This window comes from Micromys minutus (genome assembly GCF_963924665.1).
Source record: "Micromys minutus genome assembly, chromosome: 4".
Lineage (NCBI taxonomy): Eukaryota > Metazoa > Chordata > Mammalia > Rodentia > Muridae > Micromys > Micromys minutus.
In genome coordinates, this window is record NC_137973.1 from 84,441,289 (window position 1) to 84,585,467 (window position 144,179).

Sequence of the window (144,179 nt, forward strand, 5' to 3'; positions counted from 1 at the left end):
AGAAGAGGGCATCAGATTCCATCACAGATGGTTGTGAGTCACCATATGGGTGCTGGGAATTGAACTCAGGACCTCTGGAAGAGCAGTTAGCGCTCTTAACGGCTGAGCCCTCTCCAGCCCTGCGATATTTTTAAGATGCCTTGGGAACAACCAAGAGAGAAATACTAGAAGATCTGGATAGTGTCGTGCAAATAGTGCTCTTAGGGATCAGTTTAAAATGGTGAGAGCTGAGGACGCAGCTCAGTTGGAAGCCGCTCGCCTGCATGAAGCTCTAGGGGTCCATCAGCAGTGCCACATAAAGTAGGTGTGGTGACCTGGGCCTGCGACTTATGTGCTAGGGGCAGAGACAGGAAGATAGGAAGTTCAAGGTCATTCTCAGAGCCAAGTATCCAGTTCAAGGGAGATGCTGGCCACACGAGATGTAAATAGATAAATAACAAGAGAGTAAAAACACGGAGGTCCCGGTGTCTTTGGGATGGTTCTGGGCCCTCATAATCTCTAAACTCAGGAGAGGAGACACAATGGCAGGCGGAGTTCATTGGAAATCGGGGAACACACATTTGGAATGGCTGGGGAGGGCAGTAACTCAATGGTCCTCCCTGTTTGTTCGTCCCTGACAAGACTGGGGCTCCTGTGCTGGCTCTGTGGGGTATTGTACTTAAGGGGTAAGACCAGTCTAGTGATCTCCCTCAGTGATTTCCACTGCAGATTATTTTGCCCAGTGGCATTAATTCCTTTGCCTACATGACCAGCGATTCAAAAACAAGAGAGTAATAATGTTTTACTGCGGTCTTCAGAGTCCTTAAATCAGAGCTGCCTTTGCCTCAGCTAATTTGTAATGGAAATGAAAGAATCTGACAAGTCACAAGTTAGATCCTGACCTGGTAAATTAATTTCATTTAAATCATTCTGACTACGGGATAGAACAGACCTTCTTGCTTTGAGGGCAAAAAGAATGACAATTTGAAATGTCATTTGCCTGGGGCAGGCACATCACATTGAGTGATATTTAAGGATTGGAAGTGGAATGGAAAAGTCAGGGAGCCCTCTGCTCATCGAAGTAGGAAAGGGGAAGAGATTTAGTGTTACTCACCCTGGGAAACAGCTCCTGGGTCAGACCCAGTCCACTGCTTACCTTATAAAACAGCCTTTCCCTGGAGAATTAGAACCTTAAAAATTTTCCAGGGACTAACCTAATACTTTCTATATAAAAACAGGGTAATGTGATAAAAGTAGGAATTCTAAAATACCTAATTATTGTGGTTGGCCATGATGATTTGGGGTTAATAATTATCTAAAAGACAAGATAAAGCTTCTGCACTTAAAAGTATAAAGTGTGCTAACAAGTAAAGACATCCAGAGAAAGAAAGTCATTTTTCAAAGAGTTCTCTCATATGTTTGGTAGGTCCAGCTAAAAATCTCTGGCTATGTGACTCATGCCTTCTTGTCATATATTCTTTGTAACACTACCAGGGCTGAGGACATGCCACCTGGAGACTGGTGAGCTCTAGGTTTATCCAGAGAGAACTTGCATCATATAATGATGATGATGATGATGATGATGTAGAAAGTGATAGAAACAGACTCTGGATGTCAACCTCTGACTGCTACATACATTCATAGGCAATTAGGTACACATATGCATATATACATATACCACACAGGTGTATACACCGCACACACACACACACACACACACATACACACACACATACACACACACATACACAGGGAGAGAGAAATTCAACAAAAGGTATGATTGTTGTTTATAAGATGCCCAACAGAAAACACATAATCTTAAATATCTTCCCTACGTATTTTTATTAAACTGAGCCAAAGGATAGTAAAGAAAGAGAAGCTAGCAGCTTGAGGAGCTACTAAAAACTAATACAAATTGTAAAAAGTAGTTTTGGGAGAGTCAGAAACCAAAATAGCAGTGAGAGAAGACGATGGCTTTGTTTGGGTTTAATGTTCAGGCTTTAATGTCTTTCCAGTGTCTTCTATGCTGACACCCCACTCTCTTCTCATTCAAATGGTATTTGTTGCCGATGGTGGTGTGGATGTAATTTCTTCGGAGAGACTTCTCCAGTGCCCATTCCTGTCTGCACTGCTTTGAGTGTGCTCCTGTGACACCCCAGCACAGCACGCTGTGTGCTCACAGTCTGTCTCCCTCGATAGTTTATAATCCAGTGCCACTATCAGGGATCGTCTTGAACCAAACAAGACACACAAAGTCAATGCAAAAAGAAAAATCCTGGGATCCACCACATACGCAGCCACCAAATCCAAGCACTGTAGCTGATCCCAAGAAGGACTTACTGGCAGGAACCAGACAGAGATGTCCCATTAGGGACTATGTTAGAGTCATATAGATACAGCTGAGCATGCTTGCAGCTAACCATAGGACTGAACTCGGGGACCCCAATGAGGGAGCTAAAGAAAGAACCAAAGGAGCTGAAAAGGGTTGCAACCTTATGGGAAGAACATTATCAACCACCAAACCCTCCAAAACTCCCATGGAGTAAAACACCAACCTCTGTGTGCACACATTGAGAGACCTATTGATCCAGTTGCATATGTAGCTGAAGATACCAGTGTCTGGCATCAATGTGAGAAGAGGCTTTTGGTCCAGGGCAGGCATGTTTTCCCAATGTAGGGAAATGCCAAAGCAATGGGGTGGAGAGGGTGATTAGGAACAAGTGCATCTTTGTGAAGGCAAATGGAGGGTATGGGGGATGGGAATGGGGTGGGGTAAAGGAATAACCTCTCAAATGTAAATACAGAGTATCTAATAAAAGAAAAAAGAAAAGAAAAATAAATCCTGGGCCAGTAAAATGGCTTAGAGGGTAAAGTACTTCCCACATGAATACATGTAATGATAAGGGGACAGGCATCTCAGCAAACTCTTCTCATTTTTTAACAGCAGTAAAAATATGGAGTGGGATTTTGTCTGCTACCAGAGAATATCCAAAGAATGGTGTCCCGGGGGCTGGAGGGACAGCTCTGCAGTCAGAGCTCCAGCTGTTCTTCCAAAGGACATCGGTTCAGTTCCCAGCACCCACATGCTGCCTGCAACCATCTAAGTACAGCTCCAGGGGGTCTGATGTCCTCTTCCAATATCCTTGGTTAGCAGACATACTAGTGGCACATAATATACAGTCAGGCAAAACACCAATGTGAATAAAACAAATAGAATTTTTAAAAAGAGCAAGGTCCCTTAACTGAGTGGGATTTGTATCAAGTCGGAAGAGTGGGAGATTAAGAAACGCAGCACCATTGTCTCATGTCAGTGGGCCACTGGGTAAAGCATCACTTGGTGAAATCAGTAGAGACAAAGACTTCAGTTGAAGTTAACACGTGTGCCTGATACAAATGCTTGATGAAGTAGGCCTACCTAAGATCACACCTAAAAAGGGGAAGGGCATGAACAGAGGTCAGCATACAGCGCCTCTGTCCTTATCCCTCCAGCCACAGTCAGTGCTACCTGAAGCAACAGCCGAAGGACCTAACGCTTCCTCCAGGCCAGCAGGAGACAAGTTACCATGTGCCATGGAAGAGAAACAGGACTTCTTTGGCCATTAATGTTTCTCTAGAAAGACAAGGGCAAAGCAAGGAATGTTCCAGCAACACTTGTTTAATGCTGACTTGAAATTTCTACCCAGTAAGCAAGGCAGGAAACAGAAGTGGATATAAATCTTCATTGACCTCAAAATGTCAAAATTAATTTTATTTTCAGATGACACTGTTTCTGGGAAAGATGAAACAAAGAAAAAAAATAGAAAAGGACATAGATAATAAGAAAGTCTAGTAATATTTCTGGTAATAAAATCCATATGAAGAATTTGAGTGTTTATTTTTTAACATTTCAAAAACTAGTAGCTAGATATATGATGGAAAAAAATCCATTCCAAATATAAATAAACAATATAAAATACAAATAAATGAATGGAGAAATGAATGGAGAAAGAAATGAATAAAGAAATATATCGAGGCTGTTGATGAAGGAAGTAACAAAAATGTGGGGCTGGAGAGAGACTTCAACAGGCAAGTGTCGGCAGCACAATGGGGCCACGAGTTCAGGCTCCAGAGACAGGGGGATCACCGGAGCTCAGGAAGAGCCTGCGCCTCACAGGAACAGACTCAGACTGATAGGCACGGCCGCTAGCCTCCTTCTGGCCTCTGCATATATGTACACACAGAAACATGAGAAAATACATCCCTTTAAAAAAAAAAGTCATAATTGGCTGATCTGAAAGGTAGACTTAAATAATTGACTGTTCATCTTAAGTGCCTAGATGGAAACATTTAACATTTAGACATCTTTTAAAATACATTAGTTCATATATCAAGTATGGTTATGAATGAATATGAAGATTCATCATGATGTAAAAGTAATGGTAACTGTGACTTAACAAAACATTGGGGAAATTTGCAGAATTAAACCCAACTATATAAGCTTCAGTTAATCCACCCCACGGATTTCAGAAGTCAGTGATACACTAAGACTTGTAAGTGGTAATTTCAATCACCTCATGGCTTTTTGTGTTTTTTTTTTTAATGCTGATTTGTATCTTATTCTTGTATGTATGCATGTTCTCTCTCTCTCTCTCTCTCTCTCTCTCTCTCTCTCTCTCTCTCTCTCTCTCTCTCTCTCTCTGTGTGTGTGTGTGTGTGTGTATGTATGTGCATGTGTGCATGTGCTTCCGAATGTGTGTGTGCAGATCTTACCGTGTGCATGCACCCAGAGGGTAACTTGCAGAAATCAGTTCTTTCCTACGATCTGGGTTCTGGGGATCAGACTCAGGTTTCTCGGCTTGGTGTGCATCTAACCCACTGTGAGCTGTTGATTCACTGTGTCATGTGCTTCATTAAGCTATAGAAATGGGGAATGTCAGCACAGTGACAGAAAAGGGAACCACAGGTCTTCATGCTTCCATGGAGACACCGGATTACCAACGCATGGACCAATCCTGTTCTCTGAAATACAAAAGCTGGTGTTCTCCGTTTAAACTATGTCCAGACTAGATTATGTTTTTTTTAAGGGCTAAAAATTTAATATATATCCTTACATTATCTAGGTAATTGTATTTCTAATGTTCTCAATATCAAATCATCTGTGTTTACTTTTTAAATGATGTTCCAATTATATAGATCCTGCAAGGTTTGTAGCAAAAAATTCTAAAACCAAGTTTCTAGATTTTACTAGGATGTTACGTGTGGGGATGTAGGAGTAGCTACTACTCGGGAAAGAACCTGTGAAGGCGGAGTGGGCAGTGCTGGGCAGAACTCACAGCCGCGCCTGACTAGGCTCACATTACTAATTAACACCAGTGTGTAGGTGATGTGCACAGCAAAGACTGAGTGGGAAGCTTTGTATATTTAAAACTGTCCCCTTAGCTCTCTTGCATACTGTTGCAGGTCTTTCAAATGTCCCCAACTTCACAACTACCTCAGTTTTCTGACCCAGGCTGATGACAGCTCTGTGAGTATTGTGATGTCACCCCTGCTGCCTTCGCTCTGGCTGCTGAAGGGCATGTCTGAGCACATTCTCAAAGCATGTGGTAATGGAAGGATGGCTTTAGGACTGTCCACCGTGCTCTTTCCTCCCTCAAGAAGCAATGAATAACTCTTCCAAATTGTGCCGGAAGACTTCTTTCCCGAGAGGTAATATATTCTGCAACCTAATTGACAAGATAGTAAAGAGACCCTCCCTGCAGTTTCTGGGTCAGTGGGGCTGCCACTGCTATGAACCCAGGATTTATAGAACACTGGCAAAAATCCTGAGGTATGTTGACTTGGACGGCTTTGACATACTCCTCACGGACTATATTGCTTTTGTGGAAAAGTCAGGGCACCGTTTCGAACTCAATTTTAACCTGGAGTTTACTGAAATATGCGTGAACACCATTCTGTACTGGGTTTTCGCCAGAAAGGGTAATCCTGACTTTGTGGAACTGCTGCTCAAGAAGACGAAGGACTATGTCCAAGACAGAAGCTGCAGCCTGGCGCTGATATGGAGGTAATCCCGTGGTTTGTCCACAGAGAAGTGTGTCTGTGTGAGTGCAGTAATGTCTTCTTAGGTCAACGTGCATGGTGGGGCTTGTCACTAGCTTCATTGTGGACCCTGAATTTTACCTGTAGAGTGCACAACCAAGTCATAGTGTGGACCCTGAGTTTTACCTTTAGAATGCACTACCAGGTCATTGTGTGGATGCTGAATTTTACCTGTAAAGTGCACTACCAGCTCATAGTGTGGACCCTGAATTTTACCTGTAAAGTGCACTATCAAGTCCTAGTAGATTTGCTCAAGTAAAGTAAATGCATTAAAAATTCCTTAAAAAGAAACAGACCTTTCCTTACAGTGTTCTGTGGTCGCTTCTCTTGCTCTACTGAGATTGCACACTTGCAATGCACACAGTTCACTCAGAACTTTCCTATCACAGAGTCAACACAGAGCTACTCTGTGTCCGATCTTAGTTTGATTTCAAATCTTCCACAATCGAGTTCAGCCAACTTCTAACAGCCTGAATTTATCTCTCTGACAATGTTTAGGAAACTATAAGCTTCCGGTGACTGACTTGTAGCTCAAGAGTTTGATCCAATGTCAATTAGTTCTCTGGCTTCAGGTCTCAGCCTGATTAGAATAGTTGGGAATTGACTCCTCCCTTCCACAGGACATCTGCCATGCTATGCACAGTGGCAGGAACAGCTGTGCAGTGATACACAAGGCCCAGGTCAGAGATTGGGCAGGGTGGGTTACGCCTGGAACAGCCACGCCTCCTGGATGCATCCTTAGACAACGCAGGAAAGTGCTCCTGAATGATCGTCCCAGCACGTGAATGGGTAGCTGGGGGTCTGAAATAGTAAATAAAATCCACAATAGGATTTGTGGTGGACTGAATATTCTTGGCCCATGGGAAGTGGCGCTATCAGGAGGTGTGGCCTTGCTGGAGGAAGTGTGTCACTGTGTTGGCAGGCATTGAGGGTTCCTACCACTCCGGTCCCACCCAGGGTGGAAGAGTGCCTCCTCTTAGCTGTCTACACAAGATAGTCCCTTTCTGCCACCTTCCGATAAAGCTGTAGAACTACCGTGCCTGCTTGGATGCCACCATGCTTCCTGCCATGACGATAATGGACTGACCCTCTGAACCTGTGAGCCAGCCCCAATTAGATGTTGTCCTTATAAGAGTTGCCTTGGTTCTGATGTCTCTTTAGAGAAATGAAATCCTAATTAAGACAGGTCTTTTCGTCATTTTAAATGTCGTTTTATGTAGTTACAGCTTTGACTAGATTAAAGGCCAGATGAGGGAAAACGACAGAGGAAGTGAACATGACAGACATCCCTAAGTGTGTGCTGTGGGGTGAACTTGAGGCCTGGCATGCCCAGCTCCTCCAGGCCTCCTCCCGTGCCCACACGCTCACTAGGAAAGCAGCTGCCTTGCTCTCCACTGTGTATGGGGCAGTTTTTAAGTTGATAGATTCTGCTGTGGACTCGGAATCATCCAGATCATTATCGCTGTCCCCAACTGCTGCTATCTGAGCTTGCCACATGGAGCAAAACAGAAGACCAGACTTGACTCAACCAAACTGGACGTATCATCCTCCAAACCTCTCTGCTTCTCAGCTCAGTGAGACGCTGGCCCCACTGCGCAGGGCAGATTTGGGGTTTATTCTTGGTTCTTGCATTCTCTTGCCATCACTTCGGTGAGTGCCTTTGACTGTCTATAAAGTCAGATCCTACTTAGTTCCATGATCTCTCCTCGTGTCCTGTCCAGGCGGAGCCTCTTAACCAAGACAACGCTCTCAATGTGTCAACTGTTTTAGGCTAGTGTACAAAATAATGGTTTCACTATGACATGTTCATGAACTGGTGTCACTGTGCCTTAGTCCTCCCCTCCCCCGCTGCCTCCCATGCCTCTCCCTATCATGTTTCCTAACAGTGCCCTTCTGCATCCACAACACGTTGTCATGTGTGTATGTACACACAGATATTAGTCGAAATTGTCTATAAGAGGAAAGCATTAATATTTAGTCTTCCTCCCATTACTGCCCGTTTTTTATTTATGTGCACACACCAGACATGAAAGCGAACATGGCACTTGACATTCAGGTATTAGTGTATTTGACTTGACAGAATCATTTCTAGCTCCATCTCACGTATTTACGCCACTTCGAACATCAGGTTCTAGAAATACCCTTTGTCATACTGATGGGCGTTTTATTCAGATTGCCTTAATGGCTCCGATATGAATTATCCAGTTTAAGACACATGCCAGTTTGAGCTGTCCAGGGTATATTCGTGTCGCGATGTGCAAGTGGCTATCCATAGCGCCATCTTTGATGGCTCTGCTTCTACTTCTACTCCGTTCTGACATGTTGGTTTTGTCTGCTGCCAGCAGTGCAGACATGGGCGCCTACACTGCTCTCGCCCCGCCCCACCCTGAGCAGCATCTTTCCACCTGCTGTGCAATGAGCAAAGGGAAGGCCATGATGCTCCTACAACCCAGGCCTCTTGGGCAAATCCATTCCATCTGGAACCAAAAGACTTTCTCTCACGGCCCATGAGGCTCCTCCAGCGTGGCTGGCTGTCTCCCGTGGCCTCAGCTTTACCCTCTGATCCTCACCGACCCCCTTATTTTTCCTTCCAGGCACCCACACAGCGATACAGCTAAGTACATGCGTCTCCTAGTCTTTGTCCAGATGTGACCGTTCCGTGATGTTCTGTCTCCGCACTCCTGCATCTCCTGGTGTGCCTAACTACTTATTCTAGCCAATCTTATCTTTGCTGCAGGACTCATCTCCTTCTCCTCTTCTCAGACACTGTGATAGAGGCTTGTTCGCTGTGCGGATCCTGACATGTTAGTGATTGACATGCACACCTTGTTAGACACCGAGGGCCATGGAAAAGACAGGAGGGAACAGATAGAAAGCTAGAGAGGAACCCGAGACTGGAATGACCAGGAAAACAAACCTTCTAGAAAGTACACTATGTTAAACACCAGGGGGTACACTATTATGAAAAAATGTTTATTTGATATGTCAGCCAAAGGAGAATGTAGAAAAATTAGATGTATATCTGCAGAGCGAAGCCATTCTGTATCTATACAAAAACATTATGTTTCACTTCATAAGCATGTGTGACGAGCTTTGAGACACAGAGGGCTCAGTTCATTAACCTCACAGTTAAAAGCCAGCCCTTGCTTTGCCTGCCTGCCTCTCTTCATCCATGTAAGCACTGCTATAATTAACTGTCAGGACAGATTAGGCAGAGCTGGTTTTACAGTTCCATACTCTTTAAACCCAAGGATTAATCACACGTCGTATGAATTCAGAGTAGATGTTTAAATCTCATTTTAAACATATTTGAGTTTTAGTCATGTTCCAACATTGTTCAATATTCATTAAAATCTCCTAGAGGCAGTGTAAGTTTTAACACACCTGAACCTTAGTGCTCCTGAGTCTTATCAGTGACCGCTTGCTTTGTCCTGAGTTTCCCGAGCTCCCTTAATTACAACAAGTCAAATGCCTTCTTAAAAACTAGCACGGTAAAAGAATCGAATTGCCTCTTAGAGGTTTAAATGAGTAAAAAGTGCCAAAAATCTTATTAGGATTGAAATCAAATTCAAATAGAAAGCATTTGATTGACCCCTACAGATTCTGTCTTTTGGCTCCCATAAATCCATTTGTGAGTGAAAACCAGTTACTTCTGTCCCTTCAACTAGGAAGAGCTCAGCTGACAGAGGCAGCTCCTGCCATGTTTGACGATCCAAGTTCCATCCCTGAAGCCTATATGGTGTAAAGAAAGACCTGATTCCTGAATGCTGTCATCTTATTTATACACACACACACACACACACACACACACACACACACACACAGGCTGGGGAATAGAAAACATTGTTCTATTGGGGCATAAATTTACAGAGCTCACCTTGTTCGACTTTAAGTGAAAAATGAATTTATAAAAATGCTAAGTAATTTTTCAAAAAAATCACAAGAGTTGCAGGTACAAAGGACCAAGGACCTCAGGAGGCCTCAGAGAGACCTCAGAGTAACCTCCTGGAGACCTCAAGGTAACCTCATGAGGTCTCAGAGTGACCTCATGAGACCTAAGGGTGACCTCAAGAGATCTTGGGGAGATCTCAGGGTGACCTCAGGAAGTCCTCAGGAGGACATCTGGAGTTCTATCGATCATATATATACTCACATATATATACATATGTATGTATATATACACACACATATATACATATGTATGTATATACACACACATATATAAATGAAGAAGTTGTGAAAAAGTTGAGATGGCCAGGAAAATACTGAATTCAGGCAAGAAAGAGAATAGCAGGTGAAAACGTACACATACACACACATACAAACAGTATCAGGAGCAGAATGAAGACAGGGCCGTATCCTGTTGTCTAAAATACTACATAACACTTAGTATACTGTTCCTTTAGGTGACAAAGCTCGACATTTTAGAGCTCTGTGAAACTAGGCTAGTGATTTTCTAACTGTACTTCTGGAGTTCTTGACTAGGGATCTGGTAAGAAGAGAGGGTTCTAGGACCCTCAAATCCACGTTTATTAGGAATGCTCCCATCCTAAACCATCCTAGTCCGCCAAGCCTTAGTTCTTAGGTACCTGACAATGACTATCCCAGGGAAAGGGAGGTGCCACTCCTCAGGGATTTACTGTCTACAGTAAAGTGCCATAGCAATGGTGTCCTGTGCTGTTTACAGTCTGCGGGAACTGCCTCTTTCATCTCTATAGCTACTGGAGGCCTAAAGCAGTTCACACACAAGGAGAAGCTGAGCTTGGAGACTGCCGATCCAAGTCACACGGCTGCTTAGGACTGAGGTGCTGAGCCGCAGAGGCTGGGTCTGCTCCATTTAGTGCGTCACAGCATTGTCCCCATCCTCTCAAATATGTGCAACTTTTACAAACTTCTCTTGTAGCTGCATGTGTGGGGTCAGAGGCAGCCGGTGGGAGTAGGTTCTCCTTCCACAACTTGGGTTCCAGGGATCAAACTCCAGGCTGGGTGCCTTCACCCACTGGCCATGTCATTGGTCTCTATTAGTTATTTTCCTGATGCTAAGATAAAAGCTGTGACCAAGGGAAATTATAGAGGAGTTCCTTTGGGTTTAGAGTTCCAGGGGATTAAGAGTCAACCGTGGGAGCAAGCTGTAGGCATGGCAGCTGGAACAGAAAGCTGAGAGCTCACCTCTTGAGTTTCAAGAACGAGGCAGAGAGAAACTGGGAATGGTGTGAGGCTTTTAATGCCTCAATGACATAGAAGACAGGGGACAAAATGTTCAAATGCATGACCTGTGGAGGACAACCCCAAACCCACACATGCAGTGCTAAAGGTCTGTTTTACTTGCTTGGCATAGCTGTCTGAAACCAATGCTGACTCTGTATGCTATTGATGCCGTCTGTAAAGTGTATCAATATTTGATTAGACTATTCAAGAGAACGTGAGAGGCGAGGTTTACGAATAAAATTCCTCTGCTTGATCTCAAAAGTCAAGTTTCTAGGCACAGTTAAGGAATTGTTAACTAACTGTCCAGGAGTTGTTCTGGTCAGGATGCCTTTATGCTTTCACTACAGGTATAGTGACTAACTCAGTAAGGAACACACCTTAGTCAGGGTTTTACTGCTGTGAACAGACACCATGACCAAGGCAACTCTTACAAATAGGGCTGGCTCACAGGTTCAGAGGTGCAGTCCATTATCATCAAGGCAAGAGCATGGCAGCATCCAGGCAGGCACGGTGCAGGAGGAGCTGAGAGCTCTACATCTCATCCAAAAGAAGCCAGGAACAGACTGATCGTCCTCAGGCAGCTAGGAGGAGTGTCCCCAAGCCCACCACCAGAGTGACACACTTCCTCCAGCAAGGCCACACCTTATAATAGTGCCACTCCCTGGGCCAAGCATATGCAAACAGTCACATGAAACAATTTCAAATGCTCTATGTCATTTCATTTCTGACACAGGGAGTTAAAAATACTGATGTCCAGGCACCATGTGACACTCCAAGATCTAGATTTAAAAGTGTTTGTTATTATGTTATGTTATGGGTGCTTTCCCCGCAGATGTCTATCACACACATGCCTGGTGCTCCTGGGGCCAGAAGAGGCCATTAGACCCCCTGGAACTGAAGTTTAGACAGCTGTGGCTGCCGTATGTGTGCTGGGAAACAGATCCAGGCCTCTCAAAGCACAGCAAGTCCTCTTAACGCTGTGTCAGTCCAGCTCCAGCCTCTTAAAAACTGTCTTGCAATGCAGCCCAAGCTAGCTAGGCATTCTAAATATTTTTTACGTGTGCTTGGTGTGTGTGTAGACCAGGAGGCAAACTTGAATGAGCCAGGGTCTTTCACTAAACCCAGAGCTCATCAAACACATCGGCTAGTTGGCCAGGGGCTGAGCCTCAGAACTTCTCCTACGTCCTGATCTCCTCGGCACTGAGATTACAAACACAAGCCGCGTTTGTTGTTTTAACATCGGCTCTAATGTTTGCATGGCAAGAGCTCCACTGTCTGAACTACTTCTCCAGGGTTAAACTTTACTCTTCAAGGAGCCTCAGACAGTCTCCCCACAATCACATTCTGATGTTATTAGAATGGAAACACAGGACTAGGCTGTTTGTACTTGTCTTTCATGTCATTTCCACTAAGTTCAGCTTCATGTCCAATACACGACTGAAAAAAAGCAAAAAGATACTAAAATGATCGATACTTCTATTAACAAACTGCACTGGAGGGACTTCTCTGCCTGCTCTTTCAAAGGACCCAAAGTCACCCACATCATTCCAGCTCCAGAGGACCTGACACCCTCTCCTGTCCTCCCCAGGAACCCATACATGCCATAAGTGCACATAGACGTAGACACGTAAGTATAAGGAGCAGTGTGAAAACCTTGCCTTTCATTTTCACTTTACATCTGCAGAGTGCGGTAAGGTTTATGCCCCCACCGGCGTGGGAGACACATTAGTAGCACAGCTGCCGTGACCAAGAGCTTTGTGCACGCTGTAAACCTGTGCTTGTTTTCACAGATGTAAAGGGGCTTCAGCATTTGGTGGGAGTTTTCTTTCCTCCTCCAGTTTTGTCTACAGTTACAATGCCAAATTAAGACATTACATGTGAACATTAGTTACATGGTGCTCACAGATAGCTTTCATTACTGCTGTGACAAGTGTTGATGACCCTGCCTCCTCTGCTTCCGGCCTGCAGAACCTTCACACCCGTGTACTGCCCCAGCCCCCTGAGTGGCATCACACCTCTACTCTATGTGGCTCAGACAAGACAGTCAAATATCTTAAAGATCCTCCTGCAGTACGGAATCCTGGAAAGAGAAAAGAATCCTATCAACATTGTTCTGACGATACTACTTTACCCTTCGAGAGTGAGGATAATGGTTGATCATGAGCTGATTGATATTCAAGAAGATGCCAAGACATGTTTAATGCTATGTTCCAGAGTGCTTTCTGCGATCTCAGTCAGGGATATAGAGGTAAGCACAGCACTGCCCTTTCCAGGGGGTGGGAGTGGCATGGGGGGCTAATCAGAGAAGCAGAGCGGTGTTCTATGTTCTATGGGGAAAGCAGAGCACTGCTCTTTGGAAGTGCAATCTACCATCAGTGGGTGTTAGGATACAATTATGAAGGCAAAAGTGCAGAGTATTTTTTAACTTACACGTTATTTTCAATGGTGAGTTAATGACTATGTATATGCTCAGTAATTTAAAATGAGGCAAAATTCAAATTAGCTAAAATTAGTCCTTCAAATGTTGATTTTTTTTGTCATAGTGAACTTCAAGATGGCAAAGATGAATGTCATGTAGACATTTTAGTGTTGAGTAAACTGTTATATTTCAATAACACCATACTAAGATGTCTATCTTATAAGAACAAGATAAGTTAGATTTTAACAGCTCTTCTTTACAGTAGAATATTTTAAAATGGCAGCTCCATTTCTTCTCACAAATACAAATTTTCCCATTTAAGATCCCAAAGCAATTTTAAGCATTATAGAAATATAAAGACATAAAATATTTATTCAACTGAAAATATCTCTCAGAAATATAGAGATCTTTCCTTAGTAACATTTTGGGACTAGACCGAGTTAGAGAAGAAAATCACCCATATATCAGCCATAATTAGGGAATGTTCTTCAAAATGAATTGCAAATTACAGTATCAAACTGTACCATGTCCATTAACAGCAAGAAGTTAAATAATCTATATATAGAGAAGCTAGTCCTATAAATAACCAACTTAACAAGGAACCAACAGTTCTTCTAGTCTTTAGAAGTGTAAGTTTAGAAACAGACTTATAAGGGCATAAAATACTGATTCTTAAATGCCTTGATAATAAATACTAATGTGTGGGTCACTTGTAAGGCAAACAAATTGTTCAGGTTATAATTGGCAACCTATTTTTGAAAGAGACCATACTTAAATTGTTTTCAACTTTAAAATTTGTATTGGCTATTTTATTTACATTTTAAATGTTATCCCCCTTCCTGGCTTCCCCTCCAAAAAACGCCTATCCTACCCTTCTCCCCCTGCTTCTATGAAGTTGCTCACCCACCCCCATTTCTACCTCATCACCCTGGCATTCCCCTACACTGGGGCATCAAGCTTTCCCAGGACCATTGGCCTCTCCTCCCACTAATGCCCAACAATGCCATCCTCTGCTACATGTGCAGCTGGAGCCATGGGTCCCTCCACAATTACTCTTTGGTTGGTGGTTTAGTCCCTGGGAGCTTTGGGGGTCTGGTTTGTTGATATTGTTGTTCTTCCTATGGGGTAACGAACCCCTTCATCTCCTTCAGTCCTTCCCCTAACTCTTCCACCAGGGTCCCCACGCTCAGTCTAATGGTTGGATGCAAGCATCCTCATCTGTATCTGTGAGGCTCTGACAGAACCTCTCAAGGAGTTATTTTCATGTCTTCACTTATTTTTTTTTTACATCTTTGTTTCATCATAACTGGTTGGCCTGCGTGGTTATTACAGATTACATGGATTTTAGACCAAGTAAAACCATAACAAAAAGCATTAGTATAGAACTGATCAAAGTCACTTGACAGGTAGAGTTCTCACCCAGACTCCAAACAACCAAAGTGCAGCATCTCCAGCGGACGAGCACTGTGGAAAAGGTGCGGTCAGGGTCCCTCTCCCCGAGGAGCTGGTCACCTCTGTACTTCCACCACAGCTCCTCACATGGACATATTTAAGATGATAAATGTCTCTATACCACACCCCTGAGAGCATAGACACTCTATCTACTTTGCATACCTAATAATTATCCGAAGTACCCTCCTCAGTTGAATACACATTAGACAGTCTTTAAACAGTTGATTGTTGGATAAATAATGAACATGTGGGTGTCTAACATAGCTGGATGAGCGTGGCGAGGCCTGCAGAGTGAAGGTTTGCTTGGTGTTAGCGGTTTTTATTGTATTGTGGTACAACTGGAGGTACCATGAGGCAGTTTTGTAGTTGGTTTTCTCTTTCTACTGCTATGTGAGTCCCTATAAAATCTCTCTTAATGCAGCAATATCTTTTCTTTAGCATTTAATGTTCAAAACAGAATCTTTAAACAGATGGTTTCATAAAACTTTAAAAAAACAAACAAAACAAAACTCTCCTGTTACTGGAGAAGGTCTCCACTGAGGTCTTGGCATTCTACATGGTTTGGGTCTGACTGGGGAACATGTAGGATTTACATCATCTGTTTCCAACTTGAAACCAACAGACTTGGACTTTGGGAAGAGGAACAGAGCACGGATTCATTTTAGCTTTCCAGATGAGTCTTGCATGTGGCTGTGTTGACATTGCCTCTAGAAAAGACGGTAAAGCAGATGATCCGTCTGAAAGGAAGAGCTTCCCTGTCCATAGTTTAAATTTTGTTTAGTGCCTTTCACATATCACTGGAGAAAAAAATTGGAATAAAATGCCTGCAAATAAAAAGGCTTAGATAAAGGTTATAAGGGATATATAAATTCAGAATCTCTTTTCTGAATTTGAATAAAATAAAAAACAAAAGTTCTGAATCCTTTGGACCATTCTAATGGTTACAAATAACAGTTTCAATTTCTTCCAGACACAGCTGAGCTTAGGAAGACGCCCAATTATTCAAAATTGGTTAGACTACATCCCCCCAACAAGATACAAAGACCCATGTGAACTTGTCCACCTCTGCAGAATAACCATCAGGACCCAACTGTTGGCTAGCAATATGCTCCCAAATGGAATATTTTCACTTCTAATTCCTACTCGTCTACAAAACTTCCTGAATTTAGAAAGCTAACATGCATATCTATGCTGTTCCTTAGGATGGTAGCACTGTACAATTTAGAAGTTAATAAACTGTTAACTTCATACAATTTTGTTGTACGTCTGTTAGAACATATGTTTGGAGGGGGGCTAGAGTTATTCCCCAGTGGTTAAGAGGCAAACCTTAGATCAGTTCCCAGCACCCACAGGATGGCTTGCAGTCACCCACAACTCCAGTTCCAGGGGATGTGATGCCTGCTTCTGACCTCTATAGGCATCAGGCATGCACATGGTACACACAGACTCATTCAGATAAACAATCTAAAAATGTTTTAAAGAAGATATATTTTCATATGTCCTAAGTACAACACTTGTATACAGTGTGGAATAAATTATATGATTAGATAAAAGGAGATATATTCTGGTATAATAACATAATGTTCAGGAAGTGTTAGGCATTCTGGAGGAAATCCACGTAAGGAGGTAGGTCTGTGCCTGGCCAGTTGAGACCACAGCAAAGCAGTCTTGATGGACAGGGGACTGCTCATCTCAACTGTGGAGGCCAAACACATCTGTAAGTTTGCTAGAACTCATAGAGCTGTACATCACAGAGTTACTTTAACACTTGGCTCCTAGGCCTGAGGATAAGCTCCCTTTGTTTTCCATCCCCAAGAGTTTTATATCGAGACCTGCACACCACCCTGCTATAGAGCTGATTCTGCGGACAAAAGGCTAACCAGCAACACAACTGAGGTGAATTAAGGACGTGTGTCAGTTACTCTCTGTTAATAGGATCAGACACCATGACCAAAAGCAACTATGGAAAGGTTTATAGTTCCAGAGAGGCTACATGTCCACAGTGGGGTGGGAGTGGGGTCACGATTCAAGAGGCAGGAAGCTGACAGATCACATTCAAATGACACAGGAAGACACTGAAGCAGAAAGAGCAGGAAGTAGGGCGAGGCTTAAATTCTTCAAGTCCACCCCCAGCGCAATGCTCCCTCTAGCAAGGCTCCTCATCCTAAAAGTCCTACAACCTTCCTAACAGTGCCACCAAGTACTCAACAGACACGCCTATGGAAGGTCTTCCTCATTCAAACACCATGGAGGCCTATCTATGGGGACACGCATCTATTCCATAAAAGCAGGCCACAGGAAAAATAGCAAAGATGGCAGAAGATCTTAAAGCCAAGAGCTGCTTCCCAGTGTCCACCTCAGTCAGGACAGCTTGGTATCTGCAGCTCACTTGCTTTGTAGCAACACAGCGTAGGAGAAAGTAATCTTAAGAAATAATAAAATAATGAAAAAAGAAATAATAAACTATTTTTTTTTGAGACAGGGTTCCCCTGTGTAGCCTTGGCCATCTCAGGACTTGCTCTGTAGAACGAGCTGGCCTCGAACTCACAGATCTGCCTGTCTCTGCCTCCAAAGTGCTGGTTAAATGCATGCACCATCCTGCTCCCCCTGCTTCATAAGCCTGTTTTCAGTTTAGTCTCTAAAATAAAAATAGAGTTTTAAATGGTGAAAACTCTTAGAAGTCCACTGGCGTTGAGCACTGTGGTAAGTGAGAAGGTGACTGAGGAGTGGTTTGATACATCTCTATTTTCATCGGAATCTGGACTGCTCAGCTCCCACCTGTATGCCGTCCTCCAGATCTAACACTGTTCCTCTGCTCTGCCTGCTTACAAAGCTGCCAGAAACATGAGCTACCTGGTTTTAAGGATAATACATAAAATAATCCACTGGAGATGTTAAGTAAGACCCAGTGAACAGAACCAGGCATGGCGGAACATATCTGTAACCCCAGGATTTGGCCAGCCTGGTCTACAGAATGAGTGAGTTTCAGGACGGCCAGGACAACATAGTTAAAACCTGTCTAGAAAATAAAGAAAAAAGAAGCAATTAAAGTTCAAATATTCTGATACTCTCTTTCATAGACATGGCAATAGGGAATATATAAGTAATAAACAAGACAGTATATATACTAAATACATTGTATTAATTTAATTCCTCAAAAATATGTATTTCATTTGGATTATGACTTCTTGAATACATCTGGCTATTAACATTGGAATAGTAAACCAACAGATAAACCTTTTTTTCCCTTTGAGACAGGGTTTCTCTGTGTAGCCTTGGCTGAACCAAGCTTAATAAAGTCAATATGTATTACCAATAAATTCTCAAATCATCCACACATTTTTAAATTATATAAAGCTTAAAAAGATGGCTCAGTTGTTAAGAGTACTTCTTGTTATTCTCCAGTACCTGCGCTAGATTCCCAAGACCCACACTGGGAGCTTACACCCATCTGATAACTCCACTCTGAGGGGTCCAGTGCCCTGCCTGGCCTCTGCTGGTACCAAATGAATGTGGCATGGCAGCTGGAACAGGAAGCTGAGAGCTCACCTCTTGAGTTTCAAGAATGAGGCAGAGAGAAACTGGGAATGGTGTGAGGCTTTTAATGCCTCAATGACATAGAAGACAGGGGACAAAATGTTCAAATGCATGACCTGTGGAGGACAACCCCAAACCCACACATGCAGTGCTAAAGGTCTGTTTTACTTGCTTGGCATAGCTGTCTGAAACCAATGGTGACTCTCTGTATGCTACTAATGCCTGTAAACTAGCACACGAAGTAAACACAGCATATGCATCTGTCCCAGTTATTACAACTCCCAAATAATGCTTCAGGGTGCACCCAAGTCCAGGGACTTAGTTGTTTAAGAAAACAAAACTACAGGGTACCTGAGAACTAAGACTTTGAGAGTCACCCACCTAGATGGAACTGTTAAAGAGCGACTGAGAAAAGGAGGCTCGTTCCACTTAAGAGATGGGTGGCATAGTTTTTAGTTTGCTTTTCCCTTTTATGAAACAACAGTGACCTTTGCGTAACCTCTGATTTGGTGGTGACATGGCTTGACTGTGAGGCACTGATTTACAAAAGAGCCTCATGTGAGCGTGTGCTTACTTCTGATTGTTTCCTCAGTATCACAGCCACATAGTGCGTGTGCATGTGGAGGTCAGAGGATGATTGTGCGAATGATTCTCTCATTTATTGTGTTATGTTCACATACATGTTTGTGGGTGTATAAACCATGGTGTGAATGATTCTCTCATTTCAGCACACAGGTTCCAGGAACTGATCTCAGGAGGTCAGGGTTGGCAGCAAGGGTTTGCTGGACCAAAACAAGATTTAAGCAAGATAAAAGTGTTCCCTGGGAATAGCCAAGAGAGGCAAATCAGTACTGTCTTCCTGTTACCTCTTCTGTAACGAGGGTAGCCAGAGAGTGAAACCCAGAAAGGACTCAACAGGTCAAAGCCAGAGTGCCGAGCACTGAACACAGGCTGCTCATGAGCCTGCCCCAGTATCTCGTGCTGCATTATAAAGTGTTCGTTTCCACCTTTAGGAATGGACTAAGACTCTGTCTTTACTCCCAGCACCATTATACTGAATTCATAATCATTTAGTGTTAGAATTTGGAGATACCACGTTAAGGTGTGGTTAAGTCATAGAGCATTAAGTCAGAATAGAATGCAAATGCTTAAAAGTAGCTTTTCAGACCTATTCTTTATTATATTTTTAAGCTAGAATACTCTGTTAACATTCTAAACATACACTTAATAGTGAACTACAAAGTTAATCTGACTTCACAAATGAAGTTTTGTTTTTCTAACAAAAACTTTTCTTGAAAAAGTTATCCCTTTAAAGCTAATTGAATGAATATTTTCAATCTAGAGTTTATAGGTGAACATTCTGAGATTAATATACTATAACTTTTAATTAAAATATAAAACTGAGCAACTAAGAGGCAATCCCTGTGTAAGCTGTAAACGAATCACTCCTCAGTCTTCTCTGGAAGGTCCTCAGCCCTGGGAAGGTCGCCTTCATACTTCTTCTTGAGATTACTCAGATATGTCCGCAACCTGTCTGGCTCCAGCTGGGAGTTGCGAGCGGCCTGGACGAGCCTTGTGGCGAGATGGTACACAGCTCTCTCCCTATCCATCTCAGGGGAGCTCCTCTGGTTGTGCTGTTATCAAAATATGAAATTAAATTATAAATGCATATTTAATTTATATCTTGGTATTATTTTATCTCATTTCATAGAAATAGAAACTCAAGGTATCACACATGCTTGAAAATGTGCTATCCTGGAGAATTAAATTACTCACATACATTTATTACTTTAGGAAGGACTTATATCCTTGCAAATGACATTTAAAGAAGAAATCCTGCTAAATCAGTCAAATTCATAAACGAAATACCAAGTAACAGAAAATTCAGCAGAGAGATAACTCTGCAAGCACATTTTGTTTTAAAAGGTGTGGACTGACACTTCACATTGCCATTCAGTGACACGACTGCAAATGTCACCCAGGGACAAGATGTCAGAAAACCATCTGCAGAAAGACACAACAGCTGTAGCTAACAGAAAATACTGCTTAAGGAGTAAAATACATTTAAAAATAAACATAAATGGAGATCTATAATTATAACTGGTTCTTAAACTATACTTAAGAATATCTAAAAAATAATATTTAAAATATGGTCCAACTGGACTTAAAGATTGGACAAAAAGCTAGTTTCTTTTAAACTTCAACTTACATCTCTGACTGAAGTAGATAAATGAACAACCTCAACCCCAACAACTTGGAAAATCTTAGTAAGTTTCCCAGAAGTATTCTCTCTTAAACTCTCTCTTGGTGGCAGACAATTCTCTCTGTAAATACATTTCCTTCTCCCACCACAGTAAAATGAGTACAGTTCAAGAAGGCAGAATAAGACAATCATGTTTAATCATGTGTTTGGTGCCTTGATTAGTTACTCTTATTTATGTAAAGGTTGTTGGGTGTTTCAGGCACCAACACTTGTGTGTGCATGTTTATGGGGCCTACAATCATGTACAGCTAGTGTGGTAGCAGAGCTCAAGGGCTTACAGTCTCGCAGTGCAGGCCTGTGTAAGCAGCTGATCATGGTATTTACGGGAAGGTCTGTTAGAGGGGGCACAGTGCTCAGAGACGGCAAGCTCACAGCCAGCACTGACCAGGAAGGCTAACAGATGACAGAGAATGAAGAACCAGTCTGGACTGACAGAAGTGCCCAAACTGGAGGGTTCTGGTAGAGAAACAGCTAAAGCAGGGACAGGAGAGACCTGGAATACAATCAGGGAGATGACACTCCACAGAGACACACGGGATGTGAAACTGACTGGGGTGGCCTAAGCAAACAAAGACCCTAAAGCAAAACTGGGCAACAAGGGAACCCTGAGCCATCAGAAACCGAGGAATAAGGACAGAAACCTCAGGGACCTTAGAATTTCGCGTTCTGAGTAATTACAGAAGACTTTAAAGGCTCATCTTCACCTTCTAAGCGGTGTCTGACAGCTCCTGATAAGACATGGTGACTATGCACTGGGAGACAATGTGGGTTAGGGAAGGAGAGTTAGCAAGAGTCTCAACGACTCTTGTGAGGAAGGGGCCACAGACAGCTGTGACGGAGAGGGACACTTGGGCGTGAAAAGACAAGTTCCCCCATCCCCAACAGATGATAATTTTATTTTTTATTTAAAAATAGATAAATATTTTGAAGGGTGGCTGACAAGATGCCTCAACATGTAAAGGTGCTTATCACCAAACTTAATGACCTGAGTTCAATCCTTGGGACCCACATGATAAAGAAAAGCTTTGAAAGCAAAAACATTCAAACGTTGCAGACTGCTTTTCTAAAATGTACATGTCGAATAGATGCACTTCTCAAGATAGAGTTAGCAATGATCATTTACAGGGACAGAGTTCTGGGTGTTATTAGTTGATCTGCGAGGGAAAAGATCAGGAAGTGAGATACCATGTGAGACGTAAACAAATGAAATGATTGATAACAAAAAAGTACCAACCTAATCTTTAAAAACAGATTTTCTTACTTAAAAAGTGGATTTTCTATCTTAAATATTGTGATTATGAACTATAGATAAAAAGCCACAATAATGCATATTAAAATATTTTACGCACTTCCCTACTGTAACACCATCCACCAAAAACAAAAACAAAACATGAGAAATAAAAACCCATGCAGAGTTGAAACTAGAGAGTCCGCTTTCTGCTCTTTGGTGCCTGATGCCCTCTGCCTCGAGCCCATCCTCCTCTTTACCTAATGTTGCCCTTTCTTCTTCAAGCTGACACACACCTGATTACATGCTCACAAGGGCACACATTACTTGAGCAGCATGTCTAGCTGTGTGGGAGTTCTTTACAATAAAGTATGTCATATAGTAAGGAAATGCAGATCTTAAGTGTCTTATTTCTACAAAGTTTGGGAAGTATTTGGGCTTTTTTTTTTTTTTTTTTTTTTTTACCAAAATTTGCCTTGTAATTTGTGTTGTGATCTCTCTGGCAACCAAGACAATTGATGGAGGAAGTGAGGAGGCCTCTGCAGCTTTTAATCCTAAAATTAAAAAAGAAAAATGGATTTAAATTAAATCATTGTTTCTGTGTAGTCTTAGCTGTGTGCTCCTCAATCTAGCAGACCAGTGAGCATGAAATTCCTCCATGACCACCTTACACAAATGCCAAGTATCAAGTACCCGTCGCCTGGTAGATGCCCTTCCACAGGCTTCTTATGGATGCCAAGTTGACTATATCATAGCTTCAAAAGCAGCAGAAGCAGCCCCATGGTCGCCGGAATCACTGGTTTCTGTGCTTACTAAATAGAACTGACACTTCGTAATTCACTGAGTCCTGACGACTCCATATCCAGGACACATTATCTCCATCCCACCCAACTCACAGCTGAAGGGAGAACGATACAGCTTACTAAACAACAAAACTATCCAGGTCCTTTCTTACTTTAAACAGTAAAGCAGGTTTTATTTTCCTCATAGGAGTCATATCCATAAATAAAAGTGATTTTTGAAGACTTCAATGTATGGAAAGTTGAAGATTTCCAGAACATGAGAATCTGCATGCTACATAATGATTTACATAGAAAGTAGACAAGAATTTAAGAGTGAAATGGTTTGAATACGCACTCGCGCGCGCGCACACACACACACACACACACACACACACACAGACTGAGAGAGAGAGAGAGAGACAGAGACAGAGACAGACAGACAGACAGTCAGTGATGGTTTGTATATGTTTGGCCCAGGAGCGGCACCGTTAGGAGGTGTGGCCCTGCTGGAGTGGGTGTGTCACTGTGGGCACAGGCTATAAGACCCTCATCCTAGCTGCCTGGAAGCCAGTATTCTGCTAGAAGCCTTCAGATGAAGGTATAGAATTTTCAGCTCCTCTTCCACCATGCCTGCCTGGATGCTGCCATGTTCTTACCTTGATGATAATGGACTGAACCTCTGAACATGTAAGCCAGCCACAATTAAATGTTGTCATTTATAAGAGTTGCCTTGGTCATTGTATCTGTTCACAGCAGTAAAACCCTAACTAAGACAAACATACACATATGTCCTGGAACTTGCTCACTAGACCAGGCTAGCAGACTCAGAGATCTGTTACTGCCTCCCAAGTGCTGAGATTAAAAGCATGCACCACAACCACCACCCAACTATGTATTCCGTTTTTAAGATTTTTATATTTAATTACAAAATGCCCTGAGAACAAAGTAACTATGGCAATAAGTGTACAGGAAATACAATATGTAAAATTACAGTTTACAAATACAATCTGTTACACTGGGGCTGAAGAGATGGCTCAGTGGTTAAGAGCCCTGGCTGTTTGTTCTTTTACAGCACCAATTCTCATTAATGACGTGATGGTTCACAGCCATCTGTAACTCCAGTTCCAGAGGATCCGACCTGCTTTTTTGGCTTCCTTGGGCAGCAGCCACATGGGGGTGGGATGAGGTGGGGTGCACATACATGCATGTATGCAAAAACCTCCTAGACAAAAAATGCAGAAAACTTTTTAAAAACCTGTTATACTTTCTAACAGGCCAGTGCGTCCAGGGCTTTCTTAAGTTATTCCAATGCTATAGGCTGGCTGTAATGTGTCCATTCAGTTGGTATCAACAGAAAGCAAAGAACATAAACCTATATGATATGAATTTGTCAAAGAAACTAGACTGTTGGAAAGCATATAAACACTTAGAAGAATGAGGAACAGGCAAATAAAAGGGAAAGAAGCTTTGCCTTAAGAGACATGCATTGTTTTGATGTCTGATTTAAATTCTATGTGCAGTACCATAGTTTTTTTCTTCTGTGAGTCCCCTGGAAAGTTTGTACGTATACAAAATTGCATCTTTATTTCTTGAGGTATTCTTCACATGCTGAACTTCAAAATGCATGTTTTCTACATTAAGATACAGGGTGTCGATATGGCACAGTTCCAGGAAGTGTGTGGTGAAGAGTGTAAATGCCTAGAACACAGAACAAACAATGAGGGTGAGCACGTTTAAATTATCTGGAAAACCCCATTCCAAAAAACATAACACATTAGCTTAACTTTCCAACTAGCTTGGCAAAGACAGGAGTAAAACAGTATCTTAGAGATGGACATGTTCAGGACAAGGGTTTTGAAAGTTGTATCCAATGAAAGGTCAGCTTTGTTTGCACACGCACAACATATCAATGTGAAAGAGACTGCCAGTCATGGTAGTGCACACCTTTAATCCAAACACTCAAGAGGCAGAGACAGGCAGATCTCTGTGAGTTCAAGGCTGCTCTGGTCTACAAAGAGTCAAGGACAGCCAGGGCTACATAGAGAAAACCCTCTCCCAACAAACAAACAAAAAATATGTTATGGAATAGTTTGAGAAATATTGGTCTTCTTTGTGGCCATCCTACCAAAGGTGATCTACAGATTTAATGCAATCCCCATCAAAATCCCAACACAATTCTTTAAAGACATGGAAAAGGCAATTTTCAGATTCATCTGTAAAGGCAAAATCCCAGAATAATGAAAAACAATTCTCAACAATAAAAGAACGGCTGGGGAATCACCATCCCTGACCTCAGGCTCCACTACAGAGCAACAGTGACAAGAACTACATGGTGTTGGTGCAGAGACAGGCAGGTTGATTCATGGAATAGGGCAGAAGACCCAGATATAAAACCACACACTAATGCACACTTGATCTATGACAAAGCCAAAAATATATAATAGAAAAAGGAAAGCATCTTCAATATATTGTGCTGGTCTAACTGGCTGACTATGTAGAAAAATGAAAATATACCCATATTTGTTACCTTGCACAAAGCTCAAGTCCAAGTGGATCAAGAACTTCAACAATAAAACCAGACACACTGAATCTAATAGAAGAGAAAATGGAAAAGAGCCTTGAACTCATTGGCACAGGGGAAATTTTCCTAAACAGAACTCTAATGGCTCACACTCTATGATCAAGAATTGATAAATGGGGCCTCATGAAACTGGAAAGCTTCTGTAAGGCAGAGGACATAGTCAATAAAACAAATTGACATACCCACAGAATGGGAAAAAAGCCTTTACTAACCCCACATCCGATAGAGGAATAATATCCAAAATATATAAAGAACTCAAGAAGCTAACCACCAGAAAACAAACAACCCAATCAAAAATGGCGTATAGAGCTAAACAAAGAATTGACAACAGAGGAATCTTGAATGGGAGAAGCACCTAAAGAAATGCTCAAAGTCCTTAGTGATCAGATAAATGCAAATCAAAACGACCCTGAGATTCCACAAGACAGCAATCAGAATGGCTAAGATCAAAACCTCAGGTGACAACACATGTTGGTGAGGATGTGGAGAAAGAGGAACACTCCTCCATTGTTGGTGGGATTGCAAACTGGTACAATCACTCTGGAAATTAATTTGGAGGTTCCTCTGAAAATTAGAAATAGATCTAAAGACTCAGCAATACCACTCTTGGGAATATATATACCCAAAAGATGCCCCACCATGCCACAGGATGCATGTTCCACTATGTTCATAGCAGCCTTATTTATAATAGCCAGAAGCTGGAAACAACCCAGATGTCCCACAACAGAAGAATGGATACAGAAAACGTAGTTCATTTACACAATGGAATACTACTCAGCCATTAAAAACAAGGGCATCCTGAGTATTCCAGGCAAATAGATGGAACTAAAAAATATCTTGAGTGAGGTAACTCAGACCCAAAAGGACATGCACAATATGTTCTCACTAATATGTGGATATTAACAAAGCAAAAAGTACAGAATGCCCACGATACAGTCACTCAAAAAGGTCAACAAGCTGAAGGGCCCAAGTGAGGATGTCTCAGTCCCACTTGGGAGGAAGAAGAAAGAAACCACAAAATGGGAAGGAGGGAGGGACCTGGGAGGGAAAGGAGAGGGGGACGGGGAGAGGGGAACATGATCAGGTATTGGGTGGGGGAAAAGGACTGAAGCCCTAGGGGTGAACTGGGAAGGGAATAAAATCTTGACTGTAAAAATAAAAAAAAAAAAAAAAAAATTTAAGACTCCTCAATAAATAATGTTCCTTTTAACAGCAATGTGTGTGTAATGTGAAAGAGACTAAGTTCTAAGTTACACATAGAATTACAGAATTCCCCCAAACCCATGACCGGTAGGTAGTGTGGATACAGCTGGGGTGTGTCCTGCATAGTTAACTGGTGTCACCTGAGCCTTAGTATGGCAACCCAGGGAGATGGCGTGTAAGAAGGAACAAAACCGAAGGCATTTTGAATAAAAAGTTCATTTTGAATAGGGGTCAAGTAAAGTTTAAGTTCCCAAGACCTCCCTAGGATGTCCTAGGTAACAAACACCCTGGTTGGCAAGTTGAGACATGAAAGCTGGGCAAGTCACGCTGCCATAGTTGAATGACCCAGCCAATGGAATAACTGAGCCGCACATACATGTTCCTAAGGAAGGCTAATCCAAACAGGCGGCACACCTTGCACGTATGTCCACAGCATTCTGGCTCAGGGCATCAGTAGCAGCCTGAATACACGTTTGTCATCTGTTAAATACTCGCTAAGATGAACATTTGAAGACGGTCAGCTACTGAGACTGTGCTGCTGTCCCTGACTCATCAGATCTTGCTTTGCAGGACTCTTGTTATGTCTTGGGTTTTGTTAGACTTTTGGACCCCAACAGAGGGACCTTTAAGAGGAGTGGCTTAGTGGGAAATCACTAGACACAGCTTTCAGGAGTTACTTTGGTCTTGTGGAGTGAAACTCATGGAGTTACTGATATAAAGGAGTCAAATTGGCAACTAAACTGCTTAGCCGCTAATGGCTGTCTAATAATGTGCTTCAAAACCATGCATCAAGGGATGCAGACGTAGCTCTGTGGTAGAGCACTGGCTTCCCATGTGCCAGGCCCTGACCTGGGTCCTTTCAGCACGCACATATGCCCGCAAGACCTTTATAAACTCTCTCAGGTTAATTCAACATAAAAATGACTGTTCACCTGTCCCCAGAGGCACAGCAGGCTTGGCTGCTGTGTCACGTGGACGTCAGTAGGTGGCAGAGAGGAGAGAGGCTCTGTCTGAGCTCAGTGTTCTGACCTACGGACAGCTGAATAATGGGGAGTACCTTAATGTTCACTAAAAAAGTGAGCCTGGGTCCCTCATGCCACAGAACCCACGAGGGAGGGAGTCAGAGGCAGATGACCGTGCAGGTGAGAAGCAAGCCCGAGATCACCACATCTGATGCCATGTGACCTGCTCAGCAACCTAGCCTGAGATAACCACCAGTCTGGTGCTGTGCAGGCCTCAGGGGCCAGCCCATAGCCAAAATGACCCCTTCCTGATGTCATAATGCATGGGTGGGGCTTAACACTTCTGAGAGCACACCTGAGATGACCCGGGCACCACTGAGAGTAGCAAATGAGTAGCGCAGGAATAAACAAGGAGAAGCACAAGGAAGTGGGCACAGTGAAGAGTCAGAGCTGGAGAGGTGAGGAACAGCCTGATGTGAGTAGCCGGTGATGCCACCAAAGGTCATGGTCCTGGCCAGTGTGACACCAGAGGGCCACATCTGGGTCCATGGCCCTGCAGCAGCAAGGGTCTATTACCACCAAAGGCCAGGTATCCAGGTCTAAGCTGCCGCCTGGGGAAATGTTGATGTTTGAGGGCTATGCACTGGTCCCACCCTTCACCTGGGCATCCTGGGAGAGTGGCCATGGTGGCATTAGAGCAGGAGGGCTGAACCCACACCTAGACAGCTGCCGTGCTCAGGAGAGTGAGAACAGACATCGTCCAGGAAGCACAGTAGAGCTGGCCCTGGTTGCAGGAGTTTCAAGTGAGCCATCCCCAGGGTATGAACATGGGAGAGCCCGCCCTGCCACTCATCTCCCTCCTCTTTGCCCCATGCCACCTGTCACAGGCAGGAGACCTGGCCCTGGGATCACTAAACAGGAGAGCCGGCCCTGCCCCTCACCAACTGCAGCACTCAGTAGAGCATGCCATGCATCCGACCAGGGCAGCACAGCAGAGCTGGCCCTGGTGGAAAGAGAACTGATGAGTTATCCCAAGGGCATGAGAGAGTGAGAACTGACTCTGCCCCTTCCTGGCTTCTGGAATGGCTGGGCCAGCAGAGCAGAGGAATGCCCTGGTGGTGTGGGAGTGGGAGAACTTACCCACTGGCTTACAACTCAGGTACCACCCAGGCCCAGATCCAGAGCTTTACGTTGTTCTGTTCCAACATCCACCTCATCTATGAACTGCTGGAGTGTGTGAAGGGAATGGTCCTGCAGATCCAAAGCTGCAGGACCTCCACCACACAGAACAACAGGATGTCCAAGAGGAGTCCTGGGTAAGGACCCAGTGTTGGGTGTAACAGAAGCCAGAGGCCTCTAACCAGAACAATGACTCGCCGCAATGAACAACCGCAAGTGAAGAAGTGTGGACAAAAGGGCATGCTGTGTGACACACTATTTCACACTACAGCTCCACAATGAGGTTTTCCTCCCTCCTGAGGGAAGGGGTCGCATGGGCAAAGAGTATGAAGGGAGGGGAGACAAGTGGGATTGGGGTGCATGATGGAAATTCACAGAGAACCAATATAAAGTTATTTTCAATGGTATCTTCAGGGACTATAGATTGCAAACATTATGCTAGACACCAAGGGTTGGTTTTAAGTTAGAAAACTAACTGTAAACATCTTAAAACTAAGAGGCAACTTAAAACTACAAGCTTCTAATTTTCTTCTAGAAAAGGGATATTTTAAACTGTTGTTGGAGATAACTATTCTTAGACATTCCAGAAGATCACAGAAATATTCAATCAGGAAACGGAATTTGTATCAGTCAGGGTTCTCAAAAGGATCAGACCAAGTGTGGGTGTATAGTGCATGTTTACACATGTGAATTCATTATAAAGATTTGGTTCATGATCACAGTGGCTAACAAATTGTATAATCAATAATGAAATTTTTGGAAGCTTAAGTTTCAGAAGACCTATGAGGTAATTATAGCTGAATGTCACCAGGCTTCAAGCTGGAATGGACATACCAGAGTCTGAAGAAAGCAGAAACCATCCTGTAGACTGCTGGCAGACAGACAAGTGCTCTGCCGACTCTTGGACAGTCAGCCGTTAAGATCTTTCAGCTTTCATCTTGCTGGGCAGAGCCTATACCCACAAGAGAGGGCTCTCTGCTCAGTCTACACTCACATGTCCACTTCTAGAAATACCCCACAGACATAATCCAAATGATGTTTAACCAACTAGTCAGACTGACATATGAAAACATCCATCACAAATACTAATTTGTTTTTTATCTTAAGTGATATGTGCATCTTGTTCATGTGGAAAATTCTGGCTGACATTTGAAATTACATAAAATATGTGTATTACCACTACTTTTGAGTTGTTGCATATTTTTATTAATATATCAAATAGTTTTTCATTCTCTATAATGAATCATTGTAGGCTCTTGTTTAAGGTTAAAAAATCCTTAAAGACACTTTTAGGTATTTTAATTATGAAAATTGTGCTTTTGCATTTCTCATAGCTGAGTATATTTTAAATAGTCATCTATGAAATAATTTTCCAAATTAGCTTAATAACAGAGCAAAAATTACTTTTACAAGGTTTGTGAGAACCTGTTTCTTTAAAAGATGCTGGTTCCTTTGAGTATTCTGTTCTACAAGGCCACAGAGATTTTCACATGTGGAAACGTGCTATCTTCAGATGGTCAGACTTTATAATATGTAACATCTTCATATTTTGTTATTTAGATTAAATAAAAGGCAACTGACTTTTGCATTATCTGTAGGCCTCAATTTTACTCATCTATATCTTGTATGCAAAACAGTAATTATTTCTACTTTCATCAGAATGGAAACAAAAATGTCTGTAATGTTCTTTTTTTACCAAAAGTATTGAATACTGATACAATTCAATCATGTTACATACATGAAACATGCCATTTAGAAGGAACAGGGGCATACCTTTATGCTCAGCAGATGCTCACACACAGCATAAGAAATTCCAATCCCTTCTTCTGTATTAGTGCCTCTGCCAAGCTCATCAATTAAGATGAGAGACTTGTCATTAGCATTATGAAGAATATATGCTATCTGGAAGACATAATTTAATACTATTCATTAAACCCAAGCAATGCTGTTCTCTAGAAAACAAGTGAAATTGGTCCCTTTATAAATATGTCTGAAATTTATTTTAATAGAGAAATCCTGCTGAGCAGAAAATAATGCATTGCTTCTCTTTCAGGCAATCTCATAACTAGTAATTCTATTCAAATAGTTCATATATAAAAGCAGACATCTACAACAAACAGTATTATCTACGACATGAAGCACATCAGTGAACTAAATGCTTAAATAAGACACAAAGATGGCTGTTCTCCACAATTTACCAATCTCCATCATACAATGTTGAAAACCAACGCAAAATGTATTACTTGAAAACTTACTTACATTTGCTAAAGACAAAACAAGATATTAAGAAAAATATATTTAAGAAATTTAAATCCATAGCCAACAAGACTTAAATTGATAGACATCATTTCCCTCTGGAGAATATCAACCTCTTTCTCAAAATACAGAATTCCACCCAATTGTATTATAACACATTAGGTTTTTATGTAACAAGGGATCTATTTAAAGATATACTTCCTAGAGATACAGGCACTCGGCTATCCTCTCAGCACTTAGAAAGACAGGTGAATCTCTGTGAGTTTGTGGCCAGCCTGAGAGGGCTATTTATAGTGATATCCTTTCTCAGAAATAAATAAGTAAAATAAAAGACATACCTTCATGTATCTAGACTACTGACAAAATCTCCACAGGCATTCTATACATGCTAAGCGAATATGTGTTTCTTTTTTAAATCTCATTTTCTATGACATATCAGAAAAGAAACCTAAGTTCATCGTGATGCTACATCCTTCCAAACACAGATGTTGTAAGTGCTATGCCTTCGACTCAGGTAGAGTTTGCTCAGATCAGAAAAGGAAGGGTCCACCTTTGTAGGGAGGAAGCATCCTCGTTCTCCCTTGTTTATATGGGCAAAGACAATATTTTAAAGCTAAAGGACAATTGATTCTATATAAAAAAGTGACTGCCTTCTGAAAAGCCTGTCAGATGTCCCAGATGGAAACAGGAATGTCCATGTCAGCTGCATAGAGCTGTTTTCTGTGAAGCATCAGCTTCCATTTTACCTAGGACACACTAGGAAGCTGTGTCTGACTGCCCCCTGGCTCTCAGAGGCTAAAGCTCACCACAACTCGGGATGCTAGGATACTTAATACGCTTCTAATAAAAGGGAAGTATTGTTTAGTTACCTCTTTCATCTCTTTCATAAACGTTGATGAATTAGTTTCAATATCATCATCCGTACTGATTCTCGTAAAGATCTGCGCAGCAATCCTAAAGGAGGCATACTCTGCTGGGACGTAGGAGCCTGTGAGATATAAGGAGCATGTCTAGTAGAAAGCAAGGCACCAACAACACAGTTTCTCACAGAGTATGGCCTTGGCTCTGCTCACTGCCTTAGCTAACACTTGAAGTCCCCTTTCTCAGAGGGAGATGAGTGCCCCTGGTACCTGCCATACAGAGTTCAGACGCTCAAACACTGTAGTGTTTGATACGATGTTCAGTCACATCAGAAAGAAGGCTCTAGGCACGCCCCAAACCCCACCTCCACAGGAGAGAGTGACATAGACTCTAGCCAGATCAGCTACCCCCTAAGTCCCTCCCCTGTACACACGTAGCATTAGAAAAACAACTATGGCCAATTTTAGAGGCAAACAAATGGGAATCCCGTGGTTGGATCCCGGGCTGTTTAAAAAGGAGAGAACAAAGAGAGAGACACTCGAAAATAAAGACACACGTTGAAACCTCCTCAGTCCTGGCTCCTTTGTGGTCCTGACTCCTCCGTCCTCTGTGAAAGCTCTACTCCAGAGCCTTATGAGGCTCTGCACTTTTCTAACACCCTGGCTGGGGTACACAGACTGATTGGCAGGGCTATAATCTCAGCATCCTGCTGAGCATTGGCCCTGCCAGCGTTCATAGGCCTGGTGGCACCCCGCTAGAATTTGTTCCCACGCCTCCCAGCCTGAACTCCTGTGGGCCAGGCAGAGCACACCAGAAGCAGCCTTCCCTGGGACATGAAGTGAGGAGCAACCTTCCCCCGGAGGAGCAGAGTGCCCCCCCCCCGGTGCCGTATAGTACAACAAGGTTTTAGAGTTAACCGATAGATAACAACATTCAGAAGAGAGACAAAGCCATGCTTATGAAGCTCGAAAATGAAATCTGAAGGAAATGTGTGAGGGCCAAGCTGATGTAAAATCACTGTAAAATACAAGTAGCTGTGTCTGTACAAACATGCAGTGATGTGTCCAAAGCAGGAAAATAAAAACATAACAGAAAGATGAGTTATATTCCATGAGTCTATTCTCATGCTATTGAGCTATCTAAAATACCCCCATTTGATAGCAAATCTGACTCTTAACCCATTTTTTTCTACATAATGTGGCATGAAAGTCATTCTAAACATCATAAGACAAAATAAGCAATGTAGGATGGGAAACATGAGGGAAAACACAATGGGATCAGTCTTGGACCTACAACAAAAGAAGAACGGAGGCAGTGCCTGGCTGAGGAGTAAAGCTGACAGGAGGAGGTCGTGTCCAGCACCTGCGATTCCACCACTGCGGTGGTCTCTTAGCTCCAGGGTAGTCCCGCCTCACTCCCCTCCCGGGACCCACCAGAGTCTGAATGGCAACTTAAGAGCAATATAACCTAAGACTGCGGGCTCTCCAGGCTACTCATGTGCCTTCAAGGTTCAGTGACTTTGCACACAGGCCTGATGAAACATACACGCGCACGCAAACACAGAGAGAGAGAGACTTCAGAATTTAAGATGAAGAGTGATGAAAAGTAAAATAATTGCCTAAACAACTAGCACTCATTCTGTGACACATAAAAGAACCAGATTAGGGCTACTGAATGAAATCGTGCAAAGCCATGTTTCAGTTTAGTGCCGTGAATCCCTTCTCACCCTCTCACTCCCCACCCCCTCTCCTTTAACACGGGATCTCTTTTAGCCCGAGTGGGCTTCCAGCTACATATGTAGCTGAGGATGAGCTTGACCTCCCCAGCGTGGGATGTGGCATGAGCTGCCATGACTGGCTTCTGACAGCTGGCAGTCAGTTCTCAGGAAACCTAGCTATAAGACCCATGCTAGACCTGAACATATGTAAGGGTGCTGGAGCATTGGCAGGCATTTATACACGTGTACATGCATACATACACACGTTATACATGTTTATATACATAAGGAGAAAGTTTCTATGCCCAATGTTGTAATGTTTAGAAAATGTCACATGGTCACTAAAGATTGTTTATCCTACCCATGATTTGGTGTCTTGGGTATTTCTCTACTGCTACAAAAACGCCATGACCAAGGCAACTTATGGAAGAAAGTGTCTACAGAGGCTTACCTTTCCATAGGGTGTGGAGTACGGCAGCAGCAGGCATGGCACCGAATAGAAGCTGAGACTTAGCTCTTATCCTCAGGTTGGAGACAGAGAGAACTAACTGGGAATGGCTTGGCTTTTAAGAGCTCAAAGTCCGCTCCCAGTGAGACACCTCCCCCAACAAAGTCACAGCTCCTAATCCTTCATAAGCAGCTACACCAACTGGAGTCCACACATTTAAATATATGAGCTTAGGGCAGAGCACTGGTCAGCTGTTAAAGGCTAGGCTGACAAGAAACCTCCATAACTGCCAACTTACCGATCTGGGCCATGATCTGACAAAGCGCAACCTGCTTTAAGTATGTGGACTTTCCACTCATATTTGGTCCAGTAATGATCAGAACATTACTCCCTTCTGTAATATATGTATTGTTAGCAACAGGTTTCTCTGCAGAAATTTTTTCAAGAATGGGATGCCATCCTTGTTTGATTGCTAAAGTGTCAGTAAACTCTGGTCGAACTGAAAAAAAAAGAGGGGAGGGGAGAAGGTTAAAGCTGAGTATATTTAGAAGAGGGGGAGGGAGGGATAAGAATGGTGGGGGGAAGTGGATAACATTTGAAATGTAAATACAGAGAGTATCCAATAAAATAATTTAAAAAACAAAAAAAAATAATAATATAAACTGTCACTCTTGCCAGCAAACTTCCTACATGATATAGCTAGCATACTGCAGCTTATACATTTCTTCTGTAATAAAAATGTTATTACTTTATAATACAAAAAAGCTGAGTATTTTTATATCTAAATATATTGTGGTGTGTACATAGGGACTGACTGTAGTAATTTTATGAGCCTAATTTTCGACAATAACTTACTACTTTATCCCAAACATACTCCTAAATCTCCCTTAATTTTAATTGGTATAACTCATTATTTTTAATTATTTCCAGAGAACGTAGTTCCTTTTCACTGCCCTAGTTTCCAAAACAACTTATGAAACATCTGTAAAGATTAAAAAGAACCATATGGCCATTGGTAATGTCTTCAAAATAAGCAGTGACACCTCTAGGTAGAAAGTTTACCTAGGAGGCCTCAACACGGCTTCACATCTAACCACTTACGTGTTCAAAGCAAAGTGCAACTTAACGGTGGAGCCAAACATAAAAGTAATATTCTGTCCAACACCCTTAAAAATATGTCTAAAAATCTATTTGAAAATGGAAAAACCAAGTACAAAGAACCTGTTAGTCCACAGAGAACTGTGTGTAACATCTGAGGGGAACTGAACTTCTGCACACTGAGAAATGGATGCATGGACAAACGTCAACCACTTGTCACAGACTGAGGCTGGTGCAGGAAAAACCTGAGGATCTTAAAACTACTGCCATTTTGGAATTTATATATATTTCTGAAATAGAGTAAGTTACTTAATAATTAACAAAACAACTTTTAAAATCACAAATCCTGGGCTGGGGACAAGGCTCAGTTGGTAGAGTGCTTGAACATGAGAGTGTCCTGAGGTTCATGCCAGTACAGTATACAGTGGGCACGTTAGTGCCTGTGTGAGGTGGTGGCAGATCTGAAGAACACCACCACCATTCCCTCACTAAGTGCAACAGTCTGGACACTTGAGATCCCAAGGTAAAATTCTGATACCGAAAAAATATGAAAGAGTAAATATTTCAGCCTAAGACAGCAATGATAAAAAGTTAGCATTCATTATTATTTATTATTTGCCATTATATTTGGCATTATTAATATTTAAGTTTAAAATTTAGAAATATAAAAATATGTTTGTAAGATACTTCCCACAGAAACAAATCACTGCTGGAGAGATGTTCAGTGGTGAAGTGCACTTGTTACTTTTGCAGGAGACCTGGGTTTCAGTTTCCAGCACCCATATGGCAGCTCACCACCTTCCATAACTAGAGTTGCAGATGAACAGATCCTCTCTTCTTGCCTCCAAGTGCACTGCACACATGGGGTGCACATACATACATTTATGCACTCATGCACATACATAAAACAAAGTAATCTTTAAAGATCAATCAATGTAACAAACCAGAAATGTTGTTGTTAAATTTAATCACAAATGTTAATTTTAACACAATCGTACCTGCAGTTACTCAACCATAATTATCACACACTAGGCCTAGGGGTTTGCATGCTGGTGTGTGACAATTACTGATGAGTTGTGTAAGAAGTTTCAGGGGCTCACGCTACTGACGTGGTGATCTGACTCTGGAAAATGGCCGCACATTTACAGGAAGGCCTTCATACTCTGGGGTATGAAACGTGGCACGCATGCCCCAGGGCTGAGAGAATGTGCACCATGCAGACTCGCGAGTACCGCTACTAATGAGTGCTCAGGTTACAACTTTTGGACCATGGCCACTTCACGGGGAGACAGCTCAGCAGTCTTTCTTACTTGGGGATCATTAAAAATTCCTGCAGCTTTGGCCTTATTGACTTGCCAATTTTTATTTGAATATTATTAAATTTAACTTCAAATTTTTTGGAGATTGTTATTGTAACTGTGTTCGTGTGCATGTGAATGCCGCACCCTAGGCAGCCAGGTGTTCATGGGGAAGAAGTGCCAGCAGTAATGGTGCTGGGATTCACACTCGGGTGCTCTAAAGAACAGTGTGCATTCCCAGGCACAGAGCCATCTCTCCAGCCCTACACTTTTTTAAATGATAACTTCACTATCTCCATTGTGTGTCTTACTTTGGGTCACAAGCAAGAAACTACTTCAAGTAAAGAGAGTAAACTATTCATAACTGTTATATAAAATTGAGTGAGATACAAATTTCCTATGCCCCATGTTCTTGTCAAGGGCAGACTCACCGTAGTCAGAAAGAGTACAGGCGTGAGCAAACGACAGCAGCATATCCAGCATTGACACCGTGTCGGAGAGCTTGTACAAGCAGTGGATGTGCTCATAGATCTCACTGAGCAGCTTGCACACTATCCTGAAACACATGTTGGACAAGACATGAAGATGCTTCTCAAAAGGAGATATGCAGGTTTTAATGGCGTGAGAACACTAATATTCACAGTTGTGCACTGTAAGAAAGTCTGTTTGTTTGGCTCATTTTTGATAAAGTACTGGTGTCTCAGTTCACCGTCACATCTACCAGGTCAAAACCAATCCATCATCTTACATTCATTGTTGAAGTGACAGCTTCATCAAATAGAAACAAAACAGACATTTACAAATAAATAATGTGCTTTAGAAAATATAAAATATTTTATATAGATACCCAGTACTCATTATACTCACACCTTATCTACTAATAATCTTTCTTTCACACAGAGACAGACGTATATATAAACATACACACAAAGACACACAACACACACACAACACATAGAGACAGAGGGAAAGGGGGGATAGAATCCCAGATACACAAAGAGACACACATACAAATACAAACATATACACAGGTGTACACCGTCTTCAAATCATGTCAGTTAGATTTTCATGAGCAGGGTTATAATGTAATGCGCTCCAGGGATTACTTCCCTTTCAAGGATGTACCCAGAATTTATATTAATAGTATCTGAGGCCCAAGGCTTGAAATTTTTGAAAGCCTAAATTCTCCACTCTCTCTCAGTCTACCAATTCTAAAGTTCTGCCTGTCCACGGACAAGAAAAGGGCTGCAGTGTTATGACGCTGCCTTGGAAATAGCAGAATGTAAGAAGACAACGCTCATGGGCCTCAGGAAAAGAAGAAGCTGAATTAAGCCCAAGATAAGCTCATGGCACACGAGCTTTGCACAATGGCGTATTGCATCATGCAGAAGTCCTGGAAATCTGCTCTCTTCCTACTGCACCTCCCTCATGCTTTCCATAGGACTCATTTGTTTTCAGCACAATGGCAGACTTTCTAAACATTCACAATTCAAATGCCTGTAATAAGTCAAAGAGTCAATTAATTAAATCTATTATAGTTCCTTAAGCTAAACCAATTTAATTCTGTACCCAAATATTTAAAATGTTCTTACATGTAGGTCATGTGATAGATTTCTCGCAAAGACTCTTGGCATCTTTCATTCATTTTAATTAAATCTGCTGATGTAAAGCTATATGAGTTTTTCACTTTAGAAATCTGTAGGAAGTTAAAAGCAATGTCAAGCTATGTGCACATGCAAATGAGGTAAAACATACAGTTCATGGGACAGAAAGGAAAGTGTTCAGGTTAACCACTTTACTTTCTAAGATAAAGTATTACAAGAAAATTCTAAATTCTGTCTGTGAAGAATAAAAGCAAGATTATGTAAAAGATAAACATGACTGACTGGCATGTTCTGAAGTGGCCTTGCAGAAAGGTGAGGAGGCTGCTTCTCACTAGCAGATGACACATGGTGGACAAAGTGGACCCTCGGTGACCCCCACCGTGACTTGGACTCTCCTCAGCCCTTGTCCCCTATTTGAACCTTACTCAGGGGCTATCTCTGTGACTTTTCCACACAAATCCCACAGTAAGACAGTGCTTGTGTGCACTGTTTATGTGCACAGGAGAGTGAATGTGTACACAGGAAAAGGTACTACACAGTCACAAGGCTTAAAAACACTACTGAAAACAAACGTATTTCCTTACTATAGACATTCTTAAACCTTTAATAGGAAAATGAGCGTAGAAAACTGTGTAAGAGGTAGGTGAGGCACCCCAGTGGAGCCTGGAGCTTGAGGCTGACCCTGGGACCGACATGACAAGAGATGACTGTCCACCACGTGTCCTCTCACCTCCACGTGCCACATATGACACAGTAATATTCAAAAATTTTAAACAAATGGTACCCTGGTGTTTTCCTGAATTATTTTGTCAAAAATGTCTTTTGGACTGTTTCTTCATTTGCCTTTGCTTCCTTTGGTTGTCCCCCTCACGCCTGTCAGTGGGGTACAGGCACCAAGCCATGCGTCAAACAGAAGGCTGGGACGTCTACCTATCAATTCCATAAAACCAGGAACAGCCATTTCCTTGCCACTCCAAGTTAACCTTAATAAACTCTGATGGCAGCTGGTCCGCGGAGAGCGCAGCGCAGTCTGTGGTCATCTGGATGAAAAACCCCCGTGCAGAGCTGAAGCTGGTCCGTAAGGGAAGACTGTACTTCTCTGCGAGCTGGGAGATCATTCCTAGGAACCAGAAACCAGGAAAACAAGAACTGGGAAATTTCCCTGTAGTCATAAACTCTTTACATATTATTTTATACACAAACAGGAAACTATCCTTAGATTTTTTTAAACAATAAAAAAAATCCAAAAGATGTGAAAAGTCCCTTTAAAATGCTATTGTCTGATGTGTGTTTCTAAAGGAAAAAAACTAAAAATTAAAACAAGAACAAGAACTATTTTCTCTGAAAATTAGGAATATTAGAGTTCTGTTTCGTTATTCAACTTTTTATTAAAACAGAAGCTACATAAGTTGCTGAGGCTTAAATTTTACCAGTGTGTCCCCAGAATGAAATAGATATCAGGTAATGGAATCTGAGAGGTAATAATCTCTCTGTCAGTTCCACACTATAGAGCTCTAAGCCTGTGTCCACTCTAGCCCTTGTCTTGAACTTTACTTGTAGTCCACCAACAGTGTGTCCTCACAAGCTCCTGCTTTCCCACCAACAGTGTGTCCTCACAAGCTCCTGCTTTCTCACCAACAGTGTGTCCTCACAAGCTCCCCCGCTTTCCCACCAACAGTGTGTCCTCACAAGCTCCTGCTTTCTCACCAAGTGTGTCCTCACAAGCTCCTGCTTTCCCACCAACAGTGTGTCCTCACAAGCTCCTGCTTTCCCACCAACAGTGTGTCCTCACAAGCTCCCCCTGCTTTCTCACCAACAGTGTGTCCTCACAAGCTCCTGCTTTCCCACCAACAGTGTGTCCTCACAAGCTCCCCTGCTTTCTCACCAACAGTGTGTCCTCACAAGCTCCTGCTTTCTCACTAACAGTGTGTCCTCACAAGCTCCCCCTGTTTTCCTGCTTTCCCAACAGCCTCACTATTTGGAGCCTAGAAATTCCACTTAGCATCTGAAGCTACATTCCTCTTTGCAATGGCCATGTCGATGTAATAGTAAGTCTGTTAATTTGTGTCTTGTTAGGGTTTCTGTTGCTGTGATAAAACACCATGACCAAAAGCACTTTTAGGAGAAAGAAAGAACAATTCTGAGGTCACACCACATCACTGAGCGCAGCAGGGCAGGAACTTAGGGGTGGGATCCGTGCAGAGACCATGGAGTCGTGCTGGCTTGCTCTCTTGGCTTGTTCACTTGTTTTTATAGCACCCAGGACGACCTGCCACTCACAGTGAGCTGGACCCTCCAATATCAGTCATGAAACAAGAAAATGGACTTGTCCACAGGTCAGTCTGATAGGGACATTTTCTCAATTCATGTTCCCTTTTTCCAAATGACTCAACCTGTGTGAAGCTGGCATCAGGGTGGCCAGCACACTAGCTCTCTATGATCCTTCACTGTGCATTCCCAGACTCAGGCTGTGTGCACATGCTGTAGCTCAGTAAGTACACAGTAATTAGCAGGCGCAGATGCTAATCATCTGATAAAATTGGTGCCACTCCCAGCCAAAGCATATCAATATCCTTCATTCTCCAAAAAACTCCCAATGCACACGAGGTCACTCTCCAGCACTGTGACATCATTTCTTTTCTTTTATTTTGAGATAGGACCTTACTGTGTAGGCTGGCCTGGAATTCACTATGTAGACTGAGCTGGCATCAAACTCATAAGGACTTGTTTCTGCTAGCTCTTAAGTTCTGGGATTAAAGGGGTAGGCCACCAGGTCTGGTGACATCACTGTTTTTTTCTTTTCAACTTAACATTTTTACTGATTATTTGGAAATATCACATAATACACCCAGATTACACTCACTTCCCAGCCTTCCCAGATCTACCCATCCACTGTTGTGATCTCACCCTTCAATAAAAGAAGAAAAGAGAGCAACGTGTATTGCCCATACACTTGCAGAAGCATGGTCAAACAACATTTTTTAAGAGGTTTTTAAAGAACAATTTGTATTAGACTTACTGAGTAAACATAAAATTATATATATGTATGTAAACTAGACATATAGGTGGTAAGGTTATACATACATACATACATATGTACATATGTAAATCTCTCACACACACACCAGTAAGGCATGTGATAAAATGTGGCACACTGGCACCATTACCTGCTATGTCGTCCACTATCTCTGTGTATGTCCTCCTGGCTATGTCCAGGAACTCGCTGATGTTGGAGCGCACTGCGTAGCACTTCTGGGTCCGCATGTTCAGGCAGCCCTTCATGTACCTTGCATCATCATTTATCACTGTTTTAATCTTCTCAAGTATCAGTCCAAACCTAGCATCAATTCAAAACAGGTAATAAGCAAATAATTACTTTCACAGGTAATGAAACCAAACCTTTGTTGAGAGTCAGTTTACAATAAATAACAAATGTTTACATTTATCTAGGTTAGAACTATCATTGCGTCAACTTAAAATTATTTTTGCAGATAGGATTGCTTAAAATGGTAGGAGACAACCAAATAAAAGTAAATTTTGATAATGGGAAAATCTCCCAAGTTATTCATGATCGCTACGGCTGTGAGTGAATACAGGTTTCCCTGTCAACATGGCTCCTAATGAACTGACAAACTCCATCTTCCTTCATCCCACATGCACTCAGGCTGTATAGCAAGGGCTGTATTAGAGAGTGTTATCCAACAAACATGTCCCTCTCAGTAAGGGAGACATGAACTGCGGGACACAAACGGAGCCTACAACCACCAGTTGACAAGCACTGTAATTACAACTAGACAAGCCACGGTCTGGAACACCGGTTCTCCTAACTTTTCAAATATTCTGCTCTTGAACATCTCATTTAATTAAGTTGGTTTTGATTATCAAGTTCAGCTTGTAGCATAACAAAGATGCAAACTTTCGATCAACAAGGCAACTTTTAAGCCTGATAACCTGTTTGGTCAAGAACCAAGGTGCTGTTGCTAAGAATTTAACATATTAATTGTTTTTAGAACTTGTTCTACATTCACATCCATTGGGATCTGTTTTTCTACATTAGGCCTTCCACAATTTAACAAAAGAAGATGATATATTTCCATCGATAAGTGTCCCCATCAAGAATGGCTACAAGGGAAACACTGGTCATTAGTACAAGCAGCCGCTGGGTTTTTATCCTATTATCCTACCCACAGGATTAACATGGAATTGATAGTAAATAAATTCTTTGAAGAAACTTGAATAATTATTTTTGAGACAGAATCTCACTGTGTAGTCTGCTATCCTGGCACTTGCTATGTAGACAAGGCTGCGAGAACTCACAGAGATCTGTATGCCTCTGCTTCCCAAGTACTGGCATTAAATGCATACTACCACACCCACACCAATTTTTCTATAGAAGATACGGTTAAAAGTCAGTCATGATCAAGAATATCACGAATAGAAGTCTGATCTATTAGTAGTGACAAACCTGTGGTCTTCCAAGGAGCCACAGTAAGCTCTTAGTAAGGGTGTGCTACAGTTCTTTAAGGTGACCTATTAAAAACAAAATTAAAAGTCAGCAGGTCATGCATGGCACTACTCAGATTCAACACTTGGTTCTCAACTTGATCAAATGCTTTCGCCCCATTTTCTCATGTTTACTGTCGTGAGATTTCAGACAGACGGAGGTGAAGACAGACTGCATCTTCCCATAGGCCATCTCCCGCCTCAAGTGATGACTTCTGCTTTCTGTCTCCTAAATGACACTGCAGATAATTTCAACACCAGCTGAACAAAGGGACAGAGGAAGGGACACTCCCTCTCCATGGCCATGTCAGTTTGGGGAGATGTGATGGCTGTAATTTGATGTGCTCCTGCATGGAAAACAGTGTGTACACTGGCAAAGCTAAAGAGGTCACAGAAGCATAAAAACTTCACTCACTCATAATTCAATTTCCTTTCCAAAGATTAAATACCCTAAACATTATGGTACATTTCCTGCCTCCACCTGAAATTTAAAAGTATATTTAATCATATGTTCCCTTTTTAATTCATCATGAACATCAGAAACTTTTTATTTCAATGTCCAATTATTTAGTTTTATGTGTATGTGTGTGGGCATGTGCACACCACAGCACATGTATGAAGGTTAGAAGATATCATGCAGGATCTTCCATTATACAGGCGTCATAGGAATCACATTCAGATGGTCAGGCTTGACAGCCAGTATTTAACCCACTGAGCTGTTTTGTCTTACCAGCCCAATAGTAGTTTCTTAAATTTCCAATATTCCACCTTTGTTTGCTTTTCTTAGAGAAAGGGAGAAAGAACATAAAGTTGGGCTGTAGGGGTACAGAGATCTGAGAACTGAAGAAAGGGGGAAAATGATGGAAATGTATAATTTTAATAAACAATGTATTTTGTTTGTTAGAAACAAGTTTAAAGACATTAATGAATAGATATGGGTGAACTCTTAGAACACTACAAAGAAAGTCACTAATACTGAGTAACTGTAAGATAGGTAATAGTGTTATACTGGTGTCAATGGAATTTGATAAATATATTGAGGTTATGTAGAACATCCTTGCTCATAGAAAAGACATGATTAGCACCTAGACACTGTAACTTATTTTAAGTGGGCCAGTGAACGTTAATACTAAGGACAACAATGTATCTCTATGTATGCATGTTCTATAGACATAAAGAGAGAAAACACTATTCTTACAACTTCTAAGTTTACTTTTTTCTAAAGAAAACGTCTAAAAATAATGCTTTATATGTTTTGTGCAACACACATATGAATTACCTTTAAAGGGCCCACAAGTTCCAAGGTGTGCTTCAGATAGATCAGATTGGTTATCTTTGATTCAGCTGCATTAACCTGCCCAGAAGAAATAAAAATGCAAACACCCCAAGTTTTAGTTGAGTGATGGGATTTTCCGCTTGGCCAGTCAACTTCTATTAATAATATGCAATAGTTGGACACTTCAGCAAAGCTAGGGTGTCGACCCACGTGGTGGTTAGAAATTACTGACCATAACTATAAACCCAATATGCTGATCTCCAGAAAATTTGATGAGAGTTCACATAATTGTACTAATTTTCATTCTATTTCAGCATATTTGGTACAATTTAAACTATAATAGACAAAGGAAACACAGCAGCAATACAAGTACTTAGCAGCAGCAGATGATGATGATGATATTAACTAAGGCACAAAGCTTCTTGTAAACAGGCTGAATCTCAGTTTCTAGGAGACTTAGTAAAACTTTCCCCATTGGTTCCTATTAAACAAGCAAAACAATATTTAACAATTTCAGTCTCAAATTAATAATACCCTTTCAGAATACAGCACTTAAGTGATATCAGTAAACGTCACAGGAATTAAACTGTACTCTGTAGATCTGAGCAATGGCATGAGCGAGTGTGGCGTGGACAGGGCACAGGTGTAAGATGCCATGATTAGGATGCACTGAGCCCGTGTGAGGCTGCTGCTGTCTAAGGTACCCTCGCTTGGATGCTCATTACAAAAGAGCCAGTGTGCAAGAAATATCATGAATGTTTTTAGTCCCTAAAGAGGTAATCTATTCTCTTACAATGACACTAAACAAGATAAAAATAAATACAACCAAGCAGGAAAGAGAATCATTACCACTAGAAGGGAGGAGGGAGGAGGAGTCAAGCTATGTGTGGTGGAGCAGGGGTCTAGAAATGGACCAGAACATAAAACAATGTGACTTATGGCCAAGTTAAGTACAGTTAATAAGAACCTTTCTATAAATGGCAACAGCACAATTGTGACCCCATCTGGGGAAAAGAAACATGGCTCTTTCTTACCCTGCACACACAAATTAATACAAATGAATTTACAGATCTAAATAAGAAAGTAAAGTAAGAGAGCATCTGGAGTGAGCTGTTATGACTGGCAACTAATTTCATCTGCCTGTCACACAGCCAGACTAACAGCCCTAGTTGGGCATGTCTACTTTGTAGTCCTGTTTTTGCAACTGCACAAAAGCCCAGTTCCAAGTCCTCCTGTCTCAAACTTCGGCATTTGCCTCATAGGCACCTCCCTTAAGGACTTGCTGGAACTGTAGTCATAAAGCCTCCCTCTACCCTGCCCTCCTTTCACCTGGCCCCTCTTCACACTCCTCGTACCCACGGTATGGCCTGACTTGAGCACCCTCCCCTCTTGTGATAACCAAGTGTCTGGCACTGGTGTCTCTGCACCATTCTTCAGTTGTAATTGTAAGCTAAAGCTAAGGCATTACTACAGCATGAGCAACTGTATCTCTGACTGTCTCAGTCAGGGTTTACTGCTGTGAGCAGACACCATGACTGAGGCAACTCTTAAAGGGACAACATTTGATTGGGGCTGGCTTACAGGTTCAGAGGTTCAGTCCATTGTCATCAATGTGGGAACATGGCAGCATCTAGGCAGGCATGGAGAAGCTGAGAGTTCTGTAGCTTTATCTAAAGGCTGGTTGCAGAATATTGGCTTCCATGCAGCTAGGATGAGAGTGCCCATGCCTACAGGGACACACCTACTCCAACAGGGACATACCTTCTAATAGTGCCACTCTCCTGACCAAGTATATGCAAATCATCACATTATCCATTTTAGAAAATAAGCAGGTTTTTAAGGGGCTGGAGAGATGGCTCAGAGGTTAAGAGCACTTAACTGCTCTTACAGAGGTCCTGAGTTCAATTCTCAGCAATTATATGGTAATTCTAAGCTCACAACCATCTGTAATGGGATCCCATGCCCTCTTCTGCTGTGTCTGAAGACAGTGACAGTGGAATCACATATATAAAATAAATAAATCTAGTAGAGGAGGAGGAGGGAGGGTTTACGGGATTTTAGGTCCAATGACTTCAGCCTCCATCATTAGAATGTTCCGGGTAGGATCAGCAAACAGAGCAAAAACAAAGAGCAGATGTAAAGTAGACAAATCCACCTTACCCAGGGATGGTCCTAGTCTTGGGGTCCATCAACAGAAGAACAGACATAGAAGCTGAGGTGGAACGTATGTTTTACTCAGCTATGATGAGAGAAATTTCAGGAAAATCAATGAAATTGAAGATTAAGTGAAATAAGTTAGTCTTAGACTCAGAAAGACAAATTTCACATTGTTGGCCACATGCAGAATCTATGTTATAAAGGAGTTCTGAAGAGTGGGAGAATGAGGAATGGTGTGATGGTTTGCATATGCTTGGCCCAGGGAGTGGCACTATAGAAGGTGTGGTCTTGTTGGAGGAAGTGTGTCACTCTGGGATGGGCTTGGAGACACTCCTCCTAGCTTCCCAAGGATGTCCGGTCTATTCCTGGCTTCCTCTGGATGAAGATGTAGAACTCTCAGCTTCTCCTATACTATGCCTGACTAGATGCTGCCATGCTTTTGTCTTGATGATAATGGCCTGCACCTCTGAACCCGTAAGCCAGCCTCAATTAAATGTTGTTGTTTATAAGACTTGCCTTGGTCATGGTGTCTGTTCATAGCAGTAAAACCCTAACTAAGACAAAAGGCATTAAAGAGGAAATATGAACAAATCACAATGGCATATGTGTTCAAATACATCCTAATGGTAAATGTGAACAGACAATGACATAGGTATAAAAACAAATCCTAATGGTACATATGATTTTGTTCACAGTTAAAAGCATGAAATAAAGCATCTAGTATCCCAAGGAGAGCCACGGAGGTGATAATGCTTAGCAGATCAGAGAAGGGCACATTCAAGATCATATGAGAGCACACCACTGAAGATTCCAGACACAGTGGATAAGGGGATATTATAACTGAATTCCAGCAAGTTTACAAAGTCTTTGAGAGCCACAACTTAACAAGGTTCATTCCATTAAAATTACACCTCATCCATCTTATTCAAGTTTTCTAAGAAATATACGTACTGAAGGTCATGCTCATGAGAGCTCTATCACAGTAAGGAAGAATGAAGCGTCACACAAATGCTACCAGACACTGAGATGGGATAGCTCCTCAGCCCTGCCATGGAGCTAGCTGGTTCTCTCCCATCACTTGCATGGCTGGACTATAAAGGCTTCTCTCATTTAAGGAGGCTCCCAGCTGTGCTGTGCTGAAAGAAGCAGGTATTTCCTACCTCCCAATGATGCTTCTATTACAAAAGCACCAAGAAACTCCCCCCAAATATGCATTAGGTGCCAGTGAATTGATACAAGTCATCACACTCAAGTTTTAGAAATGTACACAGCTCCTTTTCAAGTGTATGTGCACAAATATACATGTATATAATTAATTATCCTTCAGTTTACCCTGAAAGGAAAATGTAAATTATCCATAATATCTTTTGTCTGTGATTATGCCCTTTATCTTTAAGGGCTACATAAATTAGAAAATTATCTGAAAGGTTTCATTTTTAAAGATTAAGCATATTTGAAAACTAGGCAAAATTAATTTGATGACTGCTTTTGAGAACAGTATATCTGGACCTGACAGTGATGGTGTATGCCTTTAATCTCAGCACACAGGAGGCAGAGGCAGTGGCTCTAGACCAGTCTACACAGTAAGTTCCAGGACAGCCAAGACTACAGACACCCTGTTTCAAAAAACAAAAAAAAAACAACAGACAGAAAATCATATATAAACTTTAGAACTAACATAAGTTTTGTTAATAGTAGGAAAATAGTACAGGTTATAAGTTTGCTGGAAAGTATATTAATCATAGTTATGTAAATATCTAATTGCTTAAATATACCAATTCTTCAACTGCAAAGATGCGTCTTAGCGAAGGCATCAGTGAGCACACCCAGGACATTTTCCTGTGTTCGCATCACTGCTCATCACAAGCTGTGCTCCACAAAGACAAAGCATAGCACCCGGTGCCCTGTATCACATACCGTGTCTTGCTTTGGGATTTGAACCAAAACAGAAAGCAGCTGCTCCGTATCCAGGAATCTCGATATGACTGCAACAGAAAGTGAGCGTCTGAACTTCCCAGAGCAGTCCCAGCAGGGCATTCTGGGTTATTCACTGGAGCACAGACAACAGACACCACAGGGAGTCAGTAGTGACATAAGCATCACCATGCAGCAGCCTATAATCACAGGGAGGAGGGAGACTGTGATCCTGTGATGGCTGCCTCCCCCAACAAGACAGCTAAGTCATGGCTGATCACAGCTAGCCTGCTTCAGGACCACGATGGATCACGAGCTTAGCTGACTGTGCTCGTGTGTTACCTGAGTAGCACACGTAGCCCCAAACTCTAAATGAACAAGTAACTTCTCACTTTGGCGGGAAACATACATTAAGGCCTATGGATGTGTAACTTGTTTGGCTTTCAGTGTGCATCACCAGAGGGGGGGGGGAGAGAGAGAGAGAGAGAGAGAGAGAGAGAGAGAGAGAGAGAGCAGTCCCAGTAATAATGACCTCAGTCAGTCTTTCTCCCATCCCTGCCATAATCTACATAAAACCACAGGTCAGCACAGCACACACACACAGAACACATAGCACAGTACACAGCACACACAGTACACACACAGCACACAGCACAGTACACACAGAACACACAGCACACACAGTATTACTCCCTCGGAATCTCACTCTTGAGAGTTCTTACATTTCCTTAGTAAACATGTTTGTCTACTTACTCCATGTCTGTGTTTCCTTAAATTCTGAAGCCCAGTGCCTTGAGGTGGTTTGGACACTGCTAAGCTTCCGGGACACCAGCTCCTCAGTTAAGCCTCTGAGAGCCTAGAAAGGATTTGTCCCTCTCAAAGAACCCACTTCTCTTCTCTGCCTCAATTACTGAGAGGAATTGAGGAAACTCCCTGAAGTCAATCTCTGGCTTCCACACTCATGCGCACATGTATACGAACATACATGACATATATACACAAACATGTATACCACACACATGTACAAAAACACACAAAGAAAAAGCTTCAAGTTCTGGGCTGGGAATGTGCTATGAACCCACTAACCTTAACAGATAGTCTGATGGTGATGATGCTAGAGGGGAATGTGCTGTGAACCCACTAACCTTAACAGATAGTCTGATGGTGATGATGACAAAGTGACTCCATGTGTAAGGACGTGCAGCACACAAACCAAGAGGGGTAGACAGTGACAAAACTGTTTTTTAAGAAATCAAAGAAGGGGCTGGAGAGACAGCTCAGTGGTTAGAGCACTGGCTGCTCTTCCAGAGGTCTTGAGTTCAAATCCCAGCAACCGCATGGTGGCTCACAACCATCTGTAATGAGATCTGACACCCTCTTCTGGTGTGTCTGAAGACAGCTACAGTGTATTTATATATAATAAATAAACCTTTTTTAAAAAATTAAAGAAGGGAAGAAAGGGGAAGAATATAGGAGAGGAGAGGGGGAGAAGGAAAAGAGGGAAGAGAAAATAAAATGGAGGAAAAAAGAAAGGGGGGGGGACAGAGAATTTCAAGAAGAATCTGTAGAAGGCGTGACTGAGCCTGCAAAGGAGTCCTGGGGTGCAGTCACACTGGGCCACGGTGAGAAATCTGGGCTTTCACACAGAATTAAAGGGCTCTACTTTCCCAAAAGCAGCCTTAAGACAGCCTAGGAATGACAGCAAATCAAAGCACACAGCAATTTAAGATCCAAGGGGATCAGAGAGAAAAAGCCACACCTGAAATGGTGTTTGTGACACAAGCATCTCAGTGCATTTGTGAGGCCAGAAGCAAAGTGGCAGCTGACGGGATGTGCTGAAGAAAGGACAGCCTTCCATATTTAAGAACAGAAGGAAAGTACGGTGAGAGCCAGAGAAGGTGAAGTCCAAGGAGAATTCAGGTCCCCATGGGAAAAGCCCACAAATGCACAGAGACAAGCCCAGGAGACTAGCCAGCTGGACAGAAGTGCAGCGCACAGGCAGAAGACAGGGAACGTGCTGTAAGGCTGCGCTTAGTGCAGGAAGCTTACACTTAAAACCTGCAGCTTGACCCAGTTCACAGAGAAACTTCAAATTTTGGCACCTGGGATTTACACTATTGCTTGATAAACAGCTAACAGGACATTGCTGTGAACAAGAAAGACAGGGCTAAAAGTTAAGTGTCCTTTCCTGAGGGCTGCAGAGAACGCTTAGTAGTTAAAAGCACTGGCTAGAGCAGAGCACCCACATAGCTGCTCATGACGGCCTGTGACTCCAGCGCCCTCTTCTGGCCTCAGCAGGCACCAGACACACAGCACACTGACACACACACAGGCAAAGACATTTTAAAGAGTAAAAACAAAAACCCTTTCAAGACTCTGCATCTTCAGTGACCTACCTTTCAGAAACTTAAATCTTAAACTGACCACATTTTAATTTAAGATTAATCAAGGCAGGCATAGTGACATGCCCTATAATCCTAGCACGTGGGAGACTCAGGCAGGAAAGTCTGCGTGTCAAGACCAACATGGGATGAGTAATAAAATCTGCTCACCCGACTGGAGTCCAAAGAAGAGCTCCTCATCCTGAAGCAGCTCCTGGACACAGTCCAGCCTCATGCTAATTGTCTCCACATCCACCAGCGGTTCCAGGATGTTGGAGCGCAGCCGCCTGCTCCCTCCCGCGGTCTTGGTGTAATTTAAAATACCGAAGAGAGTGTGGTTACTCCTTCCAAGAGACAAGGTGGAATCTCATTAAGGAAAAATAAAAAGTCCTTTTCCTTTTAACTTTGAAATTAAATAATTCTATAATCTACATCAATGATTCACAAACTTTATCATACAGACAAATTACACTAATTCAGTAAGGCTAGGTTAAGGCGTAACAGACACATTTTGTTGGTGTCTGTGTTTGGTTGACTATTTTAGACAGGGTCTCCTGTAGCACAGGCCATCCTTGAACTTGTTTCATACCTCCTAACTGCAGCTCCTAAGTGCTGATCCTAGAGCCGTGGTGTGTGACCACACCCAGCTTGTGAGCCTTCTTGCTGGATCCCAAGTATGCCATCGCTGAACCACGTGTGACTGACGAGGATCAACAGTGTCTCCTATGCTAACTAAGCACACAAGGCAGACATGGTTCCTACACCCACGGGCTTTACAGGTCAGTGGCTGATGCCCAATAATTTTTATCAATCTGGTCGTAACTAAGGACAAAACAAAGTGTAGGAACAGATAGACAATCACATTCATCATCTGAAAAATTATCTTGATCTGGCGTGATGACTCAGTGAATGACAGTGCCTGCTACCAAGACTGGTGACCTGAGTTTGATCCCTGCAACCCACATGGAAAAAAGAGAAAACGAATTCTTGCTTGCACATACATGTTATAGAATGTATGTGAGCAACCACTATCTGAAGAGTACACATGGATGGACCCGTGGCTCCAGCTGCACATGGAGCAGAGGATGGCCTTGTTGAGCATCAATGGGAGGAGAAGCTATTGGTCCTGCCAAAGGCTGATGCTGCAGTGTAGGGGAATGTCAGGGTAGGGAAGTGGGAGGGAGTGGGTGAGTAGGGGAGCACCCCCATAGAATCAGGGGGAGGGGGTGGGATAGGGGAGTTATGGAGTAGAAACTGGGAAAGGGGATAACATTTGGAATGTAAATAAAATACATCCAATTTTAAAAAGAGAAAAAAATAATAAAATTAATATCAAAAAAGAATGTATGTGAGCATGCATGCATTCACACACAAATTATTATAAAACAAAAAATTTAAATAATTATCAGTGTTGGTCATTGGCTTTCTATGTTCTTATAATACAAGAAGGATATTACAAAATCAACTGAAGAGCAATTTCAATGGATATGCTAGTGTGACAAGGGGCAGCTAAATGTATCTGTATTCCTCCTGCCTAGTGACAATGAGCTTCTGTCTATGAATTTACTGGTGTCCACACAAAAACACAAATCTGATCTCACAGTGGATAAGACATGGTTTATTCTAAAGCCAAATATGAGTGACCATGGCCCAGGAATGTGAACTTAGGTTACCCCAAATCCCATGTGATATGGATACAGTTTTATAAAATTTTTATTGTAATAGAAGGCCCTAGATTGGGGCACTTTGTAAAAATGCTGGTGGACCACTAAGTAGAGATAACAGCAAAGCAGAGAAATTTCACCTATAGGCCTCAGATGCTGTCTGATGACTCTGGGCCTTTGGGTTGGTAGAAATACACAGTTTTGTCAATTCATTCCAAACTGACTGTATCTGTTTGTCAGAGCACACTAAGTACAGGACAGGGTGGCATGGATGGGCTGTCCCAGGCTAAAGAAAGTCCAAGATAGTCTGTATCAGGCTCAGCCTCTGCACCTCAGCAGCCTTGTGGATAGCAGTGTCCTCCTAGGAACTCAGGCTCACACAGGGAATCTGTTCTCTCTTTTGATTATGGTCCTTCACCTAATCTTGGCAACTGAAGTTTTGCTTTTTGTTGGTTAGTTAACACAATTCTTTTGAAAACATAATTTTGTAAAAAATCTGGGTTTAGCAACAAATGGCAGTGATCTGAATGTTTACTTACTGTTTCTCCACCGATAATTTAAAGAACTTTCAGGCAACTAATGTCAGAAGTTAATGACATGAAACTTGGTGAGACAGAGGAAAACGTCAGGTCGTCTTACCTGTGGTCCTGGTTATTTACTAACAGCTCCAGGGTTTGGGCTGATGACGAGTCTATCATGGCTGTCTGCTCACTGCCTTGGAAATAAATTTTCAGCGATTTGGGTGCATACACTGAATTTTGAATGAATTCGACGTATTTTAATAAGGCTGCAGCAGCTGCAAGGCAGTAATACCTGTGATTGACCACAATACAACACTGTAAACCTAGGATAAATAAATAGCTGCTGCTATAAGACACACTGAATTTACCTGAATATCAGGAGCATTCAAAAACATTCAGACAGTAACTCTTAAATCCAAAGGGGGGGGGGGGGAACATTGAGAACGCCAATTTTGGAAACTAAGTAAATAATAGACTGCTTTAACAATGGATAAATTTCCATTTGTTTTTAAGGCAGTATAGTCTAGAGCTGCCTGGAATCTACCACAAACTTGAGCATCATCCTTCCAAGTGCTGAGATTACAGATGTGAACCACTATGCTGGGTTATAAAAGGCATCTTTTAAAGTCTGTCACTTTCAGGATAGTATACCTTAACAAACTGATTAGAAGACAACATTCAGCAAGGGATGGGAGTGCATGCTTTTAATCCCAGCACTTGAGAGACAAGGGCCTTTCTGGGTCTACACAGCAAGTTCCAGATCAGCCAGGGTACACAGTGGGATGGAAGAAGGCAGGTGGTGTGTGTGTGCTTCAAGGAGGAGGGGGAAAAAGGGAGAAGAGGGAGAGGGAGGTGGAGGAGGAAGAACAGGCAGAAGAGGAGGAAAAAATAGGAAGAGAGGGAAGAGGAAGAGGAGGAGGAGGGAGAATAGTAGCAGTTTCTTCCTTAAGACATTTTCTCCTTTATATGTCTTACTAGCCAGGAACTTCCTACATAGCTCTAACTGGCCTCAAACTTGCAGCAACCCTCCTGCCTCAATCCCCTAGAGTGCTAAGATTACAACCATGGGCTGTATTCCTCCTGGCCAACTATGTCTTTTTTCTGGGACTCACATTTCTAGCATCCTGTAGCCAATCAAGACTTTTCACTATGAAGTAAATGGGCAGCAACTATGAGAGCAATAAATTACAATTCATTTGAAGAAAATCTAACTTAAACCAGAAATACACATCTTATCCATAAGTTTCAGTAACTCTTGTATGTCAGCAATAACTGGATGTCCACTGTGAGCCAGGTACTGTCCCAGATGCAGTGATACAAAGAACACAGGGAAGGGTTCCCCAGGGAAGCAGCGCTGGAACAGCTGTGACTCACCTGGACTGAACCTCCATTAGGACCGAGCTGAACTCAGCTATGCACAACTGTTCAATGTACTCTAAGCCCTTTGTTTCGTTAAAGTATTTCCTTTGGACTGTCGTGAAATTAACGTTCTGAAAAGAGATTTAAATTTTAAAATAAATCATTAAATGGCATGCTGTCATTCAGTACCAAACTTTTGTCTAAGTCTAGTGGATCATACCTATGATCCCAGCACTAGAGAAGGGGGGGTAGGAGAATTTTCATGAGCTCAAAGTAAGATAGCAGCTTGTCCTAAAAACAAAACAACCTGCACAAAAATAACTCTGATTTCTTTTTTTTTAAACAACTTTATTTTACAAAACAAAGATAAATGTACAGATTTTAAACATTTTTTGCTTAAAATTATACATTTTTTGTCAGTACTGTTTTTTCAGATATTAAAATAATTTTTACATAAAACTATGTGAATATATTTTTTAGTCAGTACTTGATTTTTTCAAGGGCTTGACAGTATGCATTGAAAACCTAATAGTTACCATGAGCGTAAAGTACATGCAAAACAAAACGCAACATGGAAATAGTCAAAGTCTTCTTGTTTTGTAAATATATTTTTTTTTCTTTATTTCTTGGACTTCATACAGTCTGTGAGTTGTTTCTGGGGGAGTGCAAGCCTCTGGGGTTAGCATCCCAATATCAGTGACTGCATATTATGTCTGTTCTTTTGTGACTGGGTTATCTCACTCAGGATGATATTCTCTAGATGCAGCCATTTTCTTAAGAATTTGGTTAAGTCATTGTTTCTGGTGGCTGAGTAGTATTCCATTGTGTAAATGTACCACAATTTTTGTATCCATTCATCTTCTGAAGGACATCTGGGTTCTTTCCAGCTTCTGGCTATTATAAATAGAGCCGCTATGAACATTGTGGTGCATATATCTTTGTTGTGTATTAAAGTGTCTCTGGGGTATATGCCCAGAAATGGAATAGCTGGGTCTTCAGATAGTACTATATCCAATTTTCTGAGGTATCGCCAGACTGATTTCCAGAGTGGTTGTATTAGTTTGCAACCCCACCAACAGTGGAGAAGTGTTCCTCTTTCTCCACAGCCTAGCCAGCATCTGCTGTCATCTGAGTTTTGGATCTTGGCCAATCTGACTGGTGTGAGGTGGAATCTCAGGGTTGGTTTGATTTGCATTTCCCTGATGGCTAAGGATGTGGAGCACTTCCTCAGATGTTTCTCAGCCATTCGGTGTTCCTCAACTGAGAACGTTTTGTTTAGCTCTGTACCCCATTTTTTAATAGGGTTATTTGATTCTCTGGTGTCTAGTTTTTTGAGTTCCTTGTATACCTTGGATATTAGGCCTCTATCTGATGTGGTGTTGGTAAAGATCTTTTCCCATTCTGTTGGTTGCCATTTTGTTTTCTTGACGATGTCCTTAGCCTTACAGAAACTTTGCAATCTCATTAAGTCCCATTTGTTAATCTTTGACCTTAGAGCTTGAGCCATTGGTGTTTTGTTCAGGAAATTTTCTCCTGTGCCTATGTGTTCTAAGGTTTTCCCTACTTTCTCATCTAATAGTTTCAGTGTATCTGGTATAACTCTGATTTCTTAAACACTTCACAGTATACGGGTGGGCATCTTAAATATTGTGGAAAGTTATTTCACTGTTTCCAATATTTAAATAAAGGTTTATAAAATAAAGACAGAAACTGAGAGTAGCAGCATTCGCCTTCAATCTCAGCACTTCAGAGGTAGTGGCAGGTGGATCTCTGTGAGTTCAAGGCCAGCCTGGTATAAATTGTGACTTCAAAGACAGCTAGATCTATACAGAGAGACACTGTCTTAGAAAAGAGAATGAGAATGGATGACAATACGATCTACAGTACTCAGCTAGACATCACGCCCATGCTTAGCTGAATATATTAAGGACAATAATAAAACGATAAGCATGAGGGTCTCTGGAAGTAGGAGGTGCATTATGTGGCACATCACACATCAGGTAAGTCAAAGCAACTGAGAAAAGGCACAGCTTTACATCTAGGCGGTGCAGTGGTGGAGCTGAGCTTCTACAGAGCAACTTACTCAATGATGTAGTGGCCCCTGGGTGTGGGTTCTTGTTATTGTTGTTGAAAGTAGATGTCACTGTTTTGTTAAGGGTGGCCTGGTTACCATGGCCAATAATAGAGACACCCTTTATTTGATGAAACATATGGAAAAAAAATAAAGTTGTAAATTAAGTGTTGGAAGGGTGGATAATGGCAGGTGACCCAGCACCGAGGTAAGTGAAGAGGATCAAGAGCTCAAGGCCAGCCTGCACTACATGAGACCTCTCCCACCTCAGAAAGTAATGGCAAGATGGAACCATGGGCTGTGGAGTGTGTGCTCAGACTAACGGAGGCTCAGCAGGAACGAACACATGTGTCAGGACTCTGAAGTGTCTCATTTAACTTCACAATTCCACAACACCAGTCTTTGTGTTCCAATGTTCTGTAACTAAAATTCTGAAAAGTCAAGCAACTGTTCACAATCATCCACTTTAGAGTTAGACTTCCTTAATTCTGAGGCTTGTACATCTTCCAATTCATACTGCTTCTGACTTGAGAGGCATTCTGGTAAGTGAGTACTATAGAAATGTAGGTTGACACCAAGACAATACAGGACTGCACAGTAGAGACTGGGGTAGGGACAAAGTTTTGGTAAGGTGGGAGAGAGGAGAAAGGGAAGGAAGAATCAAGATGGAGATGGCAGAGGATGGTTCAGATCAAGGTGAACTGGATCAATTGTATCTTGTCTAGGTGGGTGGTTTATATCTTTATTAATTGGCAGTAATAATAATAAATATATTTAATATAATAATTTAAGTGCTTAAAAGATGGGCATGCAGATCTCTGAGTTCAAAGTCAGTCTACAAAGCAAGTTCCAGGACAGCCAAGCTTAGACAGTGAAGGAGTTGGAAAACAGAAAGCTGGTGATAATGTAATTGTAAAGGGGGGTCACATTCCAACCCCAGCAAGCAGCAGAACTCTGCAGCTTTAGCCACATGGCTCTGGACTTAGAGTCCAGAACAGAAGGAATTACTGGAACAACTGATGCTACTCAGCTGGAGCTAAGAAATTAGTAGTGACTAAGAAGAGACCAGCATCACTGAGGTGAAATCTTCTGGGAAGTGTTTTCTGAGAGTACAAAGAAGCTGTGCTCCAGAGATAGCTAAGTTTGTACTCAGTGCTGCAACAGTACTTGGTAATGTGTAAGCGTCATCCAGGTGGTACTGGTTTTAATGCATTGAAGGGTTATGAAGAACAGCTGAGGCTCAGCACTTTGAGAGGCCATGAAAGGCCATTAGTGAAGGTGCAGCCTCAGTTGTAGTTGACTGCCCAGGACTGAAGGGGTCATGCAAAGGATTTGAGGTTTGGCACCATGAAGTGAGCCTAGGAGAGGCTTTGGTGAAGCCTAGCTGCAGTGGAAAACCCCAGCATGTTGGAGATGGCAGTACCATGGGATGATCACTAAGAACAACAGCAGTGGAGTGGAGCAACCTGAGCTTAGAGTGCTACAGAGGGCAGAGCTGGAGAAGTGACACCAGCCCTTTGGAGGAGCCCAGAAGATTATGTGTGGATCCCAGACATTCAACCAAGAAGCTGTAACATTGAAGTTCAAGATGCTGTCTGCTGCTGAGGAAAGCTGCTGACAAGGAGTGGAAACGGCCCAGGAGAAAGAAGTTTGTTGAAGTCAACAAAGATGAAAAAGGAGTTGGAAATCTAAAGACTGTTTTGACATCAGACATGGAAAAGCTAGATTTGGAGTTTTCCTAGCTGGTTTCCTGTCTTGCTTTGGGGATTACAGTTAAATGATTTGATGAATCTCAGAAGAAACTCTGAACTTTGGACTTTCAACATTGTTGAGATTGCTATAGACTATGAAATCTTTTGAAGTTGAACTAAATGTATGTTGCATTATGACTTATAGAACAAGCCTATGGGGGCCAGGGAGTGGAATGTGATGGTTTGTATATGCTTGGCACAGGGAGTGACATTATTAGGTGTGGCCCTTTTGGAGTAGGTGTGTCACTGTGGGTGTGGGCTTTAAGACCCTCATCCTGGAAGTCAATTCTTTGCAAAGTAAATAGTTAGTCAAACATTTTTTGTAATATTATGACATGTATTCTAAATAATTACACTTTGAATGTTACCAGAACAAAAATCTCTTACCTTAAAATTTTCTGTGATCAGAGTAAACAACTTGGTTGAATTTCCCACAATACAAGCAGTGTTTGACATTATTATTTCCAAAGGTGATAAAACTTGGAGTTTAGTGATCACCTGAAATTGTTAAAAATAATCCTTTTCTGAATGTAAGCAGTTTCCAAAGTAGTTTTATAGTATAAAATAAACTGTTAAAGTGCACAGATAAAACCAACAGTCTGAATTTAATGTTTTAGTCAAAACACATTTTAAATGATGATATATTAAACATCTATACCTAGGTACAAATTTAAAATACCAGAACTATAGGTCATATTTTACTCACTGGTCTCTTAGCAGTTTAAACTCAAAATTAATCTCCGTTTTTCAGATATTTGTTCTCAATACACAATTAATGGGTTTTTTGTTTGTCTCTGTATGTGGCTCTAGAATCACTTCAAATTTACAAGCTGTAAAAAAGGAAGCTTACCTTTGCATATGTTGTGTTGTCCGCAAACTGTGACAACATAATCTGTGGGCTTTTTAAATCAATGCTTGCCATTCCTATCTCACCCCTGGCCAGCCCTCTTCCTTCCACCACGGCTACAATGACTGATGGGGCATGTGCAGACACCGCAGAGGACGTGGCTGGAGACAGTTGGCATGAAGAACACATGTGAATGTTAATGGCTGCCTATAACTTCTCATGGAAGACCTCAAAGTCCTAAGTCTAGTGGTTTTATCTCTTTATTCCTCAGTAACGTCATCCACACATGCATACCATGTGTATGGCTCACACCCACTTGCTCTGGCCCCTGCCCCACTCTATGAACACTCCAACACCATGTTTCCTTCCACAGCGACATCCTCTCCTTGTTTCCTGAGCCCCATTAGTGCTGCCTTCAGGAGTGGTGACTCATCTCGCTGTCTTGACCTTGTGTATGCAGGTGACATGTCTAGTTGATAACATAACAGCCAAAGGAAACCTTCATTTTCAAAATATCAATCTTCATTTTCCAAAACAAATAAAATGATCAAAGCTCAAAGAGTTGTGTCAAAACTTAACTGCACATTAAGGAATTTTTGCTTGCCTTAACTTTTGAGATAGGGTGTGTATCCCTGACTACCCAGAACTTGCTGAGGAAATCAGACTAGGCTCCGACTTGTGGCAATCTTCCTGTCTCTCCCTCCCAAGAAGTTCTGAGATTGCAGGCAAACACCACTAACTGCTGTCTGTCAGGCAGAGGCAGGAGGATCTCTGAGTTCAAAGCCAGCCTGGTCTACAGAGAAAGTTCTAGGACAGCCAGACCTATACAGACAACTCCTATCTCCAAAAACAACAACCACCACCCAGTCAAACAAAATTCAAGATAAAACACTGAATTTATTGTCTCTGTGTAAAATTAAGCTAGGCAAACTCAGAGGTAGCTGTCCATATATCTGGCTGCATGTTTCTAATTCCTGAGCTAAGGTCCCTTACCAAGCCTTAATTTTAGACATAGATGATAAATTTACCTGCCTCTGCTTCCCAAGTGCTAGAACCAAAGGCATGTGCCACCATCACCTGGCTTTTATTTTGAATTTTATTAAAGTCATTAATGGAATTTTAATTTGGTGTTAAAATACATATTATTCACCTACTCTGTAAGTGCTAACATTATCTCATAATAAGTAACTTTAAAGTGAAAAGTATATCTAACTCGAGTTGGATACCAGCAGCAAATAAGTGTATTGTGCAACTGTCAGTGCACAGCTGTGGGCACCAACATTCACTAGATATTTGTGTGTCAAGGACATCTTAGGCTATCTACTTACATTCATTTAATTATTATAAAACTTTTCTTTACTCCAGTGTCCACGAAGACTGAGAGATTAGCTCAGTGGTAGAACGCCTACCCTGTGTAAGAACCTGGGTTTAATAGTCAGCATAGTAAGAATACGAATGAATGAAAAATAAATGAATAAAAATGGATGAATATCATGCATAAAACTTCAAGTGTACAGACAAATGCTTAGGATGTCAGAGACGCAGGGGAAGTGAGAAGGTATGTGAGATTTTGGGAATGGTGGTTGGATGCCAAGAAGCTCTCATGGTGGTGCCCACACACTTACCCTCGAGCTGACAGCAATGCAGAAGTGAGACTAGAAGCAGTGAGTGTGCAGTGGGGTCCTGTGGCTTGTCTGCATCCGCAGCATTCATATGCTGAGGTTCTGGTCCCAGCAACTAAGATGCCACCTCATTTACCTGGATCTGAAAAGCGTGACTGCCCTTTAGAGGGGTAGTTAGCATTAAGTGGGGTCATCTGAATGACCTTAGTCCACTATGACTGGCATACAGCTGTGAGAGGTGCAGGAAGAGACTAGAGAGAATGGCCAAGACTGAGAGTCCCAGAAAAATAAAATGAATGTAGCAAACGAGCACAAAACAAATATGCATGTGTATATATTTCTATATAGCACTGTGTGTGTGTGTGTGTATGTGTGTAATTTCTACAAGTATAATATCCACAAAGATTCTAAAACTGTTGTGGTAGGATGTGTAAAAGAGCTGGCTCCCAGCAGGTGGTGCTACTGAGATGGTGACTGGGCGTTTGCTAACTACACACATGCAAATATTCTAAAAATGCATAGTGACAGCACATGTAACAGGAATCCTCACTGTCATTCATTATAACACAAGACAGTACTCTCACATACGCAGTATGTCTCCACCTAAATGCCATATATGTGACCTCAGGCTTTTAAAAGAAGAACCTAGCAGCTGGACGTGAGAGTTCGTGCCTTTAACCCAGTACTCAGGAAGCAGAGGCAGGAGGATCTGAATTCAAGGCCAGCCTCGCCTGTGGAATGAGTTCCAGGACAGCCAGCCCACACAGAAAGGCCCTGTCACATCAGAGTCTCCTCTGAATGAAGCATTCCCTCCTGGAGACTTCCTTCCCAGGTAGTAGCACCAGGAACAGTTTCTTCAGGAGGAAGGAAGGTAAGGTGCAGTGTCTGTAGGCTGGGCAGGAACTTCAGGAACACAGCATGGCTGGGGAAGCTGCTCTGAGCAGCAGCTGCTCGGAGTCACCCTTGCTTCTGCCCCAGACCTCAGGGGTTCGCCAACCTAGACTTACTTGGGTGGGGACGTTTCTTTGATTTGTTTTTAGTATGGGGTGAACAGACGCTTGTTCTTACGTTCCCAGGAAAAGCCAGGCAACATTTACACATCATGTAGACAAGACACACTCTCAGTAATGCTATAGGAAGTTGGTGCACACTAAATACTCACTCACTTGATGATCCCTTGACACAACTGAGTACATTCTGTATGTACTAAAAACACTCAAAGTATTTCAGGGCCAAGTTTTTCACTTAAGTACCATATGAGAGAGATTCTCCCTCTGGGTCAGAATGGTTCAGATAATGCAAGGCTGCATTTATTAACAAGAATAGAAAGCACATCGCCATGTCTGCCTGCCCTGAGGTGCACAGGGGCCAACGATATACGGACCTCTCAGTCCTCTCTATCAGTGACAGATGAACCTCGAATGAGCTAACCACTCAATTCATAATTATGAAACTTTAAAAGTTTTAAAACTCATCAGCATTGGCCTTTCACCAGTTTTACCTGAATATCCTACTTGTGGTGTCCAACTTCTATACCCCGATCTCTGGGGATTCCCAGCAGATAACGGGGTTCTAAATGTATATGGATACGTGGTGTCTCGTGCAGAAGATGAGCTTGTACCAACAGGAACATTGGATGCAACTTTGTGTACAGCATAAGATCTTTTGTTTCCAAATGATGAACCTAAATTTGAAAAACTATTATTAATTCTTAATGATTAGCACTAAAAAATTATATATTCATTCCTAAAATTTACATTGTATCAACTATTTTCTATAAGATTTAACCTAATTAAAATTATAATAACTGATTATTGGCAATTGTTTATAATGATCGTGAGTCTGCACTATCGTACTTGGTTCCACTGTGACAGTGTCATACCTGTGTAAACTGTATGTTGATCATATCCCACCCCACGGTTAGCCTCTTGGCCCCCCCCACTCTGACCCCTTCCTGTCCCAGTTGATCCCCTTCTACTCTCACGTCTATTTTGTTAGTGATTGTTTGTGTTTGTTGTTTTTAAGGCAAATCTCACTACGGATCTCAGGCTGGAACTTAATTATGTGGCCTCAGCCTCCTGAGTGCTGGAATGACAGGCATGTTCCACCACACCCGGCTTGATAACCATGTACCAGCATCATGTACCAGCATATACTGATAAAAGCTGGGGGAGGGGTGCAGCTTGGTGTCCAGTATGGATGAGGCTCCGAGCTTCATCCCCAGTACTCTTTGTACTTGAGAGGTGCAGGAAAGGATTTCACAAGTTCAAGGTCACCCTCACCTACAGAGTGAGCTGAGGCTAGCCTGAAGCTCTGGGACTTTTGCTTCAGAATAAATCGATCTATTAAAGAGATATTCTGATATGGCTCTTGATTCTACTCTTGCTAAAATTAGAAGGGTCCGGTCAGTCACCAGGCGTAGTTTGTACTACAATTAAGTGTCTTTTCCTTCAACTCCCTCATATGAATGTCTCCGCCTATGTAAATGGTGTTATGAAGTCAGCTTCAGATTGCACGGTTTCAAGTAGTTGCTTATCAACATGTTACCTATTCCACAGTCACGCCCTAACATTTCACACCGTGTACATAAATAGCCCAGCACAGTGCCTGGTAACACCAGAGCTCCAAACAGACAAATAAGCAAGTGAAAAAGAGAGGGCTTTCCCACACCCTTCCTTTGGCTTCTGCGACACGTGTCAGAGCCACAACTTCCTGTCCCAACCCCCTTTCTTCTGCCTTCCTACAGCATTCTTCTAAAACTTCACTGCTACATCAATATCTTATTTTCCCCGGTCTCTCCTCTGTTTCTCCTGTTCCCTGACATCAATTTCCTAGTGACTTTCAGACTCTGACTTACAGCCTTCATTCATCTCCCACAACACAGAAGTTGAAAAGATTCCAGTTACAGCAGAGGGCTTTGTGGCCACACAGTCGTCACTGGCAGGGGCTCAACTGTGGCAGTACAGTAGGGGTTCAGCCTAGGTCGTGTATAAATCAATGAACCCAGTTATATCATTTTCAAAATCATTTCTATATATTGGAATTTGAATTACTTATGCCAAAAAAAATGTTCATTAAAATTTTTCTCAACCCTCTTAAAAGTCAAAAGTTGCTGGACTCAGTTCCTCACGCCTTTAATCCCAATTCTTACAAGGCAGAGGCAGGTGGATCTCTGAGTTGCAGGACAGCTAGGGATGCAGAACAAGCTGTCTTGGAAAAAAAAAAAAAGGCCAAGACAACAACAAAATAAAATAAACATTCCAAGTTTGAGGCAAGCGTGGTCCACACAGCCAGGGCAGAGGGGCCTGCCTGCCAGTGTCTGCCTCAAAGGGACAAGGTAAGGAGCACTAAGGGAGATTCCCGATCTTCAACTGGTAGAAGACAGCACACTCTCATCAAAATACTCAAGTACCACCCAGGCCTAGTGCCCGTGACTACATGCACCATCAATGGGTCGGTCTTACACAGGCTCAGGGCTCTGCTCCAGGTTCCCACTTTAACTGCCATCCCTACAGAAATGTGTAAGCTTGTTTGCCTCGGGTGCTTTGTGCCTAACGTTAGACGCAGAAGACGTCTCGGCTGAACTAGTCCTTCACTCACAACAGGCAGCCAACTGTTCACTCATAAAATCCGGCCAACCAACCCTGTTCTCAAAAGGAACCGAAGGGACCCTGAAGGACTTTCTCACCCACGTGCATGGGTGTTTTGCCAGCGTGCATGTGTGTGCACCAGAGGCCAGAAGAGGGCAGCAGATCCTCTGGTAGCAAGAGCAGCTACTTCCCTTAGTGGATGAACCACCTCTTTGGCCCCAGAAGGACTTTAATAGTAAGCGTCTGAATTAGATGAGGTGCTCACTTTAGCCTGTATCAGTCCATTCTAGAACCTAGAGTAAAATCCGTCAGCCAAAGCTCAACTCTTCACTATTAATGCAGTGAGTGGAGAGGCATTACCCACCAAGCCTGACTCAGACCTTAGCTGGATTTCCAGAGCCCACTTGGTGGAGACAGTTTTTTCCAGAAAGTCATCCTTTGACCTCCACACCCATCATATACTCACAGAGGAGGGAAAAAGAGAAACTTTTTTCTTTTTTAAGGAGAAAAATTAAAGGCCAGGTATGGTGGTATAATTCAGTACTCAAGAGGCTAAGGCAGGAGGATTGCTCGAAGAATTTCCGGCCAGGCTTTCCTACTAACGAGCTTCAGGACAGCCTGAGCCATAGAGAACCTGCCTTAAAACGAAACAAGCGGTTAATGATCCACACGGGGTTACTAGGTGGGCCACCCTTCCTTTCATGTCTTAATGAAACCGTTGCGAAGAGCCAAGACCTTCTCCCCGTGTTTGGATTGAAATTGTGTATCCCAGGCTAGCCTTGAACCATAGTCGCCAATATTGGGATTAAAGGCACAAACCACCCCCAGTCTGAGTGACTACGGAACCTGGGCCAGCTTGCAGCGCCCAGGGCAGCGCCCACGCCGCGGGGTGACCCGGGGCCTTGCCTGGAGCGCCCGGGCTGCTGCTGCTACTCCTGTCGGCCGCGGCACCTTCCGTGCTCGGCCTGGACGCGGAGGCCAGCGTCCTCCCGCGCGGTTGCTCCCTCTGCGAGGGCGTCCAGCATGGGGAACTGGAGAGCGAAGCCTCCTGCCTCAGCATCTCTCTGTCCCTTCCGATACTCGAGGTTCTGCGCGTGTGGCCTTGAGTACCCCGAGGCCGGAAGCCGCGCCTCTGAAAAGGCGGGAAACTGGGCGCATGTGCAGTGCTATAACCGCGCAGGCGCAGTAACAAGCAGCGCGCACGCGCACAGAAGCAGGCGTGGGCCGCTAGTTACTCACCGTTACTTCCAGGACTGTGCCCTTTTGTTTTTGTTAGTGTTCTCATCACGATTAAGGACCAACAACTTGGGTTGTCAATAATTCATTTTAGAGACGGGCCTGAGGACTGAACACAAGCTATTGCATACATAACACGTCCCAGTTACATCCTCAATACTCTTGGCTTTTAGTACAACAGCATGCACCTAGCACCCAACGTCTAAGAATGATGTCTTCGCTCACACTTGTACACACGGCATAGTACTAACCAGACAGAACACGGGCGAGACCACATGGATAGCACTTCCCAACTGTCCCATTTCCAGTACTGCAGCTTTGTACATAGGTTAAAAACAGCCTTGCATGTATGTAACCCCTGGGAAGCTTTATAATCAACATATACAGCAAATCCTGGGTGACAGAACTGAGGATAAATAAATGCTCTCAACCTAACAGGGCATCCACACTATGTAGCGTGGTAGTTTGAGCAGGAACGGCCCCAGTAGATTCTTCAGAGAATGCTTAGGGAGAGGAGCAGCTTGTTGTAGTTCAAGGAACCACATGCTTGCCATCATAACAGACCAAACCTTTTGAAACTCTAAAACCCTAAATTTCAAAAGTTGTTGGTCACAGCCTATCTTCATGAAAGTAGAACAATTTCCTTCCTTTTAAATGTTAAGGGGCAGAAGTCCTCATTAGGAAACCGGTATCTCTGGCAATTCTGACCCAGAACTTGATTTGAATCTGAATTACCTCTATATACTAGCCACCCAACCTGCAACCTCGTTCAAACCCTTGATGCTAACACCCCACACAGAGCCCCCAGCCAAGAAAAAAACTCTTAAAACACTTAAAGCCATTATGAAGCCCAATTCTTTGGGGATGACCTCCAGAACCCTGGGTGACTCAACTGTATGCCAGAAGTCAAACCAGCAGCAGAGACTAGAGTTGCCTGAAAAATGTTTCCTCAGCCCCACCTATAAATAAGGTGTTCACAATTAGATAATTGTTATAAATAAAAAGCTATGTACACAACAGCCACTCAATTTTGTGCACCTTTTATTTAAATCATGAGTTTCACTCATTAATTCACCAATCATTTCCCATCATTGTTACAGGTTAAAAGGACAAAGGGAGGCATCAGTTAAATACTTAGTAGACATTACAAACAAATAGACAAAAACTGTACTCAGAACACTAAAGATCTAATACAACATTTATTTTACAATGCTTATTATATAATTTATCATTAACATATGATATACAAAATATTAGGTCACTTCTAGGTTTGATAACCACCCAATAGGGCCATTCATACTGCACACTAAAGCATCTTCCCGTCTCTGACTAGCTCACTAGCTCAGGCTGGACATTCACCCTCTGAAGCACTTCTTCGGGCATGCAAAAGACAGGGCTAACGGGCTTGATCTGCTCATCTCCCAGGAGCGATAATCCAGCAATGCCAAATAAGGTGTGAAATGGGTCCACCTGTGGGAATGTTTCATAAACATGTGAAATTAGGACACAGTCATCTATCCACAGTAAAGTGTATTTTGACAAGTTTTCTCAAGACTAAAGATTTATTTATTATATAAGTACACTGTAGCTGTCTTCAGACACTCCAGAAGAGGGCATCAGATCTCATTAAAGATGGTTGTGAGCCACTATGTGGTTGCTGGGATTTGAACTCAGGACTCCTGGAAAAGCAGTCAATGCTCTTATCCTCTGAGCCATCTTCTCCAGCCCTAGTCTAGTTATTTCTAATACTGGACCTTATAAACAGTATCACAAGAAATTTCTATAAGCTCTAGACTGATACATGGAAAAAAATTCCAATGCAAACTTTGGACTACTTCTTAGAAGACACTGTTATTTCCAGTCCATCAGAAATGTACTGTAACCATGAAAATCAACCATTAAAACTGCAAAGCCTGAATTATATATAATATGTACTCACCATGTCTCCTGGCCTGTCTGCAAATCCTCCGGTCTCTTCATCTTGACATGCTAAGATGAAACTTCGAAGCTTTTCTCTGTCAATCCAATGAAGTCTCCCAATGATCTTCAGGGAGGCCAACACCCACCATGAATAGCACACATCTGGTAACTACAAGGGGGGAAAGCCAGTCAGACAGATGCCCCTACTTCAACCTTCTTCTCTAAGACTTTTAGCATGCTGTGATAGAAAGTTAGCACCTGTACATGTCCCAAGACAGAAAGAATCCAGTCATTGAGACCCCAAGTTCTCTCCTTAGGAGACCTTACAACTTCACAAGAAAACCAGCTCAGCACACAGCACAGGCTCAAGGCTACATGAAGAACTGCAGATCATACCTTCTCCGGCCTTCCATTGAGTCCGCCTGAGGGCAACTGTCGCTCACAAAGCCACCAACCAAGTAAGTCAGAGTTCACTTGATGCAGCTGACTAGTTATGGCCAGGAATCCTGTGCAACAATAGATCTAAAATTACAGACATAAAGTACACAGGTATAGTTTAATAGTAAATGACAGACGATGCCAAAACTACCAAAGTTCCACCTTTCTACCTCAGGTTGTACTATCAGTTTCAACACTACAATGAAATGCTATACTTTGAATTTATATACAGTGTTCTCTGGCACAAGCAGAAACATGCTCAGCCGGACACACTGGGTTAGGCTAGTTCATCTGTATGAATGAAGTCAAGCCCATGCCTCCAACCTCAGTGTGTGGCAAGCCTTGAGGACAGCCTCAGCTACGCATAGTAAGCCTCAAGGCCAGCTAGTAAGTATATAACGTATACCCCCACATAAACAGACAAATGCCATTAACACTTGGTGATGTTTACCTAACACTGAAGTTGTGTAGACCAGCATATACACAAAACTCACTCAGTTAGGTGTGGCCATTCACAACCAAAACACCTGTAAACTTTAATTGCAAAATTACCTGTCCGGCGTGAGACTCAGAGCCTGGTCTGCATCCAAATCCACCATCAAAGTTCATACAGGACAAAACAAACTCAATGGCCTTTTCCACATTAATAGCATCAAGTCTGCCCTATGAAGAGAAATGAAGCCCATCACAACCACGTAGCATTCTCAACGTTCAATCCGCCTCTTTAGCACATGCAGAGCTTACCAGGAGTGCCAAAGTCGCCACTGCACAAAATGAGAATCGTGTATCAATTTCTCCTAAAAGACAAAAAGCCAAAGCAGACATGTAAATGCTACCAAGTCACCTATACACACATATTTCCAAGACTATGTTCACCAGGACACAGGTCCCTAAACTAAGGAAGCCAGCTAGACACAAAGAAAGCAATACCCCCCAAGTAGCTAACACGAGATCCAGAAAAGAAAGGAACCAGTAACACAATTAACACCCTACTTTATAAAAGGTTCACATCCCACAAAGCAGCTGGTCTCAGGTCTGCATTTTGTTCCACCCCAAACCGATTACTTAAATCAAATGAAAAAATTTCCATCTCCCAACTCAGAGTTACTAATTTGACAAACTTTTAAAGATCTCCTCAGGTCTTTACCTTCAGGGAAGTTGGCCCTTCAAAACTACTAAATATTGGGGATAGAACTTGGACCTACCTTATCTTTTAGTGTGGTGTGCTGACAAACCAGCACAGGGCATGCTGGGACTTCCAGCAGGCCATTTTATTCCAGTAAGACCAACTGCTTAGTGGGACCTGAAAAGATGGAACAACTTGAAATCTTATGATGACTACACCAAGACAGAACATGTTCAGAGCAGGAGCGGCTCACAGAAACTGAAAACTGGTCTCACCCCAAATGTCTCCAGCAAAGGATCCGTCTTCTTTCTGCAGACTTTGAACATAGGCCACAACCTTATCTACGTCGATGACATTAATACTGTCATACAGAGTGAGAATCTGGAAGACAAGCAAGTGTCGCAGATTTGTTCTAGATTTATTTAGTCACCCACCGTCCCCTTTCAAGTTTTTTATAAAGGTCTCCAACACACAGGTTGTTGGTCATTTAATTACAATTTGTTATCCCTGTGATGTAACAAACAGTAGGCTTTAACCATCCCCGGGCTCTCCACTAAAATCAGATGAACTGTACCCTCCCAGGTCTCAGTGTCATTGTAACTAGCATCAGGTTAGCACTCAGCTAATACATGCCATGACATCACTGACCTGTGGGACTTCACTCCAAAGGAGGAAGTCACCTCTGGTTGCCACAAGGGCTTACCTGGACAGCACTGAGCGTGTACAGAAGATGGGGGTCATGCCCAATGCTTGCACTTACTCCCCCACACTCATGCTGGCATGACTTGATAAACACCAGTATTTCTTCTCTGTTCATGCGATGAAGCTGTCCCATCAGGTCCATCACTGTCAGGCCCCAGTAGACGCCGCTCATTCTCAAGTATTCAGACATGCAGTACTCCTAGGAGAAGCATCTTAGATCTGTCACTGACTTCACATGACCCACCTCTACCTAAGTCAGCCTAACAACAGTCAGTGCATTGGTTCTCAACTCTTTGGGTCCAACCTTGCAATCCATAACAAAAAAAAAAAAAAACTAGTCATGAAGTAGCAACAAAAACTATCCAGGGCCCAACACATCATGGAGAACTGTTATAAAAGGGTCACGGCATCAGAAAGAATGAACAATGCTTTTGGAGCCTCCAAGTGCCAATCCCAGTTGAAGAAAAATCAACATTCTTAAAGTTTACCAAGCACCAATTACAAATGAAGTCTATGAATACGGAAAGATATATGGCACTAAAGATGGAAACCGAATCAAGCATTACTGCCCATTCTTTAGGTGCGCTGCCAAACCAAACCAAACGCCTACAGGGATAGGTGGACAGTTGACAGGGAGACCCAGACATGTAGGCCTATGATCCCCTAAAATAAGGGGAAAAAAATCTAAAAGTCACGGAGATAGCCAGTATCAAGTCGTCTGAGAGCTTCTGCACAGCAAAGTTCTACCAGGTGATCCCTCTTTGGAGAGGGTCCACACAGCCCAGCCCCTTGCTGCTATCACAGGGGTGTGGTAACTTTCCTGCCACCATTCTCCCAGACACACCATTATACTAAGTTGAGGTAAAACCTTTTCTAGGTCTCAGCGTAATTCTAGAGCTAAAGTGTTATGACACATCAGCAAATTCAGATAATACATGCCAACACATCATCGACCTTCAAGGTTGTACCCCTTTTACCTGCAGCCCTGTACTTTGGCCCTTTATGTTCTAGTATATATATTAAATAAAGGTCAAATATCAACCTTTACTTACTACACAAGGTCTTTTAATCAGGCCTCTGCAGCTAGATACTGCTTTAAGAAACTGGCTATCAATTCCTATTATACTAACATAATCTATGCTTACTGCTTAGTCTTAGAAACTTTTCAACAGAAAAACCATACGCACATAATCATCTTTCTTGGAGCCATAGGAGGCAATATAATCGGCATGTTTCTCCAGCAACAGGGTGTCAGGTGCATCTGACTTGATAGTAACGTCCTTCTGCTGTGTGCCCTTCCAAGAAAAAAAAAGCAGAGATCTCACTGTTACTTCTGTGGTTTCCTTTCAAATCGACATCCCAGACTCACATGACCAGATCATGGCTTTTTTTTTCAGGTCTCAGTGTAATTCTAGAGCTAAAGTGGTTAATAATCACCTTTAGATTCAGAATACATGCCAGCTCATCATTGACCCGAAATTCTTGACGCTTATCTTTGATTTATGCCGATCAAAGGCAATAAACATTTTTGCTTAACAAATCTGAAGCTTCAGAGCACCTTCCACAGTCCAATTGTTAGCCTCCTTAATAATCTGCCCCATTGGCTCCAAATTCCACCTTCGGAACTAAGATTCAATCATCCACGAAGTAGGTAAAAAGCGATTGCCAAAATACATTATTTTCTATCTTATTCAGAGTCCGATATGAAGCCCTGTCCGGTCTGGAACTCCCAGTGTAGGTATTCCAGGCTGCCTGCTTCTGCCTCAAGACTGATAGGATTAAACGGCGTGGGCCAAGGCCGACTTTCTTCCATCAAAGTTAAAATATTAACTTTTGAACAATATTCGTAAAGATCATGTAACCTTGTAAATACAGGCACGCACAAATCCCAGTGTAAGGGGGGGGGGATCAGGCGGCCCAATCCAGAAAGGCTCGTTCACGGCCGGCAGGTAAGATCACAAGCCTCGAGAACTGCAGAAAACGCTGAGCCATAGCTCAAGGAGCCATGTAAGTCTGGCCTCTGAAGGCCGAGGCAGGGGCATTGCTGAGAGTTCCAGACCCCGGGGCCTCAAAAGGAGAATGCTAGCCTTGCAGGCCCGCCCGCTCCCCGCTCTGCGAGATCCAGCGATACCCGCCCAGGCCTCCCCAGCCTCCTCAGGGATGGTGCTCTCACCATGTCCGACCGCCGAAAGACTGAAGCGCGCCGGAGCACCGGGAGTCAGGGCCCGCGCGCATGCGCACACGCTCCTGCCCGCCCGCCCACGCCCTACCTAGCCGGCCACGCTCCGCCCGAAGGACCCCGCGGTCAGGATTTAGCCGGTCGCGCTCCTGCCTGAAGGACTCCGCGGTCACCGTGCAGCGGGCTACACGTGTGCCTGAAGGACCCCGCGCCGCTCTGTTTGCAAAGAGGAAACTAGCGTCCAAAGAGCCCGGTGATTGATTTCAAACCACTGCGTATAAACCTGGAGAGCTAGCTAGTGCCGACCTGTTACCCTAGCACTGGGAAAGTGGAGACAGGAGAATCAGTGTTCCAAGAAGTCATTCTGAGACCCTACCTGCCCCCCCCCCCAAAGATTGATCAATTCTAATGTGTGTGTTTACCCAGCTAATCAAAAAGCGCCACATATATTGCTATGGGAAAATCCCCAAAAGATACCGAGTGAAAATGGATGCTTGGGTTTGCTCCCAGAAACCGCTAGAATAAGGCTAGTTTTCCCACTGTGTACTGGTCAATTAGTATGGTTTTACCTTCTTCCTTTTCACCTTTCTTTTAAAAGTCCCGGGCCTTGAACTCACAACTGAAAATGCTAGGCGTGCGATCTCCCCATTCCAGTTTGCCTCTTCAAAGAATAAAATAATGCCTCCCCACCCCTCAAAGAACTGTAGCTGCAACAAAACTAGTCTATAAGTTCTTCTAACTCTCCAAAGCCAAGATACAGCCACAAGAGGGATTTGAATGTGGCCAGTCTAAACTGGAAAATGTGTGCCAGGCTGCTTGTTGTAAAGTTTTTGGGTCGACTGCCTTCTGAATATCTATGCTAATATCCAGATACAAACCCTCACCGGAAGCCCTATTCAGATAAGCCTTTCTCTGCAGCGAACTATAGTGAATGCTGGGACTCTGGGCCGCCCAAGGTTCTCCGAAAAATACTTTAGTTGAGGAATGACCTCTAAAAGCTTACTGACTATCCTAGAAGACGACAACGCAAAGAATATAAGAAAAGATAATGGGAAAAGGCCGAGCAGCCATCTTCTGGACACGGCAGCCACTGACTGCAACCTTAAACTCAGAGCCACTGTGTTTATCTGCATTGAGCTTGCACACAAATGACCCTGACCACAGTCAGTCAAGGACTCGGGGCCCTGCCCCTCTCTGCTGACCTAATGGGTACAGACAGATGCTGGGAAATGGGGGGGGGGTCATTATTTTCAGATGTGTACCTGCTGATAAGCTGACCAGGCATCGGTGGACTGCTCCAACCCCGTGGTCACACAGACAGCCCAGTTAAACTCAGTGAGCCACAGAATAAAAGACATGGCTGTGAGAGCAGGGGTTATTAGGAGGAAAGGAGGCCGGTGCGTGCGAGGGGGCTAAGAGACAGTAGACCAAGAATAATCAGAATGTGCTATACACAGGCCTACGACAGTCAAAGAACAAAGCAGAGAAGCAGTGTTGGCTGAAGCGATATTTTAGGTAGATTGGGTTATATATGTTTTAAAATTAATGTGCTCTATTTTCACTTTTTAATGTGACTCAGAAAAAATTAAGATGATCTGTAGGGCACACGTTACATTGCTATTGTTTAATGGATGTCTACCTTCTATACCCAGAGAAGTGCCTGTCACTTTGTAAGTGGTAGAAAATGCCTACAATGGTAGTGTCTGGAAAACTGAGGCAGGAGGATCACAAATTTGATACCAGCCTAAACTAGGCTGTTTAGTAAATCTGAGACCAGCGTGGGCTACATAGCATGACTCTGCTCCAAAAAAATAAAAGAGGGAAACATTTATCATTATGAACATTTAAAAGATCTCTTTATTCTTAGTTAGTATTGGCAGTTGTACTTGTGTGTGTGTGTGTGTGTGTGTGTGTACATGTGTGTGAGCTGCCATGTAGATGCTAGACCAGATCGTAGCCTGACCCACCTCTCCAGTCCCTAGTTGTAACAGCTTTAGTTGAGGCTCCCGCTGCAAACCGCTGGAGCTGGAATCCCAGCTCACTAGCGTGTAGTACGCGGGCAGTCTAGCTGGCCTTCCAGTGTTGGCCGTAACTCGGAACAGCGCTCCTGGGGGTGAGGGCATCTTACTCCATCGGAGGTGCCACTGGTTTCATCAACTGAAAGACACGATTGATTGCAAACGAGAGACGAGGAAAGAGTAGCCAGTGTCTATTAATTATCCAGACTTCTGAGGCGTTACTATAATAAAATGTGTATTTCCGAACCAATGAAATGGCATAAGTATGCCGTGGTTTCTGAAGTAGCACATTCAAAACTCTACTGTTAGGGAGAGACGGCTCAGTGGTTAGAGCACTGACTGCTCTTCCAGAGGTCCTGAGTTCAAATCCCAGCAACCACATGGTGGCTCACAACCGTCTGTAATGCCCTCTTCTGGTGTGCCAGTATACTCATATGCATTTAAAAAAATCCTCTCCTGTTAGGGACTGGGATTGATGGCTCGTTTACTCTGCCTGTGTGACCAGATTCCTTTTTCAGCACTTAAAGAAGAAAGACACTGGCTAAACTGTTCATGAGTTCCGATTTCTTTATCCATCGTTTCTCATTCATTTTAAATAGAGGGAAATTGTGACAGTTAATCTTGTCAGTCAGTTCGACTGGCTCAGACACCAACTAAGAGACAAGCCTTGGTCAATCCTGGGACGCCCAAGGTTTTCTTAATCAGGTTTTGGGAAAAGGCCCACACTAAGTGTGGCGGCACCTCCTGGTGGTAACCGGGTAAGAGGGGTCTGCAGGAAAAGCTCTGCTTTCTGCCTCACTGCTGCCTCATCTCGATGCTGAGTCTGTGCCGCAGCCGCTGCCACAACCACAGTCCTTCACTGATGCCAGAACCAGTGTCTTCAACAACCCATAGCTTCTAAATGAATAGCACCGGATCTCCTGGAATCCTGCAGAGGCAAAGAGGCAACCTCTGAGGCATCCAGCTTTGTAGAATAAACAGTTTCTGGGTTCTTCCAGCATGAAGAAGCCATTGTTGGACTACCCCGGTCATATCGTATCAGCCAACCTAATAGATCCTGCTAACAGGCGTCGTTTCTGTTTGTTTAGCTCCTCTTGAGAATCCTGATTAACTCAACAGTTTTACATGTGCACACTGTATGTGCCTGTGCATACACATATCTACACATGTGAAGGTCAGAGGTCAATTTGGGTGTCTTCTTCAATCTCCCTACATTATTTATTGTGACCGAGTCTCTCTCTAAACCTACAGCTCATGGATTTGGCTGGAGTAGATGTGATGTCAACAAGAACCAGGGAGATAGCTTTCTCTGCCTCCCTAACTCTGGGATTGCAGGCATACACAGCTAAGCCATACTTTTCTGTGGGGAGAAAGGCTCTAGTCCTTAGGGCTATGCAGCAAGTACTTTATGAACTGAGCTTACTCACCAGACCATTAAATCTTTCTCTTAAACATTTATTTATTTTCTGTTGTACCTTGTGCACATTGCATGCCATAGTGCAGTTGTGGGAGTCAGAGGACATCTTGAACGAGTCTCTTCTCTCATTCTTCCCATGGGATCAGCTATCAAACTCAGGTTGCCAGGCACAGTGATAAGTGTACTACCCATTGATCCATCCCACCAGCCCATGAATGAACTCGTATCTAGTGTAGGACTTCATGCTTCAGGATAACTGGTGCTGAAGAGAAGACTGTAGGTAAGATGCAGTAATAAAGGTAGAATTTTAACTCTGTTAATACTTTCAAAAAATGGAATTGTATTAGTTGGGGTTTCCATTGCTGTGAAGAGACATGACCAAGACAACTCTTATAAGGAACAACATTTAATTGGGGTTGGCTTACAGTTTCAAAGGTCCAGTCCATGACAGGGAGCATGGCAGTGTCCAGGCAGACATGGTGCTGTAGAAGAATTGGAGATTTTTGCATCTTAGTCTGACTGCAGCTAGAGAGACTGATTCTTCCACACTGGGTGGAACTTGAGCACTAGGAGCTCTCAAAGCCAACCAACACAGTGGCACACTTCCTCCAACAAGGTCACATCTAATAGGAGCACTTCTCATGGGCCAACATATTCAAACCACTACAGGAATAGAAAGACATTGAAGGTATAAATAGGTATGAAGATCGGGGTTTAAAGTTATCATGGACTACATAGCAAGTTGGAGGTAATCTGTTACATGAGATGCTACCTCAAAAAAAGGAAGAAAAAAAAAAAAAAACCAGAACCATTTATGAGTAATAAAAACCACTTTGGAAATTGGTTTACTTAGAGTAATTTATTTTTAAATCTTAGTTATTTTTTCTTATGCATATTAGTGTTTTCCTGAATGTATGTCCATATACCAGGTGCATATGGTGCCCACAGAGCCCAGAAGAGTTGTGTCAGACCCCTGGGACTGGAGTCATAGTCAACTGTGAGCTACCATGTTGGTGCAGGGAATTGAACTCAAGTCCTCTGGAAAAGCAGCCAGAACTCTTGCTTCTGATTCAGCTCTCTTTCCTTGTAATTGTTGATGTATTTATTTTGTGTTTATGTATATCATGTTTTTGAACAGGGTATTTCGTCAGTCTAGGAGCTCACTGTCAAGGGCATTGCAGCAGATACCTGGAGGTCTACCTAGGCCAACTCTCTTTCAAGGCTCTCCAAGATTGTTTCAGATGGTAAGGACCCTTTCCTCCCACTGTTCAGGCTCAGACATTGCCTATACTTTAACCCTCATCTGGAGCAGCAGTGATTAGTACTGTGTTTATGGTCCATTAGATGATGGGCTACAGTTCTCTCTTAGGTGTGAGATGTCTAGTGGACTTGGCTAGTTTGTCTTTGCATGTCTATGAGTCCTAATAAGTCAACAATGTTAAATGCTCCAGGAAGCATAACCCCACCAGGTCTGAAATCTTAGAGGCTGACTTTTGACCTTGGACAGGTTGTAGATCTGAAACTCATGTGCCTTGAGCTCTGTGGTTGTTTGAATATGCGTGGTCCATGAGAAGTGGTACTATTAGGAGGTGTGCTCTTGTTGGAGTAGGTGTGGCCTTGTTGGAGGAGGTGTGTCACTGTGGGGGTTGTCCTATTCTCAAGTTTTGCCCAGTGCAGAAGAGAGAGCTTACTCTTGGCTGCCTGTAAAAGCCAGTTTCCTGGCTGCCTTTGAATCTAGATGCAGAACTCTTGGCTTCTTTTCCTGCACCATGTCTACGGTAGGATGTCACGGATGATGATGATGGACTGAATGTCTAAAACTGTAAGCCAGCCCCATTAAATGTTTTCTTTTACAACACTTGCCTTGGTCATGGGTGTCTTTACAGCAATGGAAACCCTAAAACAAGCTCTCATTGCACATTGATAAAGTGTTTCCCCCGAGTCTAGAACAGATTAATAGACCTTATTAATTTGTAGAGGGAAATAAGTCCGTCTATTAAAGAAAGTCCCCAAATCTTCAGAGTTGTCAGAGTGAACTGAGCCAAGTGTGCCGGTGCCTGCGTATGATCCTACCTCACAAGCAGGTTGCCTGGGTATCATAGTGAGACCCTGTCTCAGAAAAACAAGTGCTTTTCTGAAGAAGCTACATTTTAAATGTTCTTACAGCAGTTGCTAGCTCATATCTTTAAACATCAGGCCAACGGCGGTGTTGCACACCTTTAGTTGTAGCACTCGGGAGTCAGAAGCTGGTGGATGTCTATGAGTTTGAGGCTACTCTGGCCGACTTAGTGAATTCCAGGCCATTCAGGGTCACATAGTGAGACCTTGTCTCAAAAAGTAAAAAAGAGCAAACAAAAATAAGATAAAACCAAACCAAACGATTTGGTTCTAATGGCTTTCTGGTGTTGTTTCACACAGATGGTTTTATAAACTGCAGGCCTGTGTCTGTCCTTAACTCAGACATTTACATCTAATCCCACCGCACTTGTTGGAGGTAGAGCCTCTGGGTTCTACCTGATCGTCCTGAGGGTGAGGCCCTGATGAATGAGGAGATCGCCCTCACTGAAGAGGCCAACACCTGCCTGGCCCTTTCTGCCTGAAGAGGACATTGCAAGAGACAGCAGCCCAAAGGCTGATCTCAGAATTACAGCTCGAAACACCGCCGAGGACGTTCACTTCTGTTTTACATACACCGTGCATTCCAAGGTATTTTAATGTGACATCTCACGCTAAGGTATGAAATGCTACTAGATAAGGGTGTGTGTGCCAGATATGAAAGCCAAGGTTTAAACGTGCAGAACACACACTACCACTAAGTCATACCCTGGCCCTAACAGCAACGTAAAACATTGAGACTTATTTCTATTTTATATGCACGAATGTTTTGCCTTGCATGTATGTATGTGTGCTGTACACGTGCCTGGTGCCCATGGAGGTCAGACGAGGCTTGGTCACCTGAAGCTGGAGTTACAGGCAGGTATGAGCCACAGTGGCCCTGGAGTGGGGGCTACAGGCACTGGATCACAGCGGGCCCTGCTTTCTCACGAATGGTGGAAGCTCTTAACGGCTGAGTTATCTTTGCAGCCTGGTCTTGTTTGTTTTCTCCAGAGCTGTTGCTGCATCACGCAGGTTTACCACAGGTTCAGAATCCTCCTGCCTCAGCGGTGCCGGGATTCTTGGTGTGTTGTGGAGAGCCATTTGGGCACCTCTGAACAGTTGATGGTGGAGTAATATTAATATTATCCCAGGACATTTTGGGGCTGGCCAAGGCAGGAATCTGGCCTCTGTGCTCTGCCTTGTAAGGGCTATTAAGGAGCATGACTGCATCTGTAGCCCTAGGGCAGATTCTAAGAATAGGCTTTAAGGAAGTACATCTACAACTGAAGTTCAGGGCCGAGCCTTTAGAACGCTGCACTGGGAAATACTTTCATATTTGTAGCTCCCGGTAGATTCCTTAGAAATGCAGCTTAGGGTAGGGTGGATTTCGGAATGTAGGCACCGAAGTATCCATTTTTGTCTCTGACATTTTCACTAGTTTGATTGTTAACTTGTTTGATCCCTGTCTCTGAACAGTTGTTACCATTTTTGCATGTAATTAAAATGATTTAAAAAGAGGCCAAATAAAGCAAAACTTCGCTTCAGCCATGGGGCTTCGGCCTCAAGTCCGGCCGAAGTCATACTGCAGCTTTAACTAACTTGTCCTTTTCTTTCAGTCCTCGCTCCGGTTCTGGGGGAACCCAAGTTGTTTGCCCGAGCTGGTCTCGGACAGTGTGTTCCTCGGTGTCCACCTCTCTTTACCCTATTCTTCCTTTAGTAAGGTGCGTCCCTGAGGTGTGTCCTTTGTGAGATAAGACACACAGAAGCAACAGGTTTTCCAGGGCACTGAGCATTTCCAGCCATTGTTGGAGCTGAGCGTGGGTCATGGCAACATCTGAATTTGTAAGCTTTGTTAGACAGAGTGTGGGTAGTGTGAGGACCCAGAATGTGTGCAGTGTGCTGGTTGTTTCTCTGATGCTATGATAAAAACAAAAACAAAAACAAAAAACAAAAAACTCTGATAAAAGCAACATAGTGTTTGTTTTGGCATGTGTTTCAGTCATAGTCTGTCAGAATGAAGGGTGACATCAAGGAACAGAGAACCAGAAAACATCCCTTAGCTTAGTTCATCTCTGTAGTGTTTATACTAACCTCACAGCTGTGGCTGTTATTTCAGTGATCTTCAATGGTAAGATCAGATAACACTGCACAGACACAGCCTAGGACAGCACACACTGCACAGACACACACTGCACACAGACACAGCCTAGGACAGCACACACTGCACAAACACACACTGCACAGACACACACTGCACACAGACACAGCCTAGGACAGCACACACTGCACAAACACACACTGCACACAGCCTAGGACAGCACACACTGCACACAGCACACACTGCACAGACACACACTGCACACAGACACAGCCTAGGACAGCACACTGCACACAGCCTAGGACAGCACACAGACACAGCCTAGGACAGCACACACTGCACAGACACAGCCTAGGACAGCACACACTGCACACAGTTTGTTTCAGTTCAGTTCCTTTCTAAAGTCCTATGTGTGAGACACAACTGTGTACAGCAGCCTAAGGGTTTGTACAAACCTGAAGAGCCATAGAAAAGTAAGTTAGCATTAGCTTTATTGAATTATTTTAAACAAGACAAATAAGATGCTGGTTCAGTATTAAGATTTTCCAGAAAATTTTTAGTTTTATAATGGGAGAAAATACATACAAACTTTTTTGTTCTTTTGTGCAAAACAAAGCAAATGTAATCAAAATCATAAAATTAGCAGTTCAGCACAGAAAAAACGGTTACTTCACAGTCTGATGGGTCCAAATCTACCACATTTCTCAGTGTACGTATCAGAACCCTGAGTTCTTTCTTGACAAGCCACCTTTCCTGTCACTTGAATGAATATTAAAACTCCAGGGTATTTCTTCATCTTAAGGGTCGAAGAGCAAATTAACACAATGTGGGGCTAAGGACCTCACATTGTTCCGAAAACCAAACCTGTCTAGAGAGGGTCACCATGGAGCTCAACAGAGGTACCCTCCGCGTGGGAAACCATTGCATAGACCTCAAACTCGTCCTTTACCTCATTTCCCTGGGAAGACAGTAAAGCCCTTTCCCCTGAAGCAGCAACAGTGCTTTGAGCTTAGTTACATGAGGGTGAAGCAGCGTTCAGTAATAATTCCTGTTAATTTTTAAACTTTGCGATGTGCTCACGAGCTATGATCAGCCTCTGAATTTGTGCAGTGCCTTCATAAATCTGAAAGAAAAACACAAAGTTGTTTAAACGTCTGCATTCACCTGATGTCTCAGCTCTACTGTAGCACCAAACTGAAATGTTATTATATATATGATATATAATTACATATTACATGCTATTCTATTACTACTACATATATTACATATAATTTCTACCTAATAACAATCAATAAATATACAGCATTATATAGTAATAATATAGTATATTAGTATAACATATAAAACATAGTTATATATACTGTATATATAAAATATTAACATGTATAGTAGACACTATATGGTATATCATATATCATGTAATCATGTAAATTTCATACAATATATAATAACATAATATATATTATATATTAAATGTATACATAAAATATAAATATACACATGTAAGTGAAACTCTGGCTGTCCTGGAACTTGTTCTATATTCCAGGCCAGCTTCAAACTCACGGCGATTATGTATGTGAATGTTTGGCCCACATGTATGGATGTGCACCACATGCATGTTTGGTGCCTGTGGGTCTCAGATACCCTGGAACTGCTGTTGTAGAGGGTTATGAGTCGCCATGTGGGTGCTAAAAATCAAACCCAGGTCCTCTGTGAAAGTTGCCAGTGCTCTTAACTGCCGAGCTGTGTCTCTCCGGCCCCAAAGTCTTTAGCGTTGATAATGTTACAGTTGGCAGGCTTTTCTTCTGTCGGGCTAAAGACACAAGGCTTTCTGCTGTATGAAAATTCGCTAGGGGTGTGCAGAACAAGGTGGGGCATTAAGAAAGCACAGACTGTAACTAACTCACAATGGAGAACATGTATATTTTCATTTTTTAAAATGAAGTTATCCTTTTGCTAACAGCCAATTTAATTTCAGAGTCGAGTATCCATTCTCAAGAACACAAGGCTTTTGATGTAAATACAGTTTCAATTAATCAAGAGAAGTTGGGCTGGGCTGGAGAGATGGCTCAGCGGTTAGAGCACTGGCTGCTCTCCCAGAGGTCCTGAGTTCAATTCCCAGCAACCACATGGTGGCTCACAGCCATCTGTAATGAGATCTGATGCCCTCTAGTGGTGTGTCTGAAGACAGCTAAAGTGTATTCGGATAAATAAAATTAAAAAATCTTAAAAAGAAAACAACATTCTATGCGTTGATTAGTTACAAAACCGGAGCCATACCGGTTGATAACTATTGTTTACTTTATCGAATTGTTTTCACATTCCTATGGAGCTTACAAATCAACGGTTGGGAGTCAGTTCTCTTCTATGGCCATGTGGATTCTAGGGACCCAGCTCAGGTTGTTGGGGTTGTCGGTAGCAAGTGGCTCTACCCTCTGAGCCATTCTGCTGGTCCAAAGTGTTAGAGCTCACCTGATAGATCTTGGCGTCCCTCATCAGCTTCTCCACAGGGTATTCTGTGTTGAACCCATAGCCCCCGAAAATCTGCACAGCATCCGTAGCTAACTGGTTGGCAATATCTCCAGCGTAGGCCTTTGCGATAGAGGCGTAGTATGTGTTCCGGTGACCGTTGTCCACCTCCCAAGCTGCTCGCTGGTAACTGAGTCGAGCCAGCTCAACTTTCATCGCCATTTCTGCGAGCAGAAATGAAACTCCTTGGTGCTAGAATTAAAGGGGAAACAGTTAAAATGCACTTCAAAAAATTGTAATTTTTTTTTTCTTAAAACTTTTACATTTTATTTTGCACTCATTGTGGACTTGCAGAAAAGTTATACCCAGCTTCCCCTAATGGTAAGATGAGGACAATCGGTACGGACCTACCGAGCGACACAGACCTCGCCAGATTGGCCAAGTGCCCCATCTTGTCACCTGTTTCAGTACCACAAGTTGACTCAAACTATTTTTTTTTCTTTTGGACTTTTTGAGACAGACCGTCTCTGCATAGCCTTGGCTGTTGTGGAATCCTGTTGTAGACCAGGCTGGCCTCAAACTCCAGAGATTTGCCTGCCTCTGCCCAAGTGCTGGAATTAAAGGCATGCACCAAAGAGACCTGCATATTTTCTTTCTTTCTTTCTTTCTTTCTTTCTTTCTTTCTTTCTTTCTTTCTTTCCTTCCTTCCTTCCTTCCTTCCTTCCTTCCTTCCTTCTTTCCTTCCTTCCTTCCTTTCTTTGTTTTTCAAGACAGGATTTCTGGCTTTAGCTTTGGCTGTCCTGGAACTCATTCTGTAAACCAGGCTGGCCTTGAACTCAGAGATCTGCCTACCTTTGCCTCCTGAGTGCTGGGATTAAAGGCACATACAGCCTCCCCTGGCCTCTTCTATTTTTTAAGACACAGTCTTGCCCAATAGCGGAAACTGAACTTGGGGCCCACCTCCTGTTTACTTCAGAGACCTCCCCAGACTATGTAGTTCCTGTCTTAGCTTCTGACTTTTGTCCTTGACTGTTTTGTTGATCCTGCTGTGCTGGCCCAGGCAGACATCACACTTGTGACCTTCAGCCTCCAGAGTAGCTGGGACTTCCAGCTTGTTCTATTGAGTTCTGCCCTGCTGGGGCCTTTAACCAGAGCTGTTACCTACATATAAAAAAATAGCACAGAAACCTGTCAGAAAAGACAAGATGCTTCCTGTCCTTGTCATATCAAATGGGAGATAAAAACCAACACATCCTGTAAGAGATGGGAAGAGCTGTGTCATGCCTGATACCCTCAACATGGGTTATAGGATAGAAGGACATTCACCATACATTGTTATATGATGTTTACTATACATTCTTCCACGGACTTTTCAAACAGTATGATGACCACTCTAGAGAAACACGGTCAAAGAAATAACAAGGTAAAATATTTGCTACAAATCTGAGCGATAGAATTATAGATTTTTTTAGTATTTTGCTTGATATCACTGTAATAAGACATTTTACTATAAAAACAGGCCATGTGCCTTAAAATGACAGATTAAAAAGGGTCTAGTAGGTATCTGAGAACATTAAGATCGTTGGAAACTGGGTTTGTGCGGTGACTAACAAGAAAATGGTATTTGAAGTTTTACAAAAAGCGTGACTTCCACAATGGAACACAGACTAACGCAAACCAAACTCGTATCTCAAACCAGCCAGCCACTGGTTTCACAGGTCTCACACATAAGCCTGGCTACACTGCTTGTGAATGAGTGTGACAAGATGCTTGAGGTAGGCACTTCTCCATAGAGTGACACATGCCCTGTTTCTTCATGTTTTACTTTGTTTGTGCATGTGTATAGCATGCACATGTGTGTGTCCCTGTGTATAGCATGCACATGTGTGTGCAAGTATATAGCATGTAGGTATGTACATGCGTGTAGGTTCCTGAAGAGGATGCAGATCTGGAACTGGATTTACAGACTGACCACTGTGAGACACTTGATGTGGCTGCTGGGGCCAGAGCTCTGACGGGTGTAAGAGCAACAAGCACTCTTAATTCCTCAGCCCCACCCTCCCTGTTTTTATCTCAACTGTGTCCATTCCTCTAAGCCAAGGACTCTTTCAAGGATTTTGTTTGAAGCAAGGTCATGCTAAGTATCTCAGGCCTTGAAGTCAGAGCAATCCTCCTGCTTCAGCCTCTTGAATGCTGGAACCGTATACACAGCTTGTTGTTTATATTTTTATTTTTTAATAGGATTCTGTTACATAGTCCAAGCTGCCTAAGACCCTTCCTGTCCCAGCCTGCTGAGTGCTGTGATTTCAGACTTGGGATTAATTTCAAAGATTCATTTATCTTATGTGTTATTTTACTTGTGTGCATCCATGTACACCATGCGCACACAGCGCCCTCAGCGCGCAGAGAGGGCATCGCTCAGAGTTATTAGAACTGAAGTTACAGAGGGCTGTGAGCAGCTATGTGGGTGCAGGTAACAGCCCAGGGCCTTTGCAAGAGCATCACATGCTCCTCACCACAGAGTCGCCTCTCTAGCTCAATTATTTTTTCCATACAAGGTGGCCCTGGATGTCTTGGAACTCCCTATGTAGACCAGGTTGGTCTCAACCTGGGCTCAGCTGCCCTGGCTTCCTGAGTGCTGGGACTAACGGCACAGGCCACCATGTCTGGCCAGAGGAAGTTCACACACCGGAACGCAAATGTCTCCCGTTTTTACACACATGCTGGCCTAGCAGGTCTTCCTTCTACTTTTCTTCTCAGTAAATTGTACACAGCTGTCTCTGTGCATAAAGAATTTTCATACTTTTTGTAGCTGCTTGTCTCTCTTCTATGGATCATCAATGTTTGCGTTACTTCTGCACAATGCTGAGACGAAGGGTAAGTGTGACACAGATCATATCTTTGACTAGCTTTCTTTTTTTAAGATTTATTTATTTTATGTGTATGGGTATTCTGCCTACCCAGATACATGCACCACATGCATACCTGGTGTAGTGGGTCCCCTGGAAATGGAGTTACAGACAGTTCTGAGCTGCCACATGGGTTCTGGGAAGGACCTGAACCCTGGTCTTCTAGAGGAGCAGCCAGTACTATTAACCACTGAGCCATCCTGCCAGACCTAGGAATAGCTTTTATTATATGGGTCCAAAGTAGGTGCTTTTACTGATTGCTGATGTAACTCATCAGAGTTGTTCTCTGCAACATGTTCAACATGTGGTAGCCCCTCTCCCTTTGATTTTGGTAAAATCCGCCTTATAGGTTTCATTTGGGGACTTAAATTTCATGTTTCTCTGTGTTCTTGTGTTTGTTCTGTGATGAATAACTTATATCCAAAGTAAATGTTCCTGAGAGTGGAAACTGCCGAGCTCTTTTCCATATAAAGGGCAGAATCTGTAGATAAGTAATTATCAACTCTATCCCACACATAACAGCTTCTGGAGAGAGTAAGGGGCCGCCGTCAACACACCATGTGCGAGGTAATGCTGGGAGGTTAGTGTGTGCTGGAAGCGTCACGGTGTGGGATGAAGAGATGCTTCACTCACATCAGGGGGGAACTTAGTGGACTTTGAGAGAAAAGAAGGAGCATATTTGAAGAAAGCATAAAGCCAGAGATGACAGGAAACACTGACCACTGAATAGGCATGGAACTACATGCAGAAGTGACGGCTAGAGAGAAAATACCCAGAAAGCTCAGAGCTAAGGCATCAGATGAAACCGGACAGGGAGTCAGTCACTTTCCACCGTTCCCACTTTACCGAAGAGGAAGTGAAAAAGTCTCTAACGGCCAACAGAGATCATCATGAAGCCAGGCTGGCTGGTGCCCATTTTACGACAGAGCGCACGTCACCCCAGCACTCAGGAGGCAGCGACGGGTGGATGGCAGTGAGTGTCAGGCCAGCCTGGGCTACCAAAAACATGTACTGAGAACACATATTAAAACACATAGCAGAGTATCAGTTATACGGAAGGCGTGTAGTAAATATCTTTTTCTTAACAGTTTACAGAGCGACTGTCAGCGACACAGCCAAAAGAAACTCTGCTCTCAGGCCATAGTGATGAACCCTTAGAATCATCTTCCCAACAAAACAGAGAACACTATTTTGTTCTTTAGAGATAAATCAACAAAGCAAGCACAGTGCTAAGATCACCTCGAGAGCTGGGTAGGTGGCTGGCAGGGAAATGATGGCCACGCGAGCGTGGGGACCCGAGTTCAGATCCCAGGAACCCACACGCAAGCAGAGACAGGCAGAGAGGCCACCTTGAGCTCACCTAACCCAACTGCAAGCTCCAGGCCAGTGGGAGAGTGTGTCAACAAAACAAAACAGAAAAGCCAAGAGCCGCAGTACACCAAGGTGGTCCCTGCGCTCCACACACATGTCGAACATGTGCACTCACCATGAGCGAGTGAGCACGCGCACACACAGGGGGATTACCTCCACTAGCAGCTTTCCGAATGTCTTCCTGTCCAGGGCATACTTTGTCGCTTCATCCAGAGCTCTCTGGGCTAGCCCGACAGCGCCTGCTGCCACCTAGGACATGAGCAGCATAGGAAGCAAAAGGTCATGTGGTCATCAAGCCACACAGCTTATGGCTTGATTCTCAGTAAAGGGCTACGCAGACAGGAAGTGCTGTCACTGGGGCGGGGAGGACAGCACTTGGGCTTATTTCTGAATTACGGGTAACGGCAGGGCTGGGAATGCAGCTCAGCGGTGGAGGGCATGCTTGGCTTTCAGTAGAGCCTGAGTTTATCCCTATTGCCATGCAATCAGTCAATCAATCAATCAATCAATCAATCAGTCAACCTGTCAATCGATCAATCAATCAATCAATCAATCAACCTGTCAATCAATCAGTCAATCAACCAATCAATCAGTCAGTCAACCTGTCAATCGATCAGTCAATCAATCGATCGATAAGCCAGCTGTGAGGCCAGGCTCACAGCCCAGTGAGGTCATTGCTGTTTAACAAGGGAGACTTCCATATACTCACGCCAAGTGATCCACAATCAACAGGCATGATCAACTTAGGGGTGAACTTTCTGGAACTCTAGCATCTACTACATTTGTTTCTGTACTGGGCAGCAAAAGAAGATGAACTACACACAGGACAAGCAACAATCTCCTCTCCACCGTTACTAAAACAAAAGCAGACACTAAAAAGTAAAAAAGACGCCTTTGGTCCAGGGAAGGCTCATTTTCCCAGTGTAGGGGAATGCCAAGGCGCTGAGGTAGGACAGGGTGGTTGGGAGAGGGAGCACCTTCATGGAAGCAAAGGGAGGGAGGGGGGAATGGAAGGGGATAACATTTGAAATGTAAATACAGAGAATATCCAATAGAAAGGGATAATTAAAAGAATAAAAATAAAAAAGACCTTGCACAGACAATGTTTAAAGTAAACCTACTCATTGAAAAGCACAAACAATCAGGCCCCGCAAAGACAAGTGGCTTACCGGAGGTCTGGTTCTATCAAAAGCCCCCATTGCGATCTTGAAACCCGCTCCTTCACCAAGTAACACATTTTCTTTAGGCACTCTGACATCTTCGAAGGTAATTCCTCTGGTGTCGGAGCATCGCTGGCCCATGTTTAGTTCCTGGGGAGAAGACTGAATTAGGAACACTTAGGAGTTACAGCACTGCTGGGTCAGTCACTCCTGTGGGCCTTGTGCAGCTACCTAGGTCCAAACACTCAGCTCTGCCTATCTTCCATAGCTTCCCAGGACTATAAAGGCAGAGCTGAGCTGTCCAAGAGATCCCGGGACCGCAAAGCCTCACAGGCTTCTAATATGGATCTTTCTAGAAATATGTGCCGGCCCCAATCAAAAACAGTATTCTGCAAACTGAAAACAGCACTAACCTAAAGTTCTACACAACTAGACTTTGTTGGTGTCTGAAAGCCATGTCTGTCTTTCAAGTCATTTTGCAAGCAATCTTAGAGCCTGTAATCTTCAGCGAAACACTCTACTGAGCAAAATATGGATTTTGCTCTCCCATTATTTTTTGGGGGGATGTCTTTACTTTTTATGTTGCAGGGAGCCTGAGCCTGGCATGGGACATGTGTAGACTTCAAGGGATATCTTGTGGGAGTTGCTTCTGTCCTCCCACCATGCGGGATCTGGACTAGAACTCAGGACTGACAGGAAGTGCCTTTACTAAGCTACCTTGCTAGTCCTTCCCCAACTCCGGCTCTTTACGTAGTCACCCTATGAGAAGTATGCTCCAAGATGTTCAGCGGATCCTGGAAACTGTGCATAATACTGGATCTTTTACATGCAATGCTTATATATATATTTATAATAATAAAACCTGGCTCATAGAAACAGGTCAGAGACAGAATGAGGTCAGGTGTGGTGACACACGCCTATAATCCCAGTGCTGTGGAGGCACAGGCAGGTGGATCTCTGAGTTCAAGGTCAGCCTGGTCTACATAGTAAGTCCAGGACAGCCAGTGCTACATAGTGAGACCCTGTCTCAAATAAATTCAAAACACAAAACCCAAAAAGCATTTTAGACTTATCTCAAAGCACACAATTTTCTAGGATGCAATACATTTTGGTAACCTGAATCTCACAGATTTGCAAATGGCCATTTGTTCAAAAGAATATTTTTTTAGGAGGCTAAGTAGCTAATTAAAAAAGCATCTCCACTCACTCACTAGAAAGTACGTCCCCGGGGATAGATTGTTATCAGCACCCGGTGTACAGTGTGTTCAGTAGTAAGTACTGATTCAGTTGGGGTTTTCCTAAGTGAGGAAGAGATTAGAAACATTGAGACAACAACGGTTATCACACCAGGTTGCTACTGCCCCGAGGGTCCTTCCAGTTAGCAGAGACAGCCGGGATTGGCCTGAGTCTGCCAGAAACTGTCTCTATGGGGGACAGTGAAATTCCGAAAGTCTATTAGTAAAGGTCACAGGATCACTGATCTCAGGTTGGCTTCTACCTTTGTGGCTGTCAGTGAATTAGTTTTTTGGGTCTTGGTTTCTGTAGTCAGAGCAGGCTGGAGTAAACAGCCTTTAGACTTCCATCACCTAAACGAGAAGTCCTGTCCCTGTCCCCTTGTTCCCCCCTTTTTTGAGACAATCAGTACACTGTCAATACTGCCTTAGAATTTGTGATCCTCCTGCCTCAGACTCTGCAGTACTGGGACTAAAGGGACACACTACCATGCCTGGCAGAAGTTATATACATTTTACACAGTCAAGCAACACATTTCTAAAGAGATCTGGACCCCACGGAATATCTTACAAACACCAAATGTTGCCTTAGAAACCTGTTTTATTTTACGTAACAATTAAACTTTGTTTTTCCAGTTTCAACTCCAACATCTGACCAGCTAAAACCTTCCTACGTAGGGGATGAAGACAATTTGCTCAAGTAATCTTCAGATCTGGTTTGGTTGCCACAGGCCCTCCTGTCCCAGAGATGTGACATCCCTCACCATTCAGAGTTCTGTCAGAGAACTCGGCTTTGCAAAGGCATCTCAGTCTGTTATAATCCCAGGCGGTGCTTGTGAGCTCTCGCCAGCACAACTTACACCATTTCTGTCCTTCCTTTTAAACTTCCTGCCCGCCTTCAGATTGGGTGTTCTGATATGCCAATGCCTTATCTGACACTTTCGTCCAGCTCCACGCCCAAATGACATTGATTGACATCCTCACATGCTTTCAAGGGATCATGAAGTAATCCAGTCATGTCATATGGCTTTGCCTGTTCTAAGCAAAGCCTGTGCAGGTCCTCCAGGAAGGAGGAAGGAGTGATATGATCTCCCATGAGGCGGCAGCCAAGGCAGCCTGGCTACGTCCACACCTACACCTCTACAGCTGCGTGAAAGTGTTCTGCACAAAGGGCCCATCTTCCAAAGTGACTTGCAAGATTTTTCAGTGACATGTAAACTATGTCCCCGATATCATCAAGACACAGCTAGATTTTTTTTGTTCCAACTTAGAAGCTTCACTAAAGGAAACAAGAACCTTGAGATCTACAGTTGACATTGTACATACGGAAGTAACCCTTACTGAGAAGCAGTTTACCTTTTTTCCAATATGTATTCCCGGGGTGTCGGCCTCCACAATGAATCCAGTAAAGGCTTTACTAGCAGGAACTTTAGGGTCTGGGTTAGAACGAGCCAACAAAAAATACCTAGAGCACAAACACAGTGGTGGGTGAGGATGGTGAACAACACGTCACCCACCTTAGCGACCGCCCCGCCTAACAGGAGAGGAAACGGAGAATCTGATGGGTTTTTTAACTTGCCCAGATTTTACTGTGTGGCCAGACTAACCCAACCATCTGCTTCTCCACTAATGTGGGGATTTGAGTTTGGGGGGGTGGGAATATGAGCTATTAGTAAACGTTCCTTCCGCAAAGAGAGTATGGAAGTAATGTTTGCCTATGTGGGAACTGGACTGCTCCTCTCGGGGCCAGTCTCATGTTTCATAGGACACAGACGGGACTCTGTGAGGGCCGTACAGCCAGCATACCTGGATTATTAGGTTTTCCCACATAAAGACATTTCCCACAAAGATTTAGAAGAAGCATGAGGAAGGGGAGAAAAGAGAAAACAAGTTCTTGTTTTGAACCCCCATATCCAAAACAGCTTCCCATATATCCTGATACAGTATTTTTTTTTTTTTGAGAATCTTTACAAAAAGATAAAAAGCCATACAGCTTAGAGGTAGAGTCTATAGTGAGCTTAAGTGTCATTTTTAGTATCAAGAGTGAGAGATCGATCCTTCCTTAAGCAATGAATTTATGTTAAGGCTAAAAAATAATCCAATAATTTATCAGTTTATCATTGACTATGTTTTTATTTGGTAATAGTAAAAACCAGAAAATTATTTTCTAATTTCACGAGTTGCTAAACTTGTCTTTTTCCGGAAAGAATTATAGCCAGTTCTGAAAACTGTAAAATTGACTTGCATTATTATATCTTAGCTTGCTCAGTTCTGGTGGCTTCTCTATGTCCTCATTCCTTGCAGATGTGAGTATACTAAATGATCCTGCCATTCCTGCTCCCAGTTTTTATGCCTGTGTGAGGTGAGCGGTCAATTTGTGAGCCTCACAGTTCACCAAGGTGGGATGATTTCCCACAATGTGCATTGCATAGATGTGCTGATACAGCAGAACTCTTTCAGCACCAACTGTGCTGGCTCACACCTGTGATCCTAGCATTTGGGAGGCTAAGACAGAAAGACCATCATAAGTCTGAGGCCAACCTATGCTCCATGGTAATTTTCAGGCCAGCCTGTGCTACAGAGTGAAACTGTCCAAAACCAAACAAACCAGATATTTTTTTTTTCCAGTCCAGGAAAATTACTACCCTAATCTCGTATGGCAGTTTGAATGGGAAGGCCTCATAGGCTTATATATTTGACTGTATAGTCACCAGGGTGTAGAACTGTTTGAGAAGGATTAGAAGGTGTGGCCTAATTGGTGGGTTGGCCTTGCTGTTGAAAGTGTGGGAATGGGCTCTGAAGTTTCAAAAGCCCACACCAGGCCCAGTCTGTCTGTCAAGTCAGTCTGTCCGTCTGTCAGTCTCTGCCTGCTGATGGAGGATTAAGACATAAAGCACTCAGCCAGTGCCCCAGCACCATTCTTGTCTGCTTCTCATCATGATGGTCATAGACCAACCCTCTAAAACCGTAAGCAAGCCTCCAACTTAATACATTCTCTCCTGAGTTGCCTTGGTCGTGGTGTCTCCTCACAGCTATGGGGCAGTGACTACGACACCCCAAGGCTACTCCTAAGACGTCTCTGTCATGTACCCACATTAATGAGTAAAAACTATTTTCCAACACAACACAGATGGGCTCTATTATTGGAAAGACTGTCCTTACAATGAGCTGGGGCTAACACTTTTTTCTAACTTTCATTCATTAATTCTAAACCTCCTTCCTGAAATAACCATGCAAGGCTGTTCCATTTGATCTTAGTTAAAAGGTCAAGAGAGTCTGTCTATCTCTTTCATCTATCACCTGTCCATCAGTCTATCCACCTGTTATCTATTAATCAGTCTGTCTGTCTGTCTTTGAGTCTCTCAGCATCGCCTATACTGACATTTAAGTTTAGATATCCCTACCTGTTTCCCAAGCTCTGGGGATCAAGGCATGTGCCACAACACCCAGCTCTGTTCTCCTTTCTATGAAACAGCATTTCAAAAGTAAAGTTCTGAGCTTACTCAAACTTGGCACAGAGAATGTATCTACCCACGTCTCAGAGGCTTGCTCTGTGACAGATCACGGAGCAGCATCTGGACTGTCCTTGCCTTGACTGTCCTTACTCCTGGCCAGCCTGTACGCTGTTCTCTCAGCCTGAAATCACCACTGAGGTGCATCTCCACCCCACATCGCTTTCCCACCAAACTCATAGTTGTCTATTAAACTTTCTTTCCTAACGGTCAAGTCGTTTTCTTAAAAGCCTCTATTTCTCATGTTTAATGGGACATTTTATCACTGTTTGTATCTATGCATTTGGAAGTTTTAGATTTTGCTAACATCAAGTACTCAAATACTGCCCTCTTTTGGTATAGGCTGTTGTTTGTGTCTTATTTTTTTTTGAGATGGTCCCATGTAGCCCAGGCTGGCTTGAAGTTGCTACGAAGCTGAAGATAACCTTGACCTTCCTGATCACCTTTGGTCCAAGTGGTGGAAGCAGAGGTGTACCTCACCATGTACGGTTTGCTCTTGTAAAATGTTTACATGATGCTGGGGGTCAAACCCAGCACAACGTGACATGGGCATACTCGGCAAGCACTGTAACCGCTGAGTTACACGCCCAGCCCCCTGACACAGTAAGAATGTCTCTACAGGGGACAGCATCATAGAGCAGGGCTTCCCGGCACACACAGAGCTCTAGGTTCAATCCCCAGAATGACAAGCCCGCTGAGAATCAGAACAGCACCCTACTGAGGCCTCTGGTTTCCTTCGAGCGAGGAAGTGATGGTGTTGCTGACTCTGCACGGGGACTAAGCCTACCTGACAGAGTCAGTGAGATTAGCTATTTTTATTGCACTTTACACTTTAGGTTTCTGAAACTAATCTGGAAGAAATAGCTCAAGGTCTTAACATAGTTCATGAGTCACTGAGTTATTTATAATCTCCTATGGACCTTCCAGTTTTAAAACTACAGCTTGCTTTAGCTGAGAAGGCTTGGTAATAAAAGAAGAAAGGGAGACGTGGCTGAAGGCAAGGTAATAAAGAGGTCTACCAGTTGGCCTTTCCCCCGTTGGTTATCCACATCTTCTGGCCGTTGATAATGTACTCGTCACCCTTCTTCTCTGCTTTGGTCTTAATGCCCGCCACATCAGAGCCTGCTGAGGGCTCTGTCACGCAGTAGGCCTTGGTTATACAGACACAAGGAAACATTAAATGTTAATTATTAAACTGAGAATATCTGGCGGTATTTTGTTTGTTTGTTTGTTTTGAGGTTCTGGGATAGATCCCAGGTTCTCAAGTATGCTAAGCAAGTGTTCTACCAGTGAGCTATGCTAGTTCCCGCATTTTATCTTTGAAGGCAGTGTGATAAATGAATATCTAGAATTAAAATGTTCTTAGAAAACCAAATAAATTGCTCAAATGTTAAAACATTTACTATTTAAAAACATTTTAACTCAACTTAAAACTAGACATAGCATACCAATAAACTACAGAAAATATTAAGATATTAGGAATATTCAAACAAGTTCATTAAATTGAACTTAATATATATGTTGATTTATTTGAATGTTCACTGAATATTTACTATGTAGTAGTCTATAAAACCAGATGGGAAAACCAGAGCTGAAAGGCAGCCCACCTTGAGATTTTTCACAGAGTACAGGGTAACCATATTAAGTGTGGGTGTTAAAACATCAGGACTTGAGAAACCAGTTTCCATAAGATGATGTGTAAGTCAAATCTCAAAAACGAGGGATATTCTGTAGCTATGTATTGTCTGCAGGAGGATTCTCTGCATGTGCTGAGGATGAAGCACAAGACAGGCTTGGAACATAGCTTAGCATACACGAGGGTCTGGTTCAATCCCAGGCACCAGATAACTGGGCATTCCACAGACTGAGTTATGCGTGGTAGCACAGGTCTGTGATCCCAGCACTAGGAAGGTGGGAGCAGGCGGAATAAGAGCTCAAGGTCATCTTGGCTACCCAGTGAGTTCAAAGCTAGTCAGATCCTCCCAGGCTCCCAAGTGCTGGGATTAAAGGTGTGCACCACGTGCCTAGCCAGAGATACATTTTAAATCACAGCTGAAGCAGTTTCTCTCGGGGAAGCTGAGGGACAGCCTGGGCTGCAGACAAACAAATATACCCAATGACTGCTCAGGTCTGCAGCTGCAGGAGGGAGGTCCTGCTGTTCTGTTCAGCAGACACCACTCTCTGAAAGCCAGCTGCAGGACAAGCTCAACGCCATTAACAGACACCACTCTCTGAAAGCCGGCTGCAGGACAAGCTCAACGCCATTAACAGACACCACTCTCTGAAAGCCAGCTGCAGGACAAGCTCAACGCCATTTTGGAATCCAGAAACAAATGCATCCTCCCTTGTGGAAACAAGCAGGAAACTAAGACACCCTCTGGACAGTCCACGTACGTACGTGTCTGCTGACTTCTGTTTTGGGCATGCAGTCCAATGAACACATGCAGACTGAACAGCAGAGCTCCCGGCCCATTCACTGGGAGATAGGAGCCAAGTCCCATAGAACATACTCACACACATCATTGGCTGCTCTGTCATCCTCCCCAGGTACTTCTTTTTCTGTTGATCATTCCCAGCAATAATCACAGGCATTTGCTACCAAGGAAAATTAACATTCAAACGGCAAGGTATTTAAATTAGTTACGTAGGTTCAGAAACACAGTTCAACGAATAAGAAAGAACTGCCCGCCTCCCGTAAAGGAGTCAACGTAAGCAGTTGGCATTTGCTCTAACATGCAAGAAGACACACATTAATATGACCACGGATTAAACTTAGGATGTGTGACATGTCTGTAGGGGCAGGCCTTCTAGACACTGTTCAGTACATTCCCAGCACAGTACCGGATCGACAGAACCACATGATCAAACTATGCAATCATAACTCCAGGCCGGCTAGCCAGCCTTCCTTCCAGTTCTTACAGAGACTAACCCAACTTCACTGCTGGTCTCTCATGAACTGCCCAGGTAGGTGATTAGCATTTGTTAAATGGTAATCTTACTGATTTGTACATATGCACACACGTGTGTACGTGGATGTGTGCACATGCTATGGCTGACTTCTGGAGGCCAAATGACACCTCGGGGGCATCCGCCGTCCCTGTCCCATCACACAGGCCCCAGAGGTGGAACTCAGACCATGGGGTGTCTTTACCCACTGAGCCATCCCACTAGCCCCATGGTAAACTATTATTTTAGTAACTTACCCCCAAGGAATTTGCTTCAATGGCCGTTTGCACCCCTGTACACCCATACGCCAACTCTTCGGTAATTAAGCAAGCATCGAAAGTTCCCAGGCCAAGACCACCTACGGCATCAGAGTATACAAAGGGCGTTATCACAGAAGAGCAACTCAATAAAGTCAAAACCGGGTGACACAGGGAAAATGCCTGCACTCAGGGCTGAGGACCAGGCTCTCCCAAGCAGGCGGTAATACGCTGCCGAAACAGGGACACAAAGGTGGAAAACCACCGACCGGCAACAACATTTTAGAGAATGAGAGTTTTCGGTTTTTAACTTTAGGACCAAACATATAGGAGGCTTACCGCAACTCTCTGGAATGTGTGTGTTGATCAACCCAAGTTCCCAGGCTCTTTTGATGAGGGGGAATGGGTACTGAAAGGAAAAACGACAGTTCCACTGTACCTGAATCCAGCTGGTGACACCCTGCCATAATGGCCTAAGACCTCCCCCTGCAAGGTGGTACCTACTTCACCGCTTTTATCGTACTCCGGGGCGACTGGCATTATCTCCTCTCTGGCAAACTTCCGAGCAGTTGCTTGAAACTCTTTCTGCTGTTCCGTCAACTCTACGGGGACATTATTTTGAGAACATCAAAAAGAGGACACCAAGCAGAAGAAACAAGGTCCATGAAGCTGTTCTGTGGAGGTTTGTATTTATCATAAGATATGCTTCCGACCCCAGGAAGCAGTCTAAAGACACAAGACGTACTTGGTCAGCATATAGTAATAAAACTTGTTCCGGAGACTTATGTAAGAGCATCAACACCATAATTTAAATTTCACTCTTCTTTTAAACCTCAATAAATTTAGGAATATAAGTTCCCACAAATGAAGTGGTAAAAGCAATAAGAAATTGCTCCAAAATAATAACAGGCACATAAAACCCTCTGTATTAGTAACAGGCAATATTAAAACAATGTGTTTATGCAAAATAGCACTAGGTAGCTGTTAAAGGGAGGAAACAGCGATGTTGTCCAACCCCTGGGCTAAATGTAGATTGCTAATTGCATTTTTGTAGACCCGTGCTATCTAGTGTTTCAATGCGAGTGCATCGATATAAAAAACGAACTCACTGGTGGAGGGCTTGCCTCTCGAGCCTTTGTGAGGCCCGGATCCCATCCCCCACACAAGAGTGAGGGAGTGTTGATGTGGTATTGGATATTTCAGGCAATCGGACTAAGAACCAACTCTTAGAAGAAAAGCCAGTGGGTATACATGCTTATATCCAGCACTCAGACCACAAAGGCAGGAGGATCTCTGTGGGTTCAAGGCCAGCCTGGTCTACACAGTGAGTTCCAGGCCAGATGGAGATGCACAGTGAGACCCTGTCTTTAGGAAAGTAATCTATGACTACAGTTCTCATGTGCACAGGACCGGGAGGCAAAGTGTGAAAGACAGATCAAGACTCTCAGGGTTCTGACACGGGGGCTAAGGAATGGCTGAACCCCGTGCTCGTCCCTCAGTAACCCACACAGCCAGACACCAGGCAAAAGCACAGCCTTCCTTTAAGGGACTGACACACCGTTTTCTATGGTATAACACTACTAAAAGTAAGTACAAAGGAAAAAGAAAACAGGGAGAAAAAGAGCAGGGGACAAGGCAGAGAGAGGAGGTGGCTCCCCAGGTCTCGTGTGATGACTCAGTAGACAAGGATCCTAGGGCTTTGTGCCGGGGTTTTCAGAATCACAACCTCACTTCATAGACTGGAGATAATTCCTGTCAAGGTTACATGTGAGTTCAGGGGCAGAAAGAAAGGCGTCTACCCTATTATTATTTGTTGGGAAACTGCTTTCATAAACTCAGCAATCGAGAAGATATCCGACTGCACACTCTATACCTACTTTATCCGTCAGAACCAGACTGACTGGTCCTCTCTGATTCTCTGTGTAGCCTTGGCTGTCCTGGAACTTGCTCTGTAAATCAGTGGGGCCTTGAGCTCAGAGATCTGCCTGCCTCTGTCTCAAGGGCCCTTCTTGTAACCTGAATTTTTGTCAGAGCGCACAAACTAACTCCTGAACACCACTACCCGCTTCACCCTCTGGCACTCAGTGGCTTGTCAGATTCTTGATACCGTTAACAAGCACGTAGGAATTCATACGTAAAAAGCAGAGAGTAGTTGAGAGTAAAGGCCACTACTTTCAAATGCCCACCAACTCAACCTGCCAACCTTATGCCATTTGAAAATTCTTGTAATATGCGTGTATGTATGTGTGTGTGTTTTCACTCCAGTATACTCAAATAAATCCAATAAACTTAGAAGCTTTCAGACTACCAAGGGCACGGTGTGCATGTTAACCAGCTCAGCCCTGTAACTTCTCAGAGATCAAGGGAACAGAGAAAATGGTTTTCCTAGCTGGAGGCAAGGTAACAATTTGAAGTAAAAACTCTTTAGGGGTGAGGGACACCAAAACCAGGATTTATTTCACATTTTTAGCCTGGACTGTTTCATTTTATAAAAAGGAAAGAAAAATCTAGCTTCTTTCCCTCTAAAAGCACATTGCTCCCTGGTCTCAGGTCTGAGAACGTCATATAATAGCATCAAACTGCAGCTCAGATGGAGTAGACCATTTTTAAAAATTGTTACATCACTGAACCAAGAAGTATCTAGAGAAATAGTTGTTGAGCCAGGTTGCTCACATTTTTAATCTCAGCACTAGGGAGGGAGAGGGGGCAGATCTTGCTGAATCCCGGGCCTGCTTGTCTCTCTACTTAGAACTCCAGCCAGCCAGAGCTGTATAGTGAGACTGTCCCCAAAGACAAAGGAAGTATGTTAAAGACAATTCATAAATGTTCATTTACTTGGGCCATTCATATATCTACTTGCGGAAAGAGGACGACTATTATAGAGACGCCAGAGAACAGGAGAATATTCCGGAGAGTATGCAGAGGAAGGCGATGCTGTTCAGCAGATGTGAGGGACCGCAAGCCACCCACGGGTGGTGACTGCTCTGCTCATCAACAGGCGTAAGGCTCACAAACACATCCCAGGCACATCTCCAAGCCAGAGAGTGGAACACATACCGAAACTAAACCCTAATCTGGGCTCCTGCTTGAGAGAGGCTTTCGCATGTTGTGCTCGACACTCGAAATGAGAAACACTTCTCAGGACCTAGAAAAAATACAATCATAGATATGATAAATCTGATTACTTAGAGATCAACCAAACGCAAGAACACTGGCTAGGCCACTGAGGTGCTTACTGTATAGACCAGTGACCTGAGTGTGAGCTCTGGAACCCGTGTGGTGGGATGAGATAACTCACTCACCCCTTTATGTACTCAGAGCTCCGTACAGACACACCAGCGCACAGACAAGTGTTATACTGACCGTCCAAAGTGAGCGCAGAGTCTTCATGGCTAGGCTTTTATTCAAGAGTTCTGGGTTTTTTGTTTTGTTTTGTTTTAAGAGCTCTGTTTTTCAAGTCAGTACTAAATAAGTCATAATCCAAATGTCAATTATAAGCTAGCATGATGCCTATCAATAAAGGAAATATTAAATTTTATGTTCTATTTTCAATTTGGGATCTACATATATGTGTGGAATGCACAGGAGTCCCTGGAGCTGGAATTACACAGTTCTGAGTCACCCAATCTCAGTGCTGGGAAGCAAACTTGGGCCCTCCACAAGAGCAGTAATTTACAAAAAAAAAAAATTCTGTAAGTTGCTCAGTCTGTCTTTCTCTCTTTCTTTGTGCATGCACGTGTGTGTGTGTGTGTGTGTGTGTGTGTGTGTCCAAGTAGTGTTTGATGCTGCTGTCTTGTTTTTAAGATAAGTCTCAGGGTGTAGCTGTGGCTGACTTGGAAACTTACTTTGTAGACGAGGCTGGCCTTGAACTCCCAGAGAGCTACCTCTACCTCCTAAGTGTAGGGTTAAAGGCATGTGCCACACCACTGTAGGCCCTAATAATTCGGTTTGTGTGTTTCTGTTAGCACAAGTTCTTTTGAAGTAGTTCAGGATAGCCTCCAAGCCCACTGTGGAATCCAGGATAGCCTTGGGATCTCAATTCTTCTGCCTCTACTTCTGACATTAGATGGAGATCACTCTATAAAACTGGTCAGCTGCACTTCCACAGTGTAGTGGAAAGCCTGGGCTCCTCATTTACTGACACTAGTCACTCAGCTAGATAGCCTGCTCATTGCTTGTGCAGAAGGATGAGCAGATGTGTGTGCGTGTCTGTGTGTGTTTGTATGTATGTGAACACACGTGTCTGTGTATGCGTGTGTGCACATGTGTCTCTGTGTATAGACAGCTTAGAAACAATAAAAAAAAAAACCAGGATGGGGTAAGAAGTTAGCATTGCAACAGAGTTTAAGTTTTGCAGACACCTGTCTGGGAACAGTTCCAAGTCCTCAATTTGTATTCGCACCTGGAAAATGTGGCTCACTAATCCTGGAGGATAACTGGGGATTATTAAATAAGATAGCTTGACAGCAGCAGTCCTTGGGAGGCCGAGGGAGAGCTGTGAGCTCTGGACCACCCTGGACTACAAAATGGGACCCGATATAAAGAAACAATAAATATGACGTTCTGAAATTCTAAAGTTGGAAGAGTACGGCGTTTACTATTCCTGGCTCTCTGCCAACAACGAATCCCCATGAGGAAACAACACTAACTTCAGCCTTCGGGTCTGCAGCCACAGCACAACTAAGTAACCAATCGATTAGAAGAGTCCCGGTTTTAGAGCAGTGTGGAAAACAGGATAAAAGAATATGCACTTTCTGAATCGTTATGGGGTTACACTTCCCTTCACCTGTCCTGAGAGGCACAAAGAAACCTTCAGTTCTGTGGGCAGAATTAAAAATCACGTAAAACCCCCTTCAGTTTCTGCTTTCAGAGCCTGTTGTCTAATGGCCGGTGTGAGGGAGAGCGGCGGTCAACCAATGCAACAACAGTTGCTGTAAATTCTAAAACTACAGATTTCGAGACCAAAAGCAACTCCAGCCCAGTTTTAGGTGGGATAAGTGGAGTCTTATACGAATACATCGCTAATATTTAAGTCAACTAGTGGCTAAAACTGAGCTCAGAAAACAAAACTCTGGAGGGTACAACGTTTAGAAGACAAACTCCATAAGAAAGTTCTTCGGTAGGATCTTCCTTTTGTTTTTTTGGAAGGGTGCCTGTACGTCACCAAACCACAGGCGTACTACACCTGTCGCGATTAGCCCACTTCCCTCTCCTTCGGGTAGAATGAAATGTGTTTTGTGCACACACCCAGGTTCAGCCTGTTTGGATCCTAACACCTGTTCACACCGTAGCTACAGAACAACACACCGATGCCTTCCGGGGATGGGACAAAGTTTTCTGGAAGTGCCCCCCCAACCCCAGCAGGGTTCTGACACCGGGTTCCGACAGAGTTCGGGAACGGAGGCTGAGGGAGAGAAGAGCCCCTTGACCTAGGGCGCAGCAGGTCCACAGGACCACGCCTGCAGCGGTCAGCGGCCCGAGGTGAGAGAGAGGGAGCCGAAGGCAGCGCGGTGGGGATGCCCGCAGGCTCCCGCCCTCCCCCGGTCGCGAAGGGCCGACCCTCCCGATCCCGCCCCGCCACCCGCTCACCCTGAGGCCTCTGCGGAGCGCCGCTGCCATGATGACTCCTCGCTCTGCTGGCTCCGACCACCGCGGGACAGCCGGCAATGGGGCCTGCGGTCCCGCCCACAGGGGCGTGGCCTGAGGGGCGGGCCTGGGTGGAGAGGGGCGGGTCTTAGACACAGCGTCGGGGCGTGCGGGTTCGTCTGGAGACCTTGGGGGCGTGGTCTGGGGAAAGCCTCCTCAACCAGACAGCGCCTGGGTTCCCAGACTGACAGGCAGGGGAATGACTGGTCCAAGCCTTGGGCGTGGTCATTGCAGGCTCAGGGGGTGGCCTGGGAGGCGGGGCTAGATGAGGAAGATTCTCCCGGTCTGGACTTGGGTCAGAAGAGGGAGGGACCTGAGGGCCTTCTGCGTCTGCGCCCTGCCCTTGACCTTGCCCGAGCTTTAACTGCTCGCCTTGGCACCGGCAAAAGGCCCCCTGCACCCTGTCACCAGAGCCAGAAGGTCGCATTCTCTCTGGAGGGTTAGCGGGGAGAGCTGGACCGGAATCCAGGCCAGAGGGCGCAGGCAGGCTTTTCCTGCAGTCGGCTATGACCTTTACTCAGAGAGTCAGCGTGCACTGGAGCTGCAAACGTTGGCGAAAGGTTGTCTGTGCTCCTGAAAATTTAAATACTAACTGCTTGTATAGCCAGATGACTGAGAAATCTCAGTGCCAGGAGACTGGGAAGGAAGAGTACTACGAGTTTGAGGCCAGCTAGAGCCAAATAGCAAGACCTGAAGAAACCAAAGCACAATAGCATCTATTTTCTCCGGACATTTTCAAGACGACTTATTGTCCACTCATGTAGATGTGGACAACGTGCTTGGGAACGAGAGCTGAGCCTATCCAAAAACTCCCCAGCCAGTGAACACTGGGAGGAAACACTTTGTTCACGAGTTTGGAAATTTTGCTTCAAGTCCCATTGTCTTCCTGTCTGAGCTGGTAGCTGTGGTATTGTAAAGGTGAGAGATTGTAAAACGTCTAAGTGTTGGGTACCTCGGCTGCCAAAGCTTCAGTGAAATACGCTGCCAGAGTCCTCTTGCTTTCTGCTCCAAGCAGCTGGGAGACAGGGTCTTATTTTTGAGCTGCTAATGAACAATGAAACATTCACATCTCTCTGCCTTGCCTGTAGCATTGTCAGACCCACCAAAGTCTGGAAAAGGCATATGGATTCCTTTAAGATAAATGCTCAGATCTATAAGATGAATCGTTCAACAACACCAAGAACAACAGTCTTTCCTGAGACATGGTCTTTAATGGTTGTAAGGGAACATTCCAGAAAATCCTCCTTTGAATTTTCTCCTAATCTGATGAACTGTTTCTATCCCTGACTATGGAATGTTCCAGGTCCACAATCAACATGACCTGGGCTATTCTTAGCCTCCTTACTCGCCATTTATTGCCCTTCTCGATGCATAAGCTAATGGCTTTGTTACCATTAGGCAAGTCCTTTAGAATATTCAGGCACACACCTACCTCCCACCAGCCAGAAGGCAAATGCTGTCAGCCTATGGCTTTTTTCTGTAATATTTACACTAATGTATTTGAAAAGTGTGTTGATGTCTGCATGACCTTCTTTGCTCTGTTTCCATTAAACATCTTAATATGGCTTCTTCATTGGAGTAGAGACTTCGGGGTTAACCTGGACAGATGCTTTAGAAAGCATGGCTCTCTGTCTCTGGTACGGAACTTCACCTCACCTCACATTCATCCTCAAACAGGAATAACATGGGTTAGGCATCTTACAATATTTGAGTGATCAACAGGCTTGTGCAGAGTTAAGGAGTTGGACCCAAGTGAGAAGGTAGCAGACGTTTATTCTTCTCAGTAATCATGGAGCCCAACGGAAGAGTTGGAGCTTTTGGGTAAGAGCAGTTCCCAAGAGCTGGATTAGCCTCAGAACTAATTTGGACATCACACACTCAACTCTAAATATTTATATAACACACTGTCTTGTGAGTCCTGTTGTCACATCTGTGTGAACAACTCCTCTCTACTGTCATTTAATCAGTCTCAGTACGTGTATTTCTCTAGCGTCTTTTGCATGTAATGTGTTTTCAAACATGGATGTTCCCAGGCTGGTCTTAACTTCTTTGTTTTTAGCTTATCAATCTTTGGTCAACAATACTATATTTAAAAAATACGTGTTTGTGCGTCTCTGTGCACACTGAGGCCACATGAAGATTCCCCAGGACTGGATACAGCCCATGGCTGGCTGCCCTGTGTGTGCTGGAAACCAAACTTAGGCCCTCTGCTCTTACCCCCGGGCCACCTCTTCAGCCCCTCCCCCTTTTGTTTTCTTTAAGAGGCCTAGCCACTTGCCCTGAAGAGTGGCCCCTGCTGTGCCTTCCTTTCACGTCTCCAGACCCAAGGTGCGAGCAGCTGCAGGCCTGAGCACTACCTGTGCCATTCATGTTGCTTCAATGTCACTTTTGTCCCCTGATGATGGTGGGCTGTGGTGGTGGTTTAGCTACACCTCTTTGGCTCCTGGAGGTGGGTCACACGCAAACACCAACAACTACCCAGGATTTCTTTGGATTAGCGAATGAAACATACACACACACACACACACACACACACACACACACACACACACCCCAGTTGAGTTTTGATTTGCTGTGACTAGCTCAAATGTTGGGTACTCCTAAACTTTCCCCTGCTACCCCAAGTCCAATTGGGAAAACGGCCAGAGGCCACTTCTTCCGTTGGTTGCTTTTCTCTCCTGCAGCTCTTGCATCCCATGATTCTCCCTCTTTCTTTTCCCCCAGTGCCTAGCTCTCTCTCTCTCTCTCTCTCTCTCTCTCTCTCTCTCTCTCTCTCTCTCTCTCTGTCCTCCTAGCCATTTGCCATTGGCTCTTTATAGATCAATCAAAAAGCAACTGAGCAATCAACAAGAACCTTCAGCATTGGGACATGCAGATCCTGATTAATTCAAATCTTTGGAACCAATCCCTGACAGTTGGTTATTTGATAAAAGTGGTGACAGACAATCTTTCCTGTCTATCTATTCTTTCCCTTTGGCTGTTCAGAAGTAACCACAGCGCTATGTCCTTAGCAAGAGTAAGCTTTATGCTCAGCTAAATGGAAATGTTATATGTCTGCAGAAACTCACAAGGAGATTCCCCACAGTTAAGAATATGCACATTCAAGATGGCCTGCTGGCTCACACCTCCAATCTTAGCACTTGGGAGGCAAGGGTCAGTAGACCAGTAGTTCAAAGGCCAGGGATGGGAGGCATAAGGGATTCAGCTACTCAAGGGGATGAGGTAGGAGGTGGGAAGTTCAAGGCCCGGACTACAAAGCTAGTTTGAGGCAAGTCTATGCCACTTGACAAGACCTGTGGGTCAAAAGTAAACATTGGAAGACAAGCTCGAAACAGCTCATTGGTGGAGTGCTTGCCTAACGTGAATGTAAATAATTCTGTTTGGTTCCCAAAGATGCTTAAAGGGAAGAACGGAAAGAGAGGAAAGGAAAGAGCACGGCTGTACTTCCCTCAGTCAGCCTTGCCAGCGAACACCCAGGCTCATATCACATAGTGTTGCCTTTTGTAGAGCAAAGGTCACGCTCGAAATTGTTGACTGTACTTTGAGTCCTAGATTTAGCCATTTGACTCTCATCCCTGAAACTGAGACTTAGTGACTTTTTTCTCCTCCTCTTCCTCCTCCTTCCTTTCCTCCCCTCCTCTTCTTTCCCTTTTACTTAGCACAAGATCCTGAGTTTGACCCCCATTGCTTCAGTTAGGTGTGAGGGATATATACTTCTTTTTAGTTGAGCTCCTGGATGTGATCACTGGGAAACCACATGCTGGTGTTTGCTCCTCTGTTTTGTTTTTGTTTGGTGACAGTGTGCCATGCAGCCAAATCTGGCCTGAGCCACTTATCTGCAGTCTCTGTCTCCTGCCTGCTAGGATTGTAGGCATGCACTACCTACATGCCTAGTTTGACATTCCCTCCCTCTCTCTCTCTCTCTCTCTCTCTCATAGAATTATTTACTTATTTATGTATATGAGTACACTGCAGCTGTCTTTAAACATACCAAAAGAGGGTAAACCACCATGTGGTTGTTGGGAATTAAACTTAGGACCTTAGAGCAGTCAGTGCTCTGCTGAGCCATCTCTCCAGCCCCCCTAAATTTATTTAACTTTTATTTTGTTTCCATTGGTGTGAGGGTGACAGATCCCCTGAAACTGGAGTCACAGACAGTTGTGAGCTGCCATGTAGGTGCTGGGGATTGAAACGTGGGTCCTCTGGAAGGGCAGTCAGTGGTCTTTACTGCTGAGCCATCTCTCCAGTTCTTTGACTCTCTTTTTACAACCCTTCCCAGGAACAGAAATTTGAAATCATCAGTTTCCTCAGGTAAGATTAAAATATATGAATCCAGAGTTCAGTTTGGACGGAGCTGGGTGAAGGAGCTGAGATGCCATTGAATGAGAAAACAGAAATCTCAAAAGCCCCAGAAAACAAACACATTAATTAAGGTTGGTGGGGCTTCGTGGGTTCTGGGAACTGAAGGAAGGGAGGGCTTAGCAAATGCCACCTTTACATAGCACAGACCTTCAGAGTTAAAGACTAGAACACATCTAGAACTGGAGAGAAACAGCTAGACTTTGGAAACATCTAAGAGATCTGAAGAGCCAGGGGTGGCAGATACCTATAATCCCACTGCTCTGGAGGAAAGACGCTCAGACATTCAAGATCATTGTTGGGATTCTGTAAACCCCACCCCTCAGTTACCTAGCAACAGCCAGGTGTACCTCACCCCTCAATTACCCAGCAGTAGCCAGGTATGCTCCGCCCCAGTGACCTGACACTATAAAAGGAGCTGCTTGCCCCCTCCTCTCTCTCTTGCTCTAGTGCTCTTGCTGCCTTGCTCTCCCACTCCTACCCCTCCTCTTCCCTTTCCCTTCCCCCTCTCCCACGTGCTTATGGCCGGCCTCTACTCCTCTCTCTCTCTCTCTCTCTCTCTCTCTCTCTCTCTCTTCTCTCTCTCTCTCTCTCTCTCTCTCTCTCTCTCTCTCTCTCTCTCTCTCTCTCTGCCTCTACCACCCTCTTAACTCTCCCATGACCTGAATAAACTCTATTCTGTATTATACCGTATGTGAATGGTCCCTCAGGGGAAAGGGATTCCCAACATGGGCCCCTCAGAGGCATCTCCCTTGCCCCCAGGCCTTACCGCACCTCCATGGGCCATATGCCCCCCCCACTCTCTTCATCCTTCCCCTAATAGTCATCCTCGGTTCAGCAAATTTGAAGCTAGCTTGGGCTCCACATAATGCGGTTCCCACCTCTCTGCTCCAAAAATGACTGAACCATCAAATTAAAGTCAGCAAATAATATGTCCGTGACTGATTAGTACTTACCACAACAATACAGAATTGGTTGAATATACTCACATACACAAATGTAACCATGTTTGCATTATCAGATTAAAGGTACATTGATTTTTCATCCATGGAACATAGATCATGTGCATGTGACTCAGGAAAGCTAATACTCAAATCTCAGCAACTAGGAAAACAAATAAATTTTTCCATCAAACCCCCCAAAACTGACAGCAATAGTGAAATGGTGTTGAAACCGAAGTATCCCTATTTGATGAGAGTTGGGGTTGTCCATCAAACCCTGTTTCCCGGCCGCTTGGAGAGCCAGAGGACTCTGGCAGCGTATTTCACTGAAGCTTTGGCAGCCGAGGTACCCAACACTTAGACGTTTTACAATCTCTCACCTTTACAATACCACAGCTACCAGCTCAGACAGGAAGACAATGGGACTTGAAGCAAAATTTCCAAACTCGTGAGCAAAGTGTTTCCTCCTAGTGTTCACTGGCTGGGGAGTTTTTGGATAGGCTCAGCTCTCGTTCCCAAGCACGTTGTCCACATCTACATGAGTGGACAATAAGTCGTCTTGAAAATGTCCGGAGAAAATAGATGCTATTGTGCTTTGGTTTCTTCAGGTCTTGCTACTTGGCTCTGGCTGGCCACTTTGTCTGCCACTCAATTAAACATCACTTTTAAACAGAGGTTCTTCCTTCTACAAACTAACCTTACCTTCACTTTTGGGATTAAATGTGTGTACTAATTTTATTATTACTGTTATTGTTATTGTGGCTTTAAATAGCCACAGGTCGCTATGAATATTTTAGAGGGGATGGATAATTACAGGACAATCTGTCTTATCTAGGTGGGCAGTTTGTATCAATATCAGTTGGCTCTGAGTTTATCGTGTGGACATTTTGTGGAGTGAGAATTTACTGACATAAATCTGACTAGCAAATTACAATATGTTCTTCTAGCTGGGCTGTCTTGTCTGCCTCAAGGGGAGAGGATGTGCCTACCTTCACGGAGTCTTGATGTGACAGGGTGGGAGGGTACCACTGGAGGCCCCCAACCACTCAGGGAAGGAGAGGGCAGATGGAGGGGGGATTGTTAGAGGGGTGACCAGGAAGGAGGCAGTGAGTACAAAGAATAAAGTTGCCTTGGTCATGGTATCTCTTCACAGCAATAGAAACACTAAGACAAGCTCTCATTGCACACCGATGGAGTATTTCCCCTGACTCTAGAACAGATTAATAGACCTTATTAATTTGTAGCGGGAAATAAGTCTATTAAAGAAAGGCCCCAAATCTGCAGAGCTGTCAGCGTGAACTTCTGAGCCCATGTGCTGGTGCCTGGGCATCGTCCTAGCTCACAGGAGGGGCAGAGTTTGAAGGTTGCCTGAGCTACACAGTGAGACCCTGTCTCAGAAAAACAATTCATCTTTTGGAAAAGATACATTTGTTTGTCTGCTGTGTTTCCGAGAAGCTACATTTTAATGGGGAAATTGTTCCTACAGCAGTTGCTAGCTCAGATCTTTAAACATCCAAAAGTCAGGCCAATGGTGGTGTTGCACACCTTTAGTTGTAGCACTTGGGAGGAGTCAGCGGCTGGTGGATGTCTATGAGGGGACAACAGACAAAACAAAGCAACAAACCCATAAGGAATTTGCTGGCCCTTTTGGCTTTCTGGTGTTCCACACAGATCACTGTATAAACCGTCTGGCGTTAACTCAGACATTTATGTCTGTTCTTATTGTGCTTGTTGGAGGTAGAACTCTGGACGCTGGTGGTCCTGAGGGTGGGGCTCTGATGAGTGTGGAGATCGCTCTCACTGAAGAGGCCAACACCCGCCTGGTCCTTTCTGCCTGAAGGGGACACTGCAAGAGACAGCAGCCTGTAGTCAGGACAGGGGCTCTCACCAGAAGTCAGCCACACCGACAGCCTGATCTTGGAATTGCAGCTCACAGCACTGAGGGGAGCGCATGCTTTCCACCATGATGATAATGGACTGAACCTCTGAAACTGCAATCCAGCCCAACTAAATATTTGTGTTTATAAGAGTTGCCTCGGTCATGATGTCTGTTCACAGCAATGGAAACCCCAACTAAGACAGAAATTGTTATCAGAAACTGTGGTGTGGCTGTGATAGGCCTGACCATGCTTTTGTTTGGAGGAATGTGGACTTTGGATTTGGGAAGCAATGGAATGCTTTTGAGTGTGGCTTAATGGACCATCCTAGTAGGTATACAGAGGACATTGGTGCTGAGGATGATTAGGATTAGACTTTTAAAAAACCTGCTTTTCATAAGGGTTCTCAAATGCTTTAATCCCCACTTCTAGCTTACCATCCAAAGGTAGGGGAGAGAAAATAGTAAATAGGACAAGCGGATGCTGACCTGTTTAGAAGTAGTTCCTTGTGGTGATTCCCATTTCCATGTGTCAGGATACCAACAGTCTAGTTGAGTAGTGTCAGGATACCAAACATGAGTCATCAGTGGGGGCATGATGCAGCAGAAACAGCCAGGTCTCCGCTGAATTGGCCTGAGTCATGGTTGGTATGCAGGGGAGGGCAAGTACCTGTATCTAGTTATTCAAGATGTGTCCCATCCTGACCCCTATTTGATTAATTTCTTTCTTTGTTTATGACAATGGGGATTGAACCTGGGCCTTGTGTTTGCTAAACAGTCTCCCTTCTGCTGAGCTACTTTGCCAACTTTTTGTTACTTTTGTTTCTGTTGCTTGTTTTTTGAGATGGTCTCATTATGTAACTCTGGCTGGAACTCTGGCTGGCCTGGGCCAGGCTGGCCTCCAATGCACAGAGATACACCTTCTGCCTCCCAACTGCTGGGACTAAAGGTGTGTGCCCAATGCCCAGCTCTCTTGTTAGTTTTGTTTTGACATAGGGCCTTGATAAATTTCCCAGACTGGCTTTGAACTTGAGATCTCCTGCCTCGGCCTCTTCAATCTGGAATCTGGGATTAAGACCTACTAGCCAGGATGCGCTGCCTTTTTATTCCTTAGTAGGGGAGGAAAGGCTACGGGTGGCGATCTTCATTACCTGACTTCTTTCCTTTCCTCTGTTGTGCTGCCTGGATCTCTTTCACTAATGCCCAACTCCTGGGCTGGCTTCGAACTCACCGTGGGCTTCTTACTTGAGTTTCCTGATGGTCGGAGTCCCAGTTGGAGAACCACAATGCCAGGTTCACATTCTTGCAAAAGTAGTTTTTATTGAGTCTGTGTTTATCAAAGATTTATTACGAGAAATGTGCTCACCCAATTCTGGAGGTCCAAAAGGCCTGCAATTTGTTTCTTGGCAGCTTGAGACCCAGAAGAGCCCACATGGCGCTTCAAAGGTTGACACTTCTGATCAATACTCCGGAAGAATTCCCCTCACACTCTTGGGTGGATAAAACCCCCACCCTGTATCAGGGAGGGCCGTCGGTTTCACCCACTCTACCAATGTAAACATACGTCTCACCCAGAAACACCCTCTTCAGCCACACATGGGGCACATGCCTGTCGTCCTGGCACTGAAGAGGCTGAGGCCATCTGGAGTTATCTGGAGGGGACCTTGACCACAGAGACCTCATCTCAGAAGGAGTCATACCCACAATAACATGTCACCACACGTCCAGGAACTCCATGGCCCGGTCAGCTGAACACATGGAGAGTATGGTCACTGTGGGTGGTATTTGTATGTGATCCAGAAAACGCACTGCCTGGCAGACACTACCACACAGCAGAGCCGTCTTACACAGTGGAGAGGAATGTGGACTCAGGAGTATGAGGTTATGCTCAACAGAGAAATCCTGCCCCTGCTTAGCCTTTGGTTGGTTTATCTGCTCTTAGATTTCAGATCCCGGACAAGCTGTGTTTCTCAACCACTTCAGGGTATCCCAACAACCGCTTAATTTGGGATCCATTTGTAAGTGTGGCCGCATCGATGTCCAAAGAGAACTGACAGATCCAAGGACACACCAGGCAGATCGGACAAAGTCGCCAAGGGAAAAGACTTAGACTCAGAGTTTTCACTGAGCCCCTGGTTCTGCTCAGGGTTGAAGATGTGGATAGTAAAGACAGCAAGGAAAACAAAATTCCCACAGCCCTAGACAGTGTGCGTACACCCCATATGTTCATACACACACACACATGTGCATACATATAGACACACTTATGTACATACACACATAGACACACACTCATATATACTGTCAGACACATACATAGATATGAATGTGTGAATGTATGTGCATGAGCACACACAGTGCACCCTCCCACATGTACAGACACAGACACACAGACACACACAGACACACAGACACACACACACACACACACACACACACACACACACACTTGAAATAAAAGTGCAGTTAACATAATGGCCACCAGAGGGCGACAGAGGCAGCGCTTACTACTTTGCAATGGGACAAGCTGTGAGGAATGAACACTCTTTGATAGTTTCTAAATTCTCTCTGTCTGAATTTCTTTTCGTCAACACAATACAACACACACGGACACACACACGCAGGCGAGTAGAGGAGTCACTTCTCAAATATACACAAATGAGATTTTTAAAAATCTGACTCAACATGTTACATCAGTTTTAGTGCATTAGAACATCTGGAAAGAGGTATGGGTGATAACGTCATCTTCCTCCCAGGGCCGGTGGGTGGGGCTTGTGCATGTATTCAAATGGAAATATCGATCCTTTCATAAATTCAATTTCCCAAGCCTTTGTGGGCCGCTTAACCCTAGGTCGGTGACCCGCAAGCACCGAGCAGTAAGGACGCAGTAGGGTGTGCAGGGTGACTGACACTGGGCCCCGTCAAAGCCCCCCCCCCCCAAGGAAGCAATGGGAGGACACGCTGTTAATCCTAAAGGCAGCTATGGGATCACATGCAGTGGGTGGACAACGGCCTTCGAAAGTCTCAAACCAGCTTTGCTGGCTGTAGTGGAAGCCAATACAAGCTGCTGAAGGGGAAGACGTGAGTGTGAGTGTGAGTGCGTGTGTGTGTGTGTGTGTGTGTGTGATCTTGTGTGTGTGTGTGTGTGATCTTGTGTGTGTGTGTGATCCTCTGTGTGTGTGTGTGATCCTGTGTGTGTGTGTGTGATCCTCTGTGTGTGTGTGTGTGATCTTGTGTGTGTGTGTGAGATCCTCTGTGTGTGTGTGTGTGTGTGATCTTGTGTGTGTGGGAGATCCTGTGTGTGAGATCCTGTGTGTGGGAGATCCTGTGTGTGTGTGTGTGTGTGTGTGTGTGTGATCCTGTGTGTGGGAGATCCTGTGTGTGAGATCCTGTGTATGTATGCTCTTGTATGTGTGTTCCTGAGTGTGCCAGAGGATTGTAACGCTGACTCAGCGAGACTTATACTGGACCAGTGCTGGTTTCTCATCTCCTCCCGCATCTTCTCCTGGTTTTGTTTGGTTTGTTAAAAAAAATAAATAAATAACAGGTTCAGTGATTGAGCTCCGACCTTGCGGTTGCACAGCAAACACTTCCCCCAGTGAACCGTCATGCTAGTGGGGGATGATGGGGAAGCTGGGGAGACAGAGGAAGGGGGAGGGGCAGGTTGCATTTCCTTCCTACTCATCTCCCGGCAAAGGAGCAAATGGATCCCGACATTAGAAGCTTCCAGAACAGACTCTAAGGAAACGACTCAGCAGGTCCGAGCAGGGGAGACCGCAGAGGTGTCAGAAGGAGAGCTTTGTTCCTGGTGCGGGCACCCCGGGAGGGTGCAGCGCCGAGTCGCATCCTGGTGCCACAGTGCAGGTGAGCATCCCCGGGTCAATGTACGCAAGGTGACAGCGCTCGTATGCTACGGTTATGTTGTTGTTTATTATTTATAAACAGCTTGCTAACTTCGTGAGCGCCAATCTTGAACAGAGAGCAAGTTGTTTTACCAGCTCTCCAGCTTGGACAGTAATTTTAGAAGGCGGAATGTGAAGGCGCATGACCGGCCTGCACGGCGGAAGGAGGATGTTTCTGTGCAGACTTCCCAACGCTGCGACTTTTTAATACAGTTCCTCGTGTTGGGGTGACCCCACCGCCACCATCAAATCACCTCATTGCTACTTCACAAAATTCTGTAACTTTGCTACTGTTTTGAGTCATAATACATGCAGGATATCTGACATGGAAACCCACAAAGGGGTCGAGACACAGAGGTTGAGAACCACGGTCCGCAGAGGAAGCCCACAGGATCAGCTGTCACCTAGAGGAACCTTGGAGAATCACTGCCCCTATCACCCAACACAACCTGCTCACCCTCTAGCTTGGAAAACCAGTGACCAGTGAGTTAGGGGCATAGACCTAGGAAAGAAGAGGCCAGTTTAAACTCTTAAAAGGACAGATAATGTAATTTATTGTAATTTTAAAAGTTAAAGGAAATTAAACCACTCTCGTGGATTTTAAGTCATGTGTATGTGGCGGTGTGCCGTTTGCGTGCATGAGTGCAGTGACCTCAGAGGCCAGCAGGGGGCGCTGGACCCTGGAGTGGGAGCTAGAGCGCACGTGGGTGCTGGCCACCCAGCTCTGCACTTCTGCAAAAGCCGTCACTGCTGGCTCACCACTGCCTCAGCTCCTGTATTTTCATTTTAACGGCCAATTTCTAAATGGATTTTGTGTTCCCATGAACTTCGCTTTGATCACCGTTGTTTGTCTAAGAGAAGGTCTCTCTGTAGCCCAGGCTAGGCTGTGTCACAGCGGCAGTAAACTGTAACCATCCCGCCTCCGCCTTCTGAGTGTTTTGTTCAAGGCAGGAGTTGCCACCTTTGATTCCACCTGGCTCTTGTTTTGATGATATTGTGTTTTTTCTGTGGTCTTTCTTCGTTAATTTTTTGAGACCATGTCTCACTGAAACTCCTTGTAGCCTAGGCTGGCCCTGAACTCAGAGAGATCTGCCTAACCTGCTTCCTAAGTGCTGGGGTTGAGGGTGTGTGCCAGCCAGTCCTCTCTGCTATGAAAGGGTTTTGTATAGACTTTCTTAGTTGTACATCTGTAGGTGGGTGACTTCTGCTTTTTTTCCTGTTTCCCCAGGCTCCAGGAGGTAGGGGGAATTCTAACCTCTCCTGGTATCTTAATATGGGGCGTTAGTTTGTTTTAAGGGACAGACCTCACCCTGTGCCCCAGTGACATGGAGCTCACTGTCCAGCCTCAGGCTAAGATGTCTGTCTCCTGCCGCTGTGTGCCTCAGGGTGTTCTTGTATGTTTTCTGAGTGTCAGCCGAGGAGAAACTGCTACCTGCGTAGATGGTGGTGGTGTCCGTCAATTGGGCTTGGGAACTTTTTAAAATTAATTTAGCACAGTAGAGGGTTCATATGGCATTTCTATGTGCACACATCACTCTACTTTGCTCTGGTTTCTCCTTGTTGGTTTGAGATGTTTTCTATCCTTACACATGGCTGCCCTGTTTCCTTCAGATACAGTTATCGAGAACTATGTTTTGTCTATTGGGTCTGCTGCTGTTTAGACAGGGTCTCAGCAGCAGTCTGTGGATCTGCAACTGGCTGTGTAGACAGGCTGGCATTTACAGAGGTTTACCTCTGCCCCAGACCCCTGCCCCTGAGTGCTGGGAATAAGGGCTTGGCTGTGTAGACAGGCTGGCATTTACAGAGGTTTACCTCTGCCCCAGACCCCTGCCCCTGAGTGCTGGGAATAAGTGCTGTACCTTCCTTTCCCAGACCCCCTACCTGTTGAGGGAGTTTTATCTACACCTCTTTTGTTCCTGGAAAGTTGCATGCACTCACCTGCCCAGGAGCTATCTTGGGCCCTTGAATAGAACACACACACACACACACACACACACACACACACACACACACACAGATGCACACGCACACACACCAGTTATTCTTAAAACACCTTGGCTAGCACAATGACTGGGCACCCCAAATCTTCCCCGTAGCTCAGTCGGGGTTGGGCTGGTTGGCTTTCTCTCCTCTGCTGTGCTCGAGTCCTCTCTCCCAGTTCCTGATTCTCTCCTCACTGCGGAACTTTCCTACCCACTCTCAGTGTCCCGCCCCATGCTCAGTCATTGGATACTGCCAACTTTACTGATAGATCAAAAAACAATTGAAGACAAGGACCTTTAGCGTCACTAAACACAGATTCCTGATCTAATCAAAGCATCAGAACCACCCTCTACACCCTACTGGTAGCGGTAGTGTCTCTCCTCAGCTCACACTTCGAGCTACCCGGGGAAAGGACAGATAAATGGAGAGCCTTCCCTCTGGACACTAAGCAAGCCTCTTTCCCACTTCCTGTCCCTCAGAGACTCCTGTCCTAGTTCCTTTTCCTGTTCCTGGCAGTAACCATTTCAGGTTATTGATGGTATTTCTATCCCCTCCCCAATCTTCTCCCAGCTGGAGATTCCCAGTTATTTCATTTTCTGTTAAGACAAGAAAGAGGTTGGGAAGGATTTCCCCCTGTGAGCCAGAGCCTAAGGCAACTGAGGCTAGCTAGAATTCACTCTCATTATATGGCTCAGAATGACATCTTCCCAGTCTTTGTTTCTCTACCAATACAGCTATGTCCTCAGATGTGTGTCACCAAGCTCAGCATCCCTCGCAAACGTCTTAGTCTTCTCTTAGGATGGCTACCAGCTTTTAAAGGGTATGATTGTAAAGCTACCCTGATGGTTTGAATGAAAATGGCCGACCTCTTGGGATCGCGTCTGGAGAGTGGCTAGTATTCTGCCGGCTTCGGAAGCCGGAGGGAGAACAAGCTTGGCAGAGGTGCCCATTCCATTCCCAGTCTGATCAGTAGCTGGCGATTGGAAGATGCTCTGCAACATTACTCAGGGCCTGAGGCACGCAGCTCCACCTCCCAGGTTTTTTTTTTTTTTAACTAACGTGGGTCTCTGGTAAAAGCCATCATGGCTGCCCTCCGGCCTCTGGTGAAGCCCAAGATCGTCAAAAAGAGGACCAAGAAGTTCATCAGGTACCAGTCAGACCGGTATGTGAAAATCAAGCGAAACTGGCGCAAACCCAGAGGCATCGACAACAGGGTGCGGAGAAGATTCAAGGGCCCGATCCTGATGCCCAGCATTGGTTATGGGAGTAACAGGAAAACCGAGCACATGCTGCCCAGCGACTTCCGGAAGTTTCTGGTCCACATGTCAAGGAGCTGGAAGTGCTGCTGATGTGCAACAAATCTTACTGTGCTGAGATGGCGCACAGTGTGTCCTCTAAGAACCAAAAAGCCATCGTAGAAAGAGCAGCACAGCTGGTTCTCAGAGTCACCGATCCCAACGCCAGGCTACGCAGCGAAGAAAATGAGTAGATGGCGTGTGTATATGCCAAAAAAAAAAAAAAAAAAAAAAAAAAAAAAAAAAAAAAAAAGAAAGAAAGAAAATGGCCCCCATAGACTCCTAGGAGAAAGTGGCCTTGCGGGAGGTGTTGTTGGAGGAAGTGCATCACGGGATGGGGGCGGGCCTTTGAGGTTTTGAAAACTCAAGCCCCGCCCAGTGGATCCGAATATAGAACCCGTAGCTCCTACTTCAGCACCACGTCTTCCTGCATGGTACTGTGCTTCCTGCCATGATGACAATGGCCTAAACTTCTAAACTGTAAACCGGCCCCAGTGAAATGCTTTCCTTATTAAGAGGTCCCTACAGTCATGGTGTCTCTTCACAGCAATAGAAACCCTAAGATAGTCACTGGAGAAACCTACGGACTCCAGGATAGTCGCCGTTTTCCTTCTCTCAGATTCTTCCCGCTCATGTCCGAGTTTACATCTACATTAAAACCTTTTTAAATTAACTTCAACTTTGCTTCCAAAACAAACCAAAGACTGTGACGTGACCCTGGTGTGAATGCTATTGATATGTTTCAGCTAATTAAATCTTTTCCTCATTTGCTATTCATGTAATTAAGTTAAACAGGAGGCAGATACCCTATTTTTAGGTTTGGCTGAACTCTGATATTTAAAATTTGAACTCTTTCATTTTTATTTGACATCCGTATAAATTAAAAGTCATAATGTTTAATAATTTTGCTTGAAATACAGCGTATTGAGTAAGGTTATTTGAATCTGGACATTGTAACCAATATTGTATTCAATAGTTAGTTGGAACACAGAGGCCGAATTTTTGAGTAGGTGACTTAAGACATGAAGCAGTTTGGGTTTGAGAGCTGGTGTGTGTGGGGTCTCTGGCAGATGTGGAGTGAACCAGCAGAGAGGAGACTATGTAAACCAAGACACAAGCTCAGACACATCTATGAAGTGACCCAGCTGAAGCGCGACTCCTTTAGTATCTTGAATATTTAACTCGGTAATCCAGCTCATTTTTCCCTCAGGGTACCAGCAACTGTCCATCACACATGCGCATCGTAAGAACACTGTATCCTTATTGGGCCAGCACCAAATAAACCTGGGCATGATGGTGTGTGGCTGTACTTCTGTTGGCACAGTGGTGCGTGGCTGTAGTTCCATGGGGATGGTGGTGCGTGGCTGTAGTCCCATGGGCACGGTGGTGCGTGGCTGTAGTTCGGTGGGCATGGTGGTGCGCACACAATTACATGACTGTAGCCTTAGCACGTGCCAGGTTTGGGGTGGGAGAGTCAGAACTTCAAGGCCATGTTCCAGTTTTTCTCCGTTGCTGAGATAAAATTTCCCAGCGAAAAACTACGTATGGGAGAAAAGGGATTATTTCACTTCCTACTCCAGATCACAGTCCATCATCTTGGGGAGGTCACTGAGGCAAGAGCTTGAGACAGCCAATCACGTGACATCCGCGTGAAGGATGAGAAGGGAAGAGAGAGCCCTATGCTGACTGCTTCCTCGCTCTCGCCTGCTTTTCCTCAGTCTCCCATAGGTCACGGTCTAGTCCAGGAAATGGCGCTCCCCACATTCAGGATGGGTACCCTCCATTCTTCCTCAGTGAACCCAACTGAGAAAATCCCCTGTGGGCCAACACAGTCCAAACAGCCCACACTGAAACTCCCTTCTCAGGTAATTCTGGGTTGTTTCAAGTTGCTGGCTAAAACACCCAGTTTAGCGCATTTGCGACAGCCAGAGGTTAACGCTGCGCATCTTCCTCGGTCACTCACTTCCTTATTCTTTTCTCTCAGTGAGGCTGGAGCTCACTCACCTTCGGAACTCCAAGTCCAACTCCAAGGATCCTCCTGCCTCTGCTTCACCAGTGGAGTGGGTGCATGTGGCAGCCGCCTGGACCCGGCTTTTCCCATGGGTGCTCGCAGCCAAACGCAGGGCCTCCTGCTTGAGCAGGAAGCCCTTGGCTCTCTGATCCAGACTGCTCTGGAATTTACCACGCAGTTCAGGCTGTTCTCAAACTCGTGGCAATCTTCCAGCTCCCGGTGAGAAGTAAAGAGGAATAAAGGTCTGTTTTCAAAAGACATGATTTCAGCCACTTCAGTCTAACTTTAGATGAACGGACGATCCTGGGTCCCTGCTAGCTCCTGTTCACCCAGCTACACCAAAGAAAGGCTAGAGTGGAAACTGACTGAGAGCAAAGGTTGTCTAACGACTGCAGCTATAACGAGGTTGTGTGCCTGATAAACTTCAAAATAAAGAGGCCATAAAACCAGAGATAAACCTACACGTAGTCTTAGTTGGGAAATAGCCAAACGACAATCGACAATCGTTAGTGTCAGATGGGAAGATAAGACCAGAATAACCTTCTTGGCATCCATAACAGTGCCTAGGTTTGGTGTCTGTATAAGGCATGGATCATTGCAGATGCCAAGAAGTGCTTGCTGACGGGAGCCTGATGTAGCTGTTTCCTGAGAGGCTCTGCCAGAGCCTGACAGAGGTAGATGCTCACAGCCAGCCACTGGACTGAGCACAGGGACCCCGATGGAGGAGTTAGGGAAAGGACTGAAGGAGCTGAAGGGGTTTGCAACCCCATAGGAAGAACAATATCAACCAACCAGACCCCCCAGAGCGCCCAGGGACTAAATCACCAAACTAAGAGCACACATAGAGGGACCCATGGCTCCAACAGATTATGTGGCAGAGGATGGGCATTGTCTGGCATCAGTAGGAGGAGAGGTTCTTGGTCCTAGGATGGCTCGATGCCCCAGTGTAGGGGAATGCCAGGGCAGGGAGGTGGGAGTGGGTGGGTGGGTGAGCACCCTCATAGAAGCAGGAGGAGGGAGGATGGGCTAGGGAACAAACCACCAGGAAAGGGGATAACATTTGAAATGTAAATAAATAAAATATCTAATAATAATAATAATAATAATAATCATAATCATAATAATGATAATAATGATAAAGACCTGAATGACCTGTAAGACCACCCCGCTCTGGTTTTGCAGCCAAGGAAGAGAGGAAGCAGTCTGTATTTGGGGTTATAAAACTGCTCTCTTCCCAGCCAGTGCCCCTGCCATTTCTGGCTGCTACATACTTTGTAACACCTCTGTCTTCAGCACCCCCTGTGGAATGGAGGGGGGGTCTTCACAGCCTCACCGTGGCTACTCTGTCTCTGGATTATGGAATCTCAAGTGCTGGAATTATGGGCAGGAGCCAGTACTGCCTGCTACGCACTAATTTCGTTTTCTGTCAGCCTCATCAAATCCTGCAGCCTGTGAACTGTCTGGGATCTTCTCTGTACAGCACGTACTGCGAACACGCAGCGTGCTCGCTCCCCTTTCCTCCCTGAAGTTGGTTGAATAAAATTACATGGGTCCTTCCATTGTCTTCATTGCCATCTTGACCTTGACACTGTGAGGTCCCCCCTTCCCTGTTTCCAAAGCAGGTAGCATCATTGCTGTCCTGATCAGATGTTCTTCCTCAAACACAGCACAAAACCCCACCTCCTTCTAGCTCCCACAGCACCTTTCTGTATCTGTAGATGGACCTGCATCCTTACCTGTGTTGCTTGGGAAAGTGAATGTGGTGACCAAAACTCCAACTGTGCTTACAGAAGGTTGGTGTCAAGAAACTAAAGGAGTGGGGACAGCTTAGAACAGACATAGCTAAACCCAGACAAGAATTGAAACATCAAGGAAGACTTCCTCTTAGGTCTGGTGCAACCTCTGTTCCCTAGGAGATGCTATAAACCCCCTGTCCTCTAGGAGAGACACTGTAACCCCTTGTCCTCTAGGAGGTGCTGTCACCCCTTGTCCTCTAGGAGGTGCTGTCACCCCTTGTCCTCTAGGAGGTGCTGTCACCCCCTGTCCTCTGGGAGACACTGTAACCCCTTGTGCTCTAGGGAGTGCTAAAACCCCTTGTCCTCTAGAAGGCACTAAACCTCCCTGTCCTCTAGGGGGCGCTGTAACCCCTTGTTTTCTAAGAAGTGTTATAACTCTTTGGGGAGCTTAGTAACTGCTGGGGTTCTTAGTGTAGAAGGCATTAGAAGTCAGGATTGCACACTAACAGACACATGATCAGAACTTAGATTTCCTGTTGTGAAATGTTTTGTGATTTCAGTTCGAAACTAATGAACGGTTAATTCCTTACTAACTTTTGCCCAGTGTCTTTGGACTCATTGACTTGATGGCATCCATTACTTTGGGGAAGGCACAATCCACCTTGAGAGTAGGGGATTCCTTTCCTAGTTTTTCGATCTCAGAACCAGCTTTCTAGAGCTGAACCTGAGGCTATGGAGAACAGTCATAGGTGACCCAACACAACACTGGAAACTTACTTTAAACACTGTTTTTTCTTTCTTTTTTGGAAGTCAGTTGTAGCTGCACTAATATACACTTATTGACAACCATGGCTTTCTTGTTTCTTGTTAGTCACCATCACAAAGGGATTTCTGTAGAATATCGGGATTCCCGAGCTTCTTTAAACAACAACAGCAACCACAGCAGCAGCAGCAGCAGCAACAACCAGTGCCCTTGTAACCTGAGGGGGCTGTAAGCTTCTGTAATCTGCTGCTATGCCTCTGTAACCTCTGGCCACTCCACTCCCTACCCTGCCTCCACACAAACATTTCATTTGTAACCTTTTAACAAAAGCGTACAATGTTTGTCGTCTAAGAGATACTTGGCCTGGAAAGTCACGGAAGTCATGGGAAAGTCATGACCAGGGTGCATTACAGTGTTGTGCTGGTTTGAATACAAGTGGCTCCTTTGGGCTCACATATTTGGATGCTTGATGGTCAAGGAGTGGCACTCTTTGAGAAGGATTGGAGGTGTGTCACTGAGTGTAGACTGTGAGGTTTCAGAAGCCAAGGCCAGGCCCTCGTTCTCTGCTTTCGGATGAGGACGTACTGACCCAGTGCAATGCTTACTGCCGTGCTCCGCGCCATGATGATCTGGTACTGCCCCAGCTAAATGTTTTCCTTTATAAGAGTTGCCACGGTTGTGGTGTCTCTTCACAGCAATAGGACAGTGACTAAGACAAGTGTCATAAATGTAAATTATAGATTAATCACACTCATTTAAGGGGATGATGACATATCTAATCAACCAAAATCTCAAGTCACCTTTGCTAGGAGAGTGTCCATGCCGCGGAGAGGCGAACACCTTAACCCTAGCACACAGAGGGAGAGCTAAGAAAAGTACCGCCATAACCTTCAGGCCTCTGGCACTACACAGTGAGCTGGGCCACCTACAGTGTGAGACCCTGTCTTAAAAGCCAGCCATCCAAATAACCAACCACCCACACAAAAACCAAGAAACTATGGTGCCAGCACTATTCTTGTCAGGACCAAGTACACACCGAAGCCTCCTCTGGTCTGGCGCAGCATTAATCTTCAGAACTGGCAGCCGGTTCTATCGGTGGATGTTGGAAGAACTACAAACCAGGAGCTGCCATCACATCTCCACGGACCTCCTCTCCTCATCTACAACCGAGGACAGGAATTACCATCTAAGCTGCAGGCTCGAGGTCAGGATGGAATGAAACACAGTATACGGAAGTAGTATGTGGATTGAAAATGTTATTCTAATACCGGCAGCAGTTATAACAATCAGTACAGGGTGATAAAGTGCGAACACACCGGATAGACCGGGGGCATCTACGGAGCCTAAACGTTTACATAGCTCCAGGATGTGAAGGACGGCAGAGAACATTGTCTCTTGTTTGTTTGTGAGACAGGGTCTTGGTGTGGAGCCCAGATACTCCTGTTTTGTTCTCCTTGGTGCTGGGACTTAAGTACTACCATGCCCAGTGCCAGGTCACTTTTAGTTAAGTGAGAAGCCATGTTGGAAGAGAGAACCCTGGATGGGTTTCACTTGTGGACTGATACTGTGAAAGGAGCTATTTTGTTTATTAAAGTAAAACTGAGGACTCAGAGGTAAAGAGGAAAGGAGGGGGAATGGTCAGTTCTCGGTCAACTAAAGGTACCTAGTGTGACCCCGTATCCAAAGCAAACAGTCCCAAACAACAAAACAAACCCAACTAACCAAGCAACGCACAGGAATGGGCCTGTGGTGTAGCCCAAAGGCAGAAGCTAACCCCACAACACACCTGAGTTAGATGATAGTAATTGAACAGGCATCATATCCACTGTTGACTGTGCTTCTAAAATAATGCTTATTTTGGGGCAATTTTATATATAAGTGCAGAATTTGTATCACTCCATCTCCCTCCTCTATCTAGCTCTTCCCAAGCCCCTTTTCCCAGACTCGTGGCCTCTCATTTTTGGATCGTAACTGTTAAATGCACACACGCACGCGCGCGCACACACACACACACACACACACACACACACACACACATTTCCTTCTGAGTTAATGTTGCTTATGCACATTTAGGCTTTAAGCCAGCAATCACCTCCAGCTCCTCATCCAGGGTGCAGGCATCTGAGTCCCCCTTCCATTTAGCAGTGTCCACTGGTGTCATTTCTAAGTGTTTAGGCGACTGTGTTCTTGAGATTTGTTGCAGCTTTCACGTCATAGAGAAAACACCTTACAGCTCTGGTCCTCTGACTCTGCAGTCTTTCTGCCTCCTCTCCCACAATGTTCTCTGGGCTTTAGACGTAAGGGTTGTATTGCAGATGCGCCGACTAGAGCTGGGGATACATGGACAGTCACTCTTAGCATTCTGGGAAGCGGTGGCTTTCTGTAATGGTTGCCTTTGCTGCATAAAGAAGCTTCTTTGGTGAGAGCAACGCTTGTCAGGTTAAGCCAGGTCGGAGCCACACATCTCCAAGTGTGGAGCTGGCTGCAAGACCTTACAGTTTGCTCTGGTACACACCTTTGTGAGAATCTGCTTGCCTGGGAGTCAGGGCTCTCTAAAGAAATACTGGTGATAGGCTGGTCTATTAGGTACGGGGCTTATTAGATCGGCTTATAGGATGTGGTCCTGGCCGGCCGACATTGCCTGTCTTATAGGATGTGGTCCTGGCTGGCCTACATTGGCTGTCTCCTGCCAGACAGGACAGGAATCCCGTGGTCACTCAGTTCCCTGCTCTGGATGCTCAGCGGTTCTGGTCTGGTGCTGAAGGCCAGAGGATCCCCAGAGGTCTTCAGCCGGTGCTGGAATCTGGAAGTTGCTTCTAATATGGGAGTGTCTCAGCAACAGGCTGGGTAGGCTTGCCAGAGTGAGGCCAAGCAGGCAGGAAGACAGACTTCTTTTCTCCACAGTCTTATCCGGGCTGTGGCCAGCAAGTGCTGCTCAGATTTAGGATGAGTCTACTGACTTCAGATAACCTGAGTAAGAAACTCCCTCACAGGCCTGTCCACCAGCCTGGGTTGTAGTTGATTCCAGATGCAGTCAAACTAACAACCAAGACTAGCTGCCCGTCGCAGTCTAATATTTGTCTTTGCGGACAAGGTCTGTGTAGCCCTGGGCGGCCTGGAGCTCACTAGGTAGACCTGCCTCTGCCTCACAGGCACGAGACAGCAGGTCTGAGTCACACTGCTTGCTTGAAATATTTCAGAGAATCTGTGACGTTTGACAGGACCAGAAAACAGAAATCCGCCAGAAGTGACTCACCGAAACTTACAGTGCTGTAATGTCCCAAATCTAGAACTTACTGCTGGTTTCTGACTCTGCGGTTTTTTTCTGTTAAACTATACTAGAACTGGGATAACCTTCTGTCTATGGACATTGAGTTGTAATCACTGATGTCTCAGTCAGGGTTTTACTGCTGTGAGCAGACACCATGACCAAGGCAACTCTTATTAGGACAACATTTAATTAGGGCTGGCTCACAGGTTCAGAGGTTCAGTCCAGTATCATCAAGGTGGGAGCAGGGCAGCATCCAGGCAGGCATGGTGCAGGAGGACCTGAGAGTTCTACATCTCCATCTGAAGGCTGCTAGTGGAAGAATGACTTCTAAGCAGTTTAGGACTAGGGCATTAAAGCCCACACCCAGTGACACACCTACTCCAACAAGGACACACCTGCAAATAGTGCCACTCCCTGAGCCCAGCATGTACAAACCATCACAGCTGAAAGTATTCACTGAATATTAGATAGACTGTGCTGGGATCTGTACTTAGGTACAAGAAAAGTGTGAACTGGAAGTGCCTTGGAGTGTTAAACCACCTCTACAGTGTAGATTTAAACTGATAGCCACCCTCCCGCCTCTCCGCCTCTGCCTCCCTAATGCTTGGATTCCAGACACTAGTCCCGCATCTGCCGCTCTTCTGAAATCCTGACTCCTTTATAATTTCATATTAGCACTAAACTTCAGCTTTTTGTGTTTTCTAGGGGCAGTAGCAGGATACCAACCTGCCCCTCGTCAGCACTCACGAGGGGACAGCTCCAGAAACGGGAAAGTCGCCAATGGGCCTCCTAACTAGAGCAAGAGAGAATGGGACCCTAGGGGCTAAGGTTCTGTAGGAGGTTAAGAAATCAAGGCATCAGCTCCAACTTTATTTGCCTTTTCCTGGCAGCTCAAGAAACGATACCGAGTCCTCAAAATGAAGATCTTTGGGACCTGAGCAAGGTCACCTGCCAGGGTCTGGTGACAGGTTGTGGGAATTCGCTTCCCATTCCCTGCGGGTCCTCCAGCTGGACCAGAAGCAGCCGAGACTCCAGTCCACCTTCCAGGTGTGATTCAGGCTGGCCAACCAGGAGTCTGCGGAGGAGGACTGCTCTTTTAGGTGATGGACAGATCCTGTCTCAGTCGCCTGGGGACTCCGGTGCCCTTGGGAAACTGGAATGCCAGACTAGGGCTCACTCCATCAGCCCCCTTGAATCCCGCTGACTGGAATGTCCCTGCCGTCCTCAGTCGCTACCAACTGTAGCTGGACGAGGGTGCCCTGCCAGGGCTGGCGGCGCCCGCGGGATGGAGGACTCGGCGCGTGGGAAGGGGGGCTCGTGGGGAGGGCGGGCGCGCAATCGAGGGAGGTGGGCGCTGGGCTGGGGCTCCGGGGTCCCGGCGCTGCGCCCTCTAGCAGAGGCGCCGCACAGTAGAGAGGGCCACCGTGGCCGCCGCAGAGTGTGCGGGGATCAGTCTGGCGGCGGGCAGCTAAGGGGCGACTGCGCCCGCGCAGCAGAGCCGAGTGGAGTGGAGCGCGCAACCTGACCGCCGCCGCCTGGCATATGCCACCAGCGCCACAAAGAGCTAGCTGAGCCCAGGCGGCAGGAGCTCCGGGGGCTGCGCTGCACAGGAGGCTCTGCGCTGAGACCCGGGGCAAGGGACCAGACTGAGGATGGCCAGGAAGAGAAAGCCCCCCAGCAGCCAGGGTGAGTCACCCTCGTCCCAACCTCCATATTCGAGTCTCCGCCAGCGGTATCGCAGCCGGGCTGGGCCAAGTGACAGGTAGCAGAGGACAAGAGTTTGCCTTATGCAAGGGATGGGGCGGGGAGGGGAGCTTCTGCATCACGTGGACTCCCTTCTCCCCGGGGACTCTTGGGAAGGAGTTTGTCTCTGCTTTGGAACCTGGAGACTTGTCACTACACTCCTTCTCTACACTGCGGCTTGGGTATCTGTTGCATTTTGCCTGGGCCTCAGAAGTGACTTCTCTTGGTTGCTAGAGTCGGTGTCTCTCTCCCTCTCCCGTTCCAACCTCTATCTGTATCTTTATCTCCTCCCATCTGTCTCTTTTCCTAATGCTCTGCTTCTTTCCTCTCCTTCATCTCCCGGGGTGCGGGATGGGCAAGTTCTGCATCCATTTTCTTAACCTCATCCGCGATTGTCACACTGCCTCTCTTCCCACCCCAACATATTGTCCAGGGGCCTTGTAGTAGCTCGATCCCTGCCGACTCTTGTCCAGGCGGGCTTGGACTCCAGATCGGTCACCCCATATTGCTCCTTTGGAAATACGTTTCCAAAAACTTGGAAAGTTGAGGGGTGAGAAGGATGCTGGGAGGTTGTGGGGAGAGCTTGTTGCTGGGGTAACTTGAGGCACCTCTGCTCGCTCCGGGTGAAGCAGGAAAAATCTCCTCCTGAGTGGAGCAGAGCGCACACTCAGCGAGATAGTGACTCACAGCCAGCTCCTGGGCTGCTTGCAGCACTGGGGACAGAGGGAAGGGGGTGGCGGGCCACCAAGCAGCATGAGAAAGGCTGACTACCCAGACAGGAAGAAGTGTCGGTGTTTAAAGTTGGATTTCAACCCAGCCTATGGGACAGAGACTCCTTACAGAACCTTGGAGTCCTCCAAGAGGACTGTGGTCCCGCCATGAGAGCTGGGCCTAGGATGGAATGTGTTGCTTTGGTCCACGGCAGTGCAAGGACCTTTGGTTTGCTTCCTGTTCTTTACCCCTAGGCTTTGCTAGAGGGATGTGAGTTTACTTAGGTGCTCTGTCTGGATGCCTGGGTTTCGAATAGCTTACTGGAAAGAGTTAAAAATCATGATCCCAGATTCTCCAGAGAAGTTACTAACTGTGTGTATCTCCTCGTTGAGACTGTCACCTGCTGACAGAAATTGCACTTAAAGGACTTTCCTTTAAAACACTGTGACCTCTGGACAGCAGCAGAGACCTTAGACCTCATACCCCCCACCATCATGCCCCACCCCCCTCACTGATGAATCTTTTTGAGGCTTTCTATGAAAGCTGACGGAATTTATCCATGCGAGACATTTTTCTCTCTCTCCTTGCCACATAGCAAAGAATTTGTGTAACCTCGGATTCACAGGGTGCACAGGCTGCATGGTATGAAGCCATATGGCACCATGGAGCCAAACAGAAGGATGAGTTTCAGCACTGCTGATGTTGCTCTCCGCAGGAAGGCGATTCTTACCCAGACTCCCAGACTGTAAATGGGCCATGAAAGCTCAGACTCTCCTACAGTACGAGCTAGCTAAGGAAAATCTCACTATGGGAATGACCCTGCTGGGCCAAGGCTCAGAAAGATGCAGGCAAGGCCAATGGAGTGACAGGAAGTTAACAGAAGAGGTGTGTGGAAAGCCCCAGCCCCTTTCCCCTCTCTCCCTTTCCCTTCAACCTCCTTCCTCCTCTCTCCCCTTCCCTCCTCCCTCCTCTTCCTCCTCCCTTCCCTTCCTCTTTCCTCTCCCTTTCTCCTTCCTCTCATTTTCTCTCCTTCCCTTTCCTCTTTCCTCCCTGTCTTCTTCACTCCCTCCCTACCTCCCTCCCTTCCTCCTCTCTCCCCTTCCTCCTCCCCTTCCTCCCTCCCCTTCCTCCTCCCTCCCTTCCTCCTCCCTCCCTCCCTTCTCCCTTCCTCCTCTCTCCCCTTCTTCCTCCCCTTCCTCCTCCACTTCCTCCTCTTTCCCCTTCCTCCTCCATCCCTCCCTCCCTCCTTTCTCCCTCCCTCCCTCCTTTCTCTCTCCCTCCCTCCTCTCTTCCCTCCCTCCTCCCCTTCCTCCTCCCCTTCCTCCTCCCTCCCCTTCCTCCTCCCCTTCCTCCTCCCTCCCTCCCTCCTCCCTCCCTCCCTCCCTCCTCGCTTCCCTTCCTCCTCCCTCTCCTCCCTACTCCCTCCCCTTCCTCCTCCCTCCTTTCCTTCTCCCTCCCTTTCTCCTCCCCCCTCTTCTCTCCCTCCTCCCCTCCTCCCTGCCCTTTTCCCTCCCCCTCCCCTTTCTTCTTTATCCTTTTTCCACTTCTCTTCCCTTCTCTTTTCTTTCATCTTCCCTCCCATCAGAACAACAAGCCACTTTTTTTTTGGTCTGTCAAGAAGGAATAACCCTTTCCAGAGTAAACCTAGTTTGACAGCGAAATGCTTGCCGAACAGGATTAATAGAATTTGTCATTTACATACTAACTGTTGATCCAGAAACAAATCAGACTCCCCCAGGATACATGGGCCCAAGAAACTTCACCACAGTTTTTAAAGACAGCTTTTCTGAGGGGGAGAAGTTGGCTGTAGCACTCTTGCCTCTTGCGTCTACCCTCTTGTTGAACTTCTTGCTTTCATTTTTAAATTTAAATCATTTGCTATTTCTTAGAACAAAAGATTCATTAAAAAAAAATCTCTGTGTTTCAAGTCAGCAGAATTAGTTTGGACACAGATGGACCCAAACCTAGAGAGTTGTCATAAAAATACCTATGCCAATGTTATATCTGTCTGTCTGTCTGTCTGTCTATCTATCTACCATCTATCTTTTTGCTTTTTGAGAGAAGGTCTTATATATAACTCAGGCTGGACTCACCATATAGCTAAGTCTACCCTTGAACTCAAGGTAATCCTTCTGTCTCAGCCTCCCAGCTGTTGAGATTACAGGTAGGAACCAGAACAGTCTTCAGTTTTATCTCTCAAGGGAAGAACTGAACAAAAGCCCATGGCTGCAGGTTTGCAGATCTGATGTTAGACCAACCACATTCTACTACCATTCACCTGGTAGAAATGGAAACTTCTAGGCTTCTTTATGGAGGGTGCAGGCCACTGGGGTGCACTTGCTGATGATATTTATACTTTACCACAATCCAGTACCATGCTGGCTTCTCTTTATCTGAGCTACTTCTCTGCTCTACCTGTGGGGAGAAGTCACTTGGGCGTGTGATAGCCAGGTTGTCTGCTGACTTCCCCAGCTATGGAGACATCTCATCTCATTTCCATCATTTGGAAACTGGGCAGAGGGAAATTCACAGGGACAGAAGGGTTGGGTTACCAGCAGGTTCTCCCAGGGGAACAGTGGTGCTCAATTCTAATCTCTCATCTGAAGAACAGCCTTCCCAAAAGGCAAATGCATCAGGATCAATGTTTTATAAACCCAAGCCGGTTGAGCTGGCTATGGTGATGTTAACCCCTTCCCATTGTAAGAACAATCAAGACTTATTGGTGGACCGAATTCTGAATTGAACACTTGGTTCCCAGTGGATAGTGTCGCTTGAGGAGCCTATGAAGGCTTTAGGAAGTGCAGCCTCGCTAGAGAAAGTGGTTCCCTGGGGCTGCCATTGAGAGGCCATAGCCTTGCCCCACATCTAAATTTTTCTCCCTGCTTTATGTTTGCTATTGGAGATGGGGTGTCTCAGCTCCCCACCCAGTCTGCCTGTTGCCCTGCCTCTTTCTAAACCCAAACGAACTCTTTCTCTTGAGTTGCCTTCAGTCGGGCGTTTCATCACAACAAAAAGAAACAAATGTAACTTACTTCTAAGTCACTGAAGCTCAAAGCTTAGACATAAGCTTGGAATCATCTGTTTATCCAGCTCATGTGGACCAAGAATCCACTACGGCTGGGGTTGTGAGAAGCTTTGGGGACACAACCATGACAATAGGTCATGAGGAGTCTAAGAGGGAACCTGGACGGAGGCAGGTAGAGCACGGATCAGAAACACGTCACATAGCCCGGTAAGGCGGCGGTGTACTTGAAAGTGACTTCGAGGTCGCTGTGCTTGTTGGGAGATATTTACACTGGAAAGAAATGATGGCCTAGGAACACAGCCCTGCAGGCTCCCAGGAAGGAATCAAGCAGTCGCTGAGAAGGTTCCAGGAGAGAAGGAAGGCCAGTGTGCCAGTGGGCTAGAGACAGGCGAGGAGACTCCAGATTCTTTTTATTATAAAGGAGAACAAGGACTTTAGGTGAAGGGAGAAGCCACTGGGTACTCATTAGATGTTTCTGACTCCATTACAATCCTACATTACAGTCCTACAGGAAGACTCTAGGAAGTCAAGTGTTGCAGGCCTGTAATCCAGTTCCAGGAGCTGAGGAGGGTGTTCCAGCGACGGGTGGGCACTGTGTTTTAATGTCCTTGGCCTCTAATTCAAGGAAGTGAAATAAAGGCACACAGAGATCACAATGCAGGAAGGGGACTGTATTCACACGCAAAGTGAGTACAGAAGGAATTATGTTGTTCAGAGTGACTCTGGGCTGCATGAGCGGCAGGACTCAAGAACTCCTGGTTATTCTGGGAATTTCTGTATTAGGGTCTCAGGAGGAAGCAGGTATTATTACTAAGAAGCATGCCATGTGCAGTTCTTTGTTTTGATTGACAGATTTGAGTTCTATAACCTTTTGTATAGTGCACATGTCCCTTCCCACAGAGCATTTGGATTTAAACATAGGCAGAAGATGGTAATGGGGATTCCTATAGAAGCTCTCGTAGATGGCGCGATTAACTTCAGCCATGTTCTCACAACAATTCAAGTCGGATCAGCTCCCACATCTGTGGGTCGATGTCTACATGCAGCTGAGGGCAAGGCCTGTGATTGGGCAGTGAGAAAGAAAGGCCAAGGCAGAGCTTTTGAAAGGCAGGAGAGGAGGAGAAGAAAAGAATATGAAAGAGGATGACCTAGCCCCATGTGGCTTTAAATAGCCACTGGTAGCTATGAATATCTTATGAGGGATGGAATATAACAGGACAATTTGTCTTATTTAGATGGACAGTTTGTATCAATATCAATTGGCTCTGAGATTATTGTTTGGACATTTTGTGGGGTGAGAATTTACTGATATAAATCTGATTGATAAATTACAAGCCTGTAGAGTTTTGATTTACTGGTTACTGGAATTGTGACCACAGGGGGTAGATGCTGGGAATGTGAGCAGAGTCCACAGCAAGAGGTGGTCTCTACATGGGGGTGGTGTGGCAACGGCCTGCCATGGGACCTAGATGGATGACCACTGATGGAGCCAGCCATGGTGGCAAAATCACCCATGGGGCCAGAGAATTCCCGGAAGTAGTGTGGCATGGTAAATTCATTTATTTACCGCAGCACACCTCTGTTATGTCTGGACCGTGACTAACTGGAAACTCTCCACATTTGATGATGACTAAGGAGGAGAAGCATCCCGTTGTTTGGAGAGGGGTGGGTAGCTCAGTGGCCACATGGCTGCTAGGCTGCTCACGGTTTGATATGTGCACTGCTTGGGTGTGTAGCTAGTGAGTTCCAAAACAACTCTTATACGTAATGAGACCCTGTCTGGTACAGGACATGTAGATGAGGGTCCTAACTGACAATTGCCCAAATCATGTAGAGTTCAAGGATCTTAAGCCATTCCCTAACCCTAACTCGGCCTCAGGAGGACTGACAGCAGTTTGAGGCCAGACTGAATTATATAGTGGGTTCCAGTGCAGCTTAGAAAAGGAGTGAGATATTGTCTCAAAACAAACAAATAATAACAACAAAACCAAACAAGTTTGATTCCAGGTGGGCAGGCTTCCTCCCATCACCTCCCTAGACTGAGTCAAGTGACCCAAAAGGCTTCACTTGCCTTTGCCCTCCTGCTTTGTCCTTGTTTAGAGAACTGAACCCATGGCTTCACACAAGCTATGCAAGTGTGCTATACGACTGAGCAATGTTCCCAGCCTACTCTGTTTGCTTTTTGTGTATTGAGACTGGGTCTGGCTACGTAGCCCAGGCTAGCCTTTAATTCACTACATAGCCCAGACTGGCCTTGAGTGCCAATCTTCCTGTCTCAGCCTTCCAAGTGGCAGGGTAATATATGACCTCTAATAGATCTCTTTCCTTCTTCTTTCTTCTTCTTCTTTCTTTTTTCTTCTTTCTTCCTTCTTTCTTCTTCTTTCTTCTTCTTCTTTCTTTTTCTTCTTCCTTCTTTTTCTTTTTTCTTTCTTCTTTCTCTTTCTCCTCCTTTTCTCCTCCTCCTCCTCCTCCTCTTCCTCTTCTTCCTCCCTCTTTCTTTTGTTTTTTGAGTAGAGTGTTGTATTTTCCAAGACATGGTCTTATTATGTGCATTAGCTGTTTTGGAACTCACTATACACACCAGGCTGGCCTTGAACTACCTGCTTCTGCCTCCCAAGTGCAGGGATTAAAGGTGTGGGCTGCTATATCCAGCTGAGACCTCACTTTTGTAAGGGTTTAGTTACTCTTACTGTTCTCTCTTGGGATGCACCAAAAAATAGCTACAGTATTTGTGGTTGAAATATCTCAATCTATAGAGAGCAAGAAACAATTAAACGTTTTAATTTGCTACTTTTTTTTTTTTTTTTTTTTACAGTGTGTATGTGGAGATCAGAAGACAATGTATGGTAATCATTGTTTTCTTTCACCATGCAGGTTACCATGTAGCAATACAGATTTGGCTTCTGAGGCTTTTCCTAGCTGAGCCACCCAGCATGTGGTCCCAAGTCAACATTTTAATGGAGATCTGTCTTGCCTACTGAGATCTCTCCATCCTAGGTAGTCAGAGGAAACAATCCGGGAAGAAAAGTTCTGAAGAGGGGTCTGGAATGTGACCCCTAGGTAGTGGAATGTGGAAGGCAGCTGAGGTCTCCTAGGTAACAAAGGAAGTCCAAAGAAAGAGAGTGATGTTGGGAGGGGTGTGTGTGTGTGGAAACCCTCAGTGTGAGTCACAAGGGCTCAGACACCAGACAATTTATGATTTTGCCAAGAGCGTTGGGAGCCTAGTGTGAGCCTGCTACAAAAGAAATCCTGTCAATCAAGCAAGGAGGGAGGGCAGTCAGGGCAGCCTGTGCTTTGGGCCGCTCTGTTACCAGTGCAGTGTTTGCCACATAAAACGCAGACTTAGAGCAGACTGTACCTGTAGATCACAGAGCTCACCTCTGCAGAGAGTAGAAGATGCAACAGCTCCCATTATTGCCTGAGTTAGCTTTAGTGGAGGAAGTTGGCCCTTGCATCTCAGAAGTCACCGTGGAAACACTGATACGGGTGGGGAGACGGGCTTTCTCAGATGTTCTCTCTGTCTTCAACCTTTCTGATTAGAAGATGGATTGGTATTTTGGGATGATAAAATAATGACAGATTATTTTAAAGCCCTTGAGCATCTGTCCGCAGCTTCTTACTGTCTGTTTCTCAATGAAAAATAAGTTCCTGAACTTCCAGGGTGTAGTGTGTCTCCCACCACCCTTTCTCCATCCTTTGGGGCTCTTGGAGACTAGCAAGGCTGGAAGTTTCTCAAGCCCCAAGTCACCGGAGTGAGGCTGGCCTTAGTAACACTGCCCCAGTGTGTTTGTGACATCACCTTATTTTCGTAGTGCTGAGGATCTATGCGTTCGTTCACCATTCACTTCTTGAGGAGCAACACATAGTGAGAGGTGAGTCAGATGCCTCCTTACTCTCAGGAGAGGTGTGCTTAAGTGTGCCATTTCAAAGTGTATGTAGCCTATACAAGTTCAGAAACACAGAACGTACACAGGTGTATGTATCGGGAAGGTACAGTCAGATCCCACTATGTGTGTATTGCGATATTGGTATCTGAGTCAACCCTGGAGAGTTTTGATGCTATTTTGGTATCATATTTAAGTCATTTGAGCATTGGGGCAGCAAGCCATCAAGCACCTCAACGTACCTTACATGCTGGTAAAGGCAGCCGGGTGTTCTCTAGCTGATGGAGTCTGGGCTGGCTGATTTGAGAGGGCACAGAGAAAGGAGGTGCAGAGGAAAACAGGATCTCACAGGTACACTGCCGCCCCAGTCTCCTGTGGCCTCACACGGCGCATTTCAAAGACAAACAGCTTCTGCATTGTGGATTGTATGCATATCCCCAGGAGGGCTGTCATGGATGCTATCCAGCCCCTCCAGACAAGCACATGCATGGCTCTGAAAATGGGGTCTCCACCGAGGTTCTCCACCTTTCTAACTTCCCAGTGGCCACTCCTGTCTGGCTGAATTTCATGATTAACCTTGACCCCGGACCTCCCAGTCAAGCTGTACTTTTGGATCCTAGCATCATAGAAATGGTGAGAGATACTGGATACTCAGCATTGTTTTAAGCTATTGAATTTCATGCTAGTTTGTTACATGAAACTAGATAATGAATATGCATGTAGCTACAGTTTTTGCATTTCTTTTGGGAGGCAGGGGAGCCCCCTTCTTTTGCTGGTGTATAAATACTAGCGGAGGCCTTGTGTATGTGAGAGAAAATTCAGAAGTGCTCTGCAATGTAGTAGTATTAATGTGCTTATTATACGGTACCTTTAAGGCTCCCTGTACCCTTAAAGGCATCTGTACATTTACTGCTTCTGGGCTCCAGAGAAAGGAAGGAAGTCTTTAATTCACAGTCTTCATTAGCGCTCTGTCAGTTTTGAATTTTAACTCTCTTTTCTAATTAGTGAATTCCTCTTAAAGCTGAAATTTCCCCCAAGTTCCCTTGGCAGCTGCTTTGTCCCCTCCCTTGCTGGGGATCTTCCTCCTGAGTTCCTGCTAGTTTAGAAAGTTACTTAGAAGAACCACCATGTTAAAGAGCAGAATAGAGAAAACGCACAAGGCCCACAGCCCCAACACAGCCCCAGCCAAGCTACAGTTAGTCCACCATAGCTCAAAGTTTCAATTCTTATCACAGAATGCATTAAGTTTGTGAGGTAATACATATGTTATAATATAAATTGGCCATTTTTGAATTCATGTATGATTCAAAGGAGGCAATTATTGGGGCCTTGGTAGCCAGGGAGCTGTGGAGCCGTAGGTCTGGAGCAAGAATGGGCTCGAGGTGTGTCTAAACCCGGGAATCTCCTAAGAGGAGCAGAAGATGCTTCCTACGTTGCCTGCATGTTCCAGTATAGGTGGCCCTGTGTCTCCCCCTTTCCCTACTGGAGGGGCCAAGCCCCAGTAAACAGGCATGCATGTACCTTTTTCTGCTCATGACTGCAGATGCTCTGTGCCGAGCGGCTTCCGGCTCCTGCATCTGTCTGCACACTCCAGAAACTTCTCCTGCACCTGTCTGCACACTCCAGAAGCTTCAAAAAGCTTAAATTTCGTTGCTCATTATTCGTGTTTTAAGTCCAAAGACAAAATAAGATTTTAAAAACTGACATTCTATTAAACATCATCTTACTAAACATTTATCATCACATTGCCTGGTGACTTTGTATGTATTTCGTGCATCTAAATTAGCACCATATAAAAGTTATAAAATTGAAAAAAGGAAGCTTCTTGCTGGTGCTACTTCCACAGTTCCAGTGGTAACAGCATCCTCCACACTGAAGTACACTCATTTTTCTTCATCTTTGCTGAGCTCAGCCTGTCACTCACTTTTTCCACGTGCACAAGTTTATCATCACACTTTTCCCCATGACCATGGCATTGACACTCCTGACTTAACACCACTTAAAAAATATTTTATTGAATATATTTTGTATTAATATTTTAAATGTTCCCCTCCCACACACACCCTGCTCCCATTGCCCCTTCAGCTCCACTTCCTTCCATGAAGGTGCTCCCTCTCCCAATCACCCTCTCTACCTCAGGGCCTTGGCATTCCCCTACACTGGAAAACTCGCCTTCACTGGACCAAAGGCCTCTCCTCCCATTGATGCTATTTTCTATTATATATGCAACTGGAGCCATGGGTCTCTCCATGTGTGCTCACTGGTTGGTGTTTTAGTCCATGGAAGTTGTGGAGGGTTTGTTTGGTTGATAATGCTGTCCTTACTACCATGAGGTTGCAACCCTTTCAGCTCCTTCAGTCCTTTCTCCAGCTCCTTCATTGGGGTTCCCGTGTTCAGTTCAGTGGTTAGCTGCAAGCTGTATCTGTATGACTCTGGCAGAGCCTCTGAGGAAGCATCCATATCTGGTTTCTGCCAGTAAGTACTTCTTGACATCAGTAATAGTGCTTGGATTTGGTCCCTGTATATGGGTGGATCCCCAGGTGAGGCAGCCTCTGAATGATCTTTTCTTCATTCCATGCCCCTCTATTTGACCTTATATTTCTTCCCATGAGTGTTTTGTTCTTTCTTCTAAGAAGGACTGAGTTATTCACATTCTGGCCTTCCTTCTTTTTGAGTTTCATAAGGTGTGTGAATTGCTTTTTGGGTATTCAGCTTTTTGGGGCTAGTATCCGTGATTGCATACCATGTGTGTTCTTTGGTGACTGGGTTACTTCACTCAGGATGATAGTTTCTAGTTCCATATATTTGTCTAGGAATTGCATAAAGTCATTGTTTCTAATAGCTGAGTAATAAATACTCCATTGTGTAAATGTACCGCACTTTCTGTATCCATTACTCTGTTAAAGGACATCTGGGTTCTTTCCGGCTTCTGGCTATTGTATGTTTGAACATGTGTCCTTGTTATATGTTGGAGTGACTTTTGGGTATATGCCCAGGAGTGGAATAGCTGGGTCCTCAGGTATGTTCAATTTTCTGAGGAACCACCAGACTGATTTTCAAAGTGGTACCAGCTCACAATCCCACCAACAATGGAGGAGTGTTCCTCTTTCTGTGCATCCTCACCAGCATCTGCTGTCACCTGGGTTTTTGATCTTAGCCATTCTGACTGGTGTGAGGTGGAATCTCAGGGTTGTTTGGATTTGCATTTCCCTGATGACTAGGGATGTAGAGCATTTGTTTAGGTGCTTCTCATCCATTTGGTATTCCTCAGTTGAGAATTATTTGTTTAGCTCTGTACCCAATTTTATAATAGGATTATTTGATTCTCTGGAGTCTAATTTCTTGAGTTCTTTGTATATATTAGATATTAGCCCTCTATCAGATGTGGGGTTGGTAAAGATCTTTTTCCAACATGTTGGCTGCCGTTTTGTCCTTTTGACAGTGTCCTTAGCCTTACAGAAGCTTTGCAATTTTATGAGGTCCCATTTGTTGATTCTTGATCTTAGAGTATAAGCCATTTGTGGTCTGTTCAGGAAATTTTCCTGTGTCTATATGTTCTAAGCTCTTCCCCATTTTCTCTTCTGTTATTTTCAGTGTACCTGGTTTTATGTAGAAGTCTTTGATCCACTTGGACTTGAGCTTTTTACAAGGATAGGTTTGCATTCTTCTGCATGCTGACTGCCATTTGAATCAACACCATTTGTTGATGAGGCTGTCCTTTTCCATTGAATGTTTTTAGCTCCTTTGTCAAAGATCAAGTGACCATAGGTGTGTAGGTTCCATTCTGGGTCCTCAATTTTGTTCCATTGATCTACCTGCCTATCTCTGTACCAATACCATAAAGTTTTTATCACAATTGCATTGTAATATAGCTTGAGATCAGGGATGGTGATTCCCCTAGGGTTTTTTTTTTTTTTTTTTTTTTTTATTGAGAATAGATTTAGCGATTCTATGTTTTTTGTTATTCCAGATGAATTTGCAAATTGATCTTTCCAACTCCATGAAGAATTGAGTCGGAATTTTGATGGGAATTGCATTGAATCTGTAGATTGCTTTTGGCCAGATAGCAATTTTTACAGTGTTGATCCTTCTAGTCCATGAGCATGGGAGATCTTTCCATCTTCTGAGATCTTCTTCAATTTTCTTCTTTAGAGATTTGAAGCTCTTTTCATACAGATCTTTCACTTGCTTAGTTAGGGTGACACCAAGGTATTTCATATTGTTTGTGACTATTGTGAAGGGTATCGGTTCCCTAATTTCTTTCTCAGCATTGTTTAATCTTTTGAGTAGAGGAAGGCTACTGATTTGTTTGAGTTATATCTAGCCACTTTGCTGAACTTGTTTATAAGCTGTAGGAGTTCTCTGGTGGAATTTTTGGGGTCCCTTAAGTATATTATCATATCATCTGCAGATAGTGATTTTGTTTTGACTTCTTCCTTTCTGATTTGCATCCCTTTGCCTTCCTTTTGCTGTCTAATTGCTCTGACTAGGATTTCTAGTACTATATCAAATAGGTAAGTGTACACTGGGCAGCCTTTTCCATGATTTTAGTGGGATTGCCTCAAGTTTCTCACCATTTAGTTTGATGTTGGCTACTTACCGATTACTGTATATTGCTTTTACTATGTTTAAGTGTGGGCCTTGAAATCTTGATTTTTCCAAGACTTTTAACATGAAGGTGTCTTGAATTTTGTCAAATGTTTTCTCAGCATCTAGTGAGATGATGACATGGTTTTTTTTCTTTGAGTTTGTTTATATAGTGGATGACATTGATGGATATTTATATATTGAACCTTTGGGTATGAGCATAATTTTGGCTTCAAAGAATGAGTTGGGTAGTACTTCTTTGGTTTCTATTTTGTGGATTAGTTTGGAGAGTATTGGTATTAGGTCTTTCATGAAAGTCTAACAGAATTCTGCACTGAACCTATCCAGTCCTGTTATGGTGTTATGGGACTGTTTTGATGGTTTATCTGAACCTGATTTTACTTTGGTATCTGGAAATTTGTCCATTTCCTCTAGACTTTTTAATTTTTTTGAGTATGGGCTTTTGTAGTAGAATCTGATGATTTCTTGAATTTCCTCAGTTTCTCTTGTCATTTCTTCCCCCCTTTTTTATTGAACAACTTTATTTTAAAAAATAAAGATAAATGTACAGATTTTAAGGGTTTATGCATAAAAGTATGCGAATACGTTTTTGTCATACTTGATTTTTTTTTTAAAGGTTTGATAGTGTGCATTAAGATCTTACTAGTTACAATGAGCATAAAGTACATGTAAAACAAGATATAACCTGGAAATAGTCAAAGTTTTCTTGGTGTGTAAAGATTAAGCATAATGGTTTTCATTTTCTTTTTTTTTGGCCTTTGTTTTTCTTGAACTTCATATAGTCTGTGAGTTGTTTCTGGGGTGTTCAGAGCTTTCTGGAGTTAATATTTAATTATCAGTGACTGCATATTATGTCTGTTCTTTTGTGACTGGGGTATCTCACTCAGGATGATATTCTCTAGATGCATCAATTTTCTTAAGAGTTTCATAAAGTCATTGTTTCTGATAACTGAGTAGTACTTCATTGTGTAAATATACCACAATTTTTGTATCCATTCATCTACTGAAGGACATCTGGGTTCTTTCCAGCTTCTGGCTATTATAAATAGGGCTGCTATGAACATTGTGGTGCATGTGTCTTTGTTGTGTATTGGAGTGTCTCTGGGGTATATGCCCAGAAGTGGAATAACTGGGTCTTCAGGTAGTACTATGTCCAATTTTCTGAGGAATTGCCAGACTGATTTCCAGAGTGGTTGTATGAGTTTACAACCCCACCAACAGTGGATGACTGTTCCTCTTTCTCCACATTCTCACCAGCATCTGCTGTCATCTGAATTTTTTATCTTAGCCATTCAGGTTGGTGTAAGGTGGAATCTCAGGGTTGTTTTGATTTGAATTTCCCTGATGGCTAAGGATGTTGAGCACTTCCTTAGATCCTTCTCAGCCATTCAATATTCCTCAATTGAGAACTTTTTATTTAGCTCTGTACCCCATTTTTAATAGGGTTGTTTGATTCTCTGATGTCTAACTTCTTGAGTTCTTTGTATACCTTGGATATTAGGCCTCTATCAGATGTGGGGTTGGTAAATATCTTTTCCCAATCTGTTGGCTGCTGTTTTGTTTTCATGACAGTGTCCTTAGCCTTACAGAAACTTTGCAATCTCATTAAGTCCCATTTGTCGATATTTGACCTTAGAGCCATTGGTGTTCAGTTCAGGCAATTTACTCCTGTGTCTATGTATTCTAAGCTTTTCCCTACTTTCTCATCTAATAGTTTCAGTGTACCTGGTTTAATGTGGAGATCTTTGATCCACTTGCACTTGAGCTTTGTACAAGGAGATAAGATAGGGTCTATTTTCATTCTTCTGCATGCTGAGTGCCAGTTGGACCAACACCATTTGTTTAAGAGGCTGTCCTTTTTCCATTGAATGTTTACAGCTCCTTTGTCAAAAATCAAGTGATCATATATGTGAGGGCTCATTTCTGGATCTTCTATTCTATTCCATTGATACATATGCCTATCTCTGTACCAGTACCATGAAGTTTTTAGCACAATTGCCTTATAATATAGCTTGAGGTCAGGGATAGTGATTCCTGCAGATGTGTTTCTTGTTGTTGAGGATGGATTTCGCTATTCTAGGTCTTTTGTTATTCTAGATGAAATTGCACATTGCTCTTTCCAACTTTATGAAGAATTGGGTTGGAATTTTGATGGGGATTGCATTGAATCTGTAGATTGCTTTTGGCCAGATAGAAATTTTTACAATGTTGATCCTTCCAGTCCATAAGCATGAGAGATCTTTCCATTTTCTGAGATCTTCCTCGATTTCCTTCTTTAGAGATTTGAAGTTCTTGTCATACAGGTCCTTCACTTGCTTAGTTAGAGTCACACCAAGGTATTTTATATTGTTTGTGACTATTGTGAAGGGTATCTTTTCCCTAATTTCTTTCTCCACATGTTTGTCCTTTGAGTAGAGGAAGGCAACTGATTTGTTTGAGTTAATTTTATATCCAGTCACTTTGCTGAACTTGTTTATCAGCTGTAGAAGTTCTCTGGTGGAATTTTTGGGGTCACTTACATACACTATCATGTCATCTGCAAACAGTGATGTTTTTACTTCTTCCTTTCCAATTTGTAGCCCTTTGATTTCCTTTTGCTGTCTAATTGCTCTGGCCAGGACTTCCAGTACTATGTTGAATAGGTAGGGGGAGAGTGGGCAGCCTTGTCGAGTCCCTGATTTTAGTGGGATTGCTTCCAGTTTCTCACCGTAAAATGTGATGTTGGCTATTGGTTTGCTGTATATTGCTTTTATTATGTTTAGGTATGGGCCTTGGATTCTCGTTCTTTCCAAGTCTTTTAACATGAAGGGGTGTTGAATATTGTCAAATGCTTTCTCAGCATCTAGTGAGATGACCATGTGGATTTTTTTTTTGAGTTAGTTTATATGGTGGATTATGTTGATAGATTTCTGTATATTAAACTATCCCTCCATCCCATGGATGAAGCCTACTTGATCATGGTGAATGATCATTTTGATGTGTTCTTGGATTCGGTTTTTATGGATTTTTGCATCAATGTTCATAAGTGAGATTGGTCATCTCATTCTTAAGGGTAGGGAATTTTCTTTTACAATTTTGTTGAAAATATTTACTGTGCCTCTTAATTGATATTCTTTGCCCTCTTCTATTTCTATTTTCCTTAGGTTTGGTCTTCTCATTGTGTCCTGGATCTCCTGGACATTTTGGGTTAGGAACTTTTTGACTTTTGCATCTTCTCTGACTATTTTGTCTATGTTTTCAATATTGTCTTCAGCCCCCAAGATTCTCTCTTCTATCTTTTGTAGTCTGTTGGAGATGCTTGCATCTGTGACTCCTGATTTCTTTTTTAGGTTTTCTACCTCTAAGGTTCTCTCTTTTAGTGTTTTCGTTATTGTTTCCATTTCAATTTTAAATTCCTTCTTCAATTCCTTTATCTCTTTGGTTCTGTTTTCTCCTAGTTCTTTGATTTCTTTGAGTGTTTTTCATGTTTCCTCTTTAAAAGCTTCTATTTCTTTGTGCTTTTCCTCCCATTCTTGTTTAAAGATCTCCATCAACATCTTGAGGTATGATTTCGGGTCTGAGTCTTCTTTTTCTGGAGTGTTTGGCATTCCGCTGTTTGCTATGATGGGAGAGCTGGGTTTGAAAGACCTCCGAAGGGAGACCCTCACTCAAATCTCAGGAGAGGCACGCACCCAGTGAGGCACCGAGACCAGACTTGCTGCAATTGCACAAGGAAGTTTATTGAAAGTGAAACAGAGTGAGATCTCAGGCCAGCATGCTGGGGTCGAGACTCATACACCACGCAGGGGTAGAGAAGTTCGACCCCGGCCTGAACTTGTAATGGGCTTATAAAGGCAAAAATCACAAAGGAGGGGGAGGACAAGGGGAATGAGGAAATTCAAAGCGGGCAATGAGGAAATTCAAAGGGGGAAGAATCATACATTTTTTATCAGTGCACCCGGGGCGTTGAAACATTCCACAGAGGTAGTCCAGGACCTTCTGTGGTATTTTGGGAACTTAAATCTCAAGAAAGTGGGATTTCCTGGGTGGGATTTCCTGGGAGCGATTTCCTGCAGAGGAAATCCCTAGGGCAAGGAATCAGTGTCCTTTGACAACCTTTTACTCTTCATTCCCCCCGTTTTTCTTTTTGTAAAAAAGCTCTAATCTTAGAGCGATCCCTCAGCTTCTAGTAACATCTGGTATTGTTGTCTTAGGACCATTACCTGTACAGCACTCACCCTTTCTTTTATAAAAGTCACCAGTCTATTGAGGATGCATGGCCCAAAGGTTAGGATTAGCATTAAAATGAGTAAAGGCCTGACCAAAGCAGAGACTAGCTTAGAGAACCAGGGTGACCGGTTAAACCAATTTTCATACCATCCTTGGTATGTTTCTCTTTCCTTTTTTTTCTGTTTTCTAGTCTTTTTCTAAGCTTTGCCATAGAATCTCTTATGACACCAGAATGATCTACGTAAAAGCAACATTCTTCTTTTACGGCAGCACAGAGCCCTCCTTCCTTTAGAAAAAGCAGATCTAATCCCCTCCTGTTCTGTAGCACTACCTCTGATAATGAAGTCAATGACTCTTCTAGTTTGGTTATGGACTGTTCTAATGCTCCCAGGTCCGCGTCCATAGCTGCTCTGAGTTCATTATAGTAGTAAGGTTGTTGGATGAGGGCAACTGCTCCTGTTCCAATTCCTGCTGCCACTCCGAGTCCTAACAAGACAGCTAAGGTCAAAGTTATAGGTTCTCTCTTGTATCGAGTATGGTGGTCAAATTCATCTATAAACGAGGTATCATCATGATAAATGACCCTGGGCACCAGTTGGACTAAAACACAAAAGTCTTTAGTACTGTTAAATAGTGAAGTATGCAGGCAGGGGGTCAGGCCGGTGCCACAAGCCCACCAGGTATCGGGAGGGGGTATTAGGTATTTATCTGGGCCTGCTGTCAGGTTGGAGATAGTTACATTACAGAGGGGCTGGTGTCTGGTAGGTACTCTTCCTATGCACAGCCCAGTTCCTGATACTGCAGACAGGGTCAGCTTTCGTTTGCTTCCCCAGGAGCAGAGTGAGTGGTCAGGAGTAACATTATAGCTTCGTAGCTGAGCTATTCCTTCGTAGTAAGGGGGATTGGAAGCAAAACACAGCCAGCAGGACTGAGTAGCGGCAGGGTTAGTGCGGTTTAAAACAACAAATGCACTATCGAGCAGATTGAACAGGCGGTCCTCAGTTCTCATAGGGAGATAGGAGGGTGTGGTCAAAAGGGGATACGAGTCCTCCTTTGGTGACAGAGTGAGACGAGGAGGTCTCTCAGGCCTGGGTACAGGGTTATCAAGCACCGAATTGGGGCCTACGGGTCATGTGGGCAGACTCTCTATCTTTATCTTAATAACAAAAACTAATCCAGGGTCCCCTCTGCCAGTATAGACTCTCCATCCCCAACGGTTTTCTCTTACCCACTGACAATCTTGTTTTCCCTGTGGGGTGAAGCTGATATTTAGAGGGTTACAATAACTGTCTTTGCACGGTCCCTGAGGGCTACCCGAGCTTTCAGAGGCACACCCAGTCCTATAAGCCGGGTATTTGGATGGATCTCTTTCCCCTTTCTCTGGCTGCCCTGGCCTACGACCCTTTTTAACTATAATTAGATCCCAAGCGGAGGAAGGGTTCCAGTAGGCTTCTCCCGTGGTCTCACATCCTCATTTACTACAAAAATGGTCTGAGGCCCCTCCACACCGTCTCTTCATTTCCCTGGTGTGTCCCTGTCTTGGGCAGACATAGAAGTCTGCTGCCTGAAGGTTGGCTCGGAAAAACTGTCCTGAACACCCCAATGTGCTCCCTATGCCATGAGGGACACACTGTTCTTCTGGGGGTGGCTTTTCTAAATTGGTATAACTGGAAAGATCCCAGGCCATAGAGCTGGCTGCTAACTTACAAACATTGGGTGCAAGATCAGGCCACCAAGTCCAAGAGGGTGCACTGCGGTTGTTGACCACACGACGTCGCCCACTTCATTAAGCACTTCCCAGGTTAATTTTTGAAGGGAATGGGGGTTATTACCCAAGGTTGGGGCTATAATGACGAAGGCACAGCTTAAGAGAATTGTCACCAGCAGCCACTGTACCCAAGCAGCAATCCCGTTGACCTTGACTGCCAAGGGGGTAGTCAACAGCACCAGGTAGGGTCCCTTCCACCGGGGCTCAAGCGTGCCAGCGTGATGTCGTCTGACCAGGACTGAGTCTCCGACCTGGAACCCGTGGGGCACCGCGGTGGTTCCTGGAGTGTAGGCTTTTTTGATTCGACTCCAGATCTGTGTTTTAATAACTTTTAAGGCCTTTAAGTGGGTAAATAGAACAGAGGAGAAATAACTTCTAAGGCCTTTAAGTGGGCAAATAGAGCAGAGGAGGAGGGGGAGTTAGTGCCAGGATCCAATATCCTGAACGACTCCGTTAAGGGGGGCAGTCCCCCATGTAGGATTTCATAAGGGGTAAGGCCGAAACGCCCCGGCGAGTTTTGGACTCTAAGAAGCACAAATGGGAGGAGGGTCACCCAGTCTTTACCGCCAGTCTCAATAGCTAATTTAGTAAGGGTCTCTTTTAGAGTTCTATTCATTCTTTCTACCTGTCCTGAGCTCTGGGGTCTGTAAGCACAATGTAATTTCCAATTAGTCCCCAATAAACAAGCTAATATCTAACTTACCTGGGCAACACAGATGGCCCATTGTCTGATCCAATTACCTTAGGGGTGCCAAACCTAGGGAAGATCTCTTCTGGAATCTTCTTAGCTATGACTGCTGCTGCCATTTCTCTCTTTGTGGGGAGGCTTTTACCTGCCTAGAAAAGGTATCTATAAAGACTAATAGATACTTATATCTATATCTTCCTGGCTCAGTTCTGTAAAATCCACTTCTCAGTAAACCTCAGGTCTATCTTCTCTCCTCCCAGCCTTCTACATATATGTGCTTTCTAACATGGCACACAGTTATCTAGTCAAATCTGGCACAAAAGAATTTGACCTCAAGACAGTCTTTACAAGTTTGTCTACCTCTAGATGAGTCCATTGATGCATTTTCTTTAAGTCCAGTGCTGTACACCAGATCCTGGATAGGGCAATGAGCTCAACAGGTTATAGGGGTTAAGTACTGTGAGGTGGAGTTCTGCCACCAATTTGTTTACCTCTCAGAGATCTTGAACTGTCCAGCAGTCATTGGTTCCATGTTTCTGCACCAGTAGGAGAGGCACACCTCAGGATGATGGACACATACGAAGTTGTTGGAGTAACTGAATGATGAGTGTCTTGATCCCGTCTCATGCCTCCTTTGATATGGGGTACTAACGCACCACTAGCCTGGACTTTCAGCTCCATATGGGCAGGGGCTGGTTCTTAGCCTCCCTCATTCCTGCAGTCTCCGCCCAGGCCTGTGGATATGCCTGCAGCCACCAGTCCGTCTGATTTGAGGCAGGCTGTTTAGAGTTGGTACTCGTCCTCCAACTGGATGGTTAGAACCTGCACAGGCTCCCCTTCTGGACCTCTAACCTGTGGTCCATCAGA

General features: G+C 44.2%; 5 protein-coding genes and 1 pseudogene across 6 annotated transcripts in view; 3 read left to right on the forward strand and 3 right to left on the reverse strand.

Moving 5' to 3' along the window:
• Positions 1 to 5,618: 5,618 nt before the first annotated feature.
• ASB17 (ankyrin repeat and SOCS box containing 17) lies at positions 5,619 to 16,310 on the forward strand (the record flags this gene model as incomplete). Its single annotated transcript, XM_080915219.1, has 3 exons — positions 5,619 to 6,019; positions 13,231 to 13,510; positions 16,104 to 16,310. 3 exons carry the CDS (start codon positions 5,619 to 5,621, stop codon positions 16,308 to 16,310), a joined length of 888 nt encoding a protein of 295 aa, XP_080771345.1.
• Positions 16,311 to 20,112: 3,802 nt separating this feature from the next.
• MSH4 (mutS homolog 4) lies at positions 20,113 to 64,866 on the reverse strand (the record flags this gene model as incomplete). The annotated part of the gene is made up of 20 exons (XM_080916479.1): positions 20,113 to 20,304; positions 22,627 to 22,715; positions 24,467 to 24,641; positions 30,642 to 30,770; positions 31,994 to 32,112; positions 34,449 to 34,649; positions 36,978 to 37,102; positions 38,139 to 38,242; positions 39,134 to 39,270; positions 41,318 to 41,487; positions 42,616 to 42,680; positions 43,933 to 44,007; positions 48,004 to 48,071; positions 50,553 to 50,725; positions 52,685 to 52,858; positions 53,941 to 54,056; positions 58,135 to 58,245; positions 58,598 to 58,755; positions 61,718 to 61,900; positions 64,701 to 64,866. 20 exons carry the CDS (start codon positions 64,864 to 64,866, stop codon positions 20,113 to 20,115), a joined length of 2,730 nt encoding a protein of 909 aa, XP_080772605.1.
• Positions 64,867 to 66,066: 1,200 nt separating this feature from the next.
• On the reverse strand, positions 66,067 to 71,442 carry RABGGTB (Rab geranylgeranyltransferase subunit beta). The gene is made up of 9 exons (XM_080915372.1): positions 71,402 to 71,442; positions 70,416 to 70,523; positions 69,230 to 69,427; positions 68,802 to 68,907; positions 68,145 to 68,197; positions 67,953 to 68,063; positions 67,359 to 67,484; positions 66,982 to 67,131; positions 66,067 to 66,512 (listed from the first exon to the last, which is right to left on the reverse strand). The coding sequence occupies exons 1-9, from the start codon at positions 71,402 to 71,404 to the stop codon at positions 66,372 to 66,374; spliced, it is 996 nt and encodes a 331-aa protein (XP_080771498.1). The 5' UTR covers positions 71,405 to 71,442; the 3' UTR covers positions 66,067 to 66,371.
• An 8,069-nt stretch (positions 71,443 to 79,511) lies between these two features.
• ACADM (acyl-CoA dehydrogenase medium chain) lies at positions 79,512 to 100,588 on the reverse strand. Its single transcript, XM_080915233.1, has 12 exons — positions 100,483 to 100,588; positions 97,951 to 98,038; positions 95,398 to 95,495; positions 95,233 to 95,302; positions 94,894 to 94,994; positions 94,205 to 94,285; positions 92,710 to 92,840; positions 89,535 to 89,643; positions 86,956 to 87,096; positions 85,940 to 86,035; positions 81,510 to 81,758; positions 79,512 to 80,160 (listed from the first exon to the last, which is right to left on the reverse strand). Exons 1-12 carry the CDS (start codon positions 100,510 to 100,512, stop codon positions 80,089 to 80,091), a joined length of 1,266 nt encoding a protein of 421 aa, XP_080771359.1. The 5' UTR covers positions 100,513 to 100,588; the 3' UTR covers positions 79,512 to 80,088.
• Positions 100,589 to 114,682: 14,094 nt separating this feature from the next.
• LOC308419655 (large ribosomal subunit protein eL32-like) lies at positions 114,683 to 115,089 on the forward strand (annotated as a pseudogene). The gene has a single exon. The product of its transcript is annotated as a large ribosomal subunit protein eL32-like (transcript).
• Positions 115,090 to 124,328: 9,239 nt separating this feature from the next.
• SLC44A5 (solute carrier family 44 member 5) overlaps positions 124,329 to 144,179 on the forward strand; it is a gene marked incomplete at both ends in the record, with an annotated part of 261,515 nt that continues 241,664 nt past the window's right edge. Inside the window, one exon of the mRNA XM_080915589.1 lies at positions 124,329 to 124,362. Coding sequence (XP_080771715.1) covers positions 124,329 to 124,362 — 34 coding nt within the window. The remainder of the gene's footprint in view (positions 124,363 to 144,179) is intronic.

Coding starts and splice junctions, on each gene's coding strand:
- RABGGTB (XM_080915372.1), bottom strand. Junction 69,428..70,415: donor GCTCCAAGAAAGATGATTAT/GTGCGTATGGTT, acceptor TGCTTCTCCTAG/GAGTACTGCATGTCTGAATA. Junction 67,132..67,358: donor TCAATGGAAGGCCGGAGAAG/GTATGATCTGCA, acceptor CCCCCCTTGTAG/TTACCAGATGTGTGCTATTC.
- ACADM (XM_080915233.1), bottom strand. CDS start 100,512: ATGGCAGCGGCGCTCCGCAGAGGCCTCAGG. Junction 92,841..94,204: donor CAGAGCAGCCAATGATGTGT/GTGAGTATGTTC, acceptor TGTATAACCAAG/GCCTACTGCGTGACAGAGCC. Junction 86,036..86,955: donor TTGATAGAACCAGACCTCCG/GTAAGCCACTTG, acceptor CTCATGTCCTAG/GTGGCAGCAGGCGCTGTCGG.